This window comes from Homarus americanus, unplaced genomic scaffold, assembly GCF_018991925.1.
Source record: "Homarus americanus isolate GMGI-L3 unplaced genomic scaffold, GMGI_Hamer_2.0 scaffold59495, whole genome shotgun sequence".
NCBI classification, from domain to species: Eukaryota; Metazoa; Arthropoda; class Malacostraca; order Decapoda; family Nephropidae; genus Homarus; species Homarus americanus.
In genome coordinates, this window is record NW_024732415.1 from 1,454,878 (window position 1) to 1,599,056 (window position 144,179).

General features: G+C 41.2%; 4 protein-coding genes and 1 non-coding gene across 12 annotated transcripts; 1 reads left to right on the forward strand and 4 right to left on the reverse strand.

Annotated features, from left to right (window-relative positions):
• Positions 1–12,436: 12,436 nt before the first annotated feature.
• LOC121868559 (thimet oligopeptidase-like) lies at positions 12,437–27,342 on the reverse strand. 2 transcript variants are annotated; one of them, XM_042369302.1, is made up of 14 exons: positions 27,227–27,342; positions 24,995–25,168; positions 23,846–23,985; positions 23,444–23,562; positions 22,535–22,704; positions 21,608–21,720; positions 20,167–20,386; positions 19,823–19,927; positions 18,920–19,042; positions 18,057–18,194; positions 16,536–16,610; positions 16,236–16,412; positions 15,531–15,791; positions 12,437–14,201 (listed from the first exon to the last, which is right to left on the reverse strand). In XM_042369302.1, exons 2-14 carry the CDS (start codon positions 25,154–25,156, stop codon positions 14,001–14,003), a joined length of 2,004 nt encoding a protein of 667 aa, XP_042225236.1. In that variant the 5' UTR covers positions 25,157–25,168; positions 27,227–27,342; the 3' UTR covers positions 12,437–14,000. The 2 variants fall into 2 exon arrangements, with proteins under 2 accessions (XP_042225236.1, XP_042225235.1); XM_042369301.1 differs by lacking the exon at positions 27,227–27,342 and adding an exon at positions 26,771–26,960.
• A 6,020-nt stretch (positions 27,343–33,362) lies between these two features.
• Positions 33,363–91,862, reverse strand: LOC121868560 (ral guanine nucleotide dissociation stimulator-like). Of its 6 annotated transcripts, XM_042369306.1 has the most exons (15): positions 77,891–77,989; positions 60,359–60,763; positions 49,061–49,165; positions 44,988–45,247; positions 43,296–43,477; positions 42,402–42,547; positions 41,067–41,279; positions 40,842–40,952; positions 40,521–40,685; positions 40,119–40,259; positions 39,272–39,456; positions 38,964–39,093; positions 37,940–38,135; positions 35,842–35,976; positions 33,363–34,740 (listed from the first exon to the last, which is right to left on the reverse strand). In XM_042369306.1, exons 2-15 carry the CDS (start codon positions 60,377–60,379, stop codon positions 34,580–34,582), a joined length of 2,151 nt encoding a protein of 716 aa, XP_042225240.1. In that variant the 5' UTR covers positions 60,380–60,763; positions 77,891–77,989; the 3' UTR covers positions 33,363–34,579. The 6 variants fall into 6 exon arrangements, with proteins under 6 accessions (XP_042225240.1, XP_042225241.1, XP_042225237.1 ...); XM_042369307.1 differs by lacking the exons at positions 60,359–60,763; positions 77,891–77,989 and adding an exon at positions 91,678–91,862; XM_042369303.1 differs by lacking the exons at positions 60,359–60,763; positions 77,891–77,989 and adding an exon at positions 83,578–84,117.
• Positions 66,368–66,440, forward strand: Trnak-cuu. Its single transcript has one exon. It is a non-coding gene; the product is annotated as a tRNA-Lys (tRNA).
• A 2,229-nt stretch (positions 91,863–94,091) lies between the features above and the next one.
• On the reverse strand, positions 94,092–107,077 carry LOC121868562 (glutamyl-tRNA(Gln) amidotransferase subunit B, mitochondrial-like). 2 transcript variants are annotated; one of them, XM_042369311.1, is made up of 14 exons: positions 106,779–107,077; positions 106,352–106,418; positions 105,224–105,322; positions 103,045–103,192; positions 101,633–101,746; positions 100,788–100,960; positions 100,546–100,694; positions 99,873–99,973; positions 98,723–98,857; positions 97,587–97,778; positions 96,376–96,509; positions 95,258–95,384; positions 94,878–94,964; positions 94,092–94,710 (listed from the first exon to the last, which is right to left on the reverse strand). In XM_042369311.1, the coding sequence occupies exons 3-14, from the start codon at positions 105,307–105,309 to the stop codon at positions 94,576–94,578; spliced, it is 1,581 nt and encodes a 526-aa protein (XP_042225245.1). In that variant the 5' UTR covers positions 105,310–105,322; positions 106,352–106,418; positions 106,779–107,077; the 3' UTR covers positions 94,092–94,575. The 2 variants fall into 2 exon arrangements, with proteins under 2 accessions (XP_042225245.1, XP_042225244.1); XM_042369310.1 differs by lacking the exon at positions 106,779–107,077 and having other exon boundaries at positions 106,352–106,581.
• A 5,781-nt stretch (positions 107,078–112,858) lies between these two features.
• Positions 112,859–120,581, reverse strand: LOC121868563 (tRNA 2'-phosphotransferase 1-like). The gene is made up of 6 exons (XM_042369312.1): positions 120,425–120,581; positions 118,333–118,467; positions 116,761–116,874; positions 115,118–115,346; positions 114,640–114,747; positions 112,859–114,169 (listed from the first exon to the last, which is right to left on the reverse strand). Exons 1-6 carry the CDS (start codon positions 120,425–120,427, stop codon positions 114,153–114,155), a joined length of 606 nt encoding a protein of 201 aa, XP_042225246.1. The 5' UTR covers positions 120,428–120,581; the 3' UTR covers positions 112,859–114,152.
• Between the last annotated feature and the right edge of the window lie 23,598 nt (positions 120,582–144,179).

The window sequence follows — 144,179 nt, forward strand, 5'->3', positions numbered from 1 at the left end:
TATTCTTGTTGCAGTCGTTTTTGGGCATTTAGACCTCTGGGGAGAAGCAACGTTAAATAAATACATCCATCGCATTTATCACATTTCTAGTATTATAAGCATTCTGGAGAAGGTAATGAGAATAATATCCAACAGGAAACATAAGTTGGGGTGTTGTGTTGACTGATCAGTTTCTTTCTCCTATTGGCTGTAATTTGGCTGGTTAAAGAATAGTCCACCAATCACAGTTACATGGACTGCTGGAAGTATGAAATATATTGTATATGACACGATGGACTAGCATTAAGGGCGTCCCTGGAGACTCTTCTTCTTGCGGTCCTCCTGGGGGTTATGCTGTCCCTAGAAGGGCTTCTGGAGTTTACTGTTTCTGAGAGAGCCTTTGTTGCAGTCATGTAAGCATTTAGACCTCTGGGAGAAGCAACGTTAAATAAATACATCCATCGCCCATCACATTTCTAGTATTATAAAGCATTCTGGAGAAGGTAATGGAGTAATATCCAACAGGAAAAACATAAGTTGGGGGTGTTGTGCTGACTGACTGCTCTTCTCCTATTGGCTGTAATTTGGGCGGTTAGAAAAGAATGTCCACCAATCACAGTTAAGCATAATGCTGGAAGTATGAAATATATTGTATATGACACGATGGGACTAGCATGCCATAAGGCTCCTGAGACTCTTCTGGTGGTCCTGGGTTGGAGTGCTGTCCCTAGAAGGGCCCTTGAGCGCCACTGTTTCTAGAGAGCCCCTTGTTGCAGTCAGTGTTTTTGGGCATTTAGACTTTGGGAGAAGCAACGCTAAATAAATACATCCATCTACCATCACATTTCTAGTATTATAAGCATTCTGGAGAAGGTAATGGAGAATAGTATCCGGTGAAAACATAAGTTGGGGGTGTTGTGCTGACTGACTGTTCTCTTTCTCCTATTGGCTGTAATTTCATGGTAAAAGAATAGTCCACTAATCACAGCTACATGGGACTGCTGAAGTATGAAATAATATATTGCAGGCGACACGATGGACTAGCATGCCATAAGGCCCTGGAGACTCTTTTCTTGTGTCCTGGGTTGGCGCTGTCCTCAGAAGGGTTCTCGAGCGCCACTGTTTCTGGAGGGAGTAGTCCCTTGTTGCAGTCGCTTTTGGGCATTTAGACCCTTGGGACATAACGCGCAAAATAAATACATCCATCGCCCATCACATTTTCTAGTATTATACATTCTGGAGAAGGTACGAGAATATCCAACAGGAAAACATAAGTTGGGGTGTTGTGCTGACTGGACTGCTCTTTCTCCTATTGGCTGTAATTTGGCGGGTTAAAGAATAGTCCACCAATCACAGTTAAGCATGGGACTGCTGGAAGTATGAAACATATTGTATATGACGACGATGGACTGAGTATTACAAGGCCCCTGGAGACTCCTTTTTCTGGTGGTCCCTGGGGTTGGCGCTGTCCCTAGAAGGCCCCCCTGGGAGCGCCACTGTTTCTGGAGGGAGCCCCTTGTTGCAGCTGTTTTGGGCATTTAGACCTCTGGGAGAAGCAACGCTAAATAAATACATCCATCGCCCATCTCATTTCTAGTATTATAAGCATTCTGGAGAAGGTACGGAGAATAATATCCAACAGGAAAACATAAGTTGGGTACAGTTGACTGACTGCCTCTTCTCCTATTGGCTGTAATTTGGCGGGTTAAAAGAAGAGTCCACCAATCTCAGCAGTTACATGGGACTGTTGAAGTATGAATATATTGTATATATGACACATGACTAGTGATGCTGCATGGCCCCTGGAGACTCTTCTTGTGGTCCTGGGGTTTGGCGCCGTCCCTAGAAGGCCCCGAGCGACACTGTTTCTGGAGAGAGCCCCTTGTTGCAGTCATGGCATTTAGACCCTCTGAGAAGCAACGCGAATAAATACATCCATCGCCCATCACATTTCTAGTATTATAAGCATTCTGGAGAAGGTACGGGAGAATAATATCCAACAGGAAAAACATGTTGGGGGTGTTGTGCTGACTGACTGCTCTTCTTTCTTTCCATATGTAATTTGGCGGTTAAAAAAGAATAGTCCACCAATCACAGTTACATGGGGTCTGCTGGAAGTATGAAATATGTATTGTATATGACACCCATGGACTAGCATGCCATAAGGCCCCTGGAGACTCTTCTGGTGGTCCCTGGGTTGGCACTGTCCTGAAGGGCCCCTGGGAGCGCTAATACTGTTTCTGGAGAGAGCCTTGTTGCAGTCGTTTTTGGGCATTTAGGACCTCTGGGAGAAGCAGCAATCGTTAAATAAATACATCCATCGCCCATCACATTTCTAGTATCATAAGTTATTCTGGAGAAGGTAATGGAGAATAATATCCAACAGGAAAACACATAAGTTGGGGTGTTGTGCTGACTTGACTGCTCTCTTCTCCTATTGGCTGTAATTTGGCGTGGTTAAAAGAATAGTCCCACCAATCACAGTTAAGCATGGGATCATGGGAAGAAGAATATATTGTATATGACACTAGTGGACTAGTATGCCATAAGGCCCCTGGAGACTCTTCTTGTGGTCCCTGGGGTTATGCTGTCCCTAGAAGGGCCCCCTTGAGCGCCACTGTTTGAGGTGAGAGAGTCCCTTGTTGCAGCCGTTTTGGGCATTTATTCCTGGGAGAAGCAACGTTAAATAAATACATCCATCGCCCATCACATTTCTAGTATCATAAGCATTCTGGAGAAGGTAATGGAGAATAATATCCAACAGAAAACATAAGTTGGGGTGTTGTGCTGACTGACTGCTTCTTCTCCCACATGTAACTTGGCTGGTTAAAAGAATAGTCCACTCAATCACAGTTAAGCATGGGACTGCTAAAGTATGAAATATATTGTATGACACGATGGACTAGCATGCTATAAGGCCCTGGAGACTCTTCTTGCGGTCCCTGGGCTATGCTGTCCCTAGAAGGGCCCCCTTGGAGCGCCACTGTTTCTGGAGAGTCCCTTGTTGCAGTCGTTTTAAGCATTTAGACCCTGGGAGAAGCAACGCAACAATACACATCCATCGCCCATCACATTTCTAGTATTATAAGCATTCTGAGAAGGTAATGGAGAATAATATCCAACAGGAAACATGTTGGGGTGTTGTGCTGACTGACTGCTCTTTCTCCTATTACGTAATTTATGGGTAAAAAAGAATAGTCCACCAATCACAGTTGCTATGGACTGAAGTATGAAATATATTGTATATGACACGATGGACTAGGCATTACAAGGCCCTGGAGACTCTTCTGTGTCCTTGGGGTTGGCGCTGTCCCTAGAAGGGCCCCTGGGAGCGCCACTGTTTCTGAGAGATAGCCCTCGTTGCAGTCAAGTTTTTGGGCATGACCTCTGGGAGAAGCAACGCAAATAAATACATCCACGCCCATCACATTTAGTATTATAAGCATCTAGAGAAGGTAATGGAGAATAATATCCAACAGGAAAACATAAGTTGGGGTGTTGTTGACTGACTGCTCTCTTCTCCCATTGGGCTGTAATTTCATGGTAAAAAAGAATATCCCACCAATCAAGCAGTTAAGCATGGACTGCTGGAAGTATGAAATATATCAGATATGACACGATGGACTCAAGTATGCCATAAGGCCCCTGGAGACCTTTCTTGTGTCCCTGGGGTTGGCGCTGTCCCTAGAAGGCCCCTTGGAGCGCCACTGTTTCTGGAGAGAGCCCTTGTTGCAGTCGTTTTTGGGCATTTAGACCCTCTCGGGAGAAGCTAATGCTTAAATAAATAAGAATTCATCGCCCATCACATTTCTAGTATTATAAGCATTCTGGAGAAGGTAATGGAGAATAATATCCAACAGGAAAAATGAGAAGTTGGGGTGTTGTGCTGACTGACTGCCTCTTCCTATTGGCTGTAATTTCATGGTAAAAGAATAGTCCACCAATCACAGTTAAGTTATGGGACTGTTGAAGTATGAAATATATTGTATATGACACGATGGACTAGCATGCCATAAGGCCCCTTGGAGACTCTTCTTGTGGTCTTGGGTTGGCGCTGTCCCAAAGGCCCCCTGAGCGCTAATTGTTTCTGAGATATCTCTTGTCGCAGAAGCCAGTTTTTAGCATTTAGACTCTGGGAGAAGCAACGTTAAATAAATACATCCTCGCCCATCACATTTAGTATTATAAGCATTCTGGAGAAGGTAATGAGTGAATAATATCCACAGGAAAACATAAGTTAAAGCAAAGACTAGACTGTTTCCCTTTCTCCTATTGGCTGTAATTTGGCGGGTAAAAGAATAGTCCACCAATCACAGTTAAGCATGGGACTGCTGGAAGCATGAAATATATTGTATATGACAATGATGGACAGCATGCCATAAGGCCCCTGGAGACTCTTCTTATGGTCTCCTGGGGTTGGTTGCTGTCCCTTGAAGGCCCTGGGAGCGCTAATGGAGATAGCCCCTTGTTGCAGTCGTTTTTAGCATTTAGACCCTCTGGAGAAGCAATTTAAATAAAATACATCCATCGCCCATCACATTTCTAGTATTATAAGCATCGGAGAAGTGTAATATGAAATACTATCCACTGAGAAAACATATAAGTTGGGGTGTTGTGCTGACTGACTGCTCTTCTCCTATTGGCTGTAATTTGGCGGGTTAAGTTAAATAGGGTCCACCAATCGCCAGTTACATGGACTGTTGGAAAAGTAAAATATATTGTATATGATGACGATGGACTGAAGCATGCCACAAGGCCCCTGGAGACTCTTCAGGTCTCTGGGTTGGCGCTGTCCCTAGAAGGGCCCCCTGGGAGCGCCACTGTTTCTGGAGAGAGCCCCTTGTTGCAGTCGTTTTGGGCATTTAGACTCTGGGAGAAGCAACGCTAAATAAATACATCCATCGCCCATCACATTTCTAGTATTATAAGCATTCGAGAAGGTAATGGAGAATAATATCCAACAGGAAAAATATGTTAGTGCCAGTTGAATTAATTGCCTTCCTATTGCATGTAATTTCCATGGTTAAAGAATAGTCCACCAATCACAGTTAAGCATGGGACTGCTGGAAGTATGAAATATATTGTATATGACACGATGGATTAGCATGCCATAAGGCCCCTGATGACTTTCTTCTCTTTGCGGTCTTCCTGGGTCGGCGCTGTCCCTAGAAGGCCCCGGGGAGCGCCGCACTGTCGAGAGAGTCCCTTTGTTGCAGTCGTTTTAAGCATTTAGACCTCTGGGAGAAGCAACGTTAAATAAATACATCCATCGCCCATCATACTTAGTATTATAAGCATTCTGGAGAAGGTAATGGAGAATAATATCCAACAGGAAAGAGCAAGTTGGGGGGTGTTGTGCTGACTGACTGCTCTTCTCCTATTGGCTGTAATTTCATGGTTAAAAGAATAGTCCACCAATCACAAAGTTACATGGACTGCTGGAAGTATGAAATATATTGTGTATATGACACGATGGACTTGTATTATAAGGCCCCTGGAGACTCTTCTGTGGTCTCCTGGGGTTGGCGCTGTCCCTAGAAGGGCCCCTTGAGCGCCACTGAGAGAGCCCCTTGTTGCAGTCGCTTAAGCATTTAGACTCTGGGAGAAGCAACGCTAACAAATACATCCATCGCCCATCACATTTCTAGTATTGAGGCGATCAGAGAAGGTAATGGGAGACGCTAGTATCCAGGAAAACATAAGTTAGTGTTGTGCTGACTGACTGTTCTCTTCCTATTGGCTGTAATTTTCTGGCGGTGAAAAGAATAGTCCACCAATCACAAGTTAAGCATGGGGATCGCTGAAGTATGAAATATATTGTATATACAATGATGGAATTAGGATGCCATAAGGCCCCTGAGACTCTTCTTTATGGTCCCTTGGGGTTGGCACAACCTAGAAGTACCCCCTGGGAGCGCAATGCTCGGGAGATAGCCCTTGTTGCAGCTGTTTTGGGCATTTAGACCTCTGGTAAAGCCAATGTTAAATAAATTACATCCACTGCCCATCACATTTCTAGTGGCTGAGGCGATTCTGGAGAAGGTAATGGAGAATATTATCCACAGGAAAACACATAAGTTGGGGTGTTGTGCTGACTGACTGCTCTCTTCCTATTGGCTGTAATTTACGGTTAAAAGAATAGGTCCACCAATCTGGCAGTTAAGCATGGACCGCTGGAAGCATGAAATATATTGTATATGACACGATGGACTGAAGATGCCATAAGGCCCTGGAGACTCTTCTTGCGGTCCCTGGGTTGGCGCTGTCCCCAGAAGGGCCCCCTGGTAGCGCCACTGTTTCGAGAGAGCCCTTGTTTAGATTTTTAAGCATTTAGGACCTCTGGAGAAGCAACGCTAAATAAATACATCCATCGCCTATCACATTTAGTATTATAAGCATTCTGGAGAAGGTATGGAGAATTAATATCCAACAGGAAAACATAAGTTGGGGTGTTGTGTTGACTGACTGCTTCTTCTTCTTCCTATTAGCTGTAATTTGGCGGTTAAAAGAAGAGTCCACCAATCACAGTTAAGCATGGACTGCTGGAAGTATGAAATATATTGTATATGACACGATGGACTAGCATGCCATAAGGCCCTGGAGACTTCTTCTTTGTGGTCCTGGGCTGGCGTCAACCTCAGAAGGCCCCTGGGAGCGCCACTGTTTCTGAGAGAGCCTCCTTGTTGCAGTCGCTTTTAAGATTTAGACCTCTGGGAGAAGCAACGCAATAAATACATCCATCGCCCATCACATTTCTAGTATTATAAGCATTCTGGAGAAGGCATGGAGAATAATAGCCACAACAGAAAACATAAGTTGGGGTGTTGTGCTGACTGACTGTTCTCCTATTGGCTGTAATTTGAAGTGGTTAAAGAAATAGTCCACCAATCAACAGTTAAGCATGACTGCTGGAAGTATGAAATATATTGTAGGCGACACGATGGGACTAGCATGCCATAAGGCCCTGAGACTCTTCTTGCAGTCCCTGGGGTTGGCGCTGCCTCAGAAGGGCCCCTGGGAGCTTTTACTGTTTCTGAGAGAGCCCCTTGTTGCAGTCATGTTTTTGGGCATTTAGACCTCTGGGAGAAGCAACGTTAAATAAATATATCCATCTCCCATCACATTTCTAGTATTATAAGCATTCTGGAGAAGGTAATGGAGAATAATATCCAACAGGAAAAACATAGGTTGGGGTGTTGTGCTGACTGACTGTTTCTTTCTCTCCTATTGCTGTAATTTGGCGGGATAAAAGAATAGTCCACCAATCGCTAAAGTAGCGCTGGGTCTGCTGGAAGTATGAAATATATTGTATATGACACTACGGGACTAGCATGCCATAAGCGCCCTGGAGACTTTTTCTTGCGGGTCTCCTAGTTAAGTGTCCCTAGAAGGGCCCTGGGAGCGCCAATCGTTTCTGGAGAGAGCCCCTGTTGCAGTCGCTTTTGGGCATTTAGACCCTGGGAGAAGCTAAATTAAATAAATACATCCATCGCCCATCATATTTCTAGTATCATAAGCATTCTCGAGAAGGTAATGGAGAATAATATCCAACAGGAAAACATAAGTTGGGGTGTTGTGCTGACTGACTGCTCTCTTCTCTCCTATTGGCTGTAATTTCATGGTTAAAAGAATAGTCCACCAACTACAGTTAAGCATGGGACGTATAAAGTATGAAATATATTGTATATGATGATGATGGACTTAGTATGCCATAAGGCCCCTGGAGACTCTCTTTCTTGTGGTCTCTGGGGTTGGCGTTGTCCCTAGAAGGGCCGGGCCCCTTGGGCTACTGTTTCTTGAGAGAGCCCTTGTTGCAGTCATGGGCATTAGACCCTGGGAGAAGCAAGCAACGTTAAATAAATATACATCCATCGCCCATCACATTTAAAGTATTATAAGCATTCTGGAGAAGGGTAAGGAGAATAGTATCCAACAGGAAACATAAGTTGGGGTACAGTTGACTGACCGTTCTCTTCTCCTATTGGCTGTAATTTGGCGGTAAAAGAATAGTCCACCAATCACAGTTACATGGACTGTTGAAGTATGAAATATATTGTATATGACACGATGATCAGAACATAAGGCCCTGGAGACTCTTCTTGCGGGTTCCTTGGGGTTATGCTGTCCTCAGAAGAAGCCCCTGAGTTTTACTGTTTCTGAGAGAGCCCTTGTTGCAGTCAAGTTAGCATTTAGACCCTGGAGAAGCAACGTAATAAATATATCCAATGCTCCATCACATTTCTAGTAGTATTATAAGCATTCTGGAGAAGGTAATGGAGGAACAATATCCAACAGAAAACATAAGTTGGGGTGTTGTGCTGACTGACTGCTCTCTTCTCGTATTGGCGGTAATTTGGCGGGTTAAAAGAATAGTCCACCAATCACAGTTAAGCATGGGACTGCTGGAAGTATGAAATATATTGTATATGACACGATGGACTAGCGTGCCATAAGGCCCCTGGAGACTCTTCTTGCGGTCCCTGGGGTTGGCGCCGTCCCTAGAAGGGCCCCTGGGAGCGCCACTGTTTCTGAGAGAGCCCCTTGTTGCAGTCGTTTTTGGGCATTTAGACCTCTGGGAGAAGCAACGTTAAATAAATACATCCATCGCCCATCACATTTCTAGTATTATAAGCATTCTGGAGAAGGTAATGGAGAATAATATCCAACAGGAAAACATAAGTTGGGGTGTTGTGCTGACTGACTGCTCTCTTCTCCTATTGGCTGTAATTTGGCGGGTTAAAAGAATAGTCCACCAATCACAGTTAAGCATGGGACTGCTGGAAGTATGAAATATATTGTATATGACACGATGGACTAGCATGCCATAAGGCCCCTGGAGACTCTTCTTGCGGTCCCTGGGGTTGGCGCCGTCCCTAGAAGGGCCCCTGGGAGCGCCACTGTTTCTGAGAGAGCCCCTTGTTGCAGTCGTTTTTGGGCATTTAGACCTCTGGGAGAAGCAACGTTAAATAAATACATCCATCGCCCATCACATTTCTAGTATTATAAGCATTCTGGAGAAGGTAATGGAGAATAATATCCAACAGGAAAACATAAGTTGGGGTGTTGTGCTGACTGACTGCTCTCTTCTCCTATTGGCTGTAATTTGGCGGGTTAAAAGAATAGTCCACCAATCACAGTTAAGCATGGGACTGCTGGAAGTATGAAATATATTGTATATGACACGATGGACTAGCATGCCATAAGGCCCCTGGAGACTCTTCTTGCGGTCCCTGGGGTTGGCGCTGTCCCTAGAAGGGCCCCTGGGAGCGCCACTGTTTCTGAGAGAGCCCCTTGTTGCAGTCGTTTTTGGGCATTTAGACCTCTGGGAGAAGCAACGTTAAATAAATACATCCATCGCCCATCACATTTCTAGTATTATAAGCATTCTGGAGAAGGTAATGGAGAATAATATCCAACAGGAAAACATAAGTTGGGGTGTTGTGCTGACTGACTGCTCTCTTCTCCTATTGGCTGTAATTTGGCGGGTTAAAAGAATAGTCCACCAATCACAGTTAAGCATGGGACTGCTGGAAGTATGAAATATATTGTATATGACACGATGGACTAGCATGCCATAAGGCCCCTGGAGACTCTTCTTGCGGTCCCTGGGGTTGGCGCCGTCCCTAGAAGGGCCCCTGGGAGCGCCACTGTTTCTGAGAGAGCCCCTTGTTGCAGTCGTTTTTGGGCATTTAGACCTCTGGGAGAAGCAACGTTAAATAAATACATCCATCGCCCATCACATTTCTAGTATTATAAGCATTCTGGAGAAGGTAATGGAGAATAATATCCAACAGGAAAACATAAGTTGGGGTGTTGTGCTGACTGACTGCTCTCTTCTCCTATTGGCTGTAATTTGGCGGGTTAAAAGAATAGTCCACCAATCACAGTTAAGCATGGGACTGCTGGAAGTATGAAATATATTGTATATGACACGATGGACTAGCATGCCATAAGGCCCCTGGAGACTCTTCTTGCGGTCCCTGGGGTTGGCGCCGTCCCTAGAAGGGCCCCTGGGAGCGCCACTGTTTCTGAGAGAGCCCCTTGTTGCAGTCGTTTTTGGGCATTTAGACCTCTGGGAGAAGCAACGTTAAATAAATACATCCATCGCCCATCACATTTCTAGTATTATAAGCATTCTGGAGAAGGTAATGGAGAATAATATCCAACAGGAAAACATAAGTTGGTGTGTTGTGCTGACTGACTGTTCTCTTCTCCTATTGGCTGTAATTTGGCGGGTTAAAAGAATAGTCCACCAATCACAGTTAAGCATGGGACTGCTGGAAGTATGAAATATATTGTATATGACACGATGGACTAGCATGCCATAAGGCCCCTGGAGACTCTTCTTGCGGTCCCTGGGGTTGGCGCCGTCCCTAGAAGGGCCCCTGGGAGCGCCACTGTCCCTGGGAGAGCCCCTGAGTGTGCCAGCATCCATGTCAGAGTTTTTGAAGGCACTACCATCCCTGGGAGGTTCCCAGGGGGCGTCACTGTCTATGGGAGGGCCCCTGGGGGTGCCACTGCCTGTGAGAGGGCTAATGGGGGCGCCAGCTCCCCTAGAAGAGTCCCAAGGATCACTGCTGCCCCTGTGGTGAGCACGTGGCAGTGCTGTCGTAAATAGGAGGACCCCTTGGAGTGTCGCTGTACCTGGCAGCCCTCCCAGTACAGTGCGAGAGACCCTCCCATGGGCAGCATTTCCCTTGGGTACCCTTCCAGCAGCGACGGCGCCCCCAAGGGCCCTCCCAGGGACGGCAGTGGCCCGAGGCCCTCCCAGGGAAAGCAGCATCCCCAGGAACCCTCACAGAAGCGGTGTTTCCTTCAGGGACCCTCCCAGGGGCAGCGGCTCCCCTATGGACCCAGACAGGGAAGGTGACACCTCCCGGGACTTTCCCAGGGAAGGCACCGACAACGGGTACCCTCCCATGGGAGGCAGCAACCTCATGGGCCCTTCCTAGGGGTGACGGCAGCACACCCAGGGACCATCCCAGGGAAGGTGGCGTCCCGACGACCCTCCTAGGGGCAGTGGCGCCTCCAGGGACACTCTCAGGGGATGGTGGCGGCACCAGGAACCCTCCTAGAGGAGGTAGCTCCCCTCGAGATCCTTCTAGGGGCGCCAGCGCCCACAGGGACCTTCCGAGGGGCGGCGTCGCCCCTAGAAATCCTACCAGGGGCTTCTCATTGGCATCAGCAACGCCAGGGAACCTCTCAGGATTGGTGGTCTTCACAGAGGCGGTGGTGCCCCTAGGGGCCCTCACAGGGATGGTGGAGGTACCAGGGGCCCTTACAGGGGCGGTGGCACACCCAGGGACCCTCTTAGGATCGATGGCGCCCCCACAGTCCCTCCCAGGGGTGGCAGCACCACTAGAGACTTTCCCAAAGACGGTGGCGCCCACAGGGGTCTTCCAAGGGGTGGCATCGCCCCCAGTGGCGACTGCACCCCCAGGGACCCTCCCAGTGATAACAGCATCCACGAAACCTTCCTGAAAAGCGGCACCCCCAAGGACCCTCCCAGGGGTAGCGGGGCCCCCAGGGATTCTCCCAGGGGCAGTAGATCCTCCACAGACCCTGTCAGGGACGGCAGCGCCCCCAGGGAACCTCCCAGGTGCGACAGCGCTCCCAGGGGACCTCCCAGTTGTGGCGGCACCCCAAGAGGACCTCCCAGGAATGGTGGAGCCCCTAGGTGCCCTTCCTAGGGCGCCCCAAGGGGTCCTCCCAGGTGCTACAGGGCCCTCCCAGCGGCGGCGTCACTCGCAGGGGACCTTCCAGGATTGGTAGAGCCCCCCCAAGGGCAGAGGTGCCTCCAGGGGCCCTGCCAGGGGTGGTGGAGCCACCTGGTGATTCTTGGAATTAGAATTTAAAGGATTTAACGAATTAAGTACTTCAAGAAAAACACAAAAGCACCAAAATCGCACCAAGGAAACCCACAGTTGGGGAGTAATTAGCATTGAAATAATGTAATTAACATCCTCCTAGTCATTACAACCACTAACTACCCCGCAATCGAATCGTGTACCATAAATTCCTCATATGACAAATTGGTGATATTGCACAAGGGCAATAAGATTTGGCATATGCGAGATCAAATACACCAATTTAAAGTCCCGGTCAAGATTACTAATGGTAATGTACGTGTATCCGACCACTATATGCTATTTTGTACGTGCCTTGTACACCATTGGAGAGGTTATTTATTTTACTTTTATTTCCTTTTTAATCTCTTCTTTTTCTTTGTAATTTCTTTCCTTCAATCTCTAACTTCCTTTCTTTCTCCTGTTATCTATTTCTTTGTTCCCCGGTTTATTTCACTTGAATCGGCCTAATTCACACTTCACTTCCTGTCAAATCCCCCCTCCCGCCCCAATAGTTAAACTGTTGATTTTTTGAGTTGTCTTTACACACTTACTCTCTTTATGTCAAACTTTCCCAAATGCATCTCATGGTGTAAATTATAATACCCAGGAATAATAAAACTTCTCATTATTAAGATGTTCAGAATGGTAAAAATATGTTAAACAATAAACCAAAATATTTTACATGTTTTATAAGAACAAAATTATCAGTAAAGCTCAATTTTAAGCTGTAAAGGAACAAATCATTCTTCAGACCCTATAAAGAGCTATACAGGTGCTCCTCTATCGACAGACGAGTTGTGTTCCTGAGGCTTCTTCGTAGGTTCATTTGTTCCCAAGTCCAGCTTTACTCTTGTAGATACCAAACACATTGTCAAGGATGCACACCCACCCAAGAAAAACAAAAAGTTCCATCAGTCCTCCTTTCCATCCATGATCCCTAAGACTCACTCATGAAGCTGTGATTCTGGGACATCATGCATTGGTTCCATAGATGACACACTCAGCTATGTCTCAGATTCACAGGTTCATGATTCTCAAGAGCTCATGGATGGGGGAGAAGAATGATGGGCCTTTCTTTTTTTTGGGGGGTGTACAATACAGCTACAATTTTTCCCTTTAATAAATACAGCAGATGACTGCAATTGGACATATGGACAGGGTTTTTAAGTTGAATGTCCGTCAGTATAGAGGAGCATCTGTAATACATCCCTTGAACAACCAGTGCCATAACAATGGCATAAAATATAATTTATTGGTCACTGTTCACAATATATAGCTTATTTTCTTTAAACCCAAGTCAATTATACTAAGAACTGTACATTACATTAAAAATTATACAAATCTACTAGTTAACAAGAAAAAATAATAACTATAAATGTGACTACAAAATTCTTTAGTAAAAAAAAAAGAAATACTTTTAACTTTACAATAAAATCAACTGCTAGACCAACAAGACGTACATAACAGTATGCATCAGCCTCAACATTGTATCTCATTAATTTGATGAGGATTTTAAACTCTTCACAAGATGAGACTGATTTAGATACATAACTGATTAAACAAAATACAAATCTCTTCCGAGGTTAAAAAATGATAAAACTGGACGAAATATTTTTTGAGCATAAACATCAACTGAATATGCCTGGAGCAACACACCTCTAGTTGACACACAGTACTGTATTTACCATTAAGCCTATACAGATAATGGCAGGCAGTGTTTTTATATTATTCTGGAGCAGTTCAGCCATATATCATTAGATATTCTTTTCTAAATAATAAAAATTTACATAATTCTTTAAAATAAACCTATGTCCCAATGTTTACGGATTCGAGCGTTTCAGTGTGAATTCTCTGATATGGCAATAGTCTTACGTTGATATATATTACTTGCCACTTGCAGTACAATAGTTGCAATCAGAAACATTTTTTTCCATACCTTGATAAATCAATTAATAATCGTATTGTATTATGTAAATTCCCAGTTTTGTATCAAATATTCAACCATATCAGTACACCTTTATGCAATTATATCGTAAAATCCAAATATATTCACTAATGAACGAAATAACAATGAACTCTTAAAGATATTCTCTAAGTACAACCACACATAAACAGTAGAAAAGTCTACCACAACTAACAGCTGCACTAATCTATTCAATTAATATTGTGTTTTTATGCCTGCAGTCCCTTGCTACGGAGGAAGGCATCGTGGCTGGGATCCCGACCCAAGAAGTCCCTCAATAAATCATCAGCGTCCTTGGATCCACCAGGTTGTAGGATACGGACGCGATAATCCGCTCCTACTGCAGGGTTCAGAATGCCTTCCTTCTTGAAGCGGCTCTCATACATGTCCATAGAGAACACTTCACTCCACTGTGGGCAAATAATTTTTGTCATGCAAAAGAAAAACACGAGGAACACAGAAAATTTTTTATTCTAATGACAAAACTAAAATTTCTTAAGCATGCATTTCTGCTGACATGGGACTTAAAGGTTTATGGATGGTCCTAATAAGGTAAAATTTTAGTACGGCAAGATTCTTCAAAAGAACACCTCATTTTGAAAACATAACAGTTATGTGAAAAAAACTTAAGACTTATCACAGGAGGATGTTAACAACATGTATGGTGAAGTGTTGAAAACTACCATCCTCAATGTCTATTTCCACAGTCTTGTAGTAAGGTGTTATCCCCTCAGGGAGAAGGGTTAACTTAATCCACACTCCTGCCTTGGTAAGTGACAAGCTGTGTGTACAACTCAACGTACTTGGCTACACAGTTAATCTTCTCTGGTCTGTAGGATGCCAAGAGTGTAATGGTACCCCTGTGAGGCTCTATAACTAGCTACCATGGACTAAATATTATACCTGTTCTCACCTGATCTAGGACATTTGTCGATTATGGCCAACTTGGTAAGTACAGCTTGACTATAATAATAATAATAGCTGGTCTTTTGTTTCTCAAAAGCACCAGTTCTTCTAAAGAATTAACTGTACTGTACTACAATAAAAGATAACAAAAGGCGACTTCTATCATTCACATACCCTTACATTTAAACATTTCCTAAACCCTGCAATTATCCATCACCATACCCTGTTCAGGATCATAAGCTTTCAAAAAAAGAAAGTTCTTAAGTTGTTTCTAAAAAGCCTCAACAAAATCAGATGCTTCATGGATACAGACAACCAATTGTACAATATGGGTGCTGTACTGTATAGGATAAGGATCGAGCAACAAAAGAATATTCCCATACTGTTCTAGGCTTCTCAAGGCATGAAGGATCATCACTACTACTCAAAATCATTTCAGAATATGTAGTCAGTGGAATTAATAATTCGATCAAGAATAGGGTAGTGGGAGTCCTCGGTGGGTGAGCAAAAATAAGCCTGGCAACCCCGTTCAATGCAATCTGAACTTTCTTCAGTAGATAATTAGGTAGGCAGACCCATCAAAAATTACATCAAAAATTCCTTTATTTTTCTGTTAATTGTGTCATTTGCTCTGTCAATCATCAACTCATCAATACATTCCATTGCCTCACTATTTTATAATGCACTATTCAACTGGTAAGGATTCTTAAATTATAATAATAATTCTATGGTGACTACTGAAAGAAAGTGTAACCCAATGAAGGGTACTTAATAACTCTTACCACCTAAAAAAAAACCCCAAAACTGACCTATCACTACCAATCAACACTCACCAGGTAACCATAGTACTGTGCGTCGTACCCCCCGGCGAGGTGACCAAAGTTGGCAGGCATGTTGGTGTTTGGGATGGGTTCAATACCCATGATGTCACGGTAGGTTTGAGCAAAAAGGGACTTGGTATCCGCCTCCCCTCTGGTGTGGATACTTTGGTCGAATGTTCCTAGGATGATCTGTCGTAGATTGAACCCGCCTGCGTTGGCTTTGCGAGACTTTGCGAGTTTCTCAATTATCTCGTCGGTCAATGTGATGCCGCTCTGTTGAAGGAAGATAATGACAGTCATGAAGAGAACAACAATAATAATAATAATAATAATAATAATAATAATAATAATAATAATAATAATTATTATTTTTTATCAATCTTTTAATTGAAGTAAAATTTTGCTTTATCTTCTTTCAGGTAACTAAAAACAAAGGGGCATAGTGTAGAGGAATGTGTTTATATCAACTGCAATACTGTTTATCCCAACTTCTCTCAATTTCATTCAAGAATCCAGTATATAACGCTCTCCAACATATTTTAAGAGTTTCCTATGACATTAGTTATCTCGAAACCTCAGCCGTGATTTGGGATAAATTTTAAGTTTGTTAAATACATGCAAAATTCTATAAAATTCTACTTAAAATTGGAAATAGTACACACACACTTTCTCTCTCTATCCCTGATCCCCCTCCCCCCCACACACACACCCCCTTACCTGATAGTGCCCAGACATGAGAGACAAAGGTTCCTTCTCCCAAACCCAGTTCTCTAACATCTGTGAAGGAGCCTCCAGGAAGTCTCTTTCGACCCGTGTACCAGCGAACATGGCAAACGTTGCCCGCGAGCATATGTGGTGCATCACATGTCCAAATTCGTGGAAGTACGTTTCTACCTGCAATAGGGTGATATTATTAATTATCTACCTTAAAGGATTATGTCTAGCAAATATTTTCTTTTAGAATTCCCTGAATAACAATAATAATAAATCAAGCACCTTCACAATGGCAGGACTTACCTCTGAATGATCCAACAGTGCTGGCTTATCTTTGGTGGGTTTGGTAAAGTTGCACATCATGGCACACACTGCAACCTGTATACAACACAAGACAACATCAAAAATCAAAGACAAAAGTCCGTACATATTTATTATAACATACTATAAGAAAATGATGCTGTAATGTATTCATGGCAGATAGAATGACACACATCCCCCCATTACGGAAACTCAGGTTGTGGAAAATATAAGCCTTAGAAATTTTTTGACCCAAGATTATTTTCTCCAACAATTGGAATTTAAGGGGTTTAACTAATTAATTACTGTACTGTACTTCCAGAATAAAACAAAAACACCAAAATCACACCTCAGAATCCAATAGTTGGTGTGTACAGTAATTAGCATTGATAAAAATTCATTAAAATCTTCCAAGCATCATTACGACTACTAACTATGCCACAATCGAACTGTGAACTATAGATTTAGAATCAGCATACTCAGGAGTACCTATACTGAGATACAGTATTAAAAAAAAATCAATTTTGGGCCGAAACCACCGAAAAAGTAAGTATTTAAAAAGTACTGTAATTAAAATTATTGAGACTTCATTTGGTCAAGTTATTATACAGATATCCAATTGCAGACAACAGATCCTTAATCAGCATGTTCAGGTTTACATATGTTGAGATTTTGAACAAAAGTGGTGAGACAAAATTACTTCTGAAACATTAAGTCTAACCCCTTACTAAACTTTACGAGCGTCACTTACAATGTGATGGTCCTGATTAGACCCTATGCATATTAATTCTTATGGAAATTAATTCCCCTTTGCAAGTGGTTTCATTATCAGCGAGGGGTTTTTCTGGTAACTATTAACCACTAATAACGAGGACCCCCTGTATTTAATATGTTATATTATTTATGAAGAAACACACACCATAAGAGGCTGATCACACGAGAATATAAAAATAAATAAATACAGGATAAAAACAAACTGGCAAATATGGCAGGGCCGGTCCCAACCCTCACCCCCTCCCTCATTTAGCCAGGGCAGGGGTAAGGAAGAGGATTAATTTGTGATACAGCTTTTCTTTTATTTTTAAGTCAAATTATATACTGTATCGTATTTTGTTCTATTATTTAATACTGTAGGTTATATTATTTATGATGGACCATACACTTTAATTGGCTGACCATATGAGAATATAATAATGAATACTGTAGATAAAAACAGATGAAAATAGCAGCAGCCAGTCCCACCCCTTCCCCCGACCTCCAGCAGGTTTACAAATGAACATCCCTTGTACCTATTGTATTAGTTCTCATTAGACCACTGTATACTAACCCCTCAGGACTGCATCTTCAATTACATAACAAAGGTCAGTGGGAAAATGAGGTTCCTGTTATGGTCACATTTTCAAAGACACTTCCCTTCCATAACCCAGGGATTACTGCAAAGGTAAGTCAAAATTACTTTAACGCACGCATGCACGCACACACACACACACACAGAATGAGCGCAAGTGAAGTGGGGCATCTCACCTGGCGATCACCGTTAGCAGCGTCACATGAAGGCTGGAGGGGGAAGATGGCAGCATGTCCGAACTTGCCGTCGCGGGGATAGAGGTCCAGGAAGAAGTAGCCCATGTGTTCCCCGGTCTTGGCGTCATTCACACGGTACTGAAAGAATTGCATTGTGTTGTTTACTCGACCCGTTGTTGTTCACGACATTTTTCTGACGTGTAACGGGGGTGGCTGAATGAGAGACAGATAAGTTTAGATAAGCTAGATAAACAAACAGACAAAACAGACAGATATTTATTCAGTAGAATCGTCATATGAAATTACAAATTGATTCAGCATGTATGTAGACAATGCAACTACTATATACAGTTCAGCATGGTTATAGATGAAAGATAAAATTTTAATTACTTTTCTAATGTTATAAGATCATTTCTGATAAGGTAATCCAAACCCTAACACTTTTTCTCACAATTGTAATTTAATGTGTCTAACTACAGTACTTAAATATATCCAGAATACCACATAAACACCAAAAAGTGTCCTTGAAAAATCATAGGAGATGAGTAATTAGCATTAGAAAAGTAATTAAGATTTCTGAGAACAACAGAGCCTTAAGAATGTTGAATCATGGTGGGATGGTGTGTTCTATCTCCTCTACCATGTGTGTGTGTGTGTGTGTGTGTGTGTGTGTGTGTGTGTGTGTGTGTGTGTACAGTATGGAAGAAAGACATTTTATATAGAAAATCTTCTTCACTGTCTCCTTCGTGTATGTGTGGGGTCGCACTGGAAAATGCTTGGGAACTCCTGCTCTAATTGGAACACACACACAAATACACACCACAAACACTCAAGACACCCAGTCCAACAGAAAAAGTACTCACCAATTTGACATCTTCATGCCAAGTGTCTGCATCAGATTCCTGAGTGAACTGAAGACCCAACAGTGTCTGGTAGATGTCCAACAACCCAGACGTTACCTTTTCTAAGGGGAAGTATTGCCGTACCTGTTGAAACACGTGGTTTAAAATACTGCCACCACTGTGAATACTATCATATAATATGTATAATAAATAACTGTATTATCAAACTGTAATAAGTTGACATAATCCCTAACAGACAGAAGACTTTACCATCAACATAGAAATATAAGTTTCAAATACAGTAGAGTAAAACTGTAAACTTTCTCATTATAAAAAATAACATATGAATCTAAATAGTTACAAACATTTCATAAACAGTCAAATGAAAGTTTTATACAAGTGCATTTATGTATGAAAAAATAAATCTATAATGACACAGAGATTAACTAACAATATAGTATTATAATTATAATTATAGAAATGTCATTTGGTCAAGCAACTATACAGATATCCAATTGTGAACAACATATCTTTAATAATCATGTTCAGTTTTGCATACATTGAGATTCTGAACAAAATCTAACTACTTAAGTACATCCAGACTAAAACAAAAACACCAAAAAGTGACCTTGAAAAACCATAGGTGGCAAGTAATTAGCGTCAGAAAATAAATAAGCATTCGAAAAGTACAGAATACCACCAGATTGCTCAATTTCCCATTTTCTGTCACCGCAGCATTCCTCTATCAGATAATGTCAGGCAACATGGATAAGCTTCCAACATGGTGCAATCCCCATAAGAAAAAACAGCAGAAAACATGCAGTACAGCTCGAGAATTGAGCCGAGTTGAGACAATCAAACATGTACGTCTTTGCTGTTTTATACCCCTCACATCAACCCAATCAAGAACACTCAATTGCTCACCTCATCTTGGTCGACAGCATACATCTTCTCCTCCACCTGGTTCATATAGTAACGGAAGTCCCAGAAGTCCAGTTTACCAGAGTATTCATAGTTGTACTTTTCACACTGACAAACAAAGAGAATTATTAATCTTCATGTAAAATAGAATCGTTTTAATTGTGTCTAATAAGAAAGCCGACATGGTGAGGCTGTAGTAATATCAAATTTTTCTTGTGGTGTAATAAAAGTATAGAGAAAGACAGGAAGGGGCCAAAAGGTTTACCACAATATTATAATTTAAATATTTATTTTGCCTAAACATAAAATATAAATAAAAAGGGATTTAATACAATACAATACAGAACCTCTTCCTTCTTGAGCTTGAGCATGTCCACTCTCTCTTGCTCCCACAATGGTTGAAGCTTTTCAGAGAGACTTGAGAGGAACTGAGATACGCTGTCAGCATTTTTGGCCATGCGTTCCTCTAAGACGTATGATGCGTGATTTTTATAACCTAACAAGTCGGCTTGCCTCTGTCGCAACTTTATCAGCTCCTCAAGAATGGGCGTGTTCTCCTCCATACACCTGAAAAATGTTACGCGTTTTTATGATTCAAGTGACACACATAGACACATACATACACACACACCCTCTTTCCTCAAATAAGTCATGGAAGCCACACATCCACAGCATAGCTAAAGCTGACTGCCAAAAGCTGGGAATATTGTAAAATACTGTAGCTACTTCATTCCTGAGCAGTTTCTTCAGGTTTATAAGGGATTCATTTCTCTTAACCTTGAGTAATGCTCTCATATGTGGGGTGGAATCAAAGGCATTTCTCGTCTTATTAACTGTCCTCCTTTAGTCAATAATCTCTCTTCCCTTTCTCTTTGCCGCAATGTTGCTTCACTCTCTCTCTTTTACAGGTACTTTAATGGATTTGGCATTCTGTGTACCGCCGGCAAGGCGGTACACAGAATAAGCAAATAAACTTTGCTTATTCATAAATATTTATGGGACTTGATGTAGCTACTGAACTTTGGCATTTTAAAACATACAAGCATGAAAACAATACAGTATATTCTTTTATTTATTATACATATCAAAATTCCAAGTGTATGGAGTGCCAAAAATATCTGTAAGAGTAATTGGGCAGACAAACCCAGCCACACAGCTCACATGAGCCTAGCCAGACATGACATCAACACCACCATTCCACATCCCTGACAGAGACATTTATTGAGTTATATGCCTGAGAGTTATTATAATTACCCACTAAACAAGCAGGAATAGAATGCTTAGGGCTTAACCGTGCAAATGAACTGCCCCTCAAGCACGGTAAAATTATCATAGTTACTTTGAACTATGTTGGTATATAAAGGACCAAGTCTGTTGTTATTCTGGATCTTGATATAATGGACTTTCAGCTTTGACAGACCAGCCTTCCCCCAATTAATACATTATATTAGGGATTTACTGCATCAAACTTTATTCTAACCCACAAAGCATTTCACAAATTACCAAGTGTATAATACATTTTGAATTTACCTGATTATTATCCCCATATGCATATTTCACTTGAAGATTAACCACCATAATGTTAAACTAGCTTAAGCCCTCCTCCCAGCAGTGATAAGGTGTTTAATCATCAGGCGAAATATACTGTGGGGATGTGGGAGGCGGGGATAATATTCAGGTTATCCGATATTTCCTGTAAAAAAAAAAAAAAAAAAAATTACCGGCACAACACGAGAGTCCAAAAGGGAATCACAATCATTCAATATCTATTACTTGACTACGACTCACTTGGACTGACTAGCAGTAACCATTAGCCTTCTGGTGTCTGGTACCCGGCATTTCTTGGTGATGGGGAACAGGTGTGGGTATTTCATTGTCACCTCCAGCTTCCCGTCCTCTCCCTGCAGTACAGAACACAATACATGGATGATGACCAACACCTGAAGTGTATGGTGAAGTGAAGGGAGCAAAGGGAACAACAGATGGGAGAAGACTGAGGAAAGAAACAGTGTATCTGACAGAGTCCAATATTCCAGGAAAGGAGAATGTACAGGCCAGTTTAGGAATACTTTACATTCTCTTAACTCAACATGAGAGTCATAAGCAGGGAAGGACACCATCGTTATGCCAAGGAGGAAACAAATGAGAGCAAAAGTGTAATGCAAGTGTCATATGAGTGAGACTGATTGATTGATTGATCGACTGATACGGACCTATTCAGTAAAATCATCATACATATTTACAATTAGTTCAGCATGTATATAAATAATGCAGGTATGGTATACAGTCCAGCATTAAGAGAAGATAATATATAGTGCATCCTCTACTGTACACAGGCCTCAGTGATGAAGTGATATCAGATGAAGATAGATACACCTTGAAATATCAATTCGTCTAAAGGCTTTCAATCATACACACTTGTTAAAACATTATACAGTACCAGTAGTGTCACCTGTATAAGTCCTGTCACACTTCTCCTGATCCATAAAACCCCAACATTCAGACTCGTGAATCCGAAGCATTTATGGGCAGAATAATACATAGGCGTCTACTACTACGGACTCTTGAACCCGTAGCAGTAGACGCCGATGTATTATTCTGGCGGAACAACAGGCGAGGCAACAGGACTTTTATGGGTGACTGTACATACCAATACAGTACAGTCAGTCAAAACATTTAGGAGATTTTACAATATAAAGGTGAATCCTGTCATACCTGAGTTAGTTCATTAACAAAGTCGTCGGGCATGCCAGCTAGCTCCTCTCTAGTGAAGAAGAGTTTTGTGTTGTCTTCATTCAGGTTACGCTGAAATTTGATGGATAGTTCCGACATACGTTTTTTGATCATTTTCACCTCTGTTTGTATTTCTTCAGACAGATGAAGACCTGAAGTAAAAGAACGAATAAGAATTTAGTCCATTATTAAATCTATTTCGTACAGGATTTTCTACTTGATCTAAATTTTTGTGTTTACGAATAGTTAAGTAAAATTTTCCATTGTATATTCGTGGTGCTGATGACTGATACTGCTAGGTTGTATGAAGCCACATAGGTAAACCAAACTGAATTCTGTTGGTTGCAGGAATAATCAGACACGAAAATAAATATCTCTACAAACATCACTACCGAATATGTTCGTCCACCATTCACAAAACATGAACATTAGGAACCCCCCACCCCCATTTATTTCACCCGAAGATTAAATACCCTAACGTTAACCTAACCTAACCTACCATGACCTAACATCCCCCAAGTTTGTGTCATGAGTGATTAACCATCAGGTGACATAAGCTGGAGTTTTCTAATACTTCACAAGACTCCTTCCAACAAGAGCAGAAAAGAATACACACAATAAATAATCACCTACTGTTGCATCCTCATGACAATAAACCTGTGATCAACTCAAGGCTTATAACAGTGAGACGATTGAATGAAAAAAATCTGGGAAAGGAAGAGATAGTACAAGAGCCAGCAGCATCAACACAACTAATGAGAGAGAAAAAGAGGGAGAATCTATGGGGATATAAAAAATTAAATAAATAATCATACATAAAAATATCATAGACATATCTCACTAGGCAAGCTTCCCTCTACAAAACACTCTGGCCCCTCTCCACAAACTCACCATTTCGTCTGCCGTGAAGGATGAGTTTTTCCACAAGCCTTTTCTGTTCGTCGCTGAAGCCCTCCACGCCAACGTTGTCTCTGAAGGCCACTACGCGGTCAAAGATATCTTTCCGCATGCTGAAACAATAAAGCCGTATAATTGCACTGTCTTTTTTTTTATCAGTTTCACTTCGTTATAAAATGGAAATCAATTTATCAGAAATAATTTAAGGTAAAATAAGCAGGAGTGTCTAATCTTGAGGTGAAATAAGCAGGGCTGTCTAATCTTGAGGTGAAATAAGCAGCAGTGTCATATCAGGTGAACTATGCAGGGGCATCTAATCATCAAGTGATACCAAAGACCTACAGTAATTAACCATCATCTTCCACAACACCCAAAAGCTCAACTCCTATTACACACCTCATCTCTACGTCAAATTCCTCCAACTTTTGCTCGGCCTTGCTGGAAGCCTCCCGAACAGCTTTGTCCGTCGCTGCATGTTGAGGAAAATCCAACGGGGAGCCCAATGTTGATCGCTCGGCCATTAAATCTGCAAGATGCTGCAATAAGAAGATTTATTCAATGATTAATTATTTAACGCCAAATTCTAACCAGCGGATAAGGATTCCCTAACCCCCTCCATGTGCAAAATGGAATGCAACGTCCACCATCAACATCTGCCGTCCCTAAGGTTATTCTTCATATTTATAAAGGTCATCTAAAGCAGCTGGGAATGAGAAAATAAAATCATCTATTATACTTTTGATGGAGATGAGGCTCCATTGTGGTTAGATTCAGGTAATTCGTAGTTATTCTGGGTACAGTGGTAATACTCTCACTTGTCAACTGAGCTGCGTGGGTTCAAATTCTGTACCGGTAGGTAAGTACAGTAGCTGCAGGTGTGTGTAATTTTGAATGTATATTTTTAATTCCCTAAACCCTCTGGAGTAATTTTTTTCTCATACAATCTGAATATTACTTTATCTTGCCTTTTTTTTTTACAATAACAGTAAAAGTGATTGGAAATGTTATAGTACAGTCCATAAACAAGTAAGAAATACACACTTAACACAGTGTTACCTCCAGGGTGGGCATAAATTGTCTGACCTATTTTAAAACTCAACACTGTAATCACAAAAATATTATAAACACATTCACAGTAGTAATATATTTCACAAAGATAACATATATTAATGTTCTTAATGTTCTTCCAATAGAGTATGATACAACTACTAGTGTGTTCTATCTATAATATTTATGTAGTTCTATTTTCTAAAATGGGTGAGGTAATTTATGAATGCTGTGTACTGTACTACTGTTACTATGGCTACTCATTATTCTTTGCACAGTTCATTGTATTTAACTGACTTCCGGATTCCAGAACCAGTTTAAACTCCGGAACTATTAACAGGTCCACATGACTTGTATTACTATTAACTCAACAGCCACTCTATTTCTTTATAATTGTTAAACTACACAAAAATAATAATTCTTCCGTACACACCAGCCGACAGTAACGCAACCTAGGTCTTTATTTTCCGTACTCTTTCTAAGATTTGACTAACTCACCTTGATCACATTCTCATAGGTCACTTTGTCCAGCGGTGATGACCCTATGTTCTCGTAAGATGTCCGCTGCTTCAGGATAAGAACATCTGTCTGTTTTTCTATATCCTCCGGTGTCACTTTCCGGAAGTCATACAGGCCGTTGATTCCCTGAGGTGTTGGCATGGTGCTGGTGATCTGCGTGAGGAAGTTGTGATGGTAGTCTTAAGAAGTTCAGAAGCAGTGATTACATACATAAACTAATATACAAGCATGGTAAAAATGACTGATATGTGACAAGTAAATAAGAAAATATCAATGGGAACCAGAAAATACATCTACTGTATATATACGTATGTAACATCGAACGATTAATGCAATAAAAACTACTAACTATACCTTGCTTCTCTGAGATAAAACATTCATTGCTTATAGATTTAGTTCTACATCTCTCAATATCAAGGAGTTAGATACTGAAAACTATGTCATATAACTCAGAACTATGAATACTATTTACTGACCTAAACACCTCTACTGTTGTCTATATATTCCTCAAAGACACAATAAAAATGATCTACTTTAGCTGGCAATGAAAGGCACCAACAAAAAAACTTTACAGTATCAATAATGTTAATAATTGGACACTGTCTCTTGGTTACTTGACACTTTTCATGAGATTCTTAACTAATGATAAAGTGAAAGTGGGTTCATAGCCCTGATAGTCCTTTAGGGAAAAATGTGCATACAACACAATACAAAGTAAGTAATATAACTGGTATTGTTCTCTCAAAGGTCGCCCATACTCCGAGGGCCCCTTGCATATACTCCGCAAAAGTCTAGATTATTTTGTCAACAAGATTAGCACCAGAAAAAAATAATGGAATTGAACCAAAATTTGTGGAGACTAATATCATGAGCCAGAACATGAAAATAGAAGTTAGGTTAGGTGAGGCTAAGTCAGATTCTGTGCTTTCTCGCTTCTATTTTGGTTCAATTCCATTACTTTTTTTCTGGTGCTAACCATGTCGACAAAATCATCTAGTTTCGCACATTATATACAAGGGGCCATCTGAGAATGCTAAACTGGCACTGAAGGCATTGATCTTCATCATTATTAACCTAGGGGTGCCCCAAATACAAACCAGCAACCCTCATGACAGGAGGTGAGCGCTGTATCCACCGAGCCATTGCATCCATAATAACCTTACTTATTATGTTGGTTTTCATACACCGATTAAAAATCTTGTGGGATATTAGGTAAAACAAATTAATCAAACCTAACTAGTCAAAAGGTTCCTAGTCTTGTGAAAATAGTTACAAGAACTGATATGTCTGAATCATGCACTTTTAATATCTTGGTTAGTTCACACTCAAACATTAAACAAAGTCACCAAACATTCTGAATGAACTTTTAAAATATAACATTCCTCGGTTCACACTTTCTTAAACCATCCCAAACCAGTTTTATATTTCACCTATTATCATTCTAAGTAAACAAAAGAGCAAATAATCCCTCACAAAACTGTACTCATGAGGTAATAACAATCTTCAACATCATTAGTACATCATAATCTTCCCAACCTGACCTAAACCTAACCAGTGAATTACCATATGGGAACTACTCATCACTAATACAGAATATTGTGGATGCCATACAGTGTCAGATAACACAAACAGCCTACAGTAACTCATCCCACACACACTATAGATCACCACCTGTAACACAACACAGTCAATTTAGTGAGGAAGAAACACAAATAGTTCATTAAGACCACAGGGACTATATCAAGTCTCACTCACACTGAAGAATCTACTGATGACAAAGTGGTTTAAGGATGTTGGGCTGCCGTTGTGTATATTGGAGAAGATCACACCAGCTTTATAGACTCTCACTGTCTTTAATTTGACAGCTACACTACGAAATACATTGTATAAAACTCCACTCATTGGTAATAACAGCAGACACTGGAGGTGAGTGACGCGCACCACTGTTAATTGTATGTCATTATTAAGTTATTTCCTTGTATATAACAATTATTACAACTGATTACATATAATTTATAGTAAAATTACCCTGTATCACTTTTTCCGCCAATTAGACAGTTGCAACGTAATATTATACTGTAAATTACTTGTCATCCCGATGCTATTCCAACTTTATTTCATATTTATGTAACTATCTCACTCATTCTCTTTCATCACACACAAAACTTGGTCATTGTATTGATCAGAAGTAAATATCTCAGTAGTTCTCACCAGCAGAAGATGAGAATACTTTAATTAAATGCCGTATACATTAGATGGCACCAAACCGGCCGGACACAGTTATCAGCACACGCTCCTCAACGCCATTATCATGACACTGGTCGTTCAACGTTGGTTTTAAGCACCCATTAATCACATATGTTCGGTTTCTTTTCTAGGCTTTGGTCAATTGTGAAAAAAAATCACGTGCAGGTAAAAAAAAAATTTGGTGGAGGTTTAGTCACATCTGGGGTGAAGTTACTCTTGTGGCCATTTCAAATATAATGTAACACCTCCAGCATTATACATATTCCTTACAATTTACTTAACTAACTCTCACAAGGACTAATATGGACTCATAAGGACTCACAACTTTTACTTTTATCCTCTTCACCACTGGTTGGCTCGTTAGCCGCCCGGGCGATCGGCCCGTCTGTCACGCACTGTTGGCAAGTACTGGGCATGCACCGGCTCCTGAATGTACCTGAAACCGCTCCAATATTGGTCAAGTCTTGTCTTGAAAGAGCTCACACTCGGTGCCGTCACAACACTTTCTAGTAGATTGTTCCAAGAGTTCACAACTCTCACTCAGTAAAAGTTTGCCCTCACAGTTTTCTGGACTTCGGCTTCTTCAATCTTGAGCTGTGACCCCCTGTGGGGCGAGCGTCCGCCAGCTCCAAGTAAGGACACTCGACTGAGTAGTGCCCCTTGAGATGCTTATACACCTCTATTAGGTCACCCCTTGCCCGTCTGTAATATAAGCTAGGCAAGTTCAGGCGCTCCAATCTCTCAGGGTAGCTGAGGTGCCGAAGGGCAGGCACCAGTCAGGTGGCCCTCCTTTGAATATTTTCAACCAACTGACAGTCCCTAGCATATCTCGGGGACCAGACGGGGTGACAGTACTCCAGATGGGGAAGCACTTCACTCTTGAAGATCATTACGAGGGACGGACCGTCTACTTTTTACTTTTTTTACTTTTACTTTTATCCTCTTCGCCACTGATCGGCTTGTTAGCCGCTTGGGCGATCGGTCACGACTCTTTTCCTTTATATTCTTCACCAAAAGGTCGGCTCGCTAGCCGCCCGGGCGATCGGTCACGTCTCTGTCACGCACTGTTGGCAAATACTGGGCATGCACCGGCTCCTGAATGTACCTGAACCCGCTCCAGTGTTGGTCAAGTCTTCTCTTGAAAGAGCTCACACTCGGTGCCGTCACAACACTCTCTGGTAGATTGTTCCAAGAGTTTACAACCCTCACTCCGAAAAAGTTTGCCCTCACGGTTTTCCGGACTTGCGGCTTCTTCAATCTTGAGCTGTGACCCCTTGTGGGGCGAGCGTCCGCCAGCTCCAAGTAAGGACACTCAACTGAGTAGTGCCCCCTGAGATGCTTATAAACCTCAACTAGGTCCCCCCTTGCCCGTCTGTAGTATAAGCTAGGCAAGTTCAGGCGCTCCAATCTCGCAGGGTAGCTGAGATGCCGAAGTGCAGGCACCAGCTTGGTGGCCCTCCTTTGAACATTTTCAACCAACTGACAGTCCCTAGCATATCTCGGGGACCAGATGGGGTGACAGTACTCCAGATGGGGAAGCACTTCACTCCTGAAGATCGTCACGAGGGACGGACCGTCTAGATATCTGAACGACCTTCTTATAAGACCCAATAATTTATTTGCCTGATTTACCTTCTTCTCACAATGGCCCGAGAACTTCAGCTCATTGTCAACATACACACCTAGGTCCTTCTCACACACAGTCTCAACTAGTACATTTTCTTCATCCCGTTGGGACATATGGTACGCCTCCTTACCGTTGGTACGCCCCAGGTGCATCCTCTTACACTTCGTGACATTGAATCTCAGCAGCCATTCCTTCGACCATTCCTGGAGCCCACAGAGGTCCTTCTGCAGCTCTTCACAGTCCGCTTGGTTCTTAATTTCCCGAAATAACTTGGCGTCATCGGCAAACATTTGTATGGAGGAGTGTACAACGTCAGGCATATCATTTATGAAACAAACAAACAACAGCGGGCCCAATACACTACCCTGCGGTACCCCACTTGTTACAGGTACAGATGACGATTTCGTGCCATTAATCACCACACATTGCTTGCGGTCATGTAGAAAGTCTTCTATCCACGCTAGGACATTTCCCCGAATTCCGTACCCTTCCAGTTTGATTTTCAGCCTTTCGTGGGGTACACTGTCGAAAGCCTTGGCAAAATCTAGGTAAATATTGTCGATATTACCACCCCGTTCTAGAATATGGGTCCAAATATCCAATACCTTGAGCAATTGTGTCAAGCAAGAGCGCCCCGGCATAAAACCGTGTTGGCAATCTTTTACAAGGTTGTTTCGTAGTAGATGTTCCATCGCTGCATCTCTGATAATACTCTCAAGTACTTTACATATTATGCTGGTCAGGCTCACCGGTCTATAGTTGTTCGTGGAGTGCCTATCGCCCTTCTTGAAGATAGGACTCACATAAGCCACTTTCCATTCACTGGGGACCATTTGTTCATCCAGGCATTTACAAAACAGAATCTTCAGGGGCTCTGCAAGCTCGTTGCACAGCTCCCTTAGCACTCTAGGATGCACCATGTCAGGTCCAGGACTCTTATGGACCTTTAGCCTGGACAGTTTATTTCTAATACCCTCTTCTGTGAACACAATGTGGGTCAGTGCTGTGTCGAACCGTCTGTCCTCAAACGCAGGAAGGTTAGTTGCATCCTCTCTTGTGAACACTGAGGAAAAGAAGCTGTTCAATGCCTCAGCTTTATCCTGGTCAGAATCTGCGTAACTACCATCTTCAAGCCTCAGGTCTGATACTCCTACTCGCGTTTTCAATTTCGACTTTGCATAGCGGTAAAACGCCTTTGGGTTTGACTTGACCTCGCGTGCAACCAGCCTTTGGAACTCCTTTTCAGCCCTCCTACACTCTATCTTTGCTTGGTTTCTGGCTCTTGCATACATCCTCCTGTCTTGCTCATCGTTTGACCCAACCCACGTCTTGAATTTCTGGGTTTTCTTCTTAATTTTGTCGACCGCCGCATGGTTCATGTGTAGGGATCCCCTCGTATTCCTAGAAGCACTGGGTTTGGTCTTGGGTATATATTTATCGATCAAATGGGTCATTTTACTAGTTATGATATTCAGCGTAGTGTCTGCGTTCTTGTACCTTAATAAGTCAGGCCAGTTGATACCCCTCATCTCTTCCCTCATCCCATTGTAATTTCCCTTGTAATATTTGCACCTTGGCCTGGCCTTATCTTGAACTAGGTAACAGTTAAATCTGAATGACAACACTGTATGGTGACTGGTGCCAACTGGGGCAAGGTGTTCCAGTTTGGCCACCATACCCTCCTCGTTTGTTATGATGAGGTCAAGTGGCTTGGGTGTTTGCTCCCCTCTGTAATGTGTCGGGTCTCTCACATGTTGGAACAGAAAATTATCTCTCAGAGTTTCTACAAAAAGAGTAGCAGGATTATTCAAGTCATTCGGGGTGGACTCGTTTCTCCAGTCGATGTCGCCATAGTTAAAGTCCCCCATGATAAGGAGGTGGCTGGGGTTGAGCATCGCCGCATTGTTTATTAAGGTTCTTAAGTTCCTTTGATTTAGTGGGCCACAGTTCGGGGATCTGTAGATACACCCGACGATAAGTAAGTCCCCTCCCTTTAATTTAATTTTACACCACTTGGACTCTTCAAAGACATCCTCTCCCTGTACCCTCGCCTGGCTGGCTCTAAGGTCTTGCCTAGCGTAGATAACCACACCCCTCCTGCAGGATTCTTGAGTTAGGTTCGTAAATGAGTCATATCCAGCAATACTGAACTCACATTCCTCTGGGTCGATTCTCCTGTTCTTGTACAACAGTTCTACAACTCCTACAATATCTGGTTGGTGTACTCTTAGTAGTGTTTCAAACTCCTCCCTCTTATCAAGGAACGTGTCGGTATTAGTGTACATGACATTCAAGCCAGAATTTGTTCTCGGTAACGTCTCTGCTCTTAGTAATAAACCCGCTCCACCCACATTCTCAGAAGCTGCAGCATTTGCTAAGTACACTGTATTTTGCAGGGTGTGGTTAAAAATTTCATTGTTTACACGGCGCTCGTTCCCTCCTGTCCGGTAGGCTGAGCCGGTGCCGCCTCCCGGGTGGGGGGTTGAGTGGGTGGAGGGTGCACTGCTGCCCCCTGGCCCTGTGTCGGCACACTTGTTTCCACTACCCTCCCCCTGAGTATAACCCATGTGCACCTGTCCCCGTTCCTTCTCGACTCCTCCCTCTTCTGCTTCAAGTCCAGCAGGAGCTTCTTGTGCTGTTCCCTCTGCATTACCGTGCGGTCTGGGTGAATAAGACCCAATAATTTATTTGCCTGGTTTACCTTCTTCTCGCAATGGCCTTGAACTTCAGGACTCTTAAGGTCTCACAAAAAACTCATAAGGTCTCACAAAGAATCATAAGGACTCAAGGTGTAACAAGGACTCATCGTGCAATGTACCCATGGTGCTACCACACCACGTAGTGAATGAGCTGCTACAGCATCATGTGAGGTCCCTCATAATGCCACCTGTGAGGGAATTACTACACTATGTGTTTGCCGTTAAACTCCCCAGCACACGTTACCTACGTGGCCTCCACTGTAAGCAGCAATTTTTATGTTCACTGTATGTTCCTTTACCATTCTCTAATGAAAGCTTTAGTTACCCCTTCCCCCCTACCCCATTTCAATGTATGTAATGAGTCATTTATGTCCAAAGTATATTTTCAACCTTCGGGCTGCTGAACTCTTTATTATTATGAGAGATCAATTGGCTGCACATTACCCTCAAGGCATTGCTAAAAAATATTTTATCTGTGTGTGTGTGTGTATGTGTGTGTGTATTTTCATGGTAGATGACTTCTGCTATGCTGATCCCATGCAGTATGTTTGTGTGTGCATTGAGTTTGTGGTTTTGTATGTGTATATATTTTCATTGTTAGCAACCGACGCCCCCTGATAGTGCCTTCCAAGATGTTGAGAACAGTTCACATAGACATGCAGAGTGAAATAAATATATTAAAGAATTACCAAGAACAAATGTACAGGGGGTCCCGTGGTTATGAACGAGTTCCGTTCCTGAGGACGTTTTTAATGTATGTACAGTGTTGGAAAACATACCCTATGCACACTATATCTTAGTTCAAGTTCTTTTCCAAAATAAACCAGTCTCAATTATTTTGGCTAGAGCAGCAGGAAATTGACTTGCTGGAACTTCATCCACACTCGCTGCTTCACCTTGCACTTTAAAGTTATGTAAATTTGCCCTTACTCTGAACCATTTAAACCAGCAACAAAATCTTCCCCATCACTTTCACCACCACGTTTAGCCTTCGAATCAGCTTGCATGCTTCTTGCTTTTTCCTAAATCAAGGTGAGACTTAGAGGCAGACACTGTTGAATTTGATCTTCTACCCATATCATTAACAACTATCCATTTCAATTAACAATCCACTTCTTTGTTTTGTTATCATAGTTGACTGCATTGGTGTAAATCCTTTTAAATGTTCAAGAATTTTTTGTGCTTGTCTTTCAAAATTATTCTGATAGTTGAGTGACTGAAGCCCAACACTTTACCAATGACTGAGGATGTTTCTCCTTTTTCAGAACGTTTAAGTACATCAACTTTCACTTCCATTGTAATTGTTTTCCTTTTCTTGGATGCACTACTATTAATTGCATCAGGTTTGCATTTGGGAGCCATGACGAAAGCAGAAAAATAGTTGGTCAAGCAAAAACTAAGTTTACGCTTACTCACACACGTTACTGAGGTGAGGGTAAGGCGTACTGATGCTCCCTCAAGGCGTGTGGCTGGGTGAAGCATCACTCCTGACCCACCAACCTGCCTCGCCGCTACGCCACACAAACTAGTTCTTGTACGTTAATACTACAAACCAATTGTACCTATGTCTGATTCTTAAAATAATTGACCTTATGGGACCTCGTTTGTAACTCGGAGACCCCCTGTATATGCTATATTTAAACTGCATACCACGCTGGTTTCTTATGATACAGTATTCTAATTATCCCCATTATGGAAGCTTCACCCTACAGTAATAAAAATTTCTTCAGATAGGAAGAAAATAAAGTTAAATAATGGCACAAAAAATAATGCCTAGAAATGATAGACTTTATTTACAAAGGTAACAATAGAATGTTTTTACATGTATACAAAATAACCTACACAATATTTACAACTCGTATGAATAAAATTTGAACTCTCTTCAACAACTTCCTGTACTCTGAATGGTGAAAAATTGTATACAGTATAAAGAATCATAACATTAATTTTTATTTTAAAACAGCAGATCATTTAAAGATTTATTTTTATAGTGTTTATGTCAATACTTCAGGATATGATTAGCATTATTTTATGACAGTTGTTAGTACTGCTATGGTAGGCCTAGAATGTTTAATGTTACTCATAACTGGAGAGAATTCTTTAGAGAACAATAAGTGAGAAACTGAGGTGAATATTAACAATAAAAGTGTGCACAGTAATCCCATTTTCTATTATTTTCACCAGATAATGGGAAATGCATAACTAGATTAGTATCACATGGCTTTGTTATGAATTAGCCTCAAACACTAGTTCAAAACAAGAGAGACGCTTCCATGTGACTATAACATGGTAGGGTGCTAAAGTGCTCAAGAAGACAATTATATTTTAAAAGTACAAACAAATTAAATTCGTTGATTCTTTGCACATACAGCATAGAGTTTATTTTACTTTCAGGAAGGCCTAAAGTTAAAGCTTATTACTGAAAAATTGAGTATTATTCAACAAGCACACACTGTAAATATTTACAAAATCAACTGAAGACTTTCATTCAAAATTCCTAGCATACTACTCCATACACAAAATTTTTACATCAGAACATAAATACTGCATATAAAACTTCAGATCATATATTCTTCAGGACACATTATTACACAAATACTACACAGTACAGTACTGATAAGAAATGGTTTCACAGCATTACTTTAATGAGAGCCATTTGTAGAATTATACAACCCAGATATGTTATTATTGGAAAATATTAATCTTCTCACATGGAATGAATTTTGATGTATGTATGTACACATACTCATTCATGTATGTATGTATGCATGCATGCATACACACACACATATTCTAAAATACTATTTGTTATTTTCAACTGTTAATTAATGTCTTCTTATAACTTCAGCCTTGGGAGGTCTTTCTAGGTTCACAGTGCATTGAATATGACCTTAAAACTTTCTTGCAGTGTCAATTGGGTGTAAATGATTCATACAACTAACTTCTTCAGGGGTTTATCAAGTTGCCAAAGCTATATCGTACAGGTTGATGCTACGTAACCAAAAGTTTTTTGCGAACTTTGTGGTCCTTTGCTGGATTTTTTCTAATGATTGTGTTTTCATCACCATGTCTTCGTCTTCTCAATACAAAATTAAGATCATACTGAGTGTTGATTGCATAATACACATTTGCAGATGCAGGTAGCAGCATCTCTGTAAAACAAAGGGAAAGTGGTGAAAATACAAAACAGGAAAGGATTTAAACTATAAAATCCAAGAATACTGTAGTACAGTGTTTCAAAAAGAAACAACCCATGGAGGTGTAGTGTTTGTGCAGTGTTTCCCTTTAAATTTCTTCCTCCTGACTTCATTACTTCTATTCCTAATGTAATTTTCAACAATGAATATTCTATATTAAACTGTGAACACTATTCTTGTAACTGGGGATAACTGAAACAATGATATATGTTAACATGTGTATGCTGTTGCTTTAAGTATTATTACTAGTCCTGAGAGAACAAAATCACAAGTGATACATAAGTGATTCTGCTAACTCTCTAGGCTCTAAGTTTTCAAAGAGAGCCAAGGGCAGATCCATTGGGGGGAGGGAGGTCCTGGGTCTGACTCCCCTCCTTTTCACCAGAAAATTACAATATATTTTCTTTAATGCAATATTGTACTCAGGCATTTTTGCATAGTAAAAAGTATTTACCATTGACTTCAGAATATCTCCTAATATCAAGTGCACATGACTTCAAAATGGCCTCAAAATGCCCATGGTATTGGTCAGATAAAAAATAAAAAAAATCAGGGGGGGGGGGTTACTGTATAGTTTAGGGTTGTCGCTCCAAATTCCAGAACATTTTTTTTATCTGGTAATACCAGGTTTCAAGTTTGTTGAATAAATTGTCCCATATCTGTATTTGCATTTAATACCAATAAATCATAGACAACCCTATTCCTGTAGTTCAACAGCTGCTAGTTAACCTTCTTGTGGACCGGCCCTATCAACCACTTAAGTTCCTCCCACTTGCCTCGTGGGCTGTCAGATGCATCTCTAAGTGTGCAATTTTGGTCTAGAGCATCTCTACCTAATGTTTACTAAAATGAAAAAAACCTTTCCTGTTGCCGACACAACCTGTATCAAAAGACTGCGAGGAGGTGATACTTCCAACCATGGCCGCCAGCAGTACCAGAGGGTCAGCCAGTTTAAATACAAGAGTGATCTTTTTTGTTTACTTTATGAGTTGTAAAAAATCCTAACAGTTGAAATGCCAAAAACAAAAAAAAAGGACAACATAAAAGTGCACTTACCTCCATCAGGCAGAAACTGTGCCAGTGTGTAATCTTCAGGGTTACCCTCAAATCCGTGCTTTTCCATCGCTTTTCGAATGACAGACACAGTCCGCTCTGAGTTGCTCAACATGATGCTCTTGTAGAGATTTACTCCTGATCAGGCAAAAAAATAAAAATAAATAAATAAATATATTCTAAACAATTTCTGCAAGGTTTTTAATTAATCATATAAATTTGTTACAAATCAAGTGTCACTGGCCCACAGGACATGAGACAATAGTTCAGTGGCAGGTATGGACTATCTAAGTGAACTGTCTATACTGCACATGCAGATTCCTTGCTCAGCTTGTCTGAATCCTTTTAAGATATTCAAACAAGTGATGATTGTCTATATGGACACCTATGACAGTAGTCATATACTCAAGAACTTCTTCACACTCATTTTGAGCCATAAACTCTGGTGTGTATCCACATTCCATCAGTTTGTTTGTTCCCAGTAAACCAATTAGATGTATGATCATCTGAACATGACCACTGCAGTGCCTACTTTATCACATTTATTTCAAAGGGTTATCATGAAAGGCAATGAGAGTCATTTCACTCCTATCAATGATGAAGTGTAAAGGTCCTCGAGTACACACACACACACACACATTACCAAAAACTGCCTTGGCTCTTAGCAGGATAAATGAGAGAGCGATACGAATGGTAATACTGTACAGTACTGTACAATAGGGTCTCATCTTTCATGGGTATATCATACTGGTACACATCTGTGCATTGGTAATCTGCGAAACAGATTAAGGTGCATCGGTGATGGGTGGCGGAGGAAGGGAAGGAGGGAGGACCTGTTCAGCAGCTGCAATCCCTTTATAACAACAGCATGCAAAATTTCACCGTAATTCCCATATTATTTATGTTCATTTGGTGCCGGGTTAATAAAACATTATGTATTGAAAAACTATAAATTTAATTTCCCCCCAAAGAATCCAACACTCAATCCCAGACGAGATATTGCAGTCTCTTGTTTACAGCACCAAGCGATATCAGCTGATCGTTCATGCTCTCCCAAACAAAGTTGCCAGCACTCACAATCTCTCATGCACCAGTTTTTTCGATAATTCGAATGACCCAGAGCCCCTTTTTTGTCAAATTAACTTAAATAAGCAAAAGATCACTAAATACTATACTGCTACCCACACTACCCATGGCTGTGTATGCTATAACTGAGGTCACATTTTAATCAATCGCATAAAATGAGACCCCACTGTACATGGATGTTTATCATCTTTTCTTGAAATTTGTGTCATATCTTGTCAGATATTAAGATTTGTATCATTAGGGATGTGGCAGCAGCAGTACAATATTGAAAGGTGTAAGCAACTCATGCGTGAGATGCTAAAATACAAGCATGCAACTGAGGATTGTTATACAGCATGTAAAGGTGTGAATGGACTGTAAAGAACTACAGCAGTTATCAAACTAAAACATAAGAATTCTTGAGCTGTCACTTTGTGTAATGGAGACCAACTGTCAGCAGAGACTTTCCCTAACTGATAAATATCCAGGAGTTTTCTTGAGATCTCTGTCTTGTACACAGGTTAGTAACTGGAATAACTGGAATATATATATATATATATATATATATATATATATATATATATATATATATATATATATATATATATATATATATATATATATATATATATATATATATATATATATATATATATATATATATATATATATATATATATATCTTGATATTTTTGAAAGGATCTTCATTAGTCCAGTGGGGAGCAGCAGATATAAAACTACAGGTACACCTTGACTCAGTGGTCTTCCTTAAACCCACACTAGAAACTGAATAATTGCCAAAGAAATCCTATTTATCTCTCAATTACTACCATTATAAATTGGGAAAGATGTTCCTGGAGGGAAAAATAATCTCTAACATACTATAATAAAATGACACTTTGCAGAACAAATATTTAAATACATAAAAATATTAAATGCAGGATACATAAGCAACAATTTGATGAAAAACAAAACTGTTAATGTTAAATAGTTGCAATACACTTGATAAATTGACTTGAGTAATTATTTCACAAACCTTCAATTTCATGTGCACTACTTTCAATCGACACTCTGATAATGTAGAAATCTGGAGTGATGTATGGTGAAGGTGCTGGCTGCTGCTGTTGCGTGTTTGAATTACGCTCAGGAGTACGTCCTGATGCTGAAGTGCCACCCGAGTGTACAGAGACATCTAGGGATGGTAGTGATGAACTACTGGAGGACGTTGACATCTGGGAAATATTGTTTTTTACTCATTTATTTTAAATTTACTTCACAAAATAATGGATAAATGAACAAAATAAAAGGTGAAACAAACCACATTTAAGTTATCTGCATATGCAAGGGGATTCAAGGTACGGGTAAAGAACAATATACTCTACAGCAGTGGTGTCAAACTCAATACCTTTCGAGGGCCAATTCTTTTTTTAGTTACCCTCTTCAGGGCCAACACACGTGCTATATCACATATTTGCAGGATTGAAGTTTACAGCTTCACACATTGTCTTACCTGGCTTACCAGGAATACCTCATTTGGGTTTGTCTGATCTTAAGTATGTAAAATTCATTTTAATAAATAAACATGATTATATCCATTTCTTTCATAATTTCATGGGATGATAAATTTTACTGTCATCCCGCGGGCCACACCTGACCACCCCAAGGACCAAATTTGGCCTGCGGGCCATGAGCTTGACACCCCTGCTCTACAGTAAATGTAACAAAGACAAAGAAGTAAAGATATTAAGAGTTACAAGGATCAGATGCATCTGATCCTTGTACTGTAGGAAGGTTATTTTCTTCATTACAGTTAGGTAAAAGACAGAACTACAACCATGAAAGCATAATAAGCCATAGAGTTCACTATTGCATGGATTGCACACTCAAACAATTTTCTGATATAATCTTTTAAATTACTCATATGTCTTCAATACTTTACTAAACACAGACATACTAAATGTATTCAAGCAATACACTTCTTTTTTTTACAATTTATGTAGGGCTTAAAATTAAACTTAAATTAACATGTAACTCTCAATACACATAAGTAAAAAACCAACCTTTCTTTCCAAAGAGCAAGTATCGTTGTGACTGATGGGAGTATTCAGAGAGTCATTATCAAAGAAAAATTGACTACTAGATGAACCACTTGAGGTACTGGCAATACTATCATTCTTCCGATGACCAATTCTGAAAGGTAAGAAACTGTCTTAAAGGTTGATCTGCTGAGAAGGTATATTTTTATTACTTCTCTATTTCATACTAAACAAATTAATACACTGTGATAAACCTTAATGGTGAAGTAATACTTTTGTAATCCAGTTTCATGACATCCTAGAGGATGTGTAGTATAGAAATGGAAACTTACTGAGCTCTTTTCCTCATCCTTCCCTCTCTTGTTGATGACTGAGCTGAAGATCCCTGGGGTTCAATTTGGCAGGAGAGTCTCCATGATTCTTTATCATCTAACACTAGCACAGACTCCCACCAACGCTCAAACAATTCATCTCTCTCCATTTGATAGGCATTAGCTGCACCTTGCAGTAACCGGATCTGATGGAAGAAAAAGAATAGTGTAAAACATCCAAAAATAGGGGGTACACCCTTACCGAAATAAGGAAAACTCTGAATTAATATTGATTGTGTATGAAGACGCCAATAGTCAACGCACTACTTACTGAAGTTGCATTTTATCAATGTTTTTTGTATCCACAGTGAGTATTTATAAACAATAATTTAGTTCAATGAACAAGGTACATTAAATGATCTTTTTTCATTTTATAAATTGTTTGAACATTATACTGTACAGTATACGGTATTAAAGTTTAATCAATTGAGGTAATAAGGCAGGTAAGGTGAAGTAATAATTTACCTTCCTTGTACAACACAACACAGCACTGTTCTCCTTAACTTCATCACTAAGAGCTTTAAATAATACGTTGAACGTTGTTTTTACCTTCTAAATAATACAAATTCAGAAAATGCAAATTTCTATATTCAGTTAACATGGTGGTTTTGGTCCAGAACTTTTCAGCTGATAGATACACCACTGCTCTTAAATATCTCAGTTTTCATTCTAATGTTCTCCTTAATGCTATTACCCCTCTCTCACTTGTATGTCCATTGAATAAATTTAACTTAACAATCCCCATTTCATGACAGCTTAAGGAATGCAGTTTTCATGAAATAGATAATTGTTTGATTAAGAAACTTACCTGTGCAAGAACCTCAAACTCCTTGCGTTTTTTGTCAAAGTTGATGAGACCATTGGCAACTGTGTCTGGGATAGCTGTATCAATCATGGTGAGATCAGTCAGGAATGTACCAAGGTATGGAATTGTTCCATAGCTGATGGCCTGAAACACAATTATTTTATTAGTGTTGTGTGCAGAAAACAAAGCTCACCTGTAGTACATGATGTTATATCCTGGGTTACTGAAACACAAGTAATGACTGGTACATAAAAGGTGAACCTTTTTTAACAAACTATGATAATGGGGTATGGCATAAGTTTTCAACACATTGTTCAGGTGAGTTATATATCATATTATCTGACATTAGCAATTATTAAAAAAGTAATACAGTTTACTTAGGATGAGTAAGATGCCAAAACTTACTAGTGGATTTACAGCTAACTTTTCAAGAGCTTTGGGAAGATGTCTGTCATTTGCATGGGCAGTCTGAGCATGCTTGGCAGTTCCTTCCTTCATAAGTAACTCTCGCTGATTTAACTGATTATTCTCTTCACTGAATATTCTTGCTAACTCTTCATACAGCTCCGCCTTAATATCAATATTCACAAATTAGTTTGTAAGATTTATTAATTACAGTAGATTCATAAAAATTTTCTTGCAAAAAAATATAAATAAAACTACAGTACAGTATATACAAACACATACACAAAAAAAATGTACTGCATGAGGAAGCAACTTTGATACCTTATCTTTTATGACAGCTCCCCATGTCTTTTTCAATCTGTAAATTGGGTTGGACTGCAGACCTGATATAATAGCTTTCAGAGAAGAGAAGTTCTTGTGCATCCTCAACTCCTGTAAAGATACATAATTATCATACTATTATTGGAAGTAGACAAAGAAACAATTTATACAAGGCAAAAAGCTTTCAGTCCAATACATAACTGTAAATCTACTATTTCCCCCTACCTGAGCAATATCGATCCACTTTACAATAAGCCTGGCACGCTGAGAGGGCTTGAGCTCTGTATCAACAAGAATTGTAGACTGGACACGGAAACTGACGGCATTAAACTGATCAACCGTCGCTGTTACAGAGGCTGCTGCATCTCCACGACCACGGTCTCTCCGTGACCACACAGAACCCAAACACTGATGAGCTATCACTCCCTTAAAGAGAACCTGAAAAGTAAGAAAATAATAATTGACCCTTTTATTACTGCACAGCCAACCTACATGTATGATGGGTCGAGTGTTGGTACAGATGGGAACAGTAATTATGTGATGTAAGGGAGGCTCCCACTGGACAATACTCTTCTCACTCCCAACCCAGCAAGCACGCTACCATTATACAGTACCAAGGGAGGGTCTAGAGTTAAATAATTACATCTAAAAACAATTTTCACTACAGTTCCCGAATATTTAATCTTCAATTCCTTTTTATTTCCTTAACCCTTTAAGTCTTATGTATGTATGTATGTATGGTGAGCTGTGGTGTAATGGTCAGCAAGCTCACCTCACAAGCAAGTGGACCCAGGTTCAATCCCAGGGCAGGGTGAAACCATGGACAAGTTCCTTTATGTTATTTGCTTCTGTCTACCCAGCAGTAATTGGGAGACTGGATGTTAATCAATTTGCGGATCGTATTCCAGGGTAACGGTTAGCCAGTGCAGTTGGCGAGACTTAACTTTCTTCACTTTATTTTTTAACTCAGTTTCATGCATACAGTACACAATCCTACACATATAATGTGAAAAAAGTAAAAGAAATAACTATCATACGGTCAAAAACATAAAGGGAATAAACATTTCTTTATGTATGAGGGTGGGGGAGGGAGCATTGTAAATACCAAGCCAGCCAGCTAGCCAGGTGCCTGCCTGTCTCCATGATGTTGTATTGGTGTAATCCACTGACATAGAACTACTGTTGTACTATATCTATGTTTTACTGTATTTTTTATGCATTATGTATGATATTTAGTGATAATTAAAACAGTTTTGAGCACATAATGGGTATTTTTGGGCCTCTGGAACCAAACTAATTATTGCCATTCATATCAATGTAACTACAATACATGATTTGATAATTCACATTGTCTTTTGGCATCTAACCCGTGAATTATCCCAACTCCACTGTACCATAGCAGTTGTGGTGGTAAGAAAGAAATGGTGTAGTGTAAACTGGGGGTATGAAGTGACCCCGTAGTGACAAGATGACACTGAACCTACAATACTGTGTTGCTGGGGAGGGGAGTGAGGCATTAGACAGGATAAGAGAAGATAAACTTATGGTTAATACACTTACTGTATCCATTCTAGTTAGCTGCTGAGCAAAAGTCGATTCTGGTATGTCGAGAAACTCATATGGTTGGTGGTTCCCATTACTCATTGGTGAGGAGCAGTGTACACGCATTTCTTCACAAGACAAAATCTTTCCTAGCATAGTTGAACCTGGAAAATGTAATAACTTAGAAATGGCATGAAATGTGTAATAAAATTAATAATAAATACAGTGCAGGTATCCTTCGATATATGAACATTCGAGATACGAAAATTCGCTTTATACCAATTTCCTAAATTACCACCTCTTTTTCATGTTACAAAAGCTTCCTCTCTGATACAAATTTGGGTCCGGGCAAAAATTTAAATCATGACCCCAGGAGTCAGCTGGGGTGGCCACATCCTCCGAGCACTATACTTACCAGGCTGAGGTGGGAGCTGTTATGGTTATTTTTCAACTCATAATTTTGGGTATAGAGTATTAACAACTTTCTTCATTTTTGTTTTCATTCAGTTACATGCAGCACACAATCCTACATACAGAATGTGCACACAAAAATATATAAAATAACTATCATAAGGTCAAAAACATAAAGGGAATAAACATTTCTTTGTGTATGAGAGTGGGGGAGGGAGCACTGCTAAGGGTAGGGTACAAAAGTTGGGGACAAAACCTAAACAGTATTATCCTCCCAGTTCAAAAGTTCTGGGGATATGTCCCTGTCGTTAGTTATGCTCTGCTGTGGACATTTAATTTGTTAGGAATTTTATTGTGCTAAAGCTCAGTTTTACCCAAATCAGGAATATTGAAAGATTTCACACTTAAAATTTTCACTCTGAAACTTAAGTACAGGTATAAGACTGTGCTTCTTTGTGCAGTATAATAAAAATATTGCAACTACTGTACTGTAATCCTTACCTTTTATGTCCTCCTCTCTCTTCATTTTATCCAGCTTGTAGCCAGCCTTGATGTTTAAATCTGAACCTGGGAGATGAATTTTGGTGAACTCTGATAGTTGCCTCAAACAGGAAAAGAATGGAGGATCCCGAAAGTCTTCAGGATAAGCATCTAGCCATACCTGGAGAGTCAGTCTCAGAGCCCTATAATACAAGAAATTTGTAAATAAATATACAGTACAGCCTGAATATTTTCTCAGAGCAATAATTTCAATGTAATGGACAAAGAATAACAGTAATTCTTGTTATTTACAATCAGCAACAATGAAAACTTTGTCACAAACAAAAAATAGAGGGTTGATTCTTAAATCCTATTTTATGACGTGAGCAGATGGCAAGTAATTCAAGCTTACAAGATACAGAACTAAACTATTATAAAACCAACTATTTTTATGAATCTAGAGCATAATACTGTACTGTACTGTTATGGTTAATACTGTATACAGTAGCTATCTCTCTTATCATATCTGGATCTATCAGTTCTAAAAGATAAGAGTCTTCAAATGATATGGGTACTGTACAACCATTAAAGGCCAGAAAAACCAAGACAACTGCCAGTAACACACTCATTCATCCATCTTGGTCTGCTCATAGATAATGAAACCCCACTTAGAGATTCTTTCATAGTTCCTTTCTACACCACAAGGACACTCCTCCTTGTGGTGGCAGGAAAACCGAGTTATTTGCTTACCCCCATTCACAAAATGGGATTTCAGAATCGCTTGACTATTTATGATGAAGAGGCAATACTGTACATATGATTCATGATAAACAAGTGAGATAAATCATGCCAGGAGGAGGAAGCTGATCAGATGATGAAAAAAGTATCCCAATAACCAGAGGTCAAAGGTCATGGTAAATATCTACAGTACAGTTAACGATCAATATTTCCTGCACCACATAGTCAGCTTATATCAACTCTGTAGGTATTGTATGTATGTAATAATTAATGAAGTCCTTTCAAGAGGTTAGGATTGATTATTCCTTTATTCCTCTTAGGAAGACCACAGAAGAATTATGTCCCTAAAGCATTAATCCATAAATGAGCAGCCTTGCTAGATTACCATGCCTGAAGTTGAGGTCACCATTTGAGACATGAGATAAGAAGCCTTATAATCATCATCATCATTTTGTGGCCATTTTCCATACCTGATTACTTGATGGGAATACTCCATGCTGCACAGTCTCTTGCAACCTCTTTCATGGAGGTTCGTATCTCGGAGGTGATTTCTCCCATTCAATCCCAGTGCCATTCTTGGCCTACCCCTGGCTCACCTCTCCTCCATATTCTAGTTCATGACTCTCTTAACCCAATTAGTCTACTCCATTCTCTCCACATGCCCAAACCATCTCAACCGATCTGTTCAGAACCACACTGATACTCTCACTACCCAGCTGCCCTCTTAGTTGAATGATAGAGAGACTAGGCAAAATTAAAATGCTCTCGTATTTCATTGGTGGGGCATAAAGATATCACACCTACCTAATTTCTGGCACAGTGGTTTTGAATCTTAATCATAATATGTACTGTACTGTACTGTACACACACATTCAATCCTATCACATTTAATTTCCTGTGGTACCATATGCAAGAAACAATTTTTTTTTATAAATTACAGAGTTCTAAAATTCATTCAAACAATATGGAACTTACTTTTTATGGTCTTCTCGAAGACCATAAATCTTATTACTACTGGAACTGAGGGCGAGGTAGCGATCAAGGATGAGGTTTAGGACTTGTCTAGTTGTGGAGAAGGTGCGGTATGTAGCAAGGAATACATTAACAAAGGTGGACTCTAATTCACCAGTGTCTGATGCCAAAGATTCTATTAATTTCTCAAGAGTCCCAGCCTTGAGGAACCGCACCCGCACTGTTTCCCACTCTAGGTGGGAGATTTCATCGTCGTCAGACTCCTGTTAACAAAGAGAATTAGTCATTAGAACACTCACTTCTATACAAAAGAAAAAAATATGAGTAACCTAGACTTTTCACATCAAAACAAAATAAATGTCCTCATGATGTGCTTTCAAAAGAGTAAATTATGATGTAAGCACTAGAGTATAAGGTCCTTCTCACATTCAGTTTCAATTAACGTAGTTTCTTCGTCCCGTTGGACATATTATATGCCACCTTACTGTTGTATGTCCCAGGTGCAGCCTCTTACACTTTGTGACACTGAACCTTAGTAGCCATTTCTTCGACCATTCTTGAAGCTCACAGAGATCCTTCTGTAGCTCTTCAAAGTCTGTTTGGTTCTTAATTTCCCAAAATAACTTGGCATCATCCGCAAACATTTGTATGGACGAGTGTACAACTTCTGGCATGTCATTTATGAAGCAAACAAACAACAGCGGGCCCAATACACTGCCCTGTGGTACCCCAGATTATTGAAGGTACACATGATGATTCTGTGCCATTAATCACCACACAGTGCATGTGGTCATGGAGGTCTCCGATCCACCGCTAGGACACTTCCCCGAATCCTGTACCCTTCCAGTTTAATTCTCAGCCTTTCATGGGGTACGCTGTCGAAAGCCTTGGCTAAATCTAGGTACGGTATATATTGTCAATATTACCACTCTGTTCCAGAATTTGGGTCCAAACATCCAGTACCTTGAGCAATTGTGTTAAGCAGGAGCGCTCCGGCATAAAACAGTGTTGGCAATCCTTTACAAGGTTGTTTCATAGTAGATGTTCCATCATGGCATCTCTTATAATGCTCTCTAGTACTTTACACACTATGCTGGTCAGGCTCACTGGTCTATAATTATTCATGGATTGACGATCTTCTTGTATACGTATATCATTAATCTCTGACTTTTTTCCCACTACCACTTGTGGCTTCAATTTCTGCCAAGAGGTTCCTGTAACACTGGGTGACTCGCTAGGGAGTTCTTTAGTTAGTCAGACAAGATCAACTTGGGTTAAGCTGCTAATCCCTTGAATAAACTAATTACCAGGGCTCCCACTTTTGGAGAAAAGGTTCCTAGATCGGTAAATTTGAGTGGACTTAGGGAAAATCTAGGAAAATGACAATTTTGGGGGAAATATGATTATTATGAAAGGACCTATGCTTATTATTCCAAAGACTACAATTCCATTAATTTTAACAGTGGTTTGTGAATTATATACTTTATAACAAAAGAATGTATTTTTCATAATAATCGTTTATGACCATAAAATTTTGAGCCTTTTTATTTCTAAAATATTGTAGTACAGTTCTCCATTACAAGTAATTTACTGCCTACTACAGTAGTGCGTGTATCGGTGAGAGAGAAAGTTTTTATGCATAAAGGTTTATAAAAAAATAATATAAACATAATAATAATTAAATTAAGAAAAATTTTTGTTCGGGAAATATTATTCATTCTCGGGAAGTTTCCACGTTAGTTTGGGGAATTCAAGGTTTTGCTTTGCGGGAGCCCTGCTAAGTACCCTACCATTTCTTTCCTTCGGTGCCACTGGGCTCAGATGAGAGAGGGATCTCACAATGGTTGTCTTGTACATGCATATGATTTAATCTTATTAACGACTTCTTTTGTAACAATAAATGTATGTAATATAGGGACAACAACAACACAAAACACCACAGCACCATAATACAAACAAAAGCTGCTTACCATCTAAAATAAACAATAGCAATACTTGAACATATTGTTTAGGCCATAAAATAACGAGATAAATGTCCGTCTCAAATGATATGTAGAATCACGCATTAACACAAAATCTTCCGGGCCCATTATAGTGAACCGCATTAACGAGTGTATAAATAATATACAATATCATTAGTTTCAAAGGGGAAATCAGAATTTGGGTTTGAGCCACAAAAATTACTCAATACCTATATTAAACAACTAAAAATGCGTTTATTACCCACTTAACCCTCTTTAGCCTCATACCTGTTTATTTTATTGTATGTCTGAAACGGATTTTAATTATCCACTAAACAAAGGGGAAGGCGGCTTCGATACACCGAGCCTTAGGCATTTCCTCGACCTAGATATTTTCAGACATGCTTGGCGAACGACCACAACAATTTGTATTGACCTGTTTAGGCATTAATGTAACTGAGGTTGACACAATGGGAAATTATTATAGGCCAATAGAACAGCTTTAACACGAAAGTCTATTATATTTCAAGTGTTGTTATCAGCTCTGATCCATTGGTTGAATTACTGTTATGAACGGCGTAAACAAGTATGAAGATGCAGGGTGTTTAGGAGCTACGATGAGCTTAGCTATTACAGAGACCAAGCCGTAGTACTCCACCTCCACACAAGGGGAGTCAACAGTAGTACTCCACCTCCACACAAGGGGAGTCAACAGTAGTACTCCACCTCCACACAAGGGGAGTCAACAGTAGTACTCCACCTCCACACAAGGGGAGTCAACAGTAGTACTCCACCTCCACACAAGGGGAGTCAACAGTAGTGCTCCACCTCCACACAAGGGGAGTCAACAGTATCCACCTCCACACAAGGGGAGTCAACAGTAGTACTCCACCTCCACACAAGGGGAGTCAACAGTAGTACTCCACCTCCACACAAGGGGAGTCAACAGTAGTGCTCCACCTCCACACAAGGGGAGTCAACAATAGTACTCCACCTCCACACAAGTTCAATGTTGCAGTCTTGATTTTCAGTCCTGTTACGGAAATCATTGCTTTGGGCCGCATCATAGGAAGCAACGTGAACTATTTCATCACCCAGGTTGGTCACTACATCAATGGGGTGATGCTGAACCAACAGATCACAGTGACTTTTCAATGCAGCGTTGTCCATTGTCGTCACACTGGACCAAAAAAAAAAAAAAACCCCGACATCTTTGTAAGCAGCAGCAGCGCGATAAGCAAGTGCAGTACTCAGCTGGTCAATGTCTGTTTTTATTAATTCATCTGTTATTATAGCTGTTGACCCCCTCCCCAAGAGTTTGGGACCTGAGACTTCAGCCTTATTAGTCTCCGCGTAAATCCGCCCCTGCCCAGCATACAGCCACCTCACAGCACCATGTTGAGAAGAACATGCATAGTATATACAGCAACTGATTTTAATAAAAGTGCCGTTTATTCTTTTGTGAATATGGTAAAACTATTTATTTCTCTTAATTCATCACGTATGCAGTAATTCGTTTATGGAAGATAATAAATACCCGTACTGATATGTATATGCTGTAGGTATATAGTTACGTTATCTGCCAATGCTCTCCCGACATAAACACGTTCATACGAATGACGCACAAGCAGGGTTACCAGATTTCTCGGAGCACAATAACAACATGTACTGTACAGTGGAGAAAACGAAATAGAGGCTAAATGAACCAAATCATATCGAAAACAGGCTAAATTCAGGAATGAAAAACAAATGTATGTATATATAATATTTTACTTCAAAATGTATCTCTTGTTTTGATCCATTTCATTCTTTTAATACTGTTTTTCAGACTGGTTGAGCTAATTGTGAATTTGGCGTTTTGACGTCCCCGGAACACTGTACCAGGGAGCTACTCATTACGCCACTAAATGACACATAGTGTACTCACCTCCATGACAGGAAGCACCTGTAGGAGGAGCTTCGTTGGTATCTGATAATTATTATTAAAGTTAAAAAAAAAGAGGGGGGCAGTGTTTTCCGTTTTTCCTCGTTATCTGCTTCACTTTTAATCACGATCATAGTAATAGTAAAATTACGTGCCTAAAAAGAAGGAAGACATGAATTTAGGGAAATTACCTGTGTGATGCTCCTGGAGGGGTGGTGGTAGCGAACCTTCTTCAGGTATACCGTGTATATGGCGCCTTCGCATTTTTCCTCGCCCCATAGTCGCCACGTCGGCGCCTGCAAATAAAACATGAATCATATATAAAAAAGTACACATAAAGAACAAGTTACGAAAGTACACGCAACGAACAAGTTACGAAAGTACACATAACAAACACGTTACTTCCAACACGAAAACAACCGTAACAATGAACAAAACTGTGGAGGCATCTATGCTGTTGACTTTGACTCGTATACAGTGTTCAGTGCTGTACTATATACAATACACTGAACATATAATGTGCAGATAGGAATACATTTTTTTTAACTAAAGGAACACAAACATAGTTTCTCTTCAGGGCGGGTGTCAACTAGAGAGATTTAACGTGTAACTTTCTAAACAATTAGCAGAATCCAGCGCCTTCCTGCCCGGGGTCACGCATCTCACCACCACCACACATGTTATCACACCACCACCACCACACATGTTATCACACCACCATCACACACACACACATGTTATCACACCACCATCACACTGTTATCACCACACAAGTTATCACACCACCACCACCACACTGTTATCACCACACAAGTTATCACACACCACCACACTGTTATCACACCACCACCACACTGTTATCACACACCACCACACTGTTATCACACCACCATCACACACACACACACACACGTTATCACACCACCACCACCACACTGGTTATCACCACACAAGTTATCACACACCACCACACTGTTATCACACCACCACCACACTGTTATCACCACACAAGTTATCACACACCACCACACTGTTATCACCACACATGTTATCACACCACCATCACACACACACACATGTTATCACACCACCATCACACTGTTATCACCACACAAGTTATCACACACCCACCACACTGTTATCACCACACAAGTTATCACACACCACCACACTGTTATCACCACACTGTTATCACACCACCATCACACACACACACACACACGTTATCACACCACCACCACCACACTGTTATCACCACACAAGTTATCACACCACCACTGTTATCACCACACTGTTATCACCACACTGTTATCACACCATCACACTGTTATCACCACACTGTTATCACACCACCATCACACTGTTATCACCACACAAGTTATCACACCACCACACTGTTATCACCACACATGTTATCATACCACCACCACACTGTTATCACACCACCATCACACACACACACATGTTATCACACCACCATCACACTGTTATCACTGCTATCACACCACCACCACCACACTGTTATCACCACACATGTTATCACACACCATTACACTGTTATCACACTGTTATCACACCACCATCACACACACACACATGTTATCACACCACCACACACTGTTATCACCACCAAGTTATCACCACCACCACACTGTTATCACCACACACACACCTCACACTGTCACACAACACCATCACACACATGTTATCCACCCACCATCACATCACCACCACCACACTGTTATCACACTCACACCACACCACCACACTGTTATCACCACCGTTATCATGTCATCCACACACACACATAACACACCATCATCACACACACACACATGTTATCACACCATCACCACACTGTTATCACCACATAAGTTATCACACCACCACCACCACACGTTATCACCACGCAAGTTATCACACACCACCACACTGTTACACACACCACACTATCACCACACAAGTTATCACACACCACCACACTGTTATCACCACACTGTTATCACACCACCATCACAATATCACACATACGTTGTCACCACCACCACCACACTGTCTATCACAAGTTATACACTGTTATCACACCACCACCACACTGTTATCAACACTGTTATCACACAACCTCACCACACACCACACACGTTATCACACCACCATCACACGTTATCACACACACCACACACCATCACACTGTTATCACCACAAGCAGTCACACCCACCACCACACTATCATCACACACCACACACACACACACACCACACACACACACACACACACGTTATCACACACACCACCACCACATTCACACACACACACACACATCACATACACACACATCACACACACACACTACACCACCACACACTGTTATCACACCACCATCACACCAACCACACATGAAAATTATCGAAAAAAAAGAGTGAAGACGGTATTGAAAGTAGCCTGTCACACCACAACCTATTAAAACAAGGTAGGTGTGCTGGGGGGTAGTGGTGTGCTGGGGGTGTGGTGTGCTGGGGAGTAGTGTGTGCTGGGGTAGTGGTGTGCTGGGGGTAGTGTGTGCTGGGGGTAGTGGTGCGTTGGGGGTAGTGTTGGGGGTAGTGGTGGTAGTGGTGTGTTGGGGTAGTGGTGTGCTGGGGGTAGTGGTGTGCTGGGGGTAGTGGGTGCTGGGGTGTAGTGGTGTGGTGTGGGGGGGTAGTGGTGTGTGGGGGTAGTGTTGGGGGTAGTGTGTGTTGTAGTGGGTGTGGGTAGTGGTGTGCTGGGGGGTAGTGGTGTGCTGGGGGTGGTGTGCTGGGGGTAGTGGGGTAGGGGGTAGGGGGTAGTGTGTGTGGGGGGTGGTGTGTGTGGGGGGGTGTGTAGCGTGGGGGTAGTGGTGCTGGGGGTAGGGTGTGTGTTGGGGTAGTGGTGTGCTGGGGTAGTGGTGTGCTGGGGGAGTGTGTGCTGGGTAGTGGTGTGTTGGGGGGGTGGTGTGCTGGGGAGCAGGGTGTGCTGAGGGTAGTGGTGCGTTGGGGGTAGTGGTGTGTTGGGGTAGTGGTGTGCTGGGGGTAGTGGTGTGCTGGGGGGTAGTGGTGTGCTGGGGGTAGTGTGTGCTGGGGAGTAGGGTGTGGGGGTAGTGGTGTGCTGGGGGTAGTGGTGTGTGCTGGGGGTAGTGGTGTGTTGGGGGTAGTGGTGTGTTGGGGGGTAGTGGTGCGTGGTAGTGGTGTGTGGGGTAGTGGTGTGCTGGGGAGTAGTGTGTGCTGGGGGTGTGGTGGCTGGGGGTAGTGGTGTGTGCGTTGGGGGTGGTGCGTTGGGGTAGTGGTGTGCTGGGTGGTGTGCTGGGGCAGTGGTGTGCTGGGGGTAGTGTGTGCTGGGGGGTAGTGGTGTGCTGGGGGTAGTGGTGTGTTGGGGGTAGTGGTGTGTTGGGGGTAGTGGTGGTGGTGTTGGGGTAGTGGTGCGTTGGGGGTGTGTGTTGGGGTAGTGGTGTGCTGGGGAGTAGTGTGTGCTGGGGGTAGGGTTGGGGGGTGTGTTGGGGTAGTGGTGTGCTGGGGGTAGTGGTGTGCTGGGGAGCACTGGTGCTGGGGTAGTGGTGTGCTGGGGGTAGTGGTGTGCTGGGGAGTAGTGGTGTGCTGGGGGTAGTGGTGTGTTGGGGGTAGCTGGGGGTAGTGGGTGTTGGGGTAGTGTGCTGGGGGTAGCTGGGGGGTAGTGTGTGCTGGGTGTGCTGGGGGGTAGTGGTGTGCTGGGGGGTAGTGGTGTGCTGGGGGGTAGTGGTGTGCTGGGGGGTAGTGGTGTGCTGGGGGGTAGTGGTGTGCTGGGGGGTAGTGGTACGTAAACTAACACTCAGCATTGTGTTCTTGGCTATCAGTATTTTATTACTTATCAAAAAAGTTGTGTTTGTAGCTCAAGTTACCGGTGGGGGTAAGAAATGAGTCACAGTAAGGGTTTATATGATGCAGCTGAGCTAATGATGATACACGCAAAGGTCAGGAACACTTTAGTAACACACGTAGCTACACTGTGTCAGACTTGTAAACAGCCCCTCGATCAGTCTGCAACACTTTAGTAACACACGTAGCTACACTGTGTCAGACTTGTAAACAGCCCCTCGATCAGTCTGCAACACTTGTGAACAGCCCCTGGATCAGTCTGCAACACTTGTACAGCCGCACGTTTATCTTTTAGTCATTATGTCTATAATATTAGAGGTGTACTGTAATGGAATTGTGATTATTAGCAGTTATGAATCAGTGCGAGCTGCTAGTGACGACCTGTTTCATGTTTAGGAAGACATAACTGCCAAATTATAGTTTGTTTTATATCTGACATTTTGCTAATATTCTCATGAAATAAATGCGAGTATAAATTGTATTTAATATAAGTTTTCAATTATTTCAAATGAATCTTTAAGCTGTGAGGATGAATTACTTTACTCCAAACGTTACAGAGCTCGTTGTACAGTACACGGCCGGTGGGTTGTTCATACATTGTTTATGTGGTTATTAAACCTAACTATTTTGAACTAATTTACTATACGTGAGCCTGAGTCAAGAAGACCTTCCGGGAATTACCATTTAGGACTATACATTTCTGCGAAGTCATACTCTTTAGCCTCGTGTGCGAGTTATAACAAAATTGACGTGTTCACTTTAACGTTCCTTTACAAAACAATTCCTGTTTTATATTACTGACCTTGTAGTTAATTGCACCGAACCTCCAGCCTGTTATGTGCACCATCTGCTGTAGCTCCAGCCTTCTTCACTTCACTCTCATTTCATTGTTTTTTTTTGTGACAATCTCAACTAAAATTTTACACGGCTACTTTTCTTCTTGGTACAGCGCTCTTTCTGTGAGGACACATTTGGTGAAGCACAGCACTTGTGTATACAGTACAGTATATACTGTAAACAACATCAACCATCAAAACATGTGCAGTATTACTCTAGTGAGGCTGAATATTAAGCCCCTAAAAAAATAAAAAAACATGACACTACCCAACTGAGCGGCGCGATATGACAAGTCTAATGTAGAGACAAGTGTGTTTGGTGGAGTTCACAATCGTATTTCCAAACTATAGTAATCCCCTCGATAAAGGCAAGACAGTTCTGACCAAGAAACAGGGGTACTGTAGTTTGTATGTTTCAAGGGCACCGGTCGTGTGGTCAGGGATTAGCAAATGTTCACTAACAGGAGTGTGAGTTCACGCGTCTATTTCACTGCTCGGTGGTGAGCAAACTGAGCCTGAGGCACTGAGTGAGTGAGGGGAGGTACGTGGTACCTCGACTGCCGCCTTGCCCGGGGCCACAGCTGCAGAGGGGAAACCAACACCACCAAGGCACCATGGCTCGCTGACACCCTAGGAAAATGTTACTGCTTACCTACGTCACACAGGAGTCAGGATCCACAGTAGCCTGCGCCAGGACGTGACTCACACCTCCCACACTCCTGCCCAAGTTGTTCATCACTTCTTGGTATTACATTACAACTGACACGCAGTTTACACATACCTCAAATAATTCAACAAATTTTTCTTTTTTCTTTTCGTGATGATAAAATATTTAATATTTTGCAAACTTGAAAACCAAGAAAATTAAACAAAAAGTAGAGCGTTGTTTGGCACCAATTGTTGTGGCAACCTCTTGTTGCTCTAACCTCAGGTAGCAAAAGGCAGTCACCTTGGGGGCGCGTGTCTCCCGGGACACCCCCCCCCCCTCAGCACGCCATGACAAAAGCATTGCTTAATGACTAAGGGATGACGACTCTACGCCCATCAGTGGTAGTGGTGGCAGGGTGTGGCAGCCGTGATCCTGCTTACATCAACAATTATACCCCCCAACACACACACTTCTGTACATGTCGCTCTGTTACATTTTGTACACTGAACATAAAACGCTTTTGCACTCGTATCTACACTTACTCTCTTCTTCACTAAAGATAATATGATTAATTTCGAGATGAACATGATATTAGACTGGTCAGATGAGCTGAGTGCACAGTACAGGTACATCCAAACGACACGCACGAGCATGATAGCACCAAATGACTTCAACCTTGCAGAGGTACTGTACTGTAGTGTAAAGTGAGACTATTCACGATAATTATTGTCCAGAAAGTGGATAATTTACAGTACGCCTGGCATCTTCATCCAGAATCTACAGAAATAACGTAATTTACATTTGTTCTGGACGAGGATGTCTTCATTTGTATACCATAATGTTACTAACTGTGAGACCAGCATGATGAAGATACAAGTTGGACAAAACTTAACAACTCAACACCCGACCCAACAACTTTGAATGCTGAAAACACTTGTTGAAATTTAATTAGTCAATATTTACTTCCTTTAACGTAACTCCAATGTTAGACCAACAATGGTAAAAGTGTCTAAAAAATTATGAAAATTCTCATTATTATCCTTTAATATAAACAGCTGATGACACTGAAGCTCTACCTGGACACGTGTTTGTTTTCAATTATAATCTACAGTTCCTTATTTGCAAGAGTACACAGACTTTATGTTACTCTCACAAAGTTCACAATAACCTGTTTGAATTAGTGTAATCTTTCTTTGTTACTTTCTGAACCAAAATAAAATAAATACAATAAATATAATATAATAAGAGGTGCGTTATGAGCGGGGATGCTACAATAAGAATAACATCTCTGCCACATATCCATAAAAAAATGTAAAGCTTTTTGTTCTGAGGTGGATTATACACATCGATCAACATGTCCACTGAACAAACCTAAAATACACTTGTTTAAACGCGACTATTAAACTCATATTAAGAGAAGTTATTTGTTGTTTATGGCCTGACATCTGGAGACGAGACACAGGTGCAACACAAAGGTTTATGGACAATATAAAGGTAATTGGGTGATCTTGCTCCAAAGTGAAAATAATGTCTTCATAGAGTGCAATTTTTTTCCCGTCATTTCACTTGTGATAAATTTCGATTTTCTTTTTCTTAATTTTTATAATTTTTTTTACTTAGACACTCCAAAAATGGCTGATAGTGGAAAGCGGGTGTACGGATGGGCGTCCAACCGAAAATATAAGTATCAAAGCATGAAGTTGTGTTAAGCTTAAGAAAATGTAAGTGTCAAAGCATGAAGTTGTGCTAAACTTAAGAAAATATCAAAACACGAAATTAAGTAGAGTTAAGCTTAAGAAAACAGAAGTTTCAAAGCTATTCACTAAAGTACTGGCACGCTAAAACGGTAAAACACTGCAGCAAAAATATATTTATTAAACTCGGTCAGCGCATGTGAAATAAATATAATGTTTTAAATCCTCCACGTAGTAATATATACTGTGTGTGTGTGAAGATGAGTGGGGGTAATACCGGGCAGAGATAGCTCCAGCGGTTGGCGTGGCCTGGCGTATTGTTACACTCACTCCGCCCCCTCCACTGTCACAACAACCCGTACTCCCCCCAGCTGTCAGCCTCTCTCTCTCTCTCTCTCTCTCTCTCTCTCTCTTTCTCTCTCTCTCTCTCTCCATATAAAATACATACATACACACACCCTGTACTATATACTACCTCCGCTATACTACTACACCACCACACGCCCTGCACTATACTACACAACACACCCTGCACTATACTACACCAGAACACTATACTACACCACACACCCTGCACTATACTACACAACACACCCTGCAACTGTTCTCGATACAGGAATGGGGAATCGTTTTGAAACTCCTATAATTCAGGTTTTCTGTATGTTACCTTCTCCTTCAGTGATATATAAACCGTATATACAGTACCGTACTATGAAGTGATAGTACGCTACACCCCCTCCCAAAATGATAACTGCTCAGTGAACGGGAGTCCTTTCTTTACAAGTACAGTATAGTTCAAACTAACTTTCACACTATAAAGTATGAACAACTATCGATTAATTGACTGATCTGGCGGGGAAAGGAAGTCGATAGCTTGTTAATTTCCCCATTGTTCCTGATGAGTTTATCCTTCGTTACCAATACATAACACAACTATTAGAGTAACGATGAGGGTAGCAGGGGAAGGCAGAGACTGGGATGGATGAAGGAAATTAAAAACTGGGTCTCCAGAGAGATACATAACCTCGGCAGAATTGGTAAAATCTGTGTTCGACAACCCTCAGATGTAAGGCCGTCACTCTTGATTGATTAATCCAGTGTTAGTACAGGAGGACACTGGAGCACCCGGAAAAAACCTGCCATGTTCGGTAGCCTCACAGACCTTGAGCCTTACACCACTCGGCGATGATGATACAATTAATACTAAATGCATATATTGTACTCTGTATTTATCACAATCTTTTAGTTTACCAATTTCTCTTCAATAGCAGTTGCTCAGTAAATAACTCTTGTTGCTAAAATAAACTTGCCTTACTTACCCTAACTCTAACGAGAGTACAGTACCAACATAATAACTGCTTTGGCGCCCCACCTTAGGCTTACCTGCAAAAGAAAAGAAACACGTTGTTATCATCAAGTACACACACACACACAACTACTACTACTACTACTTACTACAACTACTACTACTTTCCTGTCACTCGGAATCGAGTATGACGATCATCCAGCTATGATACAATGATATGAGTTATAAGGGATGTCACCTTTATTGGTGAGTTTTGAGGTGGCTAAAGAAGCCGATACGGGACTGGCAGAGTTGTTCACAGATGTTGCACATGTGGAGGGCTACATCGAGTGCGGGAGGGGCAGTGACAGCGTCTTTCCGCCGTTGGCGCTTGTCTGCCTTGGTTTGCAGTCGGGCTAACTCGAAAGTATTGACACCTTCTCGTGTGGTGTTCCTCCAAGAGTTACGATGTGGAGTAATCGTCTCCCTGGTGAGGGAGTCGATCTGGCACCTTTTCAGGTTACACACACACTCCAGTTGTGGACTCCACCAAGCTCCTCGGTATCACTATAGATAAACTAAATTGGAAAACACACGTCAATATAATTGCCAAATCTTCCAGTTTTCGTCTCCACCTCCTCCGTCGTCTCAAGTCCTTCACAGTTACCGCGCCCTAGCTCCTCAGTGCTTACTCACATATGCCTCCCCTCCCTGGTCTTTCTCCCTAAATGCCACTCAACATAAGCCCCTAGAATAAATGCAGAAGAGGGTGTGCAAGGTTATTCTCTCCCCATCTTACTCCATATATCAGGAGGCGCTCAACACACGGCCCTCTCGACTCTCTCTGATCCTCACTATAAACTCATCTGCAAATTTGGTGTGAAGCTTCTGCACCATCCTCGACTCGCCACCGGCTCCTGTTTCCACCCGAGATCCCTCGTCCGAGAATTGCTGTTCGACACCACAACCGCATCCAGCGCATACAAGCACGTACTGATCGCTATAAGAACAGCCCCGTCCCAACCATTGTAAAAATGATCAGTAACTCGTAGTGAACCAGTGTATTCATTCCCAGCCAATCTTATTTTTTTTGCACTGTTACTATGTTGAAATGCCCTGTAGTATAACATTCACCCCACCTAGTTATTATAGATCATATTTGTATTACTTATGTAACTTGTATATTATTTGTAAATCAAATAAACCATTCCCCAATTATGTAAGTGTATATTGGCAGCCTTGTTCTTTCAATAAACCGTTACTTATTATTATTACACACACAGGCAAGGTGTGGTGTGGTCGGTACTTTTCTCAGAGTTGGTCTTTAATCGTTGTTCTTTTGGCCATAGATCCAAGAAGCTGTAAGTTTTCATTCAGGATACACACCATGAAGACGACGCATATCATCACCTCAATAACAATATTTGTGTAATTAAAGTATAAACAGTTCTCACTTAACCTATTATGGCCTATGGTCAGTTATCATAATGGTTTCCTATTAATTTTTTGGGGAGGGCTGCTTTTACCTATCAATTGGTGGACAGTCACTACAAGGGTTATGTATGGACAGTCTCATTCTTGTACATAAGAACATAATAATAAAAATAACTGCTGAAGACTTACTGACCCAACTAGTCAGTCCTATTTACACCTAACCATTATCATATATATTCGTCCAACTTATATTTGAAACTTCCCAGCGAGTTGGAGTTAATGACGATGTTTGGTAATTTCTTCCACTAAACCACAACTTTACTTCAGGTCCAATATACACAGAAACATTTCCTTCCTAAATCTAAACTTATATCATAATAAACCATAGATGTGTGTTCGCTCCTCAATTGATAGTTAAAGTATCTTAGTTACATCACCTTTATTTAACCCCATCTTCCATACCTGTATTCGTTATATTAAACTGTATAATCCATTTCAAGGTTCCTTATGCCCGTGATTAACTGTGGCATCCTTTCCTGAACACTTTCTATGGAATCTATATCCGTTCTACAGTACGGTGGCCAAAAGTGAACCCCAACAACGTTAGATTAAGAGATATACTGTAACCTTAACTTATTTTACACTAATTTCAATCAAATTTTGTTTTTATCACAACAAATAAGTAGGTTTGTGCACCTTTTCGAAGTGCCTTCTCACAGCATCCTTCGTCGCGAGCACCACCATATGGTCGAGGTCACAGTCTGTAGCCTCCAACTGCGATGAACAAACCTAAAGCACTGACTAACGCTGGTCCGCTGATATCACTTACCAACAGATAACAAGGAGGAGCGAAGCGTGCCAGGCAATGCTATATATCTAATCTCATCACGCAACTTTTTATTTATCTCTAAATCCTGGGAAACCCGAAACCAATTGTATTTCATTATTAAGGTGAAGGACCAGTCGAAGAGCACTAGAAGATAATATTGTACTGCATAACAAACGCGGGAGCTTCACTTGTTTACAGTCACGTGTCTTTAACAGGTGAGTTTTGGACCCTTACCATTATCTTAATTATCACCTTAAATACTACTCATATAATGGAGTTCAGGGTCAATATTAATAAACGAGTAATTGATCCTGGCATAGTTATTTTTTGAAACTTATATGTCACTTATTAGGTACAGTTAAGGGGATTTGTCTTGTGTGAATTTAATATCGTTCAATGACAGCTTTTGGGGTAATGGGGATTTGTTTAATACGTGGTGGTTGAGATGGTGAGGTGTTTGTCCACTTACCTTTACTACAACACAATACTAAAGACTCAACACTACAGTAAAATGCAATACCTTACACTACAATAATACAATACCTTACACTTCAACACCACATGCTATCTACACTACAATTAAATACAATAAATTTTAATACATTACAGTACAACAACTATACAACAATACAGTATCATACACTATATTTCAATAATGTATAGTACAACATTTTCCCCACACTGGAGACCTATTGAGAATTTAATGGACAGGTGACTACATAATACACTATCATATTTCAAAAAAAAAAATTACATCATCTATCAAGAAACCAATGAATAATTTTGTAAAACAATTCCTTGAACAGTCAATTATTCCATCAAGTCAACCTGTAAAGCATCCAACTCATCAATTAATCTATAAGTGTGGGGTAGTGTGGGGTAGTGTGGCGTATCTCACCTCATCCCCGGCCAATCTCATGTCGGCAGATTGGTGAGTCCTCTGGGGAAGGATACATCTACTTCCATGGTGTTCACGTTCACACACCTGGCTGGACCGCGTCACATTCAGTGGGCGTCTTTCGTGAGCTGGGTAACTTGGGTCGGACAGTATGGGCAACCGAGGTCATGTAAGATTAAGAGGCTCAGGTCATTCCAAGTTAGTGAGGCCCAGGTCACACCAGGTATGAGGCGGTCCAGGTCACACCAGGTATGAGGCGGTCCAGGTAACGCTCAGGTAACTCACTAAGCAGAAGGTTGTTGATAAACGGTAACACTGTTGCTACCACGCATAACTCTATATTAGTCCTCTGAGTTATTCTTCCTGGGTCTGTTTCCTTTAATAATGCGTATATTTTGTCTTGACCTGGAAAGGGATATGTTTGATTCACACTTTTTGGTAACCACAATAAAGGTTTATTTACAAAACGCTTACTGATGCCGAAAGGAGGAGGATTTATTTTAATTTCCTAGATTATGAAAATTCCTCAGACAAAGATCCTTTTCTCCTTCCAGCACAGTTGTCAACATACACCAGACACTAGATACGCTTTTGAACAAGTAAATTAATAATAATAATAATAATAATAATAATAATTATAATAATAATAATAATAATAATAACAAGATGACCGTAACACAGAATTATAAATTATCGTAACAAATAAATTAAAAACCGGTGAAATCAACTCATACAGAGGAGATATGTTTGTTATCCATACGAATTTATTGTTCAAAGTTACTGTTGGTATTATTTTATTATCAACTGTAAAACAAACTTTGTCTATCAGCTGGGAACTCTGGCAACACACGTCCGCCCGTCTCATAATAACGACTACAACAACCTGAGATGCGACACGAAATCGTTACTCGATATCATAAAAAAAAACTATAGTGTTTATGTAAAAAAAAAATACGAAGACAACTTTAAAATGCATTTCAATTCTTAGTTAAACAGATATACAATATGAAGGAGCCTAACATAACATAAGCTCCGGGTTTTCAATAACTCTATGACACTGTGAAGCCTTGCTAACGTCACCTAACCTCCTATAGCCAACCATAATGGGCCCAGTTCTTAATATTTCCAATCATAATGGGCCCCAGTCTTGATGATTAGTTAAGGGTAGGATAGACTGGGGCCTGTTTGACCTGCAACACACGTCACGAGTCTCAAAAGGAAATCGATTTCTAGTGTGGGTAAACATGAATCCGGTTTGGGTCGTTTTAACACTCTATAGGTCGAGAGGCAGGTGTCTGGTGCGTGGGAAAACTTGTGGGAATTAGCAGATTGATTTGACTGGGAATTCATCACATGTAGAGTAAAATACAGTGAGGATATGAACAATAATTACAATTTCGTCTTGTGTGAATGTTGTGTGTGTTGTTGTTCCGGTAGAGGAGAGGAGGGTACATGAGGCACTGTAGAGATAGTGTCCCGGGGGCTGGGGGGGGGTGGAGGACAATGATTGATAACCCACCAAGTACAGCACACCGTGGACTGAGTGCTCGTACCGGTCAGAGAGATATATTGGTACCGGGCCTAAGTTTCCACACACAACCTCTACTTTTGTTACTTAAATTTGGTGGGAAAACTCCACATTGGAATCCTAGATATATTTACAGACATTAGTCAACAACTACTGTCTGTCTAGTACAGTGTGAATGCTCATATACCCGCGAGCAAAACACCAAGTGCCTGGCGGTGAGAGGGACCTTCAGAAGCACACACCTCTACCGCTCTCTTGGCCAAGACCACAGCTTTGTAAATACTGTGTGTGTGTCGGGAGGCACCACCTTGTTATACTTCCGCTAACAGTATACTCCTCAACAGTGTTTGTAGTTCTTGCAGATGAAATTGCAGACAATGGTAGAGGGTGTCTGAATGTTTACTTCAACCATCAGCTAAACACAAGAGTGTGTTAACATGGAGCAACGGCTGTGACAACCACAGTAATAGGTGATGGCCAACACGGAACTGAGCCAATGTTCCCTTACCTCGTTAGTGTTCAGATGGCAACACGTTCATGGAAATATTATCTTTGTATGTTAGAAACTAAGCATAAAGAAATAAAATTTATAGCAGCATGGAGAAAGATTTTCATAAGGGAGACTATCAGTTTGAGAATAGGCTTAAGGGTTAATTACGAATAAGTGCACATAACGACACCAGAGACCGATATGACCTTACCGGGAGTGACCCAGAACAGAGGGTGACCTGACATTACCCGGTGACCTGATAACGAGATACAAATGAATATACAGGAGAATCATAAGTTAAAATACTGCATTGTGTTGGTTGAAGCCCAATAAATAAATATAGCTACTGCACAAACAACAAAGATCAAGTAATAATGACCCTAAACGGCGAGTGATTATTGGTCAGAAAAATGACACACTGTTCTGTACCTCGACACACAGTAGATGTAGACAGCAACATTAGTGGCGACACAAAACTAGGATGGATATTTAAACCTGATGAACAATAGCAGATGCAGTTTAATGTTGATAGCCTAAAGGTAACATTGTAAAGCTGTTTACACTTGATACATGTATGAGATACTGTGCTGTGCTGTGCTTGTCTTTTGACATATCGCGATACATCAGCTCAAACCTTTTGTATGGGATGGTTGTCGCGTTGACAATCCGAGATACATTTTGTATACTGTACACGGATACAATTGACTTGTATGAGCTACTCACGCATGGGCAGTAGTCCGTTAGCCACGAGCTTCAGCTAGTGTTGCCAACCGTAGGGACATGTCCCTAAACGTAGGGTAGATGGTTAAGGCCCTCGACCGGCTACCCTTACCTTGCAGAGTTTCTTGTGCAGGTAGCATTTGTTTGACACCTTTAACTAGTTTGTGAGACACCGTGGACAATATAAGGTGTCACCAACTGAAGTAGCTTATCAAAATCTACAACTCGTCATTCTCGCATAATTCTTAAAGTAACCATCATCCTCAAGTGTCAACTCGTTCCTTAACTGGAGTGAGGCTCCAGGAGTTTCTCTTTTATGTAAAATTCGAGCTGCCACCACCTACAATTTCTTTTTTTTTTAGTCTTTTTTACGTTCATTCAAAAGCACACAGTCGCTGCACTTAAAACACACAACCTTCTCGCCAGAAGGCATTTTGCAACTGACACATGTGCCCAGATGTGAACAGGAGTAAAAATCCCCAAGATTTTTACACGTATATCGATTTGTTAATTAACTTGTAGCTCAGACAGGACTTTATACATGTATATTTGTATCCCAGGCGTGTACCTAAGTGTAAACGTTAAGCTTTAGAGTACCTATACTGAAATTTTGAACAAAATCCATTTTTTGGCCGAAATGACGAAAATTGTAAGTCTAAAGCCTTAAAGGATTTTTGGCCAAAAATACGTTTTCTCTCTGAACTAAAATTTAATGTGCCTAACTATTTAAGTACATCCAGAATAATACACAAGCACCAAGAAATGACCTCGAAAACCCATAAGTGGCGAGTAATTAGCATTGCAAAAGTAATTAAAATATTCTAAAAATCATTTGAACATTTTCTAAAAGCCATTTGAACAAGTTATAATCAAGATATCAAATTTTGGTTAACAGATCCTTAAGCAGCACATTCAGGAGTACCTATCAGGGCTGTGGAGTCGGAGTCGGAGTCGAGGAGTCGGAGGAAATTTCGGCTTGTGGAGTCGGAGTCGGTAAAATTGTCCAGACTCCGACTCCGACTCCGACTGAAGCTATTTTGTTCCTAAGAACAAATATATGAACTCAGGCATATTCATTGCAGTGATTCCACTGATCCCACTAATTTTCTTAAATTATTAAAATAATTTATTTCCATTTTATAAGCATTATTATGAATTTATTGTAGCAGGCACAGTATAGCACTATAATTTTGGACGATAGTCTCTTCTTTACCATTTGAAATTTTGAATTATATCAAATTTTGTTTCGTTGAAAACTGCACAGAGGCTCTCAGCTACAAAACAATTAGCTACAACCTGTTTTTGGTGAGATTAAGGCAAATTTAATTTAATAACTTAATCATGTAAGGTTTATCCATTTTCCTTAATAAGGTATTCATTTCTTTAATGTACATAAATATATAACTTTAATTTAAAAGGAATTGTAGGCTCATCATTTAGATCCACATCAGATTATGAGCTTAAACAAAATTCATATGCTGAGATCGAACTTTTAGATATACATGTAAATGGTGTTTTCTAGTTAATATTTTGAATTCTTAATAAATTTATTTTTCTTTTGATTGAAACTTTGAAAGTCAAGCCTATCATCTTTTTGTAGTTCTTAAATATCGTCCAGATCATTAATAAAGCTGTAGCAGTATAGCCACGGTGTTTTACTTTTTACCTATGCAGGTTACAACATACAAATTACAATTAGGATGGTAGAAATAGTTGTTACAAATAGGCCAAGGAGTCGGAGTCGGAAGCATAAAAATTTGAGGAGTCGGAGTCGAAGGTTTTGTCTTCGACTCCACAGCCCTGCTTTAGACTGGGGAATGGAAGCATGGGAACCAGCTATCAGCTGAACAACGTCGGTATAGATAAGTTCGACTGTGAGAAAGAATCACACGTGATGATAAGTAAGAACCTAACACCTAAGCAGGAAGGCGTTTATGTACGAAATAAGGCTAACAAAGTGCTAGGGTTCATATCTAAGAGCGATAATAGCAGGAACGTTATTTTTTAACTATGTCTCGTGTTACTAAGACCACGCTTAAATTATGTGGAATTGGTCCGCCAGGAGGCACCCACCTACCTGGTCATCATCCAAGGTCATGTGGTAACTGTGACGATAGTATGGGTGACCACCGTCAACCACACCTGCCAGGATGTAAACGGTACTGTCATGTTCCTCCTGGTCACACACACACATTATCGCTCATTTGATCACATGTGTACACCATATGTGCCCTTACACTTGTCTAGCAGCCCACACGTCAACTTTCTAGCCTCGTTACGCAAGTCCTTGTAACTGGATCAACGTTCTCTAAGTGTTGCGTGTTATCTATCTAGCCAGCTTGTGTGGTTCACCTTGGAACACTGTAGCCCTCTGTTTGGGAACCACTGCATTAAATACACAATAAATAACCTAAACCTTCATGTTTGTAGCTTTAGTTTGACAAATAAAAACATTAACATGAACCAATAATATCATACAGTACTAAGATTTATGAATGTTGTGGACTTAAAACAACTTAAACAAACTGTTAATTAATAGCTATAACGACCTGAAGGCGGCGGCACACTGGACACTTTCCTCCAAACGTGTTGGTGGTATTGCTGGCTGTCTCTGTTTTGGCCGGACCGTGTTGGAAGGAAAAGTTTCCAGTGTGCCACCGCCTTAAGTTCCGGTTCCGACTGGAACTTGATACAGCATTATGGTTCCGCTGCATCCCTTTGATTAGTCTAATATGTATAGAAAATGAGTTTGTTAAAAATCTTGATTTTTCTACAGCCCAAAAATTGTGACATTAGTTACTCCAAAAACCCTGTGATGGTCTATTGCTATTATGTACAGTACATATTATCTCATGCCTGGTTCTCTGTGGACCACCGAGAAGGAATGGACGGCTGGACCCTTCCATATGCCCTCTTAAGCCTCAAGACTTGAGATGTCAGAGTTCCATCTGGGAGCTCACAGTGCCCCAACGCTACAGTACATGTAGTACTGCATGTGGGAGCTCTCATAGCTTACAAAAAATGGTAGCTTCCTGTTCACCTGTAATGTACAGGTTGAGCCTGGCCCTGAATATGAGTACAATTAAGCTACTGACTAAAGTTCTGACGAAGTTTGTCCTGGTGAGACTTGAAGAAAAGGTGATGCCTCAGTGCTGTGTGAGGCCTGTTACTAAATATCACGTACTGTACAAAGTATATAACGTTTTAGTTGTGGTACAATATCTAAGTTGAGTACACTACACCTCAGCTAAGCGTTCGATGGAATATATCCGCCCGGCTAGCTCAGTCGGTAGAGCACGAGACTCTTAATCTCGGGGTCGTGGGTTCGAGCCCCACGTTGGGCGACAATGTTTTAAGTCCAACAAAGTAAACCCAACCCTTGGCACCCTCCGTTGTTGCCACTGCCGGGCGGGGTGCAGGTGCTGACCATCAGAGAACACTAACATCACCATCAGTCACGACACCTTTTTCTACTCTAACAACTCCATGTTAATGTGGCCTTCAACTGAGCCTTCTTCACCTGGCACTTACATTATAGTTAGCCTCTTAAGACGAGGACGGCTCTCTCTCTCTCTCTCTCTCTCTCTCTCTCTCTCTCTCTCTCTCTCTCTCTCTCTCTCTCTCTCAGGTTTAAGACGGTAATAATAAATGAACTAGAAGACAAAAAAAAGATGAATTTTGTATTTGTGAGGTAAACCTTTCAGACGATCTTCCCCAGTAGATCACACGGTTGGTACACAAGAGAAAGTCATCAGTGTTACCGCCTACCGCCCATGCTGAAGGTGCAGGAGAACAGGTAGACTACACATGTTTAATTAGACACGTAAACCAATGCTACAACTGTAAATAGACACACATACAGTATTTGGTGGTAGATGTACACACAACACACATACAGTATTTGGTGGTCTATGTACACACAGTCATATGTAGATTAGAGTTTATTTCGTGGGAAGGAAGAGAACACTGATAGAGAAGTATTAAGTGACTTAGTTTTTGGTGAAGGAACGAACCCCCTGCGTCCACCACACAATCGAGTCTCTGCTGCCAGGTGTTAGGTAGAATATTAGGTCGTAGGTACAGGTGTTAGGTAGAATATTCGTAGGTACAGGTGTTAGGTAGAATAATAGGTCGTAGGTACAGGTGTTAGGTAGAATAATAGTCGTAGGCACAGGTGTTAGGTAGAATAATAAGTCGTAGGTACAGGTGTTAGGTAAAATAATAGGTCGTAGGTACAGGTGTTAGGTAAATAATAGGTCGTAGGTACAGGTGTTAGGTAGAATAATAAGTCGTAGGCACAGGTGTTAGGTAGAATAATAGGTCGTAGGTACAGGTGTTAGGTAAAATAATAGGTCGTAGGTACAGGTGTTAGGTAGAATAATAAGTCGTAGGCACAGGTGTTAGGTAGATTAATAGGTCGTAGGTACAGGTGTTAGGTAGAATAATAAGTCTTAGGTACAGGTGTTAGGTAGAATAATAGGTCGTAGGTACAGGTATTAGGTAGAACAAGGCTTCACCTAGTGGTAGAGAAATCACTGGAGAGAGGCAGCAGGCGGCGGGAGGGCAGGGGAGGGGCAGCTTTCACTCTCACACATTGTTAAGTTTCACAGTACCTTCCCATTCATCCCTCTCCTGTGTGTGTGTGTGTGTGTGTGTGTGTGTGTGTGTGTTAAGTCCATGCTATAGAAGAACAGTTAGGTTTGGCTGATGATTAATGTCGACATTCGTTAACCCAAACTTTTGATATTAAGACTCCATCAACAAGTCCTACGGTACCTAATTAATGAATAGGACCACATTATTAAACCTTTGTGATAAAACTGATTACCCTATTATTATCCAGTGGACTTTATTCAACACTACACATGTACAGTACAGGAAATCAACCCCGTGTAGCATGAGCTCAGGCTAAAGTTGCCCCAGCGTGTGTGTCGTGAGAGCCAGCGGTCGGTTAGTGCTGATGAAGTAAACATCCATGAGGGCTGCCAGGGGTTTGTTGCGTAGTCCTAGATACAGTCAAGTCACCTGGTCTAAACTCCAAACACATTGTCAAGTTTGTGGACGATACAAAGATATTTGGGAAGGCAGAAATTTAGGATATTGTCGCAACACTGCAGGAAGACCTGACTGAGCTGTATAAATGGTCCCGAGAGTGGTAAATGACCTTTAACATTAAGAAATACACGACTTTACACGTAATATCCAGCAACCCGAAGCACAAATATTCTGTTAATAACACTTTCCTGGATACTGTCAATAAGGAGAAAGACACAATAGGGCAGATCTCATTGAAACATTCAAAATCCTGAAAGGGGCAGAAAACGTGAACCCGGGCCATTTGTTTGTGATGTCACTCACCACCAACACGAGGAGGCATAACTACAAGCTCATGCAGAATGAATATAAGGAAATAATTTTTCACACAAAGGGTGGTTGACCTATAGATGGTCTACCAGTCCAAGAGGTGGAAACAAGAACAGTACTGGGCTTCAAAATAGCCTCCTTCCCTCAGAATGGCCACCTATAGTGGGTGGACATTAGGTAAATAAGGTAAGTATCACCCACAATCAAAATCTTATCTCGAAATCATGATATAAAAAGATAATTTTTCTCGCAGCTCAACAGAATTCGCTGAAACTGATATAGGGACCTGGTATTGCCAGACAGATTGGTCTACAACACGTGGTACAGTGGTAACTCTCACCAATATGTCAAGGGTTCGAGCCTCGGCCGGGACACACGTGAGAAGGGTGTTACCCAGTGTGACCCTCACTACCAAACACCACAGGTTTCCCGGTCCCAAGTTTCCTCCTGAAGTAACACTGGATAGACAAACCGCCCAAACGGCTAGTAAGCTGATAAGTGGCGAGAGGAGGCAGGTGGAGGACAGAGTATAAAGCTGTAAGGGGCAGGAGGAAGGAGTGGTACAAGTGGTGACGCAAGAGCCTGCCCCTACGGGATAGTGGTAACTTACCCTGCCCGAGGACTACCATTTATGTAACGGGCCAATTGAGACGTCCCGGTCTGCCTGTCCTCCTGTCCCTCTCTCTCACCCGTCAACAGGCGTGGTGGGGTGGATGGCACCACCTACACATTTTAACCATCTAACATCGTAGGCCGTCACAAGCGACACCACACTCACCCACCACTAACTCACACATAAGAGTAAGTCTTCTACCTAACTAAATAAATAGACACATAATGTATTGGTCAGAAGCGTTGTTAGTTACCCTCCCCCGCGTCGCTTACCTTCCCTCACAATGAACAACAGAGAGAAAACAACCGATACATTCCTCTGCAACATCTACCCCAAACTTTTCACAGGATGCAACATGACATCATCGTGAACGCAAAGAATGCAGACTATTAGGTAGATATTACTGAGCTTATAGTCAACACAGTAACACCGGCCACGTAGAGAACTAGTAACAGAGTCAACACAGTAACACCAACCACTTAAATAAACACTTCACAGCTTGAGGAACTAAACTTTGAACAACTGATCAGTATGGGAACATTTAATTGCCAATGTCCGCGGAATATTATCACAAAAGTTTAATGCGTTTCTGTATCATAATTTGTTCTTCCTTAAACCGTAAAAAAGCTTAAGTCACCAATGTCTTTGATAATAAAAGTATGAGGTAAAGCTGCCGCCAGTAATGTACTGCGCGAGTACAAGTAACATGAAGCAAGAAGACAAGGACAAATTACTTTACAACTACAGGACCCTGACCCTTACATCCAAGAAGCTACTGCCAGGTGGTGACCAAAGGACCACACCCTCGCCCTCCTTCCCATCCACCACCCCTCCTCAGTATGGGGTGCTGGACAGGGTGGCCTTCGACAGTATCCTCCACGAAAGACGAATATATAAAGTGGAGGCTCATGAAATTGGAGTGGATAATCTAAATTGGATTAAGGCGCGATTACAGGACAGGAAACAGAGTCAGCATTAATGGCGCAAGATCCGATTGGGGTTACGTCACTAGTGGAGTACCCCAAGGCACAGCACTTTGACCATTACTATTTACTACATACATAAACAACGCAGATAAAGGCGTAGACAACAACATAAGTAAATTTGCTGACGACACAAAAACATGACGTGAGGAACCTGAAAAATATAGCAATACCTAAACAAACTTTTATCGTAGTCTGAACAAATGACATGAAATCTTATGTGGAAAAATGTGAAGAAGTAAGACTGGATAATGGAAACAAGGAAACCAGTTATAAAGAGAACAGCCTCGATAGAGAGAAATCCGACTGTAAGAAAAATTTCGGGGTAATGATAAGTAGGAACCTTAAACCATGACAGCAATGCATATATGCTGGAAGTCGCTGGGAAGTTTCAAATATAGGTTGGACGGATATATGAGCAATATGGGTTGCGTGTAAACGGGTCTACCTAATATGAACCAAAAGGCCCACTGCAGTTTCCTAAATTCCTATGTTCTCACGAGTGTTACCTAAGGCGAGTCTGGGAAAGGTTGACCATAATGGATATAGGGATATTCTTGATCCTGTTCAATTCTCTTAAGTAAGGTAACTCAGGTTAACCCATACCATAGCTGCTGTTGTTAACACATTGGGACTCTGGGTAAACTTCTGTTGCCTCACACCATCCCACCCTCAAGAACCCTCACACCCCCTTGTGTACGGTGCCAGCGTTGACTACCTCAATTGTCAGGGGAGGTTATTGTGCCACGTTGGTCTCTGTGATGACCTAACCACATGACACAACACGACTAGGCCCATGAAGGTGCGCGCCACAGTGAGCCCCAGATGGCAGTATATAATTGTTCATAGTTTTATAATACTTAAATCAATACACATCACGTGGTAGTTAGCACCAAGGGGGTACACAAGTGGTAAATATTTCCAAGTTTCACATAACGCTAACCTTCCATCACCCAGGGATTTAAACTCCTCAAAAATTAAGCACCTCTCATTATTTCAACCTTATGATTAAACACTAACACTAACCTAACATAATTTAACAAAACAAACTTATTTACCCCCCCCCCTACCCCACAGTTAGCGGCGTTAATGTGTTTACTCATCAAGTGAAATAAGCAAAGTAGGGACGCTTAATATTCCGATGATCCAAAATAAAATTAATAATATGAACCGAAACACAATATTTATTTACTTAAAAAGTATCAAAAAATCTAAGCTTATTATACGCAGGTAGATAAATAAATGCTAAAATTGCGATTGGTCTCGGGACTTCTAGGGGTCTCGGTCTCGGGAAAGCAGACCTCGACCTCGGTCCCGGACTTCGAGGACACAACATCGCCGGTGGACGCAACACTTCCAGGACGATCCCTGAGATTCACTCACTAAACAACTATTACCGTACGAAATGTTTATCACAGCCTTGAATAAACAAATTAAATAACTACACGAAAAACAGGTTTGGATAGTTAAGATATATGAGGGTGTACTGTGTGTGTGTGTGTGAAATTAAAAGTCCTCTCCGAAATATCATCACTATTGACAAGAAATGGTAAATAAATCATCCCAGGTTATTTTCCTGTCAAAGAGCAAGAGAGAGAGACGACAGAATGTGGCCAAAAAATACAAATAGAAAAGTTGAGGCGGGTGGGGGTGAAGACAACGGTATGAGCGCCGCCGTCCTTGGCACCCTACCTCACATTCCTGGCAACGACGGGACACTCACTGAAGGTAAACACCCCCCACCACCATAACGCTACCAGACACCATCAACACCAGACTAGTCCTGTCACCACCAGACTAGTCCTGTCACCACCACCAGACTAGTCCTGTCACCACCACCAACAGAGTGAGTCATAAAGCTAAGATAACAGCAATACCTATATAATCTCCATAAATCACCCGTAAAAAAAAAGTTCAAAAGTTCAAAGCAACAAAAGGCCAGCCTCCTAAACCTACTGTACATACTGGTTCAATTAGTTACCATATTTCCCTATATTTTGTTCAAGAATTTATTGTAAAGTGAAGAATATATCTCATCCACTTGACCAAAGTTTATCACTGTGTTGACTTCTCGGTAGTGTTTTACGTCTCACACACACACACACACACACACACACAGGACGGTAATAATGTGTGTAATAGACTGTATTATTTGATCTTGTAACTAAGCTTCACATTCACGTTATTAATTACAAGAATTAGTCAATACAAGCGTGACTAGATACGACGCCTCAGCTGGAGTAGTACTGTACATCACTGTCTGTGCTTGATCTCCGTACACCAACTGTATGTACAGCATGGTGAGTACTGTGAGCGTTAGGGGGGTGGGGGGGTGTTGGGGAGGGGGGTGTTGGGGAGGGAGGGAGGGGGTATGGGGGGGGTGGATCACTGCCATCTACACGAACCACTGCCTCGGTTTAAGTCTCGTTTCATGAACAACTAAACGAGGTGACTCCAACAGTTTTAGGCCTTAAATCTTAATATATCACTAAATAACCAAGCAATTTTCAGCCCTAGAGGCCTATGCATATATTTTAACCTGGTAAGGGTGGTGTCCATGCAGGGATACGTTGCCTCGGTAATGATTACAACAAATACAAACTCTTAATTTTTCAGTTTGCTTTGTATTCCGTTAACACGTGTGAGTGGGGGATGTGTTAAATAATATTCTATTAATAAAACGCAACAATGTATTTCTCCGTCCGTTTGTCCGTCTGTCTGTCTCTCTATATTGACCTTGATCTGTCTCGTCTTAGGTTCAAGGTACGTGTAATACCCAGTACTGTATATCATAGACACACACAGAATGGGTGCTACTCTCAGTCATATATGAATACAGGGCATTATCCACAAGGAGAGAGACTTCAATACTGGCATTATCCACAAGGAGTGACATGAATTCATCTCCTTCTCACCCTATTGTAACTATAGTATTTTCATCTGGCTCGTGTTAGACGACTACACTCAGCTGATGAAACCCTCTAACTATTACCAATGCGTTACTCTACACTGTAATCTCTCCAAACTGATCTGCACTTTTCCCTCCTCACCACCCAGTACTCCGTCTCACCCCACAAAAAGACACCTACCCCGATATCCCCCCGCTCACTAGTGAATGATTGTCAGTCTCAGAGTTCGGGGCCTTGTAAAGCTCATTATAATCTGGTGACTAATGAACTGTCTGTATAATTTGTCTTATTGTCTGGGTACACAACCAGTCTAAAGTCCACACTGGAGACTTGTATTGTTACCTAATCAAGTCTGCATGGTTACGAGAGGAACACTTAGTAGCAATGAGAAGCAATCAAGAAAATAATAAAGTTGCTTAAAACTACTGAAAACCTGCCTTTAAAAAGTACGTAGGTCTAGCTACGTAATTATATATGTTTATGGATCATGCCTGAATAGCCTGGCTGTCAATGTAGGCACAGTCTACCAGGCTATTCAACCGGTGACGGCCTAGTAGCCACAGCGTAAAAATAAATACATTATCTGACTCTAAGAGCGATTTGGATTTTTCCCCGAGTACTTTCATCGTCCTTAGCTCAAGTAGTACTTTTGACGTTGTGTGACAAGTGTACTGTACACAACACAGCTTAAACAACCAGGGACTAATATTGTCTATCCGTGTTATTGGTTAATGAACAACCACAACCCCTCCCACACACACACTGTTTCTTTACCCTCACTATCTTAGCAGCCTTGTCCGCAGTACTCACGACCTGACAATCTCACACAGTTATGTAAGTAAGAGGTCGCAGCCGTGTAACTAATCATCGCAAACAGAGGCGTCATTAACACGTTGCGCTTCCGGGCTAGGCCAGTGTGCCGCGTTAGGTAGGGTTGGACGAAGCACAGGAAGCTACTAATAACGGCAGCGTTGGTGAAAGGGGGACAAGGGGACCCTCTTCACTCCCTAGTCCCGGTCAAAGTAACATTACGGCTTTCATAGAACCGTCCATGAAAAGTGTTAAATTTGATGTTAACTTTGGTGTATATTATATTGTCAGCTTAATTAACACTACAGGGTGGATCAACACTCAGACAGACTGCAGTGTTTCTTACAATAGCACGACACATATTTAATTAAACAGTCTATATTACTTCCTGACAAGAGTTGACACACTTAAGTCATTGTTTACAAGTGACCACCACCAGCCCATCAATATTCAGAAAGTGTTCTAAAACCAAACAGGATATGTTAACCAAGTGTGTTGTGCTCGATTTATTTTCCTGTGTGATTCAGTGTCATGAGATCCGAACATTTGATAAAGTATCGATCTAGTAAAAAAATTAAGTGAGGTCCCAAGGCTTGAACGGCCAGTTACGGACAGTGTGGATACAGCACACCGAGGAGTAAGGCTTTGGTGTTAAGGGAGGCAGCGTGTGGCCGACACTGTACCAGAATGTATTCATATTCCCAGTAAAGTGACCATTTATACACGGGAAGACTTGAGGTGCCCCAGGATCTATTGAACGTTGCATCCACTCGTCTGCTGTACCCTTGACAATTAACATAAGCTGGCAGCGAGTCAGGTCTTTGGACACCAAGACTGTGTGTGTGTGTGTGTGTGTGTGTGTGTGTGTGTGTGTGTGTGTGTCCCTTCCTGTACTCCACATAGTCATGAAGAAATATAACAGATACGACTGACAGGTGTTGAAGATGGTTCGGTAAAGAAAAAAATGACCAAACATGGTTTATATGACAAGTTATCAAGTTTGTTCGGTACATTTCTATTCATATGTGGGTTAAGGCTCTTCATTTGTGATACTGTCATCATATTACTGTACCTACACTCAATTATTATATCTATACTAATGTACAACAGTAATTTTATATCTTAAAACTTGTGACTGTGATTGTTTGTGACTGTGATTGTGACTATGATTGTGTTGGATGCCTGACAATAAAGAGAGAGACAGTGAGCCAGCAACATCTTTATCAACAGTAAAGGTAAACACGAGATAAATAACACGACCACCCTCTAAACACTCCTCAATCTCATATAAACTGCCAATCTATAATGACCCCCAAAATAACAAGTTACAACAAATTATCAACAACTGGCAGAAAGTTTTAATTGTATACATATCAAGGAAGATTACATAAGGATATTCTTCAGAGGCGGGGGTTAATGCACGGAACACAAACAAACAAATATGGGGAATCTAGTGAGTAGCTACTTGATATCCGGAAGACGGCGCCTGTCCCCGCTACACTAATAAATGTCTTCTATCTAGGACACTACCCTGCCCAGTATTAGTACCGGTAAATCTTCAACCCTAACCTAACCTCTAACAACTTTACCCAACCTAACTTAGCTTAATCAACTGTACCTCACTTAGAGTAATTTAACCTAACAATATCTAAACTAACAACCTAACCAAACCTACCTTACCGGGCCTAACCTAACCAAATCTAACCTAACATTGAGATCAGATGGAATACAGACTTATTAATACAAAGAGCCGGCACTGCACTCGACCGCCTTCATCTTTCCAACTACAAAGTCAGGTTCCTTTTCACAGCTGGGTGAACCAAGAGTACCCCCAACCAGCGACTACATTATCAATAATTGGATTAGTCTCTAATCCACCATCAAGTTTTTAGCTTTCGAAAAGTCATTTGCGGAAGTGTAATGATGTAATAATGGATACCTGGTGGTATTTGGTCGCTACAAATAGATAACATTTACTCCGTCTGGTCTAGTGAAATGTGACAACTCCCTGGTGCAGCTTAATGACTCTCATAGCGGTCCGCCTCACTGTTACCTTCACTGACAATTATCTAATAGCCACTCTCTCGTGCACTCTGGCCACTCTCTCGTGCACTCTGGCCACTCTCTCGTGCATTCTGGCCATTCCCTCGCTACATCTAGTGTAGTACAGTACTGCATTGTGTTACATCTAGTACTGTGTAAACTCTACAGTACTATAGCAGTGTAGGCGCTGTACAGTATATCCAGGTTGTGGATGTGGTGTAGTGTAGAGGTAAAGGATCACTGCCACTAATGCTGTACAGCCCAGCACCAAGTGTGGTACTGTACAGGTGTTGAGGCAGTTGTGTAATGTGAATGAAGGTGTTGTTTCCCCTGGTAGTCCTTCACTACAGTAGTTCGCTGCCGCTGGTGACGATGAGCAGGACTCTTGGACCACGCTGAGGTTATGGACACCACGATAATACATAAACTAGTTACGTCCTCCACATAGTGAGTGTAACCAAATGGATGAACTCAGCGGAAATGTGGTCTTGGCCCGGAGCTTCAGGGAGTTAGACTTTTATAGCAACAACGACAGTCTTAGTTGTGTAAAGGAGTAAGGAAGTAAAATTACTCTTTAACAATGATAGTTACAATAGTCCTACATATAAAAGCGGAAACGTCAATCTTATACAAAGACTTCACGGGGATATACTGTACACTGTAACTGTCACCAATATATTATATAATAGGTTACCAACTGTGCTTCTCACACCACCGTGACGCATAAATATAATCTGAAAAAAAATCATGCAAGTAACGCAACCACGACTCACACGCAACTTAACGTGGGAGACGAGGTGTGAGGCAGGTGTGTGTAGAGGTCACTGTGTCATGACATGTGTTTAGGCTAGAGTGCACACCGCCAAATCTCCTTTAAGAGCTACTTAATACTTATCATTACTGTTTAACAATTAATGGTTACGCTCCATTATGGAATGAGTGTGATAATGACTAAGTCTATCCGTGAGACCCGAAGGCCAGTGTTACTGCAGCCCCTTAGGATAACAAACATTGTTGGCCCACACTGTACGGCACGCCACCGCCTTCAGCTAAGTCAGGTCCTAATTCAAAATAAGAGTTGATTGATGTGTATACTGTACAGTACAACATGTGGCGTCCTGACAGGTGGCGCCCTCTTCACTTACAAATGGGGGTTTTATATTTAACAATAAGAGGAAAAATAGACAAAATAACACAACATTATAATTGTACTTAAAGGATTTTATAAATTACAGAGAATAATGTATTTACTATACCGCCACACACACCCACACACACACACACCCCCACACACACACACACACACACACACACACACACACACACCACCCACCCACCCACCCACCCACCCTCCCCACACCCCCACCCACCACACAAACACCCACCCACCCACCCACACACACCACACACACACCCACCCACCCATCCATCCACACACTTTTTCAATAAACCGTTAATTATTATTATTATTATTATTATTATTATTATTATTATTATTATTATACACACACAGAGATATAAACTGCATCAATAGTATTACTTGTGGATACTGTTATAAATAACGATAAAGAACACTATTAGAGAAAGGTAAAATATGTACAGTACCTGTAGGGAAATAATCAATCAAATATTATTTACCATTGTTGTCAGTTAAAGTATGAGTGTATCATACCGTATATTAGCCAGGGAAACAAACAGTAGGTGAGGGCCTTCCCACCTATCCTCGTTACCAAGACAACCATCATCACTATCAGCCACTCAACACACTATCTTCACCTTATTGTTTACAACTTCCTCTACAAAACCCACTGTAGATATGGAACACATTTTTAAATCACTTTCCTAAAAGTTTTGGGATCATAAGTAAAGATGTACTGTATAAATATAATTGCCAGTGACGTCAATAACCCAGAGCTTCCAGGAACGCCCAGTAACTTCCTGCACAATAATCTCGCGCATAGAAAATCAAATTGTTATCACAGTAAACCAACGGCCCGGTTGTCTCAAGCGCACACACACACTGGGAACCACATATTACGTTTTATAAATCACAATGAGTAGCTATTTCTCACTTAAGGAAAAGTCACATAAGAAAAGGCGGTGTTACAAGACGCCTGACGCCACGAAACTCAGGAGGAGGTGCAGCACACGCAACCCTCCACGATAAGTTCCAGACATACACTGCCGCCACCACCTGACCACCCTACTCCCTCCCTCCCTCCCCCCGGCCCAACATCCGCCATCCCTTCACCACCACCCCCTTGTACCTTCCCATCCACCCTGACCACCCTTCACCACCACCCAGTGTCTCTCTACTTTCTCTTCCCCACCACCACCACTCAATGTCTCTTTACTTTCTCTTCCCACCACCACTACCACCACCCCCACCACCGCATAAATATAAAGGGGTGAAGGTGAAGAGTTGGAACATCTCCTCCCTCAGAAAACGATACCCTGACCTACACCACGAAGTTGTGACTGAGGACATCGATGTTGTGTGTCTGCAGGAGTGTCTCACACCTAATGGTAAGCCCCCACCCAGTCTGCCAAGTTATATGTATTATGATCCTAGTTCTACTCACACATGTTTGATGTATGTTAAGAAGTCACTCCCGCATGTACCTCTTGTATCCAAAAAGACTACCAACCTTCAGTACCATGGGATCACTATCCACCTGGGCAACTCCACACTCCACGTGTTAAACGCCTATGCTCCCTCAGATCAGCTTCAATACACAGATCTCCCAGACTTTGTACACACAGAGCCCACTGTCCTGATTGGTTGCCTGGATACTAGACACAAAGAATTGGATGACCCCACCATTAACACAAATGGTAAGAGACTGCACTGTTTCAGGGTTACACAAGTGAAGTTAAAGATATGCAACTTGGCACCCACCAAGGTGAAGTACTTAGTCCTACTGTGTTCAATGTTCTAATGAATGCATTATTAAATTCAATACTAGACAACCCCAGCAATGTCACAATCAGCTATGCTGATGATATACTTGTACAATATACATAGTAAAACTCATCGTGAAATGCAAACCACCCTGAACCATGTACACGCAGCCTGTGAGAACCTCGGTCTTATTGTCTCCACTGAGAAAACAAACAAGCTGGTACATTGTTTAAACAATGTACAGTACAGTAGTGTACCTAGACACCACCACCACTACTAGTATCACCACTACCACCACTATCACCACCACCACCACTATCACTACCAACAGTACTACTATCACCACCACCCTTAGCTTTGTGGTAGGTATAACTGTCACATAGTTACACATTAATGGTGATGCAACAAACATACTGTACAGGAGTTATCCGTCTCAAAGGAGTTAAACAGCCACCATAAACTAACTCTCCCTGCTGGCAAAGGGTTTCGTCCTCCTCAAGGACTCGTCTTACCGTCACGTCTAACACCGTCACTATCTTTGTGGGATCACCTGAGGATTAAGCACCCCACCTTGTTTCACGCCATCATTAAACATCCTAATGCTAACCTAGCTTAACCTAACCTACGGTAACATAGCCTAATCTAAAGTAACCGAACATAACATAAACTAACTTAACGTAACCTAACCTAACGTTAACCTAATTAACCCAACCTAACATACCATAACCTAACTTACCCTAGCCTACAGGTAATCTAATCTAACATGACCTAATCTAACCCTTCTAGGTTATGTTACAGTCACCACAGGATATCAACTGGGGGTAGCCTAATCTTCAGGTTATCTATTGTGCGTACTCCACAACCACAGGAACGTTAACCACAGATATTGTACACCGCCCTCCCCCTCCCTTCTACCTCATTTACATATCCACGACCACAAACTTCTTTAACTGTCCACAAGCTTTTTCCACAACACTTCCAGATGTAAGATTACGGAGAGAGGAAGAGAAAGAGAAAGGACTAAAGGATGAGAGAGTGAGTGAGTTACCAGCGGGTGTCACGAGATATTATCCACCATGAGGTACAGTAAGAGTCAGTGTACCGTTACCAACACAAGGCTCTCGCGGGAGGTTTCGCCTTGGGTCGACTATCACGCAGGCCAGCGCTCAAGACACACTGCAATACACGGTGACATTCCTCGATATTTATTGTTGTTTAATCTGCCGTCGCTTTATTAGTCCGGCAGATTATCCTGTCATAAACATAGAAAAAACAATATTCTATTCAGCTATTTATTTTCAACCTTTTCTTTACATTTGATTAATTTAGTGCAGGAACCAGGTGCTGGGAGAGATGTTAAAACGATAACAGTTGACTATTTTGATTGAAGAGAAGTGTACCGTACATTATTACATTAAAGGAGTCTTAACAAATTATTTGTTTGTTTATTATGGAAATATCAAATATCCCTCCGCCCTCTTTCTCTCGTCTTGGTTTGTAATGGTTCAGTACCCGGCTGCTAGCAAGCGTGTCCACTAAATAGCCTGCCCTCCTAGCAAGCGTGTCCACTAAATAGCCCGCCCTCCTAGCAGGCATGTCCACTAAATAGCCCGCCATTACCACCTTTCCATGTCTGGCTCCAGCTGACACTCACAGTCAACCTTATATAACCACATTGGTACTAAATATTGGCCTTGTAAAATCGTTCTTACCTCGTACTCATTCAAAGTATGTTAAAGTCTCGTAAAATCTGCCGCTGTTGACAATACTCAGCTTACCTGGAAAGAGAAGAAGAAAAGTTAATATACAAAGTTTGTGTTATGTTATTCTTTATCTGACAACACTCATCATAACCTGAGTATTCCTGTAAGCAACCTATCTATAAAGGTAGACATGTATTTTATAACATTTCTATAGAGTTTTGGTAATAATGAACCTCCCATACACATGCAGAGGTGAAGTACAGTCCCCTTCACTTGTGCGTTTACAGAGGCTAGTGAGGTTTTGTGCAGTGTGGCAGCGCTGTAGTTTGTTTACATTCGACAGAAGGAAACTCACTATGGAATCTAATTTTTAACAATATTAAAACAAATATCTGAAAGTAATGATTTGTGAAATGTTTATATGAAGTGATGCCTGTAAACGCACTAGTGAAGGAGACTGTACATAACTTCTCTGGACTAGCGCTCTGTCACAGCTGATATACCACAAACATTACGAGGCTTATGGAGGTATTTACTGTACTATGAGCTGCTGATGGTCATAATGCCAAACATGTCTTTCACTTTGTTCAATAGTAACACAGTGAGACAAACTTGTTCAATAGTAACAGCGGGACAAATTATATCAATAATAACACTAGATAATGAGTTGTTTTTCCTTTACGGTTATAATGGTTATTACAACCAAAACTAGGATTATTACAACCAAAACTAAGATTATTACAACCAAAACTAGGATTATTACAACCAAAACTAGGATTATTATAACCAAAACTAGGATTATTACAACCAAAACTAAGATTATTACAACCAAAACTAGGATTATTATAACCAAAACTAGGATTATTACAACCAAAACTAAGGATTATTACAACCAAAACTAAGGATTATTACAACCAAAACTAAGGATTATTACAACACAACTAACATTATTGCAATACAACTAACATCATTACAACCACAACTAGGAATATTACAACCAAAATCATATCAGAGGTTGACCCCCAGAGAGATGAGATGGAATATATCACAACCACAACCACACACAAGAAACAAAGTTATATTCACAACTTTCTTTTTTCCTTGACTATTTTATCCCCCTCGTAGGTCAGCTCCCACAAGGATATGGGGTTGTTGAAGTCTATGGCGAGCTATTGACCAGGATAAGTGAGCACTGCTATGAGTAATACCACTTACTAGGTTATCATGAGTACTGCCACTTACGAGGTGTGTGTGTGTGTGTGTGTGCGTGTGTGTGTGTGCGCGCGCGCGCGAACGGGGTGGTGTAATGCGTCTAGTGTGGCAGTATTATGTTAGTGTTAAGGTGCAAGCACTGCTTGTTTCCTCTCGCTTTCAGCTACTGCCGCTGCTGCCCTTGTGGCGAACAGGGAAGCAAGTTGCCCAAGTCTTCCCCTGCCAGTACACAGCCTCTTCACCATCAAGACTCCAGCTGTGCCTCCTCGTGGCAACGGTAACTGGGTGCCTCGTGGGCCCAGGCTAGGCCAGCAGGGGATCTCGTAGTAGCAGTGGGCCTCAGAAGGACAGCGCATAAGCACACTGGCATGTGGACAGGTCCTGGCGCCTACCAACCACTGCCCCGCTGCCTTGTGGATTAACCTTGGTAGGTAGAAGGCTACGGGAGTAAACACCAAACAAAAAAATCTGCAGTGGAGCCCCACATTAGGCAGACTTGCTTACAGAACTCCAACAAGACCCCAACGGCGGTATAGGCGGATGAAGTGACCAACATGGGAACCCAACGACTACATCGGCGGACAAAAGCAATGCATGATGGACAGGCTACTAAGCATAAATAAATAAAGCATGTGAAGCGCAAAAACTTGCAGATCAACACAAGTTGCATGACATTTCCAATTCCACTAAAACATTTTATGGCCAATCACTCATAGCACAGCCCCCTCCGCTCATCTGACGGTAACTCCCTAATTAAACACAAAAGGGGCATCCGTCAGCACTGGAAAGAGCACTATCACTCGCTGCTCAACCGAAACACCGAAGAGAATGTACTGACTACCCAGCAGTTCCCTCAGCATCTAGAGCTGACCCATCTCAGCTATTCTCCATTCTTGGATGAGGTAGCTGCTGCGTATGGACACTTCGTCCTTGAGGTGAATGTACTTAAGACTCAGATTCTCTTTCAGCCTGCCCCTGGTTCAGCCACACCTCCTGAATCCATCCAATTCAATGGTACTACCCTCTTTAATGTTACCCACTTTCAGTACCCCGGCTCCCACCTGTCTACCACCGCAGACATCGATGAAGAGATTTAACATCGGATCAAATGTACATCTCAAGCCTTTGGCAGACTCCATACCTGTGTCTTCAGCTGTAGGGAGCCGAAATTATCGACAAAATTGCACGTATATCGAGCAGTGGTCCTCCCCACCATGCTATATGGCAGTGAGACATGGGTCACATACAGGAGTACCTCAAGGCACTTGAAAACTTTCACCAACGTAGTCTACGCTCCATCCTTCGAGTTCGCTGGGAAGACAAGAGAACAAATGCCAGTATTCTTGCCGACACCAACTGTAGGAGCATCGAGGCTACCATTATCCATGAACAACTACGTTGGACTGGCCATGTTACCAACATGGACGACAGTAGACTGCCAAAGCAGCTACTTTACAGTCACCTAACGAATAGTAAACGTAACGCTGGCGGGCAACTGAAAAAGTATAAGGATACTCTTAAAACAAACCTGAAAAAGTGCTAAATCGACCCCCTCACCTGGGAGACGATTACTTAACACCGTAACGCTTGGAGGAGCACCACACTAGGTGTCAATACTTTTGAATTACCCTGACTGCAAACCGAGGCACACAAGCGCCAACGCCTGAAAGACGCTGCTGCCGCCGCCCATCCCGCACTAGATGTAGCCCTCCACATATGCAACATCTGTGAACGACTCTGCCGGTCCCGTATCGTTCTCTTTAGTCACCTCAGAACTCACCAACCTAGGTGACATCCTTAATAAATCATATCATTGTATCATAGCTAGATGATTGTCTTACTCGATTCAGAGTGACAGCAAAGTACCGCCACTTACCAGGTTATCATGAATACTACCACTCACCCCTAGTTCCTCGTACAAGTACCAGGTACTGCCACTCACCTCTTGTTCCTCGCACAAGTGCCAGGTGGACTCAGATTTGTTCTTGAGGAAGAAGCTATCGGTCTCCTCCTCCTCATCATCACCCTTTATGTCGTCAAGGTTGTAATCGTTGATGTAGATCTTGAGTGTTGACACGTGGTTCATGGCACTAACTGCACCGTCAACTGGTGCAAATTATTATCATCAGCTGGTGCTCACCTGTTTCACCTCACTCACACACGTGGTTCATGGCACTAACTGGACCTTCAGCCGGTAGTATATACAGAAGCAGTAGATCTCTCACAAGTGTCGTTGAATTACCACTGGGTGTCCCGCCAGTCTCCGGTAATTTCCCGACGATCGGTATCAGTGTACAGACAAGCAAAAGCCAGGTAGATTTTCACCAGGTCACAGAAACACACTTATGAGTCGTTAACAATCACTAATTCTTCACAAAACTGGCCACAGGGTATGTCTACCACTGGACTTCTCACTTCATATATATACAGTCAGCACACTACACTACTAGTGTACTGTAACAATGGATGTGTTTTTGGAGTAAACTGTTTCATGGTTTAGAGGAAATACAGGAAAATTCAACTTAGACAAAGATTATTTCGCCATCACACAGTACACGACAGTTTCCTGCTAACCAGGAGTGCCCGAGAAACCTGAGGCAAAAACCAATCACAGTGGCCTGTAAGTGTGACATCATAGACCTAACTGTGCTGATTGGCTGGAAGCTTGAGTTAGTGCCCCAGCAAGAAGGGCACTCGGTTTTCAAACCCAGAGTCTGTGTTGGATTTTTGTGTAGAGGTGTGGGGCGTCTGTGGTGGCGACAAGGCAGATATTTGGGTGTATTCTGTTTGGTAAATCCTTAAGTTCTCATTTGTTGTGAGATACATGGTCCCCGTTTAACTAGCTTGGAGCATAGGTTTATTGTTTGAAGTGTAATTGTTAAATCCTATTAGAAAGTATTCAATATATACAATAGCCATTAATAAGACTAATAAGAGTCCTGATTCATCCCTCCCCTCACTGAGAAAGGTCGAGTTGTTATTTGTTATAATATCTTCAGCCGTCACTGGGCATGTACTTCACACACTCAACAGAAATGGGCCACGACTTCCCTAGGCAGCTTCAGTCAAAGTGTGTAATCAGCCATTTCGTGTAATGACGAGTCAACTTGTGTAATGTAAACAATTTTAATCTAATTGAACCTAACATAATCAATTGTATACTATCTTTATCAAGCCTAGATCTACCATAACTTAACTGAACATTAGATTAGTTAAGTTAGTCGTGGTTAGGTTAGAATAGGTTAGGTTAGGTTAGGTACGACCGTCTTGACACATCAACCCGACTGGTGAGAGAGAGAGAGCGGTGTTGCCCCTAGTTTTACCTTCCCTCCTCTACTGCTGGTCTTGATTACGCTACAATTAGCGGCTTTGAGAAACTATCTCCTGGTGCTGTAACCCTCCCTCCCTCCCTTCCTCCACCACTGTAACCCTCCCTCCCTCCACCACTGTAACCCTCCCTTCCTCAACTTTCTATTAGTGGTTGTTGTTGACTCGGCCGTCGCCAAAGTTGACAATTTACTGCTCTTGCTATTAACGTCTTTATTTCATTACCTTGGAACCCTTACTCTTACTACGCTCACACCTTACTCGGTTAACTACTAAGGTCATTCTTCATTAACCAAACCTGACCTGACCTAACCTAACCTTACTTAAAACAATCTGCTAACATTTTCCCGACAGAATGTATTACGGGGATTTTAGACTCGCAACACAGGTACTCGGGGCGATCCAATAGTGAAGAACATAAGTTGCCTACCATCACTCGGGCGAGAAGGTTACTAATTTGTGGGTGGCAGGATATGACTGTAGCCAACAATATAAGTGGTGCGTCTTGTGGAAGGAAGGAGAGAGAGAGAGAGAGAGAGAGAGAGAGAGAGAGAGAGAGAGAGAGAGAGATCCAGTCACCATCTGCCAGCAATAAAAGCACAGAATATGTTCCTCTTTGTGACATTTGTACAGTGTATTGTTAACAAGTAGTGGAGCGCCTGGGTACAAAATTGTTCCCACTATAAACAGCGCCAATGTAAACAGAGGAACTGTCTGACGTAGCTTCAGGAGTGTGTCATTACCACCTGCTATAACACCTGGTGTGGAAATGCATCTACTGTACGTTCATTCACGCCAAGACACAGACCTTCACACTAAAATGATGGTGACAGTGTAATAAAATACTTCTGTAGTACACCCCTATAACACTACTGTAGTACACCCCTATAACACTATAAAGGAAGTGGAGGAAGGAAGGAAGGAAGGAAGGAAGGAAGGAAGGAAGGAAGGAAGGAAGGAAGGAAGGGAGGAAGGAAGGAAGGAAGGAAGGAAGGAAGGAAGGAAGGAAGGAAGGAAGGAAGGAAGGAAGGAGAATAGATTACGGTAGAACAACACCCAATAATTATAGTCTCATTATGTCTTGATATACTGTACTTGCTTCTTCCCTTAAATACTAAAACGTTAGGCAGAATACTTTCCATTACACGCCATCTCTCACCATAACTGACACTGGTTCTTGTACTACCAATGGTCTCCTGTCCCTCAAAGCAAATGAGACAGACGCTTTGAATGTCAGATTATCCTAAGCTTTTATAATCCCCACACGTCATTATCATGTCGTTTTAGATAGATCCAGGACTGTCATCCTCGGTGTTGACAAAGGCCACAAACATGACAACACACTGCTAACACGATAACTTTACCCCATTTCCTAATTTCCTCAACACTTCTCTGAAATATATATCTTCACATAGTAATTGTCCAGTCCCTCAGTTGTTAATAAAACATGACGACGTCAACAACAAAAGGTTGCGTTATTTAAGTGTGGTATTAACGCCCAGACATCCGGTAGGTTTTCCCGGTTGGCTGCTTCAGTAGTTAAACAGATCTATAGTTTTCCTGCCTCTACACGCGCGGAGCAGCGCCTGTTAGATAGTGGTTGCGGCCCTGCCTCCTTACACCTTCATTTCCTCCTCAGTTATCACTCTCCTAAATCATCCAATAGTCCAAGTCTCCCACCACTAGCAAATCTAGTGGGCAGTGCGAGGCTTCTCCGAGTCACTCGCCCAATTAGAATAATTGACGAATTTGGGTTAAGCTTGCTACTGAATGTTAGTGCTTAACATTAAGGTACAGTACAAAGGAATTATTAAATTATATATGTGGGTGTCTGGATGTGCATGAAAGTATGCATGTATGTGCGTGCAAAAAATACATATACTGTATATATGCACGCGAGTGAAAGTGCACGTATTGTACACAACACGCAACTTAATACAACATCAACCAGCACCACCACTAACAGGTACTTCCTGTTTGCTGGTGTACTAAACTGTACAAATTTACATGTATAGTATAGTATAGTACAGTACTGTGTTAGTCCTGGCCTCTGTGTTAGTCCTGGCCTCTCTTACTCCTGACCCGTTAGTCCCGGCCTCTCTTACCCCTGACCTGTTACTCCTGACCTCTGTTACTCCTAACCTGTTTGTCCTGGCCTCTGTTACTCATGGCCTTCCTCTGTTACTCATGGCCTCCCTCTGTTAGTCCTGGCCTTTCTGTTACTCCTGATCTGCCATTCCTGACCTGTCTGTTACGCCTGACCTCTGTTACTCTTGAACTGTTAATCCTGATCTGCTATTCCTGACCTCTCTGTTACGCCTGACCTCTGTTACTCCTGACCTGTTACTCCTGACCTGTTACTCCTGGCCTGTTACTCCTGACCTGTCTGTTACTCCTGACCTCTGTTACTCCTGGCCTGTTACTCCTGACCTCTCTGTTCGGTGAAAAGATGTATGGGTGAAGGTTGTTATAACATTTTAGAGGGTTGGTACAACAAGTCCCGGTAGGTGGCGCAGTTAACACTCAACACAACCTCTCATCTACAACTGCCCACATGCAGACATATCTTATAATACCATAACTGGATAATTGTTCTTATTCTCTTTTTCAGGAACTGGAATTGGACGATCGTCATTAATTAACAGCTGAACTAGGCCTCGGGATGCGTGTGGTGTCACTCTGGCTGTCACTGACTATCGCCAGTATTAAATACTTCCGGCACTCAACTTAATGTTTTGTTACATTTGTGTTTATCTTGCTGCACAATCGTTACACAGCAATTATTTGGTCCATCAATGATTAACACAAGAACCACTTGGTCAAAGCTTATCACTTCACAGTCAAACACAACAGCATAAAATACACACTACAGCTGCAGACAGAACTAAAACACTTTAGGTCCTGGTAAATGATGTACAGTACTGTGTACACGTATGGTAAATACCAGAGAAAGGTACTGTACTACTACCAGCTGAGGTGCACACTACACTAGTGACGAGTAACACAGGCTGGGAAGCTGCGTCGCATACTGTACACACATTGCCGGGAAGTGACGTATGGTGCCCCGTTATCATCAACAATTATATATGTATGTAAATATATTATAACCTGTGAAAGACTGTGATGTGTTCCTTAGCGGGTCATATATGCAGTTGTGTCTGTAATTATGTAGGATAACTATTAGCTAAGAAAACAGTTGAGTTGATTGATAGGAAGGGGTGTGCACCGTGGGGTCGTCACACACTTACTCAATGTAAACAGTTCACCGGAAACTTAAACTTTGAGGCGAAAACGTTGGCGGCATCTAGACTTGGCCTAGGCATCACTTTAATTACCACAGTAAATGTAATGGTTAAATATCCCGTAATAATCTATTCAAAGTATATAATTTCAAGTTATTAAGTGTATTGCGACAGAACTTGAATTGCAGGCAGAGAAAGGCCGACAGTGACCAGTAACTACCAAGTCCTGTGTGGCATCTCCTCTACTGTACACGTAAAGACGCATCACCTAACATTAAGAGATGATACGATAACACCAGACTGAACCTTTGTGAGACAATTGACAGAAAGATGGTGTTATAATATAGCTCAGTATGATGGTGTTATAATATACCTCAGTATGATGGTGTTATAATATACCTCAGTATGATGGTGTTATAATATACCTCAGTATGATGGTGTTATAATATACCTCAGTATGATGGTGTTATAATATACCTAACTCAGTGTGTTGTAATAACCTGTCAGTGTGTTGTAGCGGCACCAAGTGTGAGCTCCTGTGAACCCATACCTGACAAACACATGTTCAGGTATATTCAAGAGTCAGTACATGTCCAGTATTTACCAACAGTGTGGAACAGAATTAATCGTACACGACCAGCTAGTGAGCTGACAAGTGACAATTTTTTTTATTAAATGTATGAAATCGGGATCATTTATAATCACCCGGTAGTAGGCAGTTATCAAACAGGGAGGTACTACCGCCTGGGAAGATATAGGAAGCATAATGTGTTGTCTAATGGTAGACCCTGCTGCCATATGATGACCAAGTCCCAGGTTGCTGATGGGACTTTCTGCCTCACTTACACACAACTGCAGGGTCTCAATTGTTTCTCTTACTCTGATAACACAACATACATGCACACAAACACACACACACACACACACACGAGTATATTGTTTATCTTTTCATCTTTTCCATTTCTGCATTTATTCATGGTCGGTCTTCTCAGGCCCTGATGTGGGTCGGCGATCTGTGCCTGGAGGGGTTGATCTTACGTTTATATATCAGTGTATATATATATATATATATATATATATATATATATATATATATATATATATATATATACAGAGAGAGAGAGAGAGAGAGAGAGAGAGAGGATACATAAAGCAAACAAGTTATATAAAAAACTGAGTGTTGTAAACAATGACTGAAAGAAGACAAGTTATCTATACATATTAACAAGACTGAAACAATATTATTTGGATCCAAAAGAAAACTCAAAAGAGAATAGAAGCGAATTTAATGTGCTGTTGTGGTTATGAATGTATCTCAGTAAAATACTTTGGCACTTGCTTATCTGGAGAATTAATTGTAGATAATAAATAAAAAGGTAATGCCAAGATAAAATATATTTCCATAAATGCCAAATGTGTCTCGGCTAATGCCCCAACTACCATTTGCTTAGCGCTCATACAATGTCACTTGGACTATTGCTGCTCTACCTTAGCACAAAATCTAAAAGCCAAACCTTAGATTATGTATAAAGACATGGTAAAGTTTTTCTTGACATGATCGCAAGAAATCACATTGGTCACGAAATCCTATAATCAATGAACATGTTAAAAGAGCGGCGGATAGAGTGAAACGGATGAGGCTGAATCACACTTACAGGCTTTTAACATGCTGTACCCAGAGATCTTACAACAAACTTCGTAAGAATTAGGGATATAAACAGGTAGAGCACCAGAGGAAATAAATACAGGTTCCTGGTGTCCGCAGACGAACATTTTTATTTATATATTTTTTTCATAAAAGCTACATACAGTAGTATATATATTGAAACAATTTACCAAACCACTTTAAAACTAGTAATGCATGTTACTAAACACTTCAAGGCTATCTTATATATATATATATATATATATATATATATATATATATATATATATATATATATATATATATATATATATATATATATATATATATATATATGATGAGATGAATGGGATATCAACAAATAGTTACCTTTACTCTCGTTGACTTACTATTACTGACTAGCAACCAAGCTGAAGTAAAGGACCCTAATGGAAATTCTGATGGTTTTGTTGGCTATCCTGGTCAAGTTGCCTTACTGTTTAATGATATTTGTGTACCAGTACTACAGGTATCTAGGTATATTAGAAATTGCATACCTGCATGGTCTATACCCGAGTTGTCAGCATACGTGCCAGACCAACTGTAAACTTGCATGACGATTGTACTAATTACAGTAGATATAAATATCGTATATCAATCAATGAATTTCCACCACTTTTCAGCTTCCTAACCGTTCTGTCGTTCTGGCCTGGTCTCTTTTTCTTCCATCTTCACTGACCAGTGTTAGTATAGGAAGAGAAAACCTGCAATGTTTGGTAAAGTCCCCCTTCTCACATCCGACCAGGAGCTCGAACCCAAGACATACCTGTGAGAGGCAAGTGCGCTCCGCTGTACTACCAACGTAAAATTTAAGAACGAAGGAAACTGCGGCAGACGTCTTAGCTCATATCAGGCAGCCCTGTTTACACCCAGCCTATATTACCTATACTAGAGGCTTCTCAACGAGTTTGAGTTAATAATGGTGTTTGGTAATCTGTTCCAGTTATCCACACACCAATGTTAACTCACTTCCCGCCTAAACCTAAATTTGTCTAGTTTAAAACCATTGTTATGTGTTCGCTCCAGATTTGATGGTTTAAATACTTTAGTTTAATCATTTTCATTTAACATACATACCATAACGAAGCTTGCCCGAGAGTGAGATCACACCCTAATAACCAGAGATAAATCTTACACTGCTACAACCTACCTGTCCGAGGTGATCCTTCTTAAATAAGTTAATACCCGAGAAACGACTGGACCACCACTAGGCGATGCTACACGTCAAATACAAATTACAGAGCCAAGTACATGTATACAGTATGTAGTACTGTAGCACCACTAACCCGCCTCATCCAGTATAGATTGTTCTCTAGTATGTGGATGAAGATCTGGATACACAGCCAGACACCATCCAGATTACTCATAGGCATCCTAAGTATATAATAAATAACATTCAATGTAGGTCGGGAAGAAGTGATTCCGATAGGAGGTAAGAAACGATCCAAGAGTATTTTGTTATTCCCGACTATATAATGCTCCAAACTCTACCCAATAAATCACATATGGATGATGTATTGCCTTCTAGTACACAAGTTACTAAAGGAAATATTGCACAAAAGGTAAAACTGAAAAGTGAAACTCTCTTGGCCCAAGTACATAAGACACACGTTAAAAATTCTGTTTATGAATTTATTAAAACACGGATCAAGTTTCACAACTTAAATTAACGACTGAATGTAAAGATGTGTAAATGGTGAGCGAGGTGAAGCTTCCGTGTGGGACTAAAGAGCCACCACAGGTACTTACCTCCATCACTGCCCGTGCGCCACTTTTCTTTTTCACTTACCTCTGTGCTCATTCTCCTCTCCCTGGTCTCCTAGTTGCCCTGTTCTTCATTCCTTTCGTATTATGTAATCCATCAAGTAACATGGGCTTCACAGCCCAACGTATCCGCAAAACATGGGTTAACCTCCCGAGGTGACATCATCCACTACACCTGTCCACTGTTGACTGTCACTGGCTGCTGTTCCAATAATGTTAAACGTGTAAACAAACTCCTCAAGGCCCGAACGCGACCATAGTATCTTTTTTTTATACCATGATTCATTTAAATTTATGTTAGTTTTGTTAGTCAGCATTCATAAAAAAAATATTCATTATACAACGGACAGTACCTCTATTATATATATACTGTACTGTCCGATTCGCGTTTTTATTTCGACTTTGTGTAGCGGTAAAAAGCCTTTGGGTTTGACTTGACCTCGCTTACAATCTGCATCTGAAACTCTTTTTTTCAGCTCATTTACCCTCTGGCTTTGCTTGGTTCCTGGATCTGACTTACATCCTCTACTCCTGCTCATCATTTGACCTAACCCACGTCTCAAAATTCTGAGTTTTCTTAACTATTCCTGTAGGCACTGGGTTTGGTCTTGGTTATATATTTATCGATCAAATGGTTAACTTAATTGGATCCGCCCATAAACAACGATAAAAATAGTGAAATGTATAATGTATTGTATAATCCTTAACTAATTTGAAGGGTGTTGGTGGCACACTGGTAATGTATGTATCTCTCACTGCTATGCCACGAGTTCGAGTCCTGTACTGCAGTCTCCCCAGTACTAACACTGAACAATAAAGGTCATAACAAAACTAACAAAGAACAGACAAATTGTCCGAACGGTCAATAATCTGATAAGTGGTAAAATGATAAATATACAAAATAAGTAATTAAATGATTATCGACGGTAAAGAAAGTCAGAGCAGCGTGAAATATTATAGTTACCGTTAAACAAATATAATTTTTTTCTAAAGCATCCATTCTCTATTAGTTATGCCTTATCCAATATATGTCGTAAGTCTCGGGCCTAAAGACAATATTCCTTCCTCAAATGCCTTATATTGAGACGATTTTTACATTAGCCAATCTTCATTCCCTCTTTCAACTTCTAAATTTGTTATGTTGCATTTGCCACTGATGCAGCGCTGCCTTCTTGGTCTGAACCACTGGAGGATGGTCAGGGTTGTGGGGAGGGTAGTGTGGGTGGTCAGGGAGGAGTGTGTGGGTGTGTGGGGAGGGAGTGTGGGTGGTTGTGGGGGAGGTAGTGTGTGGGTGGTTGTGGGGAGGGTAGTGTGGGTGGTCCAGGGAGGTAGTGTGGGTGGTTGTGGGGAGGGTCGTGTGGGTGGTTGTGGGGAGGGTCGTGTGGGTGGTTGTGGGGAGGGTCGTGTGGGTGGTTGTGGGGAGGGTCGTGTGGGTGGTTGTGGGGGAGGGTGGTGTGGGTGGTTGTGGGGAGGGTAGTGTGGGTGGTCAGGGAGGTAGTGTGGGTGGTCCAGGGAGGGTAGTGTGGGTGGTCCAGGGAGGGTGAGTGTGGGTGGTTGTGGGGAGGGTCGTGTGGGTGGTTGTGGGGAGGGTAGTGTGGGTGGTCCAGGGGAGGGTAGAGTGGGTGGTCCAGGGAGGGTCGTGTGGGTGGTTGTGGGGAGGTAGTGTGGGTGGTCCAGGGAGGGTCGTGTGGATGGTCCAGGGAGGGTAGTGTGGGTGGTCCAGGGGAGGGTAGTGTGGGTGGTCCAGGGAGGTGAGTGTGGATGGTCAGGAGGGGTGGTGTGTGGGTGGTTGTGGGGAGGGTCGCGTGGGTGGTTGTGGGAGGGTGGTGTGGGTGGTTGTGGGAGGGTAGTGTGGGTGGTTGTGGGAGGGTAGTGTGGGTGTGGTTGTGGGAGGGTGAGTGTGTGGGTGGTTGTGGGAGGGTAGTGTGGGTGGTTGTGGGGAGGGTAGTGTGGGGGGTTGTGGGGAGGGGTGTGGGTGGTTGTGGGAGGGTAGTGTGGGTGGTTGTGGGGGGTGGTGTGGGTGGTTGTGGGGAGGGTGGTGTGGGTGGTTGTGGGAGGGTAGTGTGGGTGGTTTTGGGGAGGTGGTGTGGGTGGTTGTGGGGAGGGTAGTGTGGGTGGTCCAGGGGAGGGTAGTGTGTGTGGGTGGTTGTGGGGAGGGTAGTGTGGGTGGTCCAGGGAGGGCCGTGTGGGTGGTCCAGGGAGGGCCGTGTGGGTGGTCCAGGGAGGGCCGTGTGGGTGGTCCAGGGAGGGCCGTGTGGGTGGTCCAGGGAGGGTAGTGTGGGTGGTCCAGGGAGGGTAGTGTGGGTGGTCCAGGGAGGGTAGTGTGGGTGGAAGTATGGTCAAACTATTCAAGGTTATTGACAGGTTACTCCACTCAAGGCAACTTTTCACACACTCCCTTATAGAGGATAAATATTGTTGCAATCAATACACACAGGACATAATCTAATTTGTTTACTTAATGTATTCAGTATTCACATGTGTTTGATCTTGCATTCACATAAACCATTTACGGATGCATCTTCACATATACATAGAGGTTAACTTACTGTTTTGTTCATTAAATGTGGACGTTTTACAACACTGAAATGCTTCATCTTTGTGTTGTCATATTTTGGGGATATTGAACCCATTTTTTATTATCTTGAACTCTTTCTCATGAAAAGTTACCTTTAATAATCTTTAATTCATTAAAGCAGACTGGTGCTGGCACTTAAACACCTCACTCACTGGGAATTATTGTTATTTCTGGGTAGGTGCCAGACACTCTCACTATGCCACTAAATATGACTAAAACTGATTTAAATTTTTCAATGAACTGAATTCCATTAAACACAAAAATAATTACGAAGCATTTACATACCATTTAATTCTTTCTTTAAATACAGCTAACTGATAGTCTGGTGTAATATAACAATTAGTACTAGGACCTTAGTTTCTGCAAAAGAATATCATTGACTACTTTCATATTTGCTCTGCTATCTGTTGCTTCCTTCACCTTGCCCATTAAAGCTTTCAGCAGCTTCTTCTTCTTCTTACTGGTTTTATACGTTTCAACCTGAAAAATAGCAGAAGAATACATGTGAAAAAAATTCACATAAGCCATATTATCATGAACTTGAAAAGATCCCAGTAAGTTTATGATTATTCATATCTTGAAGGAGTTAAATAATCCTTCACCATCGACAGAGAGAGAGAGAGAGAGTATAACTAACTGAAACTCACCAGTTGTTCATTAGCACTTAAAATGCTCTCAACTAAGTCTTCCAGGTCATCGTGAGACAGCTGCAGCCAGTTATTTTCATATACAATCTGTAAGTGAATTGTGGAGTGTAAGTAAGGAAAGAAAGTAAATAAGAAAATATGGTAAGAAAAACACTTGATCTAAACAAATTGCAACCTTTTGTAGTGCCTTACACAGAATAATGATTAAATTTACTCTATGAAGTACTGTACAGTCGGATCCCATTTTGTGCGGGAATATTGTACTTGTACACGTCCACTTAGGGTAACCAACTTAACCTTCCAAAAATGACACATAATGTCACATATTAATGAGAACTGATGAACTCACAAATTCACAATCAACAGCATAAAATTATTACCTGGGTAGGAGTCCGTAGATCTCTGCCAATACATATGGCATTAATCACCTGCTGTGTTATGTTAGGTACAATTTTACCACTCTGCTGTAGGTCCACAATCTCACTGAAGGCTGATGCTGTCAGAGGGCTGTTGAGGAGGTAAACATATCAATATTAGAACCTAGATTATGTTACAATTTATGTCAATACAAGTTCAGAGAACCTGATGAGAGAGACTGCAAGAGACCCTGCAGCATGGAGAGCTACCATCAGGTAACCACGGCTAACCCACACAATCATGGAAAATGGCTGAAAAATGCTGCTGCTCAAGATGATGATATGGCAGTGACTTATCAAGCAAAAAGTATTACATCGATTTACTGCCTTAACGTAATGGATGAACACTTCAGCAGGATTAGTCTACATAAAAAAGATGATCCTCATTGAGAACAAGAAGCTAATACAATATTGCTTTTAATATCAATCTGAGATGGTCACACACGACTATTAAATGGAACAAACTAAGAAACAAATCTACATAATTCCATGATATTGAACAAATGTTTTACATCTAAAGGTGTTCAAAATTACATTATTTAGGAACTTCAACCATCATGGATAGTAAACTGACACAGATTTGAAAGTGGATCTTTCAAAGGTTTTTTACTTACTAAACACAAACAACAATGTACAGTGTTCTGGTATACCCCCCCAAAAAAATGTTCCTGATGTCACAGTCCACCAATGTCAACACACCTGCTGGGTACATAAATTTTTCTATAGAAGATACAGTAAATGCTTTCTTACCCCATGAAAAGCCTAAAAATGGGAAGGGATAAGTTTGATGTTTTCACCTTGATTTTACCTGGTGATTTAAAATTAAAGCTCCTCAGTGTGAAAAGTTACCTCCATCCTCCCCAATGTAACCAGTCATCACCCACACCAACTAACAGTAAGTAAAGCAACAACAGTTGTATGCACACCTTTATTGTAGGTGAAATTTTAATATAACTGAGGTTTTACGAGGCAGTTCCTGAACTCGACTCTGATAATTATATTAATTTTAAGGGAAATTGGCTGGTCACTCGGTCCCTACCACAGGTGACCCATGTAAGGGAAAAGAATATCACACACATTACCTGTCCTTAATATCCACATTGATGTTATTGAGAGTCCCCAAGAGGTTATTAAGCATAAGATTGCAGACAATATGGGAGTTGTGTTCACTGCAGGACATCACTGCTATGAAGTAATTCAACAGGTCATCATTATTCTGCAAAATATTAGAATTTTATAATTATTGAATACAGTTTTAGAAACAGAAATGATAATCAATTCTTTTATCTTAAAGAGAAGAAGGCAAATATGACACACATGCATGATGGTAATGAGGAAGAGATGAAAAGAATGACTGCAGCTGTGATGAATCAATGAAACCTGCATGTCTTGGTTCTAAGTGAAACATTTAATGAGGAAAGAAGAAACCTACGGAGAACAGATAAATACCTCGGTAATGTGAAGTCTGGAGTGGCTGAACGTGTGAGAGCAAGAGAGAGTGGAAGGGGTGATGAATGATGTGTCCTGTACCTCAGACTGCCTACAAATTAGTCTTGTTTACCTCGTACTACTGAGTCATACAGACGTCACTTTACGAAACATTCTCGACTCTTCCTAGCCCTTGTGTTGCCAACCTGTGGTAATGGGACATACTGTATATTTCTTTCCTGTTTATATCATACATGACTGATTTGTAAGACTAGAAGTGCTTTTTATTTGTTTCTTAAATGTTCCTGTATATGCCCGCGTGGGGGTGGGTGGGTTGCTGACTATAGCCCGATGAACCCAGGAGTTAATAGGCCAGCTGAGTATAGAGTATTGGTGAGGTTTTGTGTAGAGGGAGACTAAGATGGTTTGGGCATATGGAGAGAATGGGGGAAACCAACTGGGTCAAGAAGTACATAAGTTTGAGTGTGGAGGAGAGGAGAGCTATAGACACTGTCTATTAGACAGGCCAAGAATGATTTCTGATAACAACCTGGTGAGAGGTTACAAGAGATCCTGTGGCATGGACAGGTGCCATCAGGTAGTCATGGCTTACCCAGGCACTCAAGGAAATGAGAAGAGTTCCTTGCAAGAACTTTCTCATTATCTAATCTTACTCGTCTGGATAGAGTAACCTGTCATTAAACTTTATATAGTCCCTGATGAGGAAACAGAAGGTGTTAAGAGGCACTAGTCTTGAAGGTGCTTCTTCCCTTGTCACTGAATGGGATTCCACATTTCAATCTCCTCTTTCTTATTAGTGTTTAAAACACTATATATTATCTAAACTTCTACAGATATTACTTACTACAAACAATATGGCATTCTCCAAAGTAATTCCATAATCTTTCATTAGTCTTTGTCTTGTAGCTTCGGGTAATTCTGGCATTACTACACGAAGTTCATTAATATCAAGTGCGCCATCATACAGGCAGTTAGGCTCCAAAGAATCGTGCAGACGTAATGGAAGCAAATTTGGCTCAGGCATGAACCGGTAATCCTGAAAAAGATAATAAAATCGGATAAAATTCTTATGTCATTGATAGTACAATTACAGAACTTTAAGATTCATAATGGACTAGAATACAGTACCATACTATACTGGTAAATTTGTGCATCCAGGTTATGAGTTTTAAAGCATGTTTGAAAACTACACCCTGTCTACTTCTTAATATACTGAACTGAAGCTCATTCTACCAAGGTTCTAAACTGCATTTCCTTAAACCTTAAATATTATATGATATAAAAGGTCTTCCTACTTGTACAGTATTCCCTTAAAGCTCGTTGGGGTTAGGTAAAATGGACCCCATGAGAAAGCAAAATCCGTGAGTTTTTCATGCCAGTCCCAGGAGTGTGCAAAACACACATATAAATAGCTATAGTGATGGTTAGTTGTGGTTGTGACAATACCACTGACATGTCAGCTGATCTGGTGCACAGGATATAAACAATCCCTGTAGTACTGGACAGTTCCTAGTGAGCATGCCCAGTACCGATAATTATTTGTAATGTATACTGTACACCGTAGGTACAGTAGCTAATACAGCTATCTGTGCAGGTAGAGGTCGATATGCTACAAAATTTTATGTGTGACTCGTGACAGTCATCATATACCAATATTTATCATCCATGGTCTCATATTGTTTCCCCACAAAGAATGCACAGATAGTTGTCTTTCTAACTGACAGCACTTGGCCGAATTTTCCTGTGTTCGCCCGGCTCAACGCTTGTTCAAGTGAATCTTAACCCTGTGTAGCAATAAAACAAATCACGTTCAAGCGAATTCGTGTTGAATGAACCCATGTAAGGCGAGGGGGCAGCGCTTTTAGCTTCTGTGTTATCTTTAGTAGGGAATAAGTCATCATTTAAATCATCTTACATCACTTAACATTATTTACTCTATAAAAAATGTTTGTTCGACATATTATTTTTTCATGACCGTACCTGAATGACGTCTTTATCTCTCATGCTGACCGTTTTTTGGGACAAAGTATCAAAGCTGCGAGTTTCACAGGTCACACTTCCGCCACATTCCAATATATTCAACTGTCTTTCAATCTCAAAATCAACTGCCTTCACCTGGAAATAGAAATGTCAAATTAATCGCGACATTGTAATGCATCAAACTATTTACTGAGAAACAGCATACAACAAAACCATCAACCTTAATGTAATTATCTGGAGCCTCTTCTCAAACCATCAGTGGTGGTAGCATCTCCAGTACCCCTGCCAGCACGCACACTCCACTCCTGATATCAACAGCAGCAGTACCCGTGTTAACCTGAGCATCCCCCTCCTCCACTTGATATGAACCGGCTGTTACCCAAGGATAACCTAGATAATGAGGTTCGCTCCATCAACATCAGCACCATTTTAGGCCACTTACCATATTTGCAAGGGTTAGTCTTGATTACCTAGTGGCATGATGTCCCAGTCACCATCAGGCAAATTTGAAGCAAGTTTTATGGCTGGATGCCCTTCGTATCACCAACTAACATGTAAGACTTCCAAGTGCTCTCTGGCAAGGCTTACCTAGAACTAAAATGCAAACCCACATACCCAAGGTAAAGAGATAGTACTCCAGAGTGTCTCCTTTTGGTTGGTAGAATGAAACAATGAAGGAAATGGAAGAATGGGGACTGGGGAGAACTGTACAGTTGAAATAAAAGTAGCAAGGATGCACATTCAAGAACCAGTATGTGAATAATGAAAGAACTTGGTGATGTGGAGTTTATGGGGAAGGGTATAATACTGATGGGTGATGCTAGGTAGTATGTAGTGACAGGGACACACCAGAATGATGCTTTGAGACCTTGATGGCTAATTGGGATATACTGTATCTATTCCAGCAGTAAGAATGAAAAAAAGAAGTTCTGAACCCAGCAGTAGTGGAAAGAAATATTGAAAAGATGTTAAGAACATTTGAATAATACCTCAGTGTAAGTGAATGAGAGCTTTTGATGGTCAATGCTATAATTATATATTACAACACACACACACACACACACAGAGTCAAATTGTAGAAATATCATGCATTAAACTTGTCGTTTCACCAATGATCTTATTTCAACTATGATTCAATAAATTGACTTACCAAAGATCGAAGAGAATTAAGATTCTTCACTTCTGTTCTGGTGCCCAGTGGCTCGTCAGGTCTGTGAACTGACACGTTGGCATCCACACGAAGAGATCCCTCTGGTGAAAAGATAATCCACTGTACCTCACTGCACACCAGTACATAGATCTCTTCTTCACTCAGAGGAAAACAACAAAAATTTCTCTATATATTCTATGTGCCATTCTATGTGACACCTTCAACTAAAAAATTCTTCAGCAACAATCAAATTATTACCTGCCATTCACTTGTACAAGAGTATTAAGATATGGAAACAGTACAGGCACCAGCACAGGCAGACCCTGATTTATGACTTATACAGGGTATTTAAAAATTTTTGAAGTTATGAAATAAACTCCCACACAGTAAATATCACTTCATAGTCACCAACACTATTGAATATGGTTTGGTTAAAATATTATGTAATAATTGGTACAGCAGTAACGTGCGTATCTCTTGTCAAGGGTTCAAGCCCAGACACACATGAGCAGGTGTTATCCAATGTGATACTATCAATCATCTCAGGTTTCCTCCTGTACTCACACTGAATAGACCAACCGTCCAAAAGGCTAATAAACTGATAAGTGGTAAAAACAATTAAAAATAAATAAATAAATACAAAATGTTTAAAGGACAGCAGTATGTAACCTACCATACATGTGACAGTTGCAGGTACCTATTCTTGTAAGGATGAGGGCAACTTCTTTCACCATGGCAGCAGCCTCCTCACCATTATGTAACTCAGGGGCAAATACAAGCTCCATCAGTGGCTGGCCTGCACGGTTAAGGTCCACAAGTACCCTAAAATTATCATAGAGAAAAATTTATTTCTTTTTTTTTTAATAATCTATAAATCTATAAAAATCAGAACTTTCGACAAAACAAATCTCATACCTGTTATTACAATCATCATGTATACTCTTGCCACTGTCCTCCTCTAGTTGAATTTGCATTAGCTCAACTGAATGGCGGTACGGATGCTTATGGACCGAAGAGTTGTAGACGATGAATTCTAACCTGCCATTGTTTGCTAGAGGGTAATCCAATTGTGTGATCTGATAACCAGCCTGTCAATGAAAAATAATCAATTATTAATTCTTACACAAAAATAATTCATAATATGTGCCAAAGTACAGATTTCCCCATAAAACCAAAACCTATACAATATTATCTTACAGTTCATTTTTCAGCCTTTGCATATTGTTGGTGTTGTGACCAGTATATATCTATTGTGTGGAGCTCACAACATCATTTTTTCAGACTCTCCAGAAGTGCTCCAGACCATCCCTTTATGTATCAGATTTTTTTTAAAAAGTCCAGAAAATCGTGAATCAGTCTGGACGGTTTGCGCGTTCATACGTGCGTGGGTGTCACGCAGATGTGGCACATGCCTCAGTCTGAGTCCCACTTCCATACGTATCACCAGTGCGCTATTCCTTACTGCGTTGTTAGGGAGTCAGCAGAGGTAGTGTCCCTGCTGCTCTGCATTGCTATGGTGATTGTGTTAAATTTCATTTGGCTTTTATTTATTGGGATTATTTTTATTTAGTCCTCATTTACTGGTACTGTATATATTATTTTAAGATAACTATGGCTACAGGAGGAAAATACACACAAAAGTTTTTCCTAAATACTCCTGCCTTAAAATGGGGTGTGTGTCTTATATGACCGTACGTCTTATATACAGTACACATCTGAGACTAACCCAAGTAAACTCCCTTAAAGAATTAATGACTTACCGGGAGATCTGGGTAAAAATAGTGCTTTCGATCAAATATTGACATTTTGTTGATTGTAGCTCCAAAAGCCAAAGCTGTCTTTATGCCTGCTTCCACACACTTTTTGTTCAGGACCTATTAAAAAACGAATGTATATTAAAATGAAGAAATGCATCTAAAAGGAAAATTCACATGAGTCACAGCATCGTTCTTATACAAAGGCCAATACAAAATTCCCAGACAGAATGGACATACAACATTTATTGGTACCTGTACAGAACCATCTATTCCTCATACTATATGACATGGAAGCAAAAGAAAAATACTTACAGAACTTCAACAAGACCCCACTGTTACAAGACTACTACAGATTCATCCCATAAGTTTACTCTAGTACTGTACTGTGACACTACCACATAACTGTAAACATCATCAGAGGGGGTAAAGAAACTCTTTGAAGTAACTGTACAATGCTTAGTGTCTATAAGAGCAGTTTTAAAACAGTTTACGGGAACTTCTTGGCCTCTGGAACCAAACTAATAGTAATAGTGTACGTATCTCCATTAGCCAAAATCTCTCTTAGCAGCTTTCCAATAGCTGGAAACGAAATTTGCTCAATTTTTTCCAGAAAACTACCCTCAATTCCGAGTTTGGGAAAGATTTCCTGAGGTTGAGAATCAAACACATTTTCTGGAAAATTTCAAGAAAAATTCCAGAAACTCTCCCCAATTTTTTTCCAGGTCTGGGAGAAAGTTCTGAAGATAAAATAATGTGTAATTCTGGAAAAACCGGAAACTCGCCAATGTTTTTCTGGGTCAGGGAGCAAATTCCGAGGAAGAAATACCTGTACTAATGCACAATTTCTGTATAATTCTGAGAACCTTTTCCCAATACCCGGAAAAATTCCGGGGGTGGGGGATTTTTTCCGGGTATGAGAGAGTCATCATTTTACCCCAAAATCTCTCATTCCCAGAAGTGCTATGTACCAATTGTTTTGGCTAATGGGAATATCACTTGTACTTCCATTTAAATCAATTAAGCAGGGGCAGATCCAAGGGGTCCAGACCCACTTTTTCATCAGAAAATTCCAATACTTTTTGTTTAATGCAGTACTGTACTCAGGCATTTTTTTATAGTAAAAAGTAATTACTCTTGACCTCAGAATATCGCCTAATATTAAGTGCACATGGTTTGAAAATAACCTAAAAATGCCCATGATAATTGGTGGGTTCACTTTGCTACCCCACCCATAACGTCTTGGACTCCCTCCCCTTTTGATATTCCTGATCCGCCCATTAAACAATAATTCACAATGTCTTCTGGTACCTGACACGTGAATTATTCCAACTCCACTGCAATATGTAAATTGGGGATTTTAATGTAAACCAAAACATCATTTATAAACAATAGAGATTTGTCTTTGATGAACTTACTGGTAGGGTTCCTGGGTGAGCTGATTCAAATATACCAACTTGAGAGTTCGGAGGTGCCCCATACTTGGTGCCAACAGGAGAGAATAATTTACTAGCTGATGAGATATGAGCATGAATCTCCAGACCAATCACTGCCTCCCAGCCATCACTGAAAAATGGAACATTGAAATATTAAGTTGTATTTTTGGCTGAAGACATAAGAACCAGTGGCAACTCCCCCAACTACAACAAAATACAATAGGTTAGTGGCAAGTACACATAAATCAAGTGCTGAACCTTTGATATTGAGACAATTTATTTACCCAGAAAAACACAGATACGGAGTGAATAATAATAACAATCTTAACATGGATGAGCCAGTTGAGAACCTGAGCTCTCTAGAAGGCACCTGATATATACTGTACATTTATCTCAAGGAAGTACTGTATTATGTAGCATTTACTATCATCTGGAATAGTACACATAACATTGTGGCAGTAAGAACATATCAGAATGTTACCAAGGTTATCACTTCGATATTTATTTACAGTAGTATCTTATTTATCTCTTCTTTTTTTTTTACATTTATATTATAAGTACAGTTAATTACATATTTCACAGTGGTATTGATATACATAAACACGATAAGGGAGGGAAGCAGTACAACATGGGTTAGAATAAGAGGACAGGGCTGTCAGTACATGTCTAGTTGGCAAATATAATTATTGCAATGGTAATTTTTATCTACATGACAATCTATGACATAATGGTTTTGGTGGTACAATATAAGCAGGAATATAAACTAGGTATTACAAAAATATTAATACATAAACAATAGATATTTTTTAAAGATATCATTTAAAGGAAGGGAGAGTAGTTTTTGCTGGGATGGGTGGGGGTAACTTGTTCCACACCTTTACACCATGATATTTTATGGAGGTCTGGGACTGATAGGAGTACATGGGGAGGTGGTCTTAGTAGCTCTGGGTGTCTTAAGTTGTATCTCTGAGTATTCCGGAACCTCTACTACATTAGTAGATTTCTCACCCTGCAGAACTGCATCTTTAAGGTATACAGTGATGTGGATTGCTCTTACCATAGACAGTGAAGAGGCATTACAAAAACTGGCTAACAGATTACAATAAACCCTCGAAGATCCGGACCCGGTAAATATGAACTTCGGAAGATTCGGACAAAAAATTGAGTTAATAAAAGAAGTCAGAGTCTGGTGTGTCCGTGGCTCTCATCCGTGATGAATATGGCGTGAATATCAGACGTCACCCTAGTCATTGTCACTGAAGGTTCTTCTCATCCCTGAAGGCTTTGACTGCAAATTTTCTGTGTGTACCAGCGATCACCAAGCGAGTTGTAAGTGTTGGGGATAGGTGCTTACAATGATAATTTCTGAGACTGGGGGACTCCACCAGGAGGTGTCGAACAGTCAATGGGATCAGGCAGTCATCACAATGAGGAGAGGGCGCCCTCTCCATTAAGAAATCATGAATCAGCCGTGTGTGGCCAATCCGGAGGCGGACCAAAGCAGTCTCCCAGTAACACGACAGTCCCTGATATCCCCAGGCACTCAAAGCAGGGTGAATGTTGCGGAGCTTGTTTGTTCCGACAGCATCCCACCTGTGTTGCCAACTCAAGCAGATGGCAGCTCTTATTACTAACTTCATATCAGAAGCAGATAGAGGGGAATAATGTGTCAAAGGGCAAGAAGCAGCTGCCTTCGCCACTGCCTGGGTGGTGGCAACTCTGAGATGTAAGTACTGTACAGTAATTACAAAGTGTGTAATAATAAACACGAATGTGGTTCTCCCAGGTTAATCCACAAAACATAATACAACTAAATAAATCTGAGAATAAAAGTAAATAAGAGGATATAAACATATAAGTAAGAGACACTGAAAGAAACATAATAAGTATTTCGAGAAAATTAATTAGAAAACAAAGAAAATAAATGAGATATAAAAAGAGGTTGAAGAAATAAGATAAAGTTACAAAACCAAACATTAAAAAGTTCCCTCCTTACAGTAGCAAGGTGCAGTAAACTGGTACCGCCCCTGGTGAACAAAGGGGCGGCCCATAGCACTAAACAGAGTAAAAAAACCCAGTGAATTCTGGTTTATTGAAGTCTGTTATAGAGGTTCTATGGTACATTAAAAATCATCAATGATAAGTCACTTTACTTGCTTACCTGTGAAGATGCGGTTTATACTGGGTATTACTGTAATGTCGTAACACGTTCTGAAGGTGCTTCCCCAACTTCCAATAATACTTCATTTTTCTTCTTTATCTGTAAACAAGAAGATGCAGGTAAAAACTTACAGACAGTATACAACTACTGTACTGATACAGTACTGTATATAGAAATGGAATTAAGATCAGGTAGGGGTATGGGTTCAAAGGTAAGAAAAAAATAAAAATAATAATAATAATAATAATAATAATAATAATAATAATAATAATAATCATAATAATAATTATTATTATTATTCAGTAAAACTGTCATACAGGTTTAAATTGGATAGCTATGTATACTACTGTACTGTATAAACTATACAGGTACAGTATACTGTACTGTACAGTTCAGCATGAAAATACTATACACAATGTAGGTATACAGTACATGTATACTAAACAACACTAAGTAAGCTGCAGGTCAGTCGTCAACAATTACCAAACCCATTTTTGTATCAAAACCTGAGGACAGCCAATGGACTAATATTTAGCTAAATCACTAGTTTCAGAGATAACCCTTGCCCCTCATATCTCAGAATCTAGAGATTTGTTACAAAAATCAAGGTCAAAAGTGCTCAAAACACATCAAAAACCATCCGAAAAACATTTGGAATCTAACCTAACCTGTGGGGCTTGACAGTCATTTGGGTGTGTACTGTACCGCCACATACAAACATACATAATAAAATTTTAAATATTTTACTTAAATGTAATTTGCGTCAGAAATGCCATTGAAGAAAAGTGTCTTAGTATTTTTAAAATTACAGATTGCAACTATAAAATTCCCAAGATTCTTTTAGTGGCAATAAGTGAAATAATACCCCACCCCCCAGGTCCAGTTGTCACCACAGGTCTCATAATAGTTTACAATTCCTAAACAAAGTAATTACCATAAATGTGGGTGAATTTATGGTCAAGTTATGGCTTCCATCATCCCTGTATTTAGAGATCCAAACTGAACCTATCCTAGCCACAGAACAATGTAAATTCCCAAGATTACCGAAACTAATAATACCGTTTTTTTCTACAGGATTACTTCATATTGTTTATCAGTTAAAAAATAACTAAACGAATTAGAACTTACTTAGAATTATTGTAAGTTTTCCATGACGTCTCTTTACTTCACTGGGTTTGGTTGCTGGCCGTCGCCCCTAACCCATTTCGTCACCAATATCAAATCCGTTTCGTCAGTCGTTGGTATTGGAGTGAAAAATTGTAAGTTACCATTTTACAGGAATATAAATTACATATGTATACAGATGACTCGAGAATTATTGTTATTATTATAATACGTGAATATTAATTATTTAATAAAGAAACCGATTAAAACATTTGTAAATAAACAAATTACAAAACAAATGAAGATGATTTAGCACCAGCGCATTGTAGCCTACTGTGGTGTGGCCAGTAGTCAATTCTCTTAAGATGTCTATTTTCTCTTTGTATGGCCACACAAACGTCCGTACATGTAGATATCTCACACTCAGGAATGAGGTAGAATAGAAACTCACGATGCGTTTTCTGTATATATATATATTGTTGTACAGAGCAGTGCTAAGGAGTTACTAGGTGAGGAGTAGCTTGCTCAGAGTTCCTGTAGGGCGAGGAGCTCTCTGAGGAAGCTGGGTGGTGAGGTACTGGGGAGAGATCTTGTTGGTCCTGTAGGTCAGACTAGACTGGTCTCCCGATGATGATAATGAAGTAAAGTGGCAAATGACTTTGCACTGGGAAAGGAGAGGAGAGAGAGAGAGAAGTAAAGCGTGGAAACGGGAAGAAGAGTGGGAGGGGTAGATAGCAGGTGGGCTGTCCACCTAGCGGAGACGAGTTGATATGATTGGGTGGTGGCCGCGCGCAGCACAGGCCCGTCCGCTCAGGGAGGGAGGTTGAGGAGGGAGGGGGGAGGAGTTAAGCTAGCTAGATATTCATTATTGTAATGGGTGTTAATTTTTATTTGTCCGGTGGTAGTGTTATTTGTTTACCTCTTTGTGTAGAGTGGTTCTTGTTCTGCAATGTCAGCATGGAAGCTCTTAGGCCACCAGCTGTGTGTTTTAGTTGTTCCTTCTTCTTTTAACTTGGAGAATAATGGGTCCTCCATCTCTTCAAGTTTGGTCCATACTCTCTGTGCTTGGCTGTGTGTACGTATGTTCAGTGGTTCGATATTGAATAATTCGTGAAGTTCTTGTATTTTGGTGGTGTATGGCGGAAGTTGCTTTGATGCTCTACGGATAGCTTTGTTTTGTACTGCTTGAAGTTTAAGTTGACTGGATTTGCTGATCGTGTTGAGTGGTATCGGTGGATATCCCTGGCTTGTTGTTGAGATTGTCGGGCCGTAGTCCGACACGGGCCTTTGCCTATAGGCGGCCCGTTTGGTGGTTCCGGCTGGAGCTCCAGGAGCAGCCAGACCGGATTGGGATTAGAGGTGGTCCCACCTGCAGATTGGAAGGATACTGCAGGTTGCAAGTGTGAGCGGACCCCCGATCAGTGGACGCTTACCACCAACCCCCACTCTTGGACGTGGTCAGTTTCGGAGTGGCGCGGCCCCCGAACTGGGGTCCGCACTTGCTGGGAGAGGATGCTTTCTAAGCTATCTGGGTGGTGGGTATCGTGTGACGACCCGGAGTAGGTGGTGAATGTGGTATATATCCCTGGCCAGCCATGGCCGTATTTATACAATTTACGAGGATCAGGATTTGGGGTGAGCGTAGCGGGAGGGCCAATCACAGAGGAGGAGGCCAGGCACACTCAGCACTCCGGTCCTAGCGTTGCTACGTGGGCGTCCGCACTGGAGAGTAGGTCTACTGGCACCGCTGGCTGTACGCTGATTGGCTGGTAGGCGCGTGGGAGCTCAGTCATCCCTTGTAGGGGATGGAGTCCACTACAGCATAAACCACTGAACAGCAAAGAACAATCTCGCTTTACCCTCTTATTCACAGAGAAGCCTCAATGGTTTTTTTACATTTACAACTAGTTACTGAGCACAAGCTAAAATAGTGCACAAGAAAAGCAAATCATGACAAAATATACCAGTGGCGGCTCGTGCATAGGGCTGCAGAGCTGCAGTCCCCCCAGACACTCACTGCCAGGCGTATGATTCCTTTAGAGAGACAGCTGAATAATACACTACCAACAAATATATCATTTTATATGTTATTTAATTATTTTCAATACGTTGCTAAGTGAATTTTCATTAAAATCAGACCAAAATTTAAGTTACTTTTATAGTTGCTGTCAATGCTGTACGATTCATGTCTGTTATTAATTGGCGCCGCCGCCGCACTTGAAGCAGCTCAGTCTCGTACGACGTGTTTACATTGCCTGTGGACGGCAGAAGCTGAAAGGTGCTTTTCAACTTTGAAGAGAATTATAACTTTTTTGCGCAGTACCATGGTGAATGACAGACTGTCTGCTTTAGCAGTGATATCCATTGAAAATAAAATGACAACAGAAATAAAGGATTTTAATGAAATAGTAATAAACAATTTTGCTACATCGAAGAGCAGACACGCCGACTTTATTTTCAATTAATACTGGTCCATCACCACCAACACTACTACCATGCCCTGGGAATTAGTGGACATCAACTACAACTCATACCTGAGGTAGGTCAAATTTGTGTAGCCTACTGTTGTGTGAGGCTTGCAGTCCCTCCATTTTATTTTTCACGAGCCGCCACTGAAATATACTACTTCTAATTTCCTAAAAAATTGTCAGTCTTTTGCCAAGCTTGCATGAGTAAATTTTAGTCAAACATATTGTTTAAGTGAGTTGATTGCAGGCGTATTAACAATGCTTTTATTATTTTTTTCAATTTCAGTCATTCACATATTGTTTTGGTGTTTATTATTATTTTCTATTCCAAGCAACAGTTATTTTCGTGCATATAGTGATTATTGTTTAAGTGAAATGATTGTAGGCCTATTAACAGTGTTTTTATTTTTTGTTTTCGTCTTTAACAAATTGTCTTAAGTGTTTTTCTTTATTTTCTATCCCAAGCAACAGTTCTTTTCGTGTATATGTTGATGAGAATGAACGCGGTGACGAAACGGGTAGACCCCCTGCCAAACTTGCATGAGTAATATTTTTTTTTAGTCTTTCACATATTGTTTAAGAGAGATGATTGCAAGAGTAATAACGTTTATATTTTTTATTTTCGTCTTTTTAAATTGTCTTAGTGAGATGCTTCCATGATCCAATGTATTGTTATGCCGAGGCATAATTTCGGAATAAAATTGTGTAAACAGGTGTTTTGATTATTTTCTATCCCTTGAAATGGTGATGGGAATGAATGCGGTGATGAAACGGGTAAAAACAATGGTGACGAAACGGGTAAAAAGTGTGGTGACGAAATGGGCACATCCCGTATTGACATTTCACAAGCTGTTATTAATGTGCTTCAACTACATGTACATACTTACGGTCTTTAAGCATGTAGGAAGATCATTACTGGAATTACATTAGTCCCTAAACAATTATAAATTGAGGTAGACATAACTCTAATATCTGGATGTGAGCTACTCACTTCTTCTGTTAGTCTAAAAACATTTGTTCCCAAAATAAGTTTTATATCAGATCCAGGATTTTATGGTGGTGGCTTCAGATTTTTAGTGAAAGGAAATAAGGTCACTTTTTTACTTACTTTTATCCTCTTCGCCACTGATGCCGATCAGTGGCGAAGAGGATAAGCACTGTTGGCAAGTACTGGCGCCTGAATACAATGGAACCTCCTCCAGTGTTGGTCAAGTCTGGTCTTGAATAAGCTCACACTTAGTGCCATCACAACGCTCTCTGGCAGATTGTTCCAAGAAATCACAATTCTCACCTCGTGGGACAGACGTCCGCCAACTCCAGGTATGTACATTCGACTGAGTAGTGCCCCCTAAGATGTTTATACACTTCAATTAGGTCGCCCCTCGCCCATCTGTAGTATAAGCTAGATATTGCAGGCGCTCCAGTCTCTCTGGGTAACTGAGGTTCCATAGAGCAGGCACCAGTCTGGGGGGGCCCCTCCTTTGGACATTTTTAATCAATTGACAGTCTCTAGCATAACTTGGGAACCAGACGGAGTGACAATACTCCAGACGGGGAAGCACCTCACTCTTGAAGATTGTGACGAGCGACAGATCATCAAGATATCTAAATGACCTTATAAGACCTACTAGTTTCGTTGCCTGACTCACCTTCTTCTCACAATGGCCCGAGAACTAAAGTTGATTGTCGACATACACACCCAAGTCCTTTTCACATTCAGTCTCAATGCAGTTTCTTTGTCCCATTGGGACATATGATGCACCTCCTTACCATTGGTATGTCCCAGGTGCATCCTCTTATGCTTCGTGACACTGAATCTTGGCAGCCATTTCTTTGACCATTCTTGTAGCTCACAGAGATCCTTCTGCAGCTCTTCATGGTCTGTTTGGTTCTTAATTTCCCTAAATAATTTGGCATCATCTGCAGACATTTGTGTGGAGGAATGTACAGCCTCAGGCATGTCGTTTATGAAGCAAGCAAACAACAGCAGGTGCTTATCACAGGTACACATGACGATTTCATGACATCAATCACCAGACTCTGCTTGCGATCATGGAGAAAGTCTCCCATCCACGCCAGGACACTTACCCGAATACCGTACCCTTCCAGTTTAATTCTCAGCCTTTCATGGGGTACGCTGTTGAAAGCCTTGGCAAAATCTAGGTATATATTGTCGATATTACCACTCTGTTCCAGAATTTGGGTTCAAGCATCCAGTACCTTGAGTAATTGTGTTAAGCAGGAGCGCTCCGGCATAAAACCGTGTTGGCAATCCTTTACAAGGTTGTTTTGTAGTAGATGTTCCATCATGGCATCTCTTATAATGCTCTCAAATACTTCACATACTATGCTGGTCAGGCTCACTGGTCTATAATTATTCGTGGATTGACAATCGCCCTTCTTGAAAATAAGACTTACACAAGCCATTTTCCAATCACTGGGGACCTATTGCTCATCCAGGCATTTACAGAAGAGGATCTTCGGGGGCTCAGCAAGCTCATTGCACAACTCTCTTAGCACTCTGGGGTGCACTATGTCAGGGCCGGGACTCTTATGAACCTTTTGCTTTGACAATTTATTTCTTATAACCTCTTCTGTGAACACAATGTGGGTCAGTGCTGTGTTGAACCGCCTGTCATCAAACACACCAAGATTATATGCATCCTCTCTTGTGAACACCGAGGAAAAGAAACTGTTGAACGCCTTCACCTTGTCCTCCGTTTTTAATTTCGACTTTTGCTTAGCGGTAAAATGCATTTGACCGTAAATTAGTACAGTACAGTAGTGTATTTATCATCGCTTAATAAATACTATTGTAGTGTATTTATCATCACATAATAAATGATATTGTAGTGTACAGTATTATGCATTTACATATACCTCGGTTTATTCATTAATCAGTTGTCTTAGTGTAAAAGTTGCCATCATGTATCACTCAAAGGAAATAACAGGGATAGATCCAGGAATATCAAAATGGGGAGGGGTCTAAGAAGTTGTGGGTGAGGGAACATGGCGAGCATAACGAGCCCACCCAGCAGGGGGGTTTTGGGGAGGTGCTGTAAGCCCCCCTCCCCTAATTTTTTTTTTAAATCTGACCAATATTCTGAGCATTTTGGAGCCATTTTGAAGTCATGTACACTTGATATTAGGAGATATGCTGAGGTCAATATTAATTACTTTTTACTTTACAAAATACCTGAGTACAATACTGCATTAAAGAAAAAAGTACAGTTAATCCTCACATTACGCGGTCCCGCATTCCGCGTTTCACCGTTAACGCGGTGCCTTGCCAGAACCTAACATGCTCACATTCCGCGGTCATGAACCCCATTACGCGGAGAGCGGCTGGCAAGCCGCGCCATTTTTGGATCCAAACCTCCCGCCATCCGCCATGTTGTGTAAGAGGCGCGAAAATGGTGCGCACAAGGTCGCCCAGTCATCAAAACATTACCGAGTTCTTTACCCGCCACCCACCACAACCGGCCCAAGTCAGTGATAGTGATAATTATAGTGAGGATATGGACTTTGAGGGGTTTAACAAAGAGGCCCTGCAAGCCTCTGTGGTGGATAGTGATACAATTGATACCAGTGATACAGGTGAGGGCCAATAATCTGCCCTCTGCCTCGGAACCAACCCCCCATCGAGAGTCCACCAAGCAGGTCCTTGCAAGTGCCTAACATGGATTGTCATTATGTGAAGACTTCCACTAAATGACTGAAAAAAATAATGGTTGATAAATATGGTAGGCAATGTGGGGTTATACAACCATAAAATTATTTAAAACTGTAGTTTTGTAAACTTTCACGCTTCTCATGGTAATTACAACTACAAAGTTGCCACCTTCCCATCAGTGGATATGAATGAATGTGACAAAATGTAGTTGTACAATATAATAAAAAATTACCTCTTAGTACTTCCTAAACTCATCAGGACAGCCATGACCCATTTATTCTTAAAAAAAAAAAAGGAATCTTAATTCAGCCCAGTCCACTACTGGTAGAGAACTGTTCTGCTGATACCATTAACAGATTTGGAATAAAACTGGGGAATATAAGTACTGAATTGAGTAATAAAAGTTTAATCACTATTATCTCTCACTTTGATATCTTATGAATTTCTTAAAAATCCATAAAAATTACATGAAATAATCAGTTTGATAACTACACACAAAAGCTGACAAATACCTGTACTGTAATTTAGGAATTCATCTTTGTCCATCTACTGTATTAATTTTTTCTATGGGCCAACTTTTATGCAGACTGAATCAAGGGAAACAGGCACTCCAGGAGTGGCAACAGTAGTGGTCAAAGATGCTAGTAATGTTGAACTGATAAAAAGCATAAACACTCCACACGCTGTCTCTTGCCCTGAATTTGCATTCAAATTATACGAAGTGAACCTTTAATCCTTACACTCAATACAATGCTTCATATCAATTCATTGTGTACTGGAGATAAGTTGAATTCTCTACTAAATACATTTTCTCTCTATAGTCATTACAACAAACATTGTAAGCAATGCCAGATTACACCTATTGCCTGGATGATATGGTTTGCCTCATCATTTGGTTGTTGTTCTCTATTAATGAGATTCTTTTGGTGTTGCTTACCTAAGGTACATGTAATGTAAGCAAGGGGTGCATCTGAACAAGTGCTGTACAGGTTGGCTAAATTATTTGTTACCGCAGATCCTCAACAATGATGCATAATAATGGATGACTAACAAAGTCTCTAGTTAACCACTTTGTGTCAAGACCACATCTGTACAAAAGACTTTTAAATTTTCTTTTAAATATCATGATAGATTTCTGAAGGTGTCGGGATAAGAACTTCTGTACAGCACTGTATAAGGAAACTAATCTACAGCCGTGTTTTGTTACTGGAACACAACTGCATTGTCTTCATTTCTATCAATACAATACAATATTCTAATGACAAATTTTCTCACACTGGAATCAAAGCTTCCATCGGAGTTACTAACATAATACATTATAATTTATGAATGAACAAAATGTTCAGAGAGAACATGGTAATTTACAACACTGTACAAGGTACTCACTCATTTGTCAGAAAACAGCTAAGAATAAAAATAATTTAATTTAGTATAGAATCCAATCAGAGTCCCTTGAATGTAAATGCCTTATATTATTTAAATGAACAAAATTACTGACAATGCCATAAGGGTGGGCACACGACCTCACTGAAGAATGCTATGAATCATGGGATCAGAGTTTGCTTGCCCACTCATCAAAGGAAAAGCTTTGCAAAAAATAAAACAAAATGTGATTGTCTTAAGAATAAACATAAAAAAATCTGAAGCCCTTCAAACTGCACTCAATTCTGGGAGTGTGTGTCACCTACACTACTGGCTCCCCTGAAAGAGAAGAAACAAAGGTAAATTTGCATTCCAATCCTCATGAAACAAGCCTTAAATATAAACACATTCCTGACCTGCCATCAGCATCCTCAGAGCCTCACTCTTCTTGGCTTTTATAATTTTATTTTGTTAGCACCTCTAGCTTATTTCACCAGATGATAAACACACCAATGCTAATCTGATCCCCCTCCAGGAAGCATGAGGTATTTAATCATCAGGTGAAATAAGCAAAGGTGGCCACTCTTCAGGTGATTCAAATACACACCAAAACCATGGTAAAGTTCATGGCTTAGATGATTCCTACCAGGGATAAACACGAATAAAGTTTTTTAATGATTCACTATAAACTATCATAGTTTATTTCACCTGTGGGGGTTAAGTAAGATTAGATTATATTAAGTTAGATTAGGTTAGGTTAGGATGGATTAGATTGTGTTAGTAGTGACAAAGAGCATGATGACACTCACCAGTCTTTCTGTCAACAACCTTGAGGAAATATTGTGGAGGAAGATATCCAGAATCGTTTCCTGAGCACAATATCACATTGTTAACAGACTTGTGGAACTTTATACCAGCTGTAAAAAGAAAACTGCCCTTTAGTTAATGACAACACCTAATACTGAAATAAATTACCGGTATCATGGTCATCCAATACTGCATCACTAAGATATGTACTTTTACCCCAAACTCTACCACACAAAGTTCATACAAATACACAACCCAGCACCCACCACAATAACTACCTTTTTGTCCAGTGGTAAATTTTTCTATTATGTTGTCAAAGTGACTCATCTGCCGCATTTAAATCTGAGTCTCAGTAAGTTATATTACTGAAATCTAGAAATCAATAATTTGTGAAGAAAAAATAAGAGCATCTACTCTGAAGGAAGCAATAACTAAGTGGGTCAGTACTATAAGAATTAAAGGTACAATGATGAGTCTCACCTGACAGAGCCTTGGCAAGATCCACATAAATCAAGATCTCACAAGAACTCCTCATACCACTGATGACACCAGACTCTCCAGGAGCGCCTGGTGTAAAATGTATGTGGGTGCGGTTCATGCGACTGAGACCCTGCTGTTTGATGCTGCTCCAGTGGCGGTGGTATGTTCCATGGATCACAGCCGGCACATCACTATCAGCAGTAATCTCCTCAAGGTCTAAATCTTCCACCTGGCAATATAACACCTGCATTTTATTCGGTATAAAATATCCTCAATATAACTGTTATTAATCTCTTCGTGCCAATTGCCCGAAATTATTTGGCCATCAAACAGATGCTGGACTTTTGGGATTGTCAAAAAATCTGAAAAAATATTTGGTGTTTCCAACTCATTTCTGGCTACACCTAAACACACTATGTATATATCCAAAACTAGCCATATGCATGACATCACAGGCAAAATTTTAACGTAGATTAATAACTTGCTCCAAGACAAGGAACAAACAGTGGTAATAAATGGAGTACATTCTGAATGGAAAAAGGTTCTCAGTGGAGTACCACAGGGCTCTATCCTTGGACCCACCCTGTTGGTGATCTACATAAATGATACAAATGAAAATATATCGATCCACATTGTCAAGTTTGCGGACGATACAAAGATATTTGGGAAGGTACCAAGTTTGGACATTGTAGCAATACTGCAGGAAGACCCGAATGAGCTATTTAAATGGTCCCGAGAGTGGCAAATGATCTTTAACATTAAGAAATACACGACTTTACACATAAAATCCAACAACCTGTAGCACAATTACTCTGTTAATAACACTTTCCTAGATATTGTCAACAAGGAGAAAGATTTTGGCAATGTGATAGATCATTCACTGAAGGCGGCGCAAGAAGCAGTGAGGAAAACAAAACGAGATTTGGGAATTATAAAGCGTACCTTTGAATACAAAGATAGGAAAATGCTCCTTCAACTGTACAAAACTCTAGCGTGTCCTAGTCTGGATTACTGTATACAGGCATGGAAACCCTACCCCCAGAAATATCTAACATCCCTATAAAAGGTGCAACAATGAGCGACTAATATGATTCCAGAACTATATCATCTCGATTATCCAAGTAGACTGACGACCTTAGACCTAACAACCCTTCAGACAAGGCACAATAGGGCAGATCTCATTGAAACATTCAAAAAACTGAAAGGGACAGAAAACATGAACCCGGGCCATTTGTTTGTGATGTCATGCACCACAAACATGAGTGAATATAACTATAATTTCACCAAGTTATCATACAAAACGAATATATGGAAACACGTCTTCACACAGAGTGGTAGACCTATGGAATGGTCTACTAGCCCAGACTGTTGAATCAAGAACAGTATTGGGGTTCAAAATAGCTCGACAAAATTATCAAGAACAATGGAAGGATCGTACACATGCCACTGGCCTCCTTCACCTAACTCACTAAGTACTTGGAAATCTTTCTGAACAATAAGTACAGAGCCCAAGACACCCATAAGCCTTCTCACCCAGTTATCAATATCTTATCTAAACTCAACTTCACAAGAGGAAACATCCACCTGAAAAAAAGGTACCATCTTCTGAGGCTTTAATACATGTAAAAGGCCAGACCAAATACCTGAAGTGAGTGGCCTTGATTGGCCCTGATGTACAGTGTCCCATCATCATCTTTGAGAGCAAAGCGCTTCTTGGGGCAGTTGGCCACCACCTCCTTTATCTTCTCTAAGTCTATCTGGAAGAAGGAACAATAACATTACAATGGCTGCATTAACTAGCCACCTATTTTAGTAGTTATTTAAATTATTATAAAGGAAAATATAGGAAGATATGCAATACATATAATACAGTAATCTCCATTAATCGGAACAACTGGTACAGAGCACTTCCGGGAATGAGAGATTTCCAGGTAACGAGACGACTCTCTCAAAGCTGGAAAAAAATCCCCCATCCCCGGAATTTTCCGGCTTTGGGAATGATTTTCCGAAAAATATCAATTCCAGTTAAGAGGGATTCTGGTTAACAGAGATATTACTACTGGCAACTTTGGAAGCTTAAAAAAGACCCACAAAACTATGGGTCATCTTATATGCCCAGTATAAAATGTGAACCTAAAATCCTACAGCCTATGTCGGTCCCATGGGTGGCAGCTAACACAAACCTAACTTCTACCACTAATATTTTCTACCTAAACTTACATTTGCCAAACTAAATTAAAATATAAATTATAATTTACTGTACACTGTAGCTTATAAGTCGACCTCAATTATTTTAAGTGAAATTGTTGACCTGGGCCTAAACCTCGGCCTGGATGCAATAACATATTCAAGTCACTTAAGTCTCTGCTGGTGCACTTAGTTTCTACTGGTGCACTGAGTCTCTATTGGTGCACTTAGTCTCTATTGGTGCACTTCACTCTCTGTTAGCACAAAGCAATTTAAGTGTGATAGAATCTGGGCTCTTAGAAACTTCCTCAGTTGTCTTAAGTGAGCAAACCGGACCAGCGATCACTAAGGCAACACTCCTTAGTGTGTATTTTCCGCCTGCATCCACAGGTTTCTTAAAATAATATATACTCCTAATACAGTACCAGGAAATATGAGGAATAAATAAAATACTGTATAGCAAAATCAGTAAATAAAAGCCAAATGAAAGCTTAACACAGTTGCCATTTGCATACACTCCCTGTTTCACCATAGTAAGGGAAATCAGCTGGGACGCCGATTACCTAGCAATACTCCCCTAACCCCTACACTCCCCTCCCGTTATAATGCTCCTTATTTATGATACTTCACTTAGCAATGGGTTTTTCAGGAAACTAACCCAATCATTTATCGAGGTTTACCTGTACGAACTTTGTGTTATAATAGCAGAATTGTGCAACGTAACTCCCACAGTTGGCAAAGGATTACTGTAATACCGTATTCTTGTTTTCCAAAGTACTGTAATACAAATTGAATACTCAAATGTTTTTTGCTCTTGTGAGGTACTTGGGCCCCTCTGCTCTTACCTGAAATGATAGTTTTAGCTATACTGTGATACAGTAATTAAGCTTCTGCACAATCATAGCTGTGACTGAACTGATCATGATTTAAAGTCATACAGTAGCAGGTGTCCAAGTAAACACTGTGTACATCCTGTATCCAGAATTCCAGACAGCCCCCCTTTTAAGAATTCCAGAGGAACCTCTAACCTTCTTAAAGGATGATGTCTTGAGAACTTCGTCAACTTTGGCCCAGCCTCCAGGCCCAAGAGTCAAGCCTTCCTTCTCGGCCCCATGGCGAAGCAGCCATGATAGGGTTTTGCTAACTTTTACGTCGGTCTTTCTCTGTTAAATAAAGAGAATTATAATTGATTACAATATTGTTTACCCAAAATAACACACACAAAATATGAAACTGAAAATTAGAAATTTAAATTAAACAGCTAATGATGACATAAAAAGTATTTCCAGCATACTCACACACAGACATACGGAGACACACACACACACTCCCCATCTACTGGCAACATGTAAATATCAGGTCACTTTTCCCCATAAGAAGTAATGTAAATGGGGAGGGGGAGTGCATTCCCAGCCGGGCAACTTTCACCACATAATGTTCAATATATCAAAATTATACTAATAAATAAAATAAAAGAAATATACCTGTACTGCATTACCAGTTGTCAATAGTTTCACTACACATGGGAGACTGGAGTGGCTGAGACCTCCTCCCACAATCAGCATGCTAACTACCGTGCATGTAAGTAATGATTATCCCCTTTATGTTTCGACCTTATGATAATCATTTCTTTAATGTTTTTTTGCACATTTTGTAAGAACATTGTGTGCGCATGTAAAAAAAAAAAAAAAAAATCTACCCAAAAATACGCGTTGAAAAATAGCAATAACACAACTATCAGCTTGGTTCCTTTAGCGAGACGACATCACCCATACTAAACATAGATGGGTTACTTTTCACCACCACCAACAACACTTACCACCACCAACACTTACCAACACCACTGCCAGAGTTGTAAAAAGTACTGAACTTTGTTACTTAATTAAGTAAAAGTATTGTTACTTTAGCAAGATTTTGAGCTAAGTGAGTTATCGTGGCAGACTACTTAAGCAAGACGTTAAAGCATCCGGGCCCAGGTCTCCCCCCTTAGTGTGGTGAACTGTACCCCCACAGCAGTTGTATACAGTCATACATAATATGAAGAAAATATTAAACAAATTGCAGGACATTACAGTATAGAACCTTGAAGTGAAAATATGAAATGCACAATATATGAGTGGTTGTGTATCCCATCCCCTACACTTTGGTCATCCACCTACAGTATTTATAAGTTGAAATTATGTTTTCTGAAGGAATTTGATGTGCTTTGAATGAATCTGACCTTCATTTCTACCGGAAATTACTACTTTTTGAGCTAACCCCCCCCCCCCTCCCCCCTTATCCAATGATAATGGGGGACCCCCAGTGAGAACCAGGAGTTTTGGGTGGGGGAAAATCACAAAAGTAGTAACTTGCGATAGAAATGAAGGTCAGAATTATCCAAAACCTAACCTAACCCAACCTAACCTAACCTATCCACCTGTGAGCTTACCTTAATTAATCTTCTCTTCTAAGACTTGAGAATAACATTTGTTCTCGGACAATACCAAAGGCGTTTTTCAGCTCAATAACTGCAAGGCTTGTTACGCCTTACGCAAGTAACTTCCGTAGGCAGAACACTGTGTTCGTGTAGAAATTTCCACGCTTCTCCGTCTTTACTGTAAGTAATTGAAATAACAGCCAATGCTACAGAAGAAACGAGTCTTAAATTTTTTTTAAATTGCCGAATCCAAAATTTTAAATCCTAAAATTCGCCGGATGACCGAAACGATATCGTTTTTTTCCTTTTCCCCTATATGACTCAATGTATAAGTAGGTGTTGGCAACTTCAAAATATTCACCAATTTCCCTGTTGTCTGAATGTAAAATAATACCAGGTTATTTAGGTTCTGGTAGGTTCTATGCATTGTCGTATCCATTTCTCATTCAGTATACTATATTGTATTATGCAAACAACACTTTGGTGCAATTCCACAAGTTATATCTGGTGATAACCGTCTCCTACGCCTTTACCAAACTATAATGAACTAAGTATAGTCGGTCTCCTTAACGTGTACTTCAGTTACCAGATTACAATGACTTACCCTTCACCTGCTCGTGGCTACATCTTTTGTCAAACACCATCCACACGATATGCTTATGACTTACACCTCTATAATCTACTGAAACAGGGAGGCCTACCATTGCAATACCTTAGCTGAGATCGCTAATATTATCACACACTCAAAACAATACAAAATCAGGATAAATTATTGTTCAGTGATTTGCTTCCCTACGACGACGCGGCCACCAAACAGCTGATAGTTGCCGTGGGGGAAACATGACCAAAGTATACAAACAAAGGTCACCTTGAAAATGCTTCGTTTATATACTGACATCCACGATTAAACATATTTTATCATTAAATAGTTTATTTATTGGAATTTTAATATTTATCATCACTTAAAGACACACAAGGGGATAAAGATATATATGTGTGTGTGTGTGTGTGTGTGTGGGGCAGGATAACATGGGCCACTGTGTATCTGGGCAGATTTCTCACAAGCAGACTGACACACAGACGACCCCCCTATACTTTTTCTTTTTTAACCTTTATCCTCTTCACCACTGATCGGCTCGGCGCACTTTTTTATATTTTTATTTATTTATTTATTTATCATTTCGCCACTTATCAGCTTGCTTGCAGTTTAAGAGGTTGGTCTGTTCTCTTTTTTTTACTTTTATCTTCTTCACCACTGATCGGCTCGTTAGCCGCTTGGTGATAGGTCACGTCTCTGAGCAGTTTTCCTTTTCATTTATCTTCTTCACCAAAAGATCGGCTCGCTAACCGCCCGGGAGATTGGTCGCGTCTCTGTCACGCACTGTTGGCAAATACTGGGCATGCACCGGCTCCTGAATGTACCTGAACCAGCTCCAGTGTTGGTCAAGTCTTGTCTTGAAAGAGCTCACACTCGGTGCCGTCACAACACTCTCTGGTAGATTGTTCCAAGAGTTTACAACTCTCACTCCAAAAAAGTTTGCCCTCACAGTTTTCTGGACCTGCGGCTTCTTCAATCTTGAGCTGTGACCCCTTGTGGGGGCGAGCGTCCGCCAGCTCCAAGTAAGGACACTCGACTGAGTAGTGCCCCTTGAGATGCTTATACACCTCAACTAGGTCACCCCTTGTTACTTTGTAATAAATTTTATTGTCTAATGTTAGTTCAGGAGAAAATTCGAGTACACAGGCCAAGATTCCAACTCAGGACACAAACGTTAGTGCTTTTCTTTATTTCTTTTATCTTCTTCGCCACTGATAAGTTTGTCAGGCGCTTGGACGGTCGGTCACGTCTCTTGTTACGCACTGTTGGCGTTTACTGGGTATGTACTGGCTCAAGAATGTATCTGTACCTGCACCAATGCAGGGGCGGATCCAGGGAATATCAAAAGGGGGGATCCAAGTGTGGGTGGGGTAACATGAGCAAAGTGAGCCCACCCAGCTGGGGTTTTTTGGGGTGGCGCTGTAAGCCGCCCTTCCCCGATTTTTTTTAATTCTGACCAATATTATGGACATTTTGAAGCCATGTGCACTTGCTACTGTATTGGGAGATATTCTGAGGACAAGAGTAATTACTTTTTACTCTTAAAAAACGCCTGAGTACAATAATGTATTAAAGAAAAAGTGTAGTGTTGGTCAAGTCTGGTCCATGGTCTGTCTTGAAACAGATCACACTCGGTGCCGTCACAACACTCTGGCAGACTGTCCAAAGAGTTTACAACCCTCACTCTGATAATAATTGCCTTAAAAAATTTTTGAACTTGTAATTTCTTCAACCCATTTCCCATTTGTTTTTCGCTATTTGAATAACCCTAACCCATTCGTATAGCAAGGGATATCTATGTTATTTTACAGTACTGCTGTAAGGGTGTAAAATGTACAAGTGTTTTTATTTATGTTTTCTAATTTGACTTAACATATACAACTACAGCTGCAATTTCAAACTTCGTGTCGTGCCCCGAGATATTAAGCAATAACGGAGTCTCAGGTGCACTCCAGGATTGAAAGAATAGGGAGGACTAAAAGACGTCCTGAAGCGATAAGAAAACGAGTGCCTCAGCTGGGGGACTCAATCAAAAAGTTAGTCACATGTTTTGTAGGATATTGAGCGTAATATGAATCGTTTGATTTTACGTTAACTAACATTCATTACACTGCAAACTCATGAAGTTTACTGTTTTTGGTTTATCAGTGTGATTCGATCTTTGTAATTAGATTATGTATGAGTCATATACAATGACAAGTCTTAACCATTTCATTTTTCTACGTCATTATTCAAAACATCATGAATCCTCATCTTATATGTTGTTATGCCGAGGAATAATTTAGTATTAAATTTATTTGTGAATTAGGTGCTTTGATTATTTTCTATTCCAAGCAGCAGTTATTTTGGCAAGTTTGGGGATATTTTCTTGAATATATTGATGTATTACCTATGTAAGAATTTTTACAGTGGACTGCAGATTCTGTCAGCCTCTAGAAGCGCTGCTCAATGTCCACAGAGCAGATCCGAGCATTAGCAGTATCTTAATTTATATCAGAATATAAATACGATCGATTAAATAGTAAAGAATTGTAGTGACTTCCCACGTCCGTCTGCCTTGCCACAAACTGACCCTAGGCCTCAATTGTAAGCTTCGAGTGAACAGACTATACAGTAGGCCTATTAGTTTATGTGCCTGATTTACCTAGGTGCTGTATTATATTACTCCGCTTAAACAATTAAGGTCTTTATGTGTGTTTACTAGATTAATAATTATACTCGTCATGAACAATTAAATTCTAAGAGAAATCCATCTCTTATGACGCATTTGCTGTACCAGAACGACCTTGATGACCTTATGCAACAAGCTTCTTATAGACTCGGCCAACACGACGATGCTGTAGAAGGCGAGTTTCATTACACCCAATGGTAAAGTTTCATTTCTTTTTTTTTTGCTGCGAGGAAGGCGAGTGAAATGAGAGACGGTTCTGGTGGTCAGGATAGGTAATTGGGATCATTTGACCAGCCACTCGTACCCTGAATTATCACCCATCCTCTCCACCCAACATCGTGTCGTCGCCCAAGGATGCTGGACACATTTGCGCCTTACACATCTTTCTCACCACATGGAAATGTTTACTTATTTAGATTTATCCACGTCGTCACTTGTCGGCTAATGCAATATTCTTTCCAGATCTGGTCACAAGTACTGGCCAAGAAACTACTTAGTTGTCTCCTAGGTAACCAAACACGTATTTTTGGATATCACAGTAAGCTCCTTCAAGCGTCTCGAGATTTGCCTAGAACGAGCCAGGGAAGAAAATTACTCTCCTACGAGCTATGTCTAGCCAGTCATTTGGGTTATTAATGTTGAACATTTTTAATAAATTAATACAGGAATAAATACTTGTTTAAACCATTAAGTCTGTCTACAAGTGATAAGTCAACACGAGACAGGAAAACAGTTTGTGGGAATATTTACAATTTCTTGTCTCTGCTACAGATCGGTGTGATGTGAGGAAGAGGGTATCATTACCTAGACTTAATTACAATACTGCCTAAAGGTAATGAACAACGCGGCCATATACAGTACATACAGGGTCCCCGACTCCACAAGCTCGGCTAGGGGAATATGCATGGACCTGAGGGGTATAATCAGGGTTCGGCTATCGCCAAGACCTGGTGAAGAGATGTAAGGAATCCAACTGTGTCTCTAAGAAAGAACTGGATTTTTTTCTCGACTGAAGCCCTGCCACTTCTGTATGAGGTTGGAATCAGTTCCTGATTCTTCTGTAAGGGCAGTGTATCTGTTCCAGACCTCTGACAGTTCGAGAACTTTTCAGCTGCATATTTAATTTCCTGCAGAGTTGTTATATTTTATTAATTTTGACAGTTTTAATTCACGATTTTAGGCATTTTAGCATGGAACATTTTCTGGTAACAAGCAGATTGGAACTCAGCTTGCTCGAATTATCCTAAAACCTCCATCGGCTTTTTTTTTTCAATATTCCACCTGTTTATCGACAGTACTTGGATAATTCGACACGATTCAGCTCCGGAATCATCATAGTGTTACACATTTTCTAGGGATGTTAGGTCTTTCTGGAGGTAGGGTTCCCATGCTCTTTTACAGTAATCCAGACTGGGACGTACTGTATATGCTATTTATGAGGTTGATGCAGCATTTTTCTATAACTTTATAAATCTCTCGTGGTAGAGGGCGAACACTGGCCAAGATGCCACTGAAGACTACGGCATTTACTGGCACTGGACATGTATTTACACAAATTCAAGAGATTACCCGTATTAATTATCCTACCAGTCTATCCAGCGGTAAAAACAACCTTGAGTGGAGAACGGAAAAAAGTATACGGTATTTCCTGAAATTAGGAAACACAAGACACTCCTTTTCAGTTGTCTCGCGGTGGACAGTAAGTTTATACAGGTACCAACACTGCTTGAGGCTGTTACCCTCACTAACATGTAATAAACATATTTTAGGATCTAAGGAAGCGTTGTCTGAACTACCAGGTTTTATAGATTGACTTTAGGGAATCGGTACAACATTCGCTCCAGAGAGAAGATTGTGTGTTGTAGTCAGCCCGTGTCAGAGTTCTAAACCAAGAACATACTGTATAGTGCTTTATGATGTTGCAGCTCGCTTAAAGGACTGTACGGCAGTGGCAGCCAAAGTGAATGTGAAATAAATTATAACGTTGTTGTGCCTTATTTAAATAAATAAGTTTTCACTATATCTGCGACGTATACAAGAAACTTTCAAGTGGGTTCCGATAACTGAATATAACTGAATATTCCGATAGATCATTTGGTAATTATGTGAATCGTGTGTTCGCTGATAATTATTCCTTTACACTCTCAAAAATCCGTAAGTAGATCTACCCTTAACTAATAACGTAAGGGTGGACCTCACTCACTCCCTTAGTCTAAAGCAGAGATATCAGCCCTCATAGTCCCCGCCGCAAGCAGCCCCAAAAATTGTATTTGCGGACGGCATTACAGCATCCAAAATAGATGACGAGCGGCCGGTTAAGTTGATAAGGAGAGACAAGGCTGTTTTAACACTTGATGCAACAACTACGTAATCTGATAATCTTTGTAACGATACTGTCCGAATTCACAGACAGCTTTTCTTTTGTCATTTGTTTCATATTCTGTTCTTTTTAAGCAGACGAGGTCAGTCACTGTCGGCCATACATCGACGAGGTAAATGTTGGTGATGCACAGTTGTAGCTCCTGTACCTGGAGGTTAATACTGTATCCTGAAACACACTCACGAAACAGCAGAGTCAGTGTTGGACTTTGGAGGAAAAAGTGAGTCAGGTAACACTGAAAAGAGTAGATTTCATAGTGGTTCCATTGTTTGGGACAACCTACTGTTACCAGCAGACTTGTGTAAAGAGCCAGTGCTGATCTGTAACTCTCAAAACTCACTAACGATCACATAAAGGAAGTTGTGGAAGCAGCTTTTACTAAATTTTGACCAGATTTCACCAAATTACAGAGGCCATTCTGTCTCGAGTTTCATATGAGTCTTAGCAACAGTTTCCTTTTCCATTGTTGAAACTGAAACATGATTTATGTTGCGTTAATAATTATTGCCACCCACTTGTTGTGTACACCAATACTTGTCTCAATATATGGCTTTCTTCTATAGTTCTTAATGAACAATTTTGTGTTTTATTTTTCTGAATTTAATATATATTACCGTACATAATTACACTGTGTGGTGGCTGCGACCGATTACTTGTTTGTAATGTGGCTGATTACTATAGAAAGTCCGTTCATTCCTGTGTTTAAAACAACACAGCGTGTACGGCGGAGGTCAACCTGACTCCAAAATTGCGCTGAGACTTTACCGTAAGTAGATGCGTTCCATTATCGCCAAGGTTAAGAGGTAAAAATAACTTAAGAATCATTAAGAATCATGACAGTGCAGGTGTAAGGTACAGCACTGGCCACTGTGTCATATGGGCCCCATACAGGCCCCCTCAATGGGCCCCTGTTTTCACACGTCATAGATGAGTGTTAGTGGGCCCCCAAATAGGGCCCACGCCGAGTCTGAGGCACTGTACAGGAAGAGACGGATTTAAATCATTTGACCGTGTAAAACATTTCTAATTCATTAATTAAATTTAAGATGCAATACTAAGCAAACAATACAGGAATAATATGCTGTTGTACAGGACTAGAAGCTAAAGGCCCACTTAGCCTGGGCTGCGGGCTGCCGTCACACCCCCCCCCCCCTATTTAATCCGGCCCTGGGTGCAGGAGGTGGCTGCCTTGACGTGCCGCAGTAATAGGACGTACTGTCTAGCAGATGGAGAAAAAAACCCTTTATCCAAGTAAAAAAAAAAATGATTTGTGGCGGAGAGCTGAAGGTCGACATGAAGAAATATGGCTCCGCTAAAGGATACTCTCAGGTGAGCAAGTTTTTACGTTACGTAGAAAGGTAACCTTCCATTATGGGAATATGTTTCTTTTAAGTAATCGTGTATAGGGTGTCACCGTGTCTTATGTTCTGCCTTTCTCTGTGAGAATTTTATTTATGTATATTTCTGGTACTGTGAGAATTTTTAATATGCGATAATACGATGAATGCCATTAATAAAATACTCCTCGTAAGTGTGGGAATGGCCCTAACGGGTTGACTTACTCTAAACCACAAACAATAGTTAAAACAAGTCGGTATTTAATAAAAAGTTAAGTGATAAGATTAACACAGAGAATCGTTCCAGAAGAATACCGTCTTCAAACTGGTGCTGAGTAAACGTGTCGCGTTAACGATGAGACTCGTCGTAATTTTGATGCCATCTGTGGACGTTATTTTTGTGTCTAAGTTTAAGTTAAACAAACAGAAGCATTCTTACGGGGGACATCGTGGTGGTCACCAGACACTAGGATCCCCGTGTCGCTATAGGAGTTTATTAAGTGAGTCTAATGTACCTTACTGTTCATGTAAAATATATACGGTGTTTTGTTTCTCTTTGCTTTACGTTTCTATCTCAGACGGCGGGAAAATTTTTATCGAACGAACTACAGAGTATCCAGACCTTTTGGGGATTAATCCTTCCCTTCTCCACCAGGTGTTCGTGAGTCAGGATTAGCTATACTGACTCGTTAAGGGACACACACACACGCCCTCACCCCCACCACTTCCCCAACCAAGCTGGTACAGAGGGCGTTCACTGGGCAGCGTTTGGATTCTCAATGGTTCGTCCGTTGTATTCTCACGTAACAGAGACTAAGTAATTAAGTTACCATGGTAAGTTGTTGGTGCAATTTCAACGCCGTGATCTTTTATGTCGTATCAGAAATGGTCCACTTGAATATGTTCTCATGTCTTCAGTTAGTGAGAAAAGAACATATGAAGACTTTGCGGAGCTCAGTTAAGAAAATACTAATGTTGTACAAATAGGATTTACATATATAAATCATGGAAGGTTTCATATGGCCATTTTGATTTTAGTACTGTAATTAACAATGATTTATACTTTCTTATTATCTTAAAACTAAACCATAAAACCGCAAGGTCTTGAAACCGAGTCGAAAAATAATGGAAGAGATGTAGGACGAGACTACCTCTGGCATATGTTTCGAAATCAAGTAAAGGATTTTCCAGGAGGCGTCTTGTGAGGAGTTCTTAAAATTTCCAACAAGGTTATTGTGACTGACGGTGCCTCACGGGTGTCCGGGCTGGGGAAGGCCTTTATCAGTAGGAGTCCAAGCTGTTGGAGCATTAGTGTGTGTGTGAGAGAGACGGCGGGGTTTTCCCGATACGTCATCCAGGAACCTCCATGGTGGCTGTATTCTGGAGACGAGAGATGGGTGTACTACTACTGCTACTACTACTACTACTAGTACTACTACTACTAATAAAAATAAAAGGTTGTGCACTTTGTTATTACTATTGACGACGTATCTGTGAGTGTGTGTGTCTGTGTGTTCCAGCCACGGAAGCAGTTAAGAGACCTGAATTTTACACACACATTACATGGGTCACCCCCCCCCCCCTACCAAGATACAATCCCTTATAGTGTCCGAATTTGCGTTACCTTCTCGTGGTGTGGGGGGCTCGAACGAACCACTCTCAAATACTTGGGATGAGTATAAAGTTCCCATCTTGTAACCTCAAATAATGACGTTGACAGTGGATCGTCGCTAAACACACAAATCCCACAGGTGATGGGTTGGTTCTTTACCAGGGTGAGGTATGAGCGGCCTCTACTGTACACCCCTTAGTTTGTTTCCAACTTTTCCTACTCCCTTTCATTAGTCTTGGGATGAGGAAAGGTTGGGGGGCATCCATTTTTAATAAGTTCGTCTCTTGCCCTCGGACCACCACGGACAGACACAATAAATGATGCTGGGTCGTTCCTGTTGGATCATCGTCACCTACAGGTCCAGCCGCATTACCTCCCGTACTTGCAGGCAGTGTGCCACCTAGAGCTAGTGAGTACTGCACGAGCAAAACTAAGCCTTGGACATTAAACACAACTACGGAAAGAAGACTGAACAAGCAAAAAATCAAATAGCAATATGGAATCTGAGGACATTATATGAGGCCGGCAAGTTTGCCAAGTTTTGTAGGGATATGAAATGATTGCAGTGGGGCACTCTGGGGGTAAGTGAAGTAAGATGGACAGGTTTCAATAGGACTATTAATGAAGATTTTTAATTCATATGTTGCTCCATTACAACTCCGTTCGAGATATGAACAGCATAGATACGGGGCTCCGGAACACCTAACAGTGAGCCCAAACTTTGGACCATACAACGAATCCACGATCCACGACTCAAGGTCCGGAACTTCCAGTCGGGAGATCGAGTAATGGGGCTGTGGTCGGGCAGGGAAGCACGGGAAGATGGTCAGGCACCAGTCAGGTCCTCAAGCTTACCCTCCCGTATCCAGCTTCATAATAAGAGGTCAAGTTACGATGAGACAATATGACCAAGTTGACAGTACTGCGTGATCAAGCAGAACATCACTGTCACTTTTCGGGAGGATGGTAGTAGAGGCTCCTCACGGACGGGAAGGGTTATATACCTGTCTGCTCACTCCAGGGTTGGTTAAGGTCACTGGCAGCCTTCACACAACTCCCCCACCCCCCTGGAGGACAGGAAGGAACTGCATCAAGTGCAGAGGTTAGGAGGAACAAGCTGAGGTGTAGATGATAAGTGTAGGAGGCGCATAACAAGGGAGAGACATGAATGATTACAGGTGCAGGTTCAAGGTGTGACTTTGATATTGGGATGATACAGTACAAGTTAAAGGTATGTATTAGAGTTAGACGCTGAGGTTAACAATACCATTCACAGTTAAAGGTATAGATTAGAGTTAATCCTAAAGTTAAGTTAATGTAGATAATGCAAGTTGACCATACATATGAAAAGTACACGTAGAGGTTAGAAGTTTAAGGACAGGTTATGAAATGAGGTCGAGCACCGAGATCTGAGTTAGAAGTAAGTCTGGACGTGAAGGTCTATTTCATGTATAACCAGAGACAATGAAATACAAACTAGAGGAGGTTAATGGTATACATTTTGTGGCTTAATGATAATGTTTTATATTAACTTAGAGGTAGAGGTTAAAGGTACATGTTAAGGTGCCTCTTCAAGGTAATCTGGCCGTATATATGACAGGTGTGTGTGTTACCTCACACCCTGAACCTGGTAGGATCATCTACTGACGCTGACATGATTAACGCCGTCTGATTTGTGTATCACCTGGACGTAGTTTATAAGAACTTATCCCAACAAGAAACTCCCCAAACACACACATAATTCCCATACAATACTTACATTTCTTAGAGTGTTGTTTTAACGCTTTTCCAAGAGGTCGTGATATACCCCCAGTTACCAGGTTGTCGCACACTACCAGGGTCCATCGTCTCAACTTTCACATGGATCAGGGACCACCACAACAACAACAACTAAGACTTTTATTAATATTTTTCAAGACTCACAGGCTCCCCAGATGATGATGCAGCACCAAGTGTATCACGAAAGAACAGAAACTTAAGCAATAGAACTGTCATTCCACTTTTTTTTTTGTACAATAATTTGAGGTTTGTAGACAAGGCCAAATGTTGCTAGAGTCGAGGGGTACTTTCTCTCTCGTTCCTCCTCCTCCTTCCCCTTCTCCTTCCCCTTCTTCTCTCGCTGTTGGACTCCCTGTATTTGCCACCTTCCCTAGGAGGATCTTGACAGGTAATTAGCTCTCACGGTAATAACATATTCCCTGCTTGGCAATTGGCCTTCACCTGTAACACTCAAGGTCAAGATAACTAAAATTAGTCTACAGCTAAACCACCCACAACACAACTATTCACAACTAAACCACCCACAACACAACCATCCACAGCTAAACCACCCACAACACAACCATTCACAACTAAACCACCCACAACACAACCATCCACAGCTAAACCACCCACAACACAACCATCCACAGCTAAACCACCCACAACACAACCATCCACAACTAAACCACCCACAACACAACCATCCACAGCTAAACCACCCACAACACAACCATCCACACACCCACACACACATCATCCTCTCCATCCATTCACCCAAAACACCCACACATACATGCACCCACCTCTCCACACTGCCGTCGACCCAACAACAATAACACACTTGCTCCCAGCTGCCTGTGTGACGGAGCTACAGGATGCGCCCGCCACTTTTTGGTGTGTGTGTATGACAAGCGAAAGCGGATAATGGCGCAGATTGTCGTTCATCTGTAGACGGATTACGAGTATTACGCGAACGATTAAGATGTAAATAAATTGTAGGGAGAAGGGGGGTGGGGGGTGAACACTACTTGGGTTGGGAATGTTTTTAGCGCGTTCATATATTATTATCTATACTCATTCTTCTATCCCGTACCTGTAAGACGTCGTTCTAAATTTATCGATCTGAGATTGAAGTTTGACTGGAATTAGAAACTTATCTACGGTAGTGAAGAAGATGCCAGTTAACGAGGCTCAGTTGTCTACCTGTGGAGAAACACATAAACAATAATTTATTTAGTATTCATGAAATATTTGTAAAGCTTAACAAGAGACTCACTGCCATTTACTTATCATGTAGACTACGGAGAGACGAATATGAGTCATGTCAGTTACTGTAGCCTTGTAGAACGGCCAAACATACAGTTGAGAGATAAGAGATGAAAATAAATTAGTTTTCGTGTGCTTAATGGGTTAGGTTAGGTTAGGTTTGGTTTATGTAGACGTCAGATTACCATATTAATTTTTCTTGGTAAGTTATTCGTATATTATGTAACCGGTAAGAAAAAACGTCGTCTGAGTAGTGTGTGTGTGTGTGTGTGTGTGTGTACTAGCCAAGAGACGAACTATGAAGATTTGAAGGTCAGTCGTGATGGGCCCTGTGAGTACATTATATAACATGGGCGTAGGAATGGGTCGGTGTATCATGGCCCATGGTTCGTAGGTGTGGGTCGGTGTATCATGGATAGTGGGTGGTCATATAGTGTGGGAGGAACATATCAGAAACACCGGGAACACATTAGGAACACCAGGAACACATCAGGAACACCAGGAACACATTAGAAACACACCAGGAACATATCAGGAACACCAGGAACACATCTGAAACACACCAGGAACACCAGGAACACATCAGAAACACACCAGGAACACATTAGAAACACACCAGGAACACATCTTGTAAATAATCACTCGTGTGGTAGTTACTTACAAACGTTACCTATTCATTCGGTCACTTTTAATCGGCTGTTAGTAAATACTTTCCTAAACTAACATTACTCAACTTGATGACGACTGTGTTGTTTGGTGCTCTCTCTCTCTCTCTCTCTCTCTCTCTCTCTGTTTCTTCACATTTCTTACATCCTGTGGACGACCTCAGTTGGCCACGAGTACCTACAGGGGGCGTGGAGGAGGGCCACCAGCTATGAGGAGGTGAGGTGATACGTCATTCACCTGGCAAAAGATGTCCTTCTACCAGTAGCGAGACTCTTCCCCCCTTCCACCTATCTCTCTGACCATCCCCGTCCTCTGTTTCTTAACCATCCTTATCCTCTCTATATGACTCCACCCACGCTATCCACTCTATCCTCTTCCCGACCATCCTTACCTTACCTTCCTCCCTCCCTTTCCCCTTCAACACTCCTAAGATACACACCTTCCTGAATTATTTTACCTGGGACCCCACCTGTAATTATCATCCCCCACCTGCCTCTCTCCCTCTCTCTATACCCACTGCAGGTATTTTTTTTCTTCCTAAGGTTGTTGTGCCACTTCCTGGTGGTGGTGGTATGTGGTGACCTTGTATGTCCAGCACCAGAGGTAGAAGGAGGGGTGAGGGAGGGGCCGGGACCTTGCCAGGGGGTGAGGAGGAGGCGTGGGAAGATGGTCTTGGTACGTTGCAGGAATTTCAATTAGACAAGACAAGACTTAAGGGGTGTGGTAGACCAGTGCTTCGTGTGGTAAGTGTAAATGGTGAGCCTTCCCTTACTTAGGTTTGTTTATGCGTTTATCACATCATCATCTAACCTAACCTAACCTAATCTAACTGAACCTAAACTAACCTAACCATATTAAGGTCATCACGTCTGTCTGTGTGTGTGTGTGTTATGCCTGGTCAATGTCTGATGAGGAAAGACAACGCACAGCCATCAATCTAGACTTTTTATTTAACGGATTCTTATCATATTAAACTATTGAAATAATCAAGGTATAATTACGGGTTACATTAGAGTGATGTAGCTTGTTGTGACTTCCAAGGTAAACAGGGCTCAGTGTTCAATACAAGGAGGACGAGGTGGAGCTGACCGTTCTGGGAAGACATTGTCCAACTGGCAGTGAGCAATGAAAGGCGAGGAGGAGGAGGAGGAAGACGTGGAAGGTGACTCAGATAGATGAAATGAAAAGGATGCTCGTGATGATGATGATGATGATGATGATGATGATGATGATGATGATGATGATGGAATTTGAATTGATAAGGATAACGATGCCTTACCGCTTACTAAGAGAGAATGAGAGAGTGAGATCCTATAGGTCATGTTTAGAAGCAGAAATTATGAGTTAGCCGAAGAAACCAGAAAATAGCGTCAAAATACAGAGAGACAGACAGACAGATGGACAGGCAAACAGATAGACAGACACAGCTTCCATAAATAGTATCGTGCCGTCTCTGAAACCCTGAATTGATCTGATAATAATGTCATCTTCAGGGTATTTCGCAAGACGTTTGTGTACCCGGACGCAGGAGAGCAGACGTAAATGTTGTAGTGCCGCTCCTCGGTATGGCAGGGCGGGGTAGAAGGCACACGCAACGTCGTTAAGTTAGGTATTATCATCTAGGCAGTATGCTAACAAATCATCATACGTTAGGCAGCAATGTCCAAGCAATAGTCAAACATAGCACACAGTATCGTACGCCAGGCAGCGAGTGTGTGTTTATTTATTTATTTATTTAGGTTAGGGTGGGGAGAGGATGGAAGGCATACTGGGGCTCAAGGCACATGGAGGATAGAGAAGTCACGTGGGGGAAAGGTTGGAAAAGAAGTTCAATGAGTTAAACAGAGGGGGACGACACCCCTTGTTTGTTGGCTAACTGAGCTAACCTAGGATTTAGGACGAGGTTGCACAATGGTTACTATGGTTGACAATGACTAGTTTGATTTTATAAATTACATGTTTATTAAAATCTTATTACTGTATTACGTTATGGACTCACTAGATTGTGACTTGTTAAATGTGATCTTTTATCATCTGAGTTTTACTCTAAGGTGGATCACTGTGGCGGACATAGATGGGTCGCTGGTTGGGTTGTTGTAGTGCGGGCAGACTCCGGGGCCACCAGGCGTGGGGTCGCCCTCCGTTGATGTCCCCACGCGTAGGTGGTCTGGGCTGTGAGGGTCGTCCAGGAGCTTGTCCCAAACCTTCTTCCCCAGGCGATGGAACCTGACGTTGAGGGCCTGTTTTATTTCTCAGGTGGATGGTTTCCACTGTCTCCTGGTAGGGTGGCGCTTGGCCACTGGCTGACCCCAGACACTTGTTTTGGAAGCTCTGTAGTTGTTGTAATCTGGTCTTCCCGAGTGTGACGAGTGGTATATGTGGGTACTCCAGCACGGGCCTCACCAGCGCCTTGTACAGGTGAACTTGTATCTTCTCAGGCATCAGTTTAAAACGTTTTAATTTGGTGACGACGATTTTGGCTTCATTTTGTTTATCCTTCACGTGGGACGTGATGCCCGTCCGAGAGATGATGAGGCCGAGCAACCTGCCTTGTTTAGAGTACTCAATCTCTTCGTCGTCGATCATCAATGGCGCCGGCTTGAATTTGGCCATGGGTATGACCTCGAATTTCGTTTTGTTTGTTTTTATCTTCCATTTATTTTCATACCCGAGATACCCTCTATTGCCCGAGCAGTGAGTCGCGCCATTCTTGCCGTGGACCTTCCTGGGCAGGTGACGATCTGTGTCTCATCGTCAGCATACATGGCGTACTCGCTGCTGACGATTGGGGGTGGAAAGTCAGCCGTGTAGAGCGAGTAAGGGGCTGGGGAGAAACAAGAACCCTGAGGCACGCCGCTCGAGAGTGGAAATTCCTCCCCACAATCGTCTTGCATCTTGAATTTGGTTCTATGGTCAGTAATGAAGTTGCACAGCAGGCGCGTCAGGTTTTCGGGTAGCGGCGTCCAGACAACAGACTAAATCATCTTGCACCCGGCAGCGATGTTCAGGCACCATGAACTGTATATCACGTAGTTGGCTTACATATCTTACCTTGCTCTTTGACCTCTTGAGTACACAAACAAAAGTGACCATCCTTGAGCCACCAGATACAGACGACACGTTGGTGATACATAAGACTGTGGACTAAGGAGATACTCGTACAAGCACAAAAAATAAATACACAAAGACAAAACAACAAAAAATACTCATTATAGAAGGAACAAAAACACAAACTCTCTCTCTCTCTCTCTCTCTCTCTCTCTCTCTCTCTCTCTCTCTCTCTCACGTAATAACTTCATTCGAGTCAATATAGTTACAGTGGCGCCAGAAAGTTTCAGCAGCAAAGAGGGTTTGACCATCTTGGGATTAACCTCAGTTTACTTCACCTTAAGATAACCGATCGTAATGTTAATTTAACCTAACTCACGTTAATCTTCCTTAATCTAACCTAAGGTAACCTAACCTAACCTAAGCCCCCAGGCAGCGTTAGGGTGGTTAATCTTCAAGTGAAATAAGCTGAGGACTGTTGACAAAATTAGATTTTAGGAAAAGAGGAAGCAAAGAAAGATAATGAACCAAATGGAGACATATACTCAAGAAAGATGTAGGAGAGAAATAACGAGAGAGTAAACAGAGAACTAATAACTGTTGAGAAGGAGAATTAGAGGAAGAAAACGATTAAGATAGAGACATGGGCTTAGGAAGGTTGTGTGGAAACAGCTAACTTAAGAGGAAGAAGACCGATATGGTATTGACAAGAGACAGGTGAAAAGGAAGAGTTCTATCACCCGTTTCGTCTCATAACCAGAGGCGACATTTTATTATGAGTTCTGAATATTAACAGATAAAAGAGGAATAAAGTTTTAGGGGAATTAACTGAGTTGTAGTGACCCTGACGAAGGTGGTAAGAAGTCTTAGGTGTGAAAGATGCGCGCCCACAAGAGAACAAAGCCAGTGTTCTCGCTGACACCAGCTGTAAACGCATCGAGGCTACCATTATCCATGAACAACTACGCTGGACTGGCCATGTTACCAACATGGACGACAGTAGACTGCCAAAGCAGCTACTTTACAGTCACCTAACGAATAGTAAACGTAACGCTGGCGGGCAACTGAAATGGTATAAGGATAGTCTTATGACAAACCTGAAAAAGTGCCAAATCGACCCCCTCACCTGGGAGACGATTACCCCACACCGTGACGCTTGGAGGAGCACCACACGAGAAGGTGTCGATACTTTCGAGTTAGCCCGACTACATACCGAAGCAGACAAGCGTCAGAGCCGGAAAGACGCTGCCGCCGCCCCTCCCGCACTAGATGTAGCCCTCCACACGTGCAACATCTGTGGACGGCCCTCCCGATCCCGTATCGGCCTCTCGAGTCACCTCAGAACTCACCAACGAAGGTGACATTTCTAATAATTCATATCGCTGTATCATAGCTGGATGATCGTCGTACTCGATTCCGAGTGACTGCAGAGTAGTAGTAGTTGTAGTATGTGTGAGAGGAGGAGGAAGACCAAGTAGAAGTGAGACCCAGAGAATGGTCTTAGATTATACAGCGAAGGGTCTTATAAAATGATTGAAGGAAGTGATTGGGTCTTAGATAAAAAAATAAAGAATTTAAAGGTCTTTGGATATTAATTAAACGAAGATGAATGCATCTCAGAAGTCTTGACTACCTACTACCGTGTCCTTGAATAGAAAGAACCTTATAGCGAGATGCTGCCGAGGAGTGAACAACACAAACCAAACCAAACATTGATATTCACTTTCCTGAGACAAACTGGACAGTTATGTGTTGGCCAAACAAAACAACGAACATTATACCACCATGAACCACTAAGGAGAGAAGAAGAGGGTTTATACATGTCCGCCTACTGCTGCTGTGAACATAGAGGAGGGGGAGAAGGAGGAGGGGTAAGAGGAAGAGGAGGAGGAGAAGAAGAAAACGAATAAAGACAATAAATAAAGAAGAAGAAGAAGACAGCTTATACTTGACATGCATGGAGGCTGACCAGTAAATAAAACATAGTCTGCCTAATATGGTACAGCCTTACTACTGGGGCCACTGTGGTAGAGGGGCCAGTAGTGGTAGGTGGGGTGTGGTAGGTAATGGTGATAGGTGATGGTAGGTGGTGATGTTAGGTGATGGTTGGCAAATAGTGGTAGTTAACGGGTTATAGTAGATGTTTGGTGGTTAAGTAGGCGACTAATGTGGTTAGTAGGTGACTGGGAAAGTCCCTTAGCGGGTCAGGGGGAGGTTAGTTAACGAGGTGAACAACTCTCGCTACCACCACACCACACTTTACACTTATCACCATAAAAGGAAACAAAAATATATGTTTAGACAAGTTTATTCTAATTTACTCGCGAGATAAACGTTTAAGAAAGTTTACCCTGAAAAGTTTGCTCTGTTTTCTGTGTAAATTCTCAAAGTAAAGATTAAACATATTTCTATATTATTTTCCTTATTAATCCTGATTTATCGATGATTCTAAAATCGAAGAGGAGGAAACAAGACAGTGCTATAGTCAGGGTACCATAAGGGATACAACCTACAGTATTCTTTGATAACATTGGCACTAGATGCATTTTAATATCGAGAGGGGGAGGCAAGACAGTGCTACAGCTCAGGTGCGTTAGGGGTCATAGTTGTTGCCATAATAAACTCATTAAACACCTTTGATGGTTCTGGGAGATGATTCACTTCTATACGTCGTCCAGATGACTTAATTTACTTGTTTTATTTTCTGGGAGTTTTCGCTATTGGCCACTTGTGAGTGATCTCTCTCTCTCTCTCTCTCTCTCTCTCTCTAAGTCTCTTTTTCTCAGTCCATTCAATGATGGATGGACTTCTTGAGGGATGAGTTGGTTGAATGGTTGTGTGTGAGATAAGTGAGGTAGTGACACGTGTATCAGTTGTGTGCACTACAAAACCCGTGAAATATATTTACAAACTTTGGTGATTTTGGTACTGTACTTTTTATTTACATTTTTAACATTCTATAGACTTTTTTTTATATATTTTCTGAATTTTGTCAAGATTGCATATATATACAGTATACACTCACAGCTGGTGGGTATGTACGCATGTTCATACATAAACTATGGACCTGTCCCACTTTGACTATTATACAATAGTTGATTGTCCTTCTTCAAATAATAACGTGTTAGTTCTTATTTGTTTAATAGCGTTAACTGAGGTGAATTTACTACAAGGTGTACCATTTAAAACGCAACACAAACAACAGTCACAAATTACTTTACGAATACGATATCAGAAGACATCTCCTCCTCCGGAAGAGTGAAGCTGCCGTGATCAACATTCTGAATTCTCTCTTGTCGTTCTCGTTCCTCCAGTGTGCAGCTTCGAGAGACAGGTCACGATGATAGGCAGCCATGGGGTCGAAAACCTAGAATCCTCGATCTCTGACGTCCAAAGGAAGGAGGGTCGGTTCCACCGTGACATCGTGGCAAATTTCTTTCAACAAATTCTCTGTGAGATCGCTTACTTCGTCATACCTCATGCATACCATGAGGTCATAACTCTTGCACACCATGGCGTGGTCCATATCGTACGATGAGCCACACACGCATTGGGAGGGCATGCCTTCTGTTGGCCAACCAGACCTAAATTCTTGTTTGTTTAGGATGAAGCCCTTTGCTGCGCTACAACTACTCCTCCCTCAAGTTCACATCAGTTGTAGAAGTTGATAATTTTGGGTGTGCTGTCATTCTGTCGTAATGCAGCATTGAATCTCGTTGGTATCCTCCTCGCTTACTGCATCTTGAGCTACTATGTGCTCAGTGAGGGTTGCCGTGAGCTTGACAGAGTCCTGATGTTCAGTGGCCACAAGCTCCTCTGGAATAGTAATTCTCATTCCCCAGCCTCGGTGGTAATGCAAGGATTGACCTTTCTGTTGGGGTTAGGTGGCTGCTTTTCACTAGTTTTGGAATAAAAGTGGATTTGATGGCTTCTTCCCGAGGGAGGAGGAGGGGTCCGATATCAGGGATAGTGCGCATCAGGTAGTTCCAGCAATGCTTGACTCCACGGGTGAATGCATGTAGCTCTGTTTTAGCAATAACAGACAGAGCTTGGATTTCCTTCATCCACTCATTTACTTTTCCCTGTACTTACTCGGTCTTGAAATCAATCGTGCCAATTACCGCACCTAGATGTCTTTGGTCGTCCTTTGTTATTTTGACTCCACTTCCGCCGAACACCTCTACAGCCCGGTCGTAGTGTTCTGGCTTCGCAATGAGGAAGGACTTCCTGGTATTTGGGTGGTACTCTATTTGTGGACCACGTGATGTTACCAGGTCCCACCACTTTTTGATGTCCTCCACTTTTCCTGCTCCTGTTAAGTCACCAGCATATGTCACTTGCTTGACCTCGGTTGTTCCATATTTTATTGTGTGTTGGAGCACAGACAGGCCTAGTGCGTACAGTGTCATGGCGACAGGGTTTCCCTGCGTTGTTCCCTCAGTTGACTGTATGGTGGTATCTCCTCTTGGGGCCTTGAAGCTTGTTATATAGAGGTCTGTCGGGTTCCTATGGGTGTTTTCAACATATAATGCAAAGCTTGGACACTTGATCTTGATGTTGTGCAATGCAGCCTTGCAGTCGATTATGTTTATAGCGTTGGGGGTGTCAACCAGGAGTACTGCCTCACAATCACGCTGCTCAAATAATAATAATAATAATAATAATAATAATAATAATAATAATAATAATAATAATAATAATAATAATACAAGGGAAAAAGATGAATAAACAACTACTTACTCAGATAACGGATGGACAAATAGAAATATTGAAATAATATGTAACATCAGTCCCTGAGGCCAGAACTAACCCACCAGCTCACAAAATCACCAACGAACAGTTCACTAGCTCACAAACTCACCAGCTCACAAAATCACCAACGAACAGTTCACTAGCTCACAAACTCACTAGCTAAGAAAGTCACCAGCTCATCAGTTAACAAACTCTTAAATTATCTAAAGGTTGAAGGTAGCCGGCTGGCGCGAAGGAAATTCCACCTGCAAGGTCTTCCCCACCATCACGGGGATTTCAATTTTCCGGTTTATTTTTCTTTCTTTCACCGAAGTTCTTAATTTTTCGGTCTTTGGAAAGAGTCTTTGAGCTAGTTATGACTTCTAGGTTTCAGGGTACATATGTGTGTGATTTTTCTTTCATTATTTTTATTACAATTCAGCGGTAGAAGGTTCGTTGTTTACATCAATAAGCACGAATCGTTGGCGATCCTGAAAGTTATCGTATCGGGTTGCGAGTGATTTTCTGATTGACCGTGTGACCGCACAGTGAAAGGTTGAAGCTCGGGGTGGTTCTCAACAAGGTCCTCCCCGACATAGCACTAACCCTTCAAGGGCAATGCCCAGGCCCTTCTCAAGATGCCCAGGGACTCGTCTGGTTTACAATTCAGACAGTCAGCTAGGATACGCCTCCAAGTCCTTCGTGTCTTTCCCTTGACCTCCAACCACCTTGAACTGGGCCAAACAAAACACGCCGCTCTCCACACTGGACTGTGTATGATCGCTTCTGTAACATGGAACTTTGGTTAACATTTTTAACTTCGTGTTATGACAGATACAATTTACTGTAAATAATGATATCACGTACAAAATATTGTTCACTAAAAATACCTCCAGGTATTATTTGTCTGAAATTGTTATTACGGTTAAAACAGATTTCCTCGTGTCTAAACTCTGCAGTCTAGATTCCTCCCATTATCTGATCTTTTAAATCTGGCATTATTATCACCAGAGGATGAATATCTAATCTCCGAAATTTGCATTACTGCTACAATAACAATAATTCACCCAGCAAGTATTCCTGAGACGAGATAAAAAAAACCCATGGAACGCAATATCGGACACCCATCTACTCTACCTGGATTTGCCGTGTGAATGGAAGTTTGTCTATATCCACAAGACATGGTGTACAGGCGAGAGAATCAAGGAAGATATTTGTCTTTCTCCTCTCTCTCTCTCTCTACCTCCCCCTAGAGATGGTTTTAATTGGTTTAGGTTTGGTTTAGTTAGGTAAATTGAGGTCTGGTTTAGTTTGGTTTATTTTGATTAAGTAGGTTTGGTTAGGTTAAGTTTGGATTGGTTAGATAGATGAAGTCACATCAAGTTGGGTTATGTTTGTTCAGGATTGGTTAAGTTAGTTTAGATTTGGTTAGGTTAGGTTAGTTTGAGTACCGCCTCGTCCGTGGAACCTTTTCAACATTGTACATCTGTTTTTATTTCCTGAAACATTAACATAATTTTATCGTGTCAGGATACTTTCGCTATAAGAACTAAGAGAGAGAGAGAGAGAGAGAGAGAGAGAGAGAGAGAGAGAGAGAGGCACCTCCAGACGTCCTCCTCACCACCCGCCCTCGTGAAGGTCATAAAGGGTGACGAACTCAACATTCCCTCCACTTGGTTGTTCGCTGGACAGTGTTTACCTTCGACTAGCAGAAGTGAAACACGGTGCATTGGTCGCAGTAGCTGATTGCGCGCGCTCTGATTGGTAGCTCTCCTTGTCAATCTGCCCCAAGGCATTCTGATAGGTGGCCTTCCTTGTTGATTACCCAACCAGACGTCTCGTGCCGTCTGGTCCGGTTACTGAACCTGTGTCGGTAAGATGGCGGACAAAGTCAAGGCTGCTAGTAGACTCCAAGGGCTGAGTTTCCTTCCCTTAAGTCCTTTGCCTGTTATATTTGTGGGGTGATCTTATTAATTAACTGAGTAGATCTTCTTCAAACTCTAATGGAGGTATATGGTCTTGTATCGTATTTCTATATTTACTTCACCTCTGACATACAGTGAGTACATCCTCTTCACTCTTCACTCACTAAGAACAAAACTGAATTCTTGGTGATTATATCCATTAACGCTCTTGAGTACGATAATTTAATCTAATGGGTAGAGTGTAATTGTACTCAAGGTGGATTAGCCTTCGTTTCAAAGTGCTAAGACATTGTACGCAATGGATTAAGTATTGTACTCGAGGGGTTAAGTCGTCGTACTCATGGGTAAAGGTATTATACGAATTTTGGCGGATTCATAGTACTCAGGGGAATGGCAGCGTACTCAAGAGGCTGATGAATCAATTTCCCTGACACTTTCACCAAGCAGCTTAGCACAAAATCTATAAGACCTTTATGGATAAGAGCTTAGGTTTGGCTAGGTTAGTGTTAAGTTAGGTTAGGGTTAGGTCAGGTCAAGTTAGGCCGTTAGGTTAGGTTAGCTTTAAGGTCATCAATCACCTGGTGAACCACATTTTTACACATCAACAGTAAACTATTCTTTCTTTTTTCCCCAACGAAGGTCAGACGTAACCTAAAAACCAAAGAATATATTCATCCGGCAGTGTTCTCACCATTTAACAACACACAGACGAAAAAACTCTTCAGATTTGTGCAATAGGGCGGCCATGGGAGTCTAAAACCATCGAATATATATCTCTCCGGGTTAGTGTCTTAGTGGCTCCTCTTGAAGTAATGCAACACTCAGCCAGGAATGAGTAAGGCGTCTTCGCGGTAAGATACTGACGGCAGTCTTCGAGGGCTTTTTTTTCTTCATCAGATGGAGTGAAGAAATAAGTAAAGGTCTTGAAGTCTCTTTTTTTTTTAGTAAGGTTCACAGGGCCAAGGTCTGTTTCAGGGTCGTCACTGTACATGGTGACCGGTTCTTACAAGGTTGCTTAGGCCACGGTCGACCAAATGTACCTTCGTATGATAGTCTGCTACCTATTATTATTAACGTTTAATAACAACACGACCCATCTTAATGTTCTCATGGATAGCTCTTAGCAATGATGAATTCCTCTGGTAAATCAGCCAGTCAGTCAGTCAATCAGCCAGTCAATTAGTGAGTGAGTCAGTCAGTCACTAATACTCTTCAGGTAGCCAACACAAAATACCAACACAGCCAAAGAACTTAATGCGTGAGGACACAGACACAGACACACGGGGTAATGGGAGGATCATGTGTCATTGTGTCAACCATTATTAGTCAGGTGGTCAGAAGAGGGTTCACACGTGGTGGTTAGTGTCCCTTCTAATACACACATATTTAGCGACCAGCTGATGACGGTGATGATGATGATGAAAATAGTAATAATAGTGACCATAATAATAATAGTTAATAGAAGTGGTAGTAGTAGTAGTAGTGCTCTAAGGTATGGTCGGCCAGTAGAAGGTTTGCCCTCCCAATGCGTGTGTGGCTCTTCCTATGACGTCGATCACGCCATGGTGTGCAAGAAAGGGGGCTTCATATGCATGAGGCATGACGAAGTAAGGGATCTCACTGCAAATATGTTGAAGGAAATCTGCCGTGATGTCAGGGTCGAACCGACCCTTCTTCCATTCGACGGTGAGAATTTCCAACATAGGACTTCAAACACATCCAACGAAGCCCGTGTTGACGTCAGTGTTCGAGGATGCTGGACGCGGGGACAGCGAGCCTTCTTCGACATCAAGATTTTTTATCCTATGGCCGCATGTCACCGTAACTTAGCTCTCAATGCTGCACACAGGAGGAACGAGAACGACAAGATAAGGGGATACGGGGAGAGAATTCGGAACGTTGATCAAGGCAGCTTCACTCTAGTGTTCACAACCTCTGGTGGGATGGGACCAAGTGCAAGATGCTTCTACACCAGACTGGCGGAGGTGCTATCCGAACAGAAGCAGCAGCCCAGAAGTTATGTTACAGCCTGTCGACTGTCCTTTTCTCTCCTTAGGTCGGCTTTGTATGTGTGTGTAGCTGTTAGTTCTAAATCTGCAAAATTTCAAAATTACAAAATAATAAATAAAATATCAAGACAAAAAGAAATTCTGACAAAAACGTGAAAGAAAAATTCAAGAAATCTAAGGACAAAATATTAGGAGGAAAGTATTAATAAAAAGTAAGATGAGGAAATAAACACGTAATAAAATATTCCCATTAAGTTTGTGACGCTTGAGAGACAAATACACTAAAAAAATGAAAAATAAAAATTGTTTACGAACTCCAAACACGAACAATTTTTCCGCAAGAATTAACTTTATAAGGTCTTGACTGTAGCATATATTGTCCCGTCAAGCGTCCGTTAATCACTAAAGTTTATTAAACAATGTTTCTTATTTATATACGCTTTCCAGTCATG

What these genes read in the sequence shown, in the direction of transcription:
- LOC121868563 (XM_042369312.1), bottom strand. An exon ending in AGACATCATCCTTTAAGAAG is followed by an intron (nt 116,875 to 118,332) that starts GTTAGAGGTTCC and finishes TCCTTCTTCCAG; the next exon opens with ATAGACTTAGAGAAGATAAA. An exon ending in TCTTGCCAAGGCTCTGTCAG is followed by an intron (nt 114,748 to 115,117) that starts GTGAGACTCATC and finishes TTCTTTTTACAG; the next exon opens with CTGGTATAAAGTTCCACAAG.
- LOC121868560 (XM_042369303.1), bottom strand. Translation starts at nt 83,721, where the DNA reads ATGAACCACGTGTCAACACTCAAGATCTACATCAACGATTACAACCTT. An exon ending in CCTCCAGGAGCATCACACAG is followed by an intron (nt 45,248 to 49,060) that starts GTAATTTCCCTA and finishes CTTTGTTAACAG; the next exon opens with GAGTCTGACGACGATGAAAT. An exon ending in AGCTAACTAGAATGGATACA is followed by an intron (nt 41,280 to 42,401) that starts GTAAGTGTATTA and finishes CTTACTTTTCAG; the next exon opens with GTTCTCTTTAAGGGAGTGAT.
- LOC121868559 (XM_042369301.1), bottom strand. Translation starts at nt 26,917, where the DNA reads ATGAGTGGAGTTTTATACAATGTATTTCGTAGTGTAGCTGTCAAATTA. An exon ending in ATGCTGTCGACCAAGATGAG is followed by an intron (nt 19,043 to 19,822) that starts GTGAGCAATTGA and finishes GTGTTTCAACAG; the next exon opens with GTACGGCAATACTTCCCCTT. An exon ending in CTGCTAACGGTGATCGCCAG is followed by an intron (nt 16,611 to 18,056) that starts GTGAGATGCCCC and finishes TGTTGTATACAG; the next exon opens with GTTGCAGTGTGTGCCATGAT.
- LOC121868562 (XM_042369311.1), bottom strand. Translation starts at nt 105,309, where the DNA reads ATGAAGTATTATTGGAAGTTGGGGAAGCACCTTCAGAACGTGTTACGA. An exon ending in CATGATGATTGTAATAACAG is followed by an intron (nt 100,695 to 100,787) that starts GTATGAGATTTG and finishes TGATAATTTTAG; the next exon opens with GGTACTTGTGGACCTTAACC. An exon ending in AATGTGGATATTAAGGACAG is followed by an intron (nt 95,385 to 96,375) that starts GTAATGTGTGTG and finishes CCTCCTCAACAG; the next exon opens with CCCTCTGACAGCATCAGCCT.